This window comes from Tenrec ecaudatus, chromosome 11 (assembly GCF_050624435.1).
Source record: "Tenrec ecaudatus isolate mTenEca1 chromosome 11, mTenEca1.hap1, whole genome shotgun sequence".
Classification (NCBI taxonomy): Eukaryota; Metazoa; Chordata; class Mammalia; order Afrosoricida; family Tenrecidae; genus Tenrec; species Tenrec ecaudatus.
The window spans coordinates 112470962-112615140 of NC_134540.1; the positions used below are offsets into that span (position 1 = coordinate 112470962).

Below are 144179 nucleotides of genomic sequence, written 5' to 3' on the forward strand. Positions count from 1 at the left end.
ATTTGATATGACTTCCAAGTAATTAATGGTTCATCATTTTCTTGGATTCATCCACTAACCTTGAGCATGAGACCTCTTTCCTTAAGCAGTTTTTAAGTACTTTTATGTCTGTAGGGTCTCTATTGGATTCTTTACTTTCCTACTAACACAAACGGATTAAAATCAAATTCTTATTTCTCTGACGATTCGGAAACAGCGTTTTAGGAGTATCCGAGAGATGGCTTCTAGGTTTGGTGGGTAATAAGAGGAAGCGAAGTGTTCGGTACATATTTAACCCGTCCTCAAGGCTTCTAGGAATGTCACCCTATTTTCTTGACATGTTCTGTGATTGCGTTCTCACCTACAACTGTGTGAAACCGGTCCCCAAGGGAAAGCCACCAGGAAGACGATTTTTCTTTTTGGCTCCTCTTTTTGTTTGACAGGCTGACAACCTACACAGCTCCTTCACTTCCCTCGCTTTGCCAGCTCCTCTCGCTTCCGGAAACCCGCACTCTCGCGAGACTCCGGGGGCCACTCGACGACGCAGCGCGCCTGCGCGGCAATTTCGCGCCTGCGCGGTCGCGCGTGCCAGCGCGGGTGCGTCCCAGCTGCTCCACCTCCCCGAGGCCAGTGCGCAGTCCTCGCGGCTGCTCGGCTCCAGGGACGACAGGAAGTGAATCGGCCCTGCGGCGGCCGCAGCAGCTGGAGCAGACGCCGAGGACGCTGGCGTTGAGACCACGGAAGTGGCGGAGCGGCCCGAAAACCGACAGGACGTGCCCATTCGGACGTTGGGTTCTGAGCTAGGCAGGATGGATCTGCACCAGCCTGGCTCTGGCCGCTACCTGGTGGTGAGTTACCTGCCTCTTGCACAGCCTCGGCCCACACGGCCCCTCTCCCCAGGTGATTCTTGAAGGTGTGGGGCGCGCTGGCCGATTCCTAAGTGCCTTTTGTGGGGAGCTGTTGCCTCTCGCTTCTTTCTTTCCTGGCTGCCTGCGGGTTCAGAGACCCTGCTCTCCTTCCCAGTCTCCTACCACCCTTCTCGGAGACAATTTTTATTTCTCGCCCCCTTGGTCATTTCCTTACTTCCTGACTCCCAGTCAGTTCTAGTTCATTTCCTACTGGAAATGGTGACGAGTTCACTTACCTGCTGGTCAGGTTACCGCTGCCACGAATGCAGTTGGAGGAAGGTGTGAATAGATTGGGAATAAGGTGGGTTACGAATTGTGGAACTTTAGGAAATAGTTTCAGTGCTGATCTTGTTCTCTGGTTAACCTTGTCATTTTGTCCTTTTCTATTATGTTAGTTTCAAAAGTGGCTCATTCTTTTTTTCCAGCCCTGTATATGGTTTGGCGGGAGGGGTAACAGGAAGTTTTTAATGATTACAAAAAAAAAATTAAGTATTGTATTAGAATGATTTTTCATGGAATAGTGTTTTCTACTTTAGCAGTGCGTCATAGAAATCTAAGTATGTTGACACCAGTGAAGAGTGACTTTCTTTGTATTTTCAGTGCCATTTAAAAAATAGATTTAAAGATATCTATTGTTGAGTTCTCTCGAGTATATCCCAATTCAGTGACCCTGTGGGACAGTAAAACTGCCACGTAGAGTTACCAAGGCTGTAATTTTGGGGGGAGCAGAAAGCCTCCCTTTCCTCTCATAGTGTCAACCTCCAACTTTTGTTAGTAGCCAAACACTTCACCACTACCACCAGAGCTCCTGGATGTCTTTCGAAGAGTACTGTTTTTGTAAAGACTATTTTAAAATCGATCTAACAACAAATTACCATTTGATTGTAGCTAGATAACATGCTGTTCTTTACACTTTCCGATGATCACTTAATTAAACCATTTTACTGAGGGAAAGGAGAAAGACATCAATTTGTAGTGTCAATGGTGCAATTTTATATACTATCCATACAGTTTTATAAATGCTGATAAGGTAGTTTTACATTGTACAGGGGTACAGATAAAAGCTGGAAACACAGGGAATCCAGGACAGATAAACCCCTCAGGACCAATAATGAGTGTAGTGATGATACCAGGAGGGTAAAGGGAAGGTGGGATGAGAAAGGGGCTACCGATCACAATGATCTACATATAACCCCCTCCCCCGGGGATGGACAACAGAGAAATGGGTGAAGGGAGACATCTCTCAGTATAAGACATGAGAAAATAACAATAATTTATAAATTATCAAGAGTTCATGAGGGTGGGAAGGTGGGGGAGGGAGGAAAAAATGAGCTGATACCAAGGGCTCAAGTAGAAAGTGTTTTGAAAATGATGATGGCAACATAATGTACAAATGTGCTTGACACAATGGATGGATGTATATAGGGATTGTGATAAGAGCTGTATGAGCCCCCAATAAAATGATTTAATTAAAAAAGAACAGTTGCAGATTTCACTTTTCAAACCTTTTTTACTCATATTGTCAACTAAGATTTTTATTAATTTGTACATTTTGACAATATGAAGACTCCTCAAAGATGAGATCTCATCTATATATTTACTTTGTCTAATATGAAATTTGAGGATGCTTAAATTTTTATCTTTTACATTCTATAGAGCTTCTAAAAACTCAGAAGCTGAATTCTTGAAAATTTATCAGTGTTTAAAAAATATTGTTAGCAGTGTAGAGAAGATAATTTTCAAGTTGTCTATGTGTACCAATTTTTTTGTGGTTTTAGTTTTTTTTAAGGGTTATTTTTTTTGTACATGTTAGCTAAAAACAAAAAGCAAAAGTTACCTTTGAAGTAATATTAGTAGGGGAATTTTCTGATTTCTTTCTTGGTCCTATTTCTTTCTCGGTCCTATTTCTTTCTCTTAATGTTATTAACCTAAATCCAAATGCATTGCTGTTTGAGTCAATGTTGGCTTATAGCAAGCAAGGACTGTCATTGAAGAATCTTGTTGGGAAACTTTACTCCACCAACCTTAGAACCCTGATCTTGTCCCTTTTGATTTTTTCTTTTGTGTTTCCCCAAACTCAACATTCAAAAGGATCATAATTTGAGGTGCTTGGAGATGACAGCACTGCCATTTTGATGTGGTGTAAAGTGAAGCATACAGAATTCTTCAGGAAAGAGAGATGGAGGCACCGCCTTCAGAAACCGAGACCTAGATGGAAAATAGGTTGAGAAATAATGGTTTCACCTTTTAATATTTTAAATGTTTATGATTTTTGTAGGAATACTTTTGATCCACCTTCTTACAAGTAACTATTGAAAGCATTTTGAAGTGATGTAATTTTTTTGGTTGGTTTCTCTACAATCTCTTTTGAAATACACGATGCACAGTATCATACCTTGATGCCCATCTTTTCAAACTGGAGATGCATGAGAGCATTTTTTTTCAGAGCAGAAGGAAGAACCACTCCTGTAAAGATACATTAGGTAGCTAAGACATTAGTTTACTTGTAATACGAAGTGTTTGGGAATCTTGGTACAATTTTAATTTGGATTTTAATTCATGTTACTTTATAATTACTTTATAATTTGGCCAGTGTAATTTTGGATTTGTTGAGAAGGACCTGCTGTACTTGGTATATCTAGGTCTGTGCAAGAGGAGTAGATAAATTAAGGTTTCCAGTAGACTGCAGGTGTAACTCAGTGCACTTCTAGCTAATGTTATTAATTTTATTTTTCAATACTATTTTATATATGTTTGGTAGCAATATATGCAGCTAACCATACATTTATTTATAATTTCTGCATCAACAGTTTGATGACATGGCCTACATACTACATAATGTTAACATTTTTCCCCCAAATATTTTTATTGGGAGGTAATGTAGATATCATATCATTCCATAGTTGTCACATCAAGCTGTATTATACAATTGCTACCATAATCAGTTTGAAAATATTATCTTTTTAAGCCCTTCCCCCACTGTATCCCCCCAGAGATCCTTATTGTACTTGCTCATTCTATGGCTTCATCAGTCATGGGTTTCATATACAGAAAAGCAGGAAAACATGTAACAAAAACTCAGAAGGGCTGTCCCCAACGACCAAATACGTTAGAGCTAAATCCCAATATGAAGAGGAAAAAACCCCAAAATACATAAAATGTTGAAAGCCATATTAGACCAATGAATATGGGAGGGATAAACTGACAAGATTTAAACTATTTCAAGTCATGCTTATCATTTTAATCTTCTTTAGTCATCTCTTTAATGGACTCTATTTTGTAACCTGTTTACTTCTATGTCTCCCTTATGGAGAGAGGGAAATCACTGGAGCTTTGTTCCCTGTGTAGACCTCACAATGTATCTTGGGCTCCCACTGTCATACATAGCCTTTTGCAAATCAGAATCTCAAAATTTGGACTTCGGTACTATTTCCTCCTTCAGCTTCGGGTTAAATGATTTGCAGTCCTTTGGTCACTGATGTTGGCGTGCTTCTTCCATGTGGATTTAGCTGACATCTCACTTAGATGGCTGTTTGTAGGAAACAAGCCTGTAAGATGGCAGAAGCTATTTTATCTGATAGCCAGGCACCATCTGATATCTTTACTACACTTGGCTGTAACATCCATATCTTCTGTGTTTCCTTCCTGAGGGCGAATATCAAGCAGGGCCATGATGTAAAAATAATTGTTCTTAAATTGGAGCTAGGATTCAGTGTGAGCCCAAAACCCATTCCCGGATTAATGTCTTTTTTTTTTTTTAATCTGCTTTTGGCTCCCTTTAGGGAACTACTTGTTAATTTATGGTAGAGAGTCTTATTGATTATTTCCCTGGAGCATAAAAGACTTCATTAATGTTGTCATTGATTAGTCCCTGGTAATAATTTTTAAAACACAGTCAAAAGAGCGATATTGGACCAAAGTAGGCTAACTACATATTGAAATATCTGAATTATTCATATTGTGCAGAGTAAATTCTTACGTGGCTGGACACCGTTTACACAAGAGGAATTGGTTGTCAGGGAAAATTTACAGCAATATTCACTGAGAATGTCAATCACAGGTTTTCCCAAATAATATATATCTTATTACAGCATATGGGCATTTATACAGCATGTCCATGACTGTCCACCTACTTGTGATTGTTTAAATGGAAGGTTTTGGCAACCCTGTGTTGAATGTGTCTGTCAGTGCTGTTTTTCACACAGCAGGTACTCACTCTGTGTTTCTGTCATATTTTTAGTAATGTGCAGGGTTGTTTTTTTCAAACTTTCATAGTGCTTGCACACTCATTAGATGGAGGAACCTTGCTGGTGCTGTCATATAAGCATTGGACCTTCTAACTGTAAAGTTGGTGGTTCAAATCCACCAGCTGTTCTTTAGCAGAAAGATGAACCTATCTGCTTCCAGAGATTCACAGCCTCTGAAATTCTCTATAGGGTCACTTAATAGACGATAGTATAATGTATGCACTGGGAAACCAAAATTTTTGTAAATGAATTCTCTTTACTGTGATGGTATAGATCTGAATCTGTGACTTCTGAGGTATGCTTGTATTTAAGTAGACCAGTCTGCAGATGTGCTTTATATTGATAAATATAATTGTTTTGTGGCGTCTTTTAGCATCTCTTTTGGAAAACATTGGAGTGATTAACTGGAACGGTAAAGAACTTTGGTCATTGACTGTTAAGGAATGAATAAGAGGAGATAAGCAAGTATACAGAAAGGTAAAATAATATTTGGAGTTAATTTGTTATTTTCTTAAGGAGTTAAAATTGGAACTTCTTACCTAAGGAAGCTAGGATGCACAGAGCGAGGAGAATGGCATAACTGTCATTAACCAGTGCACAGCTTCATCCGGAAAGTGTTTTTTGTAGGCTCTTTTTCCCTATCATCATTCATAAGGGCTGAAATTTAAAGTCGGGACTAGCAGTACCGAGTTACAAAATGAAGCTGCTTCTTATTCCAGAAAAGGTTAGGTATGATGTGTTCTTTTGTTGTGCTGTTTGGCAGGAAGTGAGCAATGTTGCCAAACAGTGAAGTAGCTGCACTTGGGTTGCAGCTGAGAGGCCTCGTTCTAATTTTGATGTTCTTTGTTCAAGGATACTGACATTAAGCTGACTACAAAAGCTTAAGACATATAAATTAAATTGACAGTGTGGATTATACCAAGACTTTCTGAAACTGCCTCCCAGAATGCAGAGATGTATCCATGGAAGATTTACAGTTATAATTGTGTCTAAGAGCCCTGGTTACGTCTGTGTTTTCAGTTTGTTGAGATTTTGGCACAGCACCCTGAAGCTGCAGTGTCTTTTTATCCCTAAACCAAATTCATTGCTGTTGAATTGATTCCACCTTATAGTGACTATAGGATAGACTTTAACGTCTTCGTAAAAAAGATTTATAGTTTTAAGGCTTTAAATCTTTACAGAAGCAGATTGCCACATCTTTCTCCCTCAGAGCAGCTCATGGATTTGAACTTCTGACTCTTTGGCTAGTGACTTGGTATTTCAACCACTGGACCACTTCTTATTTCTTCTTACTAGTGCTTGCTTTATGAAGATTATTCTGAAAAGTAACTTAAGACATAGAACAAAGATGGTACGTGGTGAGTAAGGGCCTATACAATTTGAAGTATATGTATTTGTTTTTTGCTGGTATTCTTCTTGTTTTATGTAGACGAAAATGTCTTTGTCTATGCTAAGAACTCTGAAAAGTCTAAAATTGGATTTTATTCAATTTATAAGTTAAAATATAGTCTGATCCTGTTTTCATGGGTCTTCCAGCAGATGGGAGACTTAGGTCTCAAGCCAGATAAGTGACATTATTATGGTATAGATAAGATAATTTTCTCTGTAAATGTGTTTCACGGGGTGATGGGTCTGTGGACACATTGTGACAGCTGAGTATCTCAAGCCAATGTCCAGCACTATTTTTGAAGTCGTAGACAACATACATGCTAGTTCATCTCTTCTTGGTAGGGCGGGCGGTAATATGTAATCACCTTGATCATCTTTGTTGCTGGTGTGACTTAGTCCTCAGTATCAGGATATAGATAAGCTCTACAGGCTGAAACAGTCAGCACAAGTATGGACTCATGGCAGACTGCCTTGTTCAACCATTCTGAATGAGATTTGGATGAGATTTGTAAAGTGATTTTTTAAGTGTACTTTTTTCCTTTTATTTTGCATTTTATTATTTTATTATAATCTTCCACCTTGAGTTCCTCACTGCTTATGGCCATGTTTTATTGGCTTACCTTGATTGTTTTCATCTTCACTTGCTTCCTTTGAACTCATCAATATGCGATTTACATTCTCACCACACCTGCACACATCATCAAGATTACTCATCTGATAGGTGTTTCTGCCCTTACCTTGCTTGGTTTCATTATTATATTGCATTTTGAACTTTGTCCTTCTATTCCTTGTACCAAGATGCATTTTGATTTTTAAAATTAATTTTTATTATATTTTATTAATAAAACTATGAAATATATTTAAAAATGGAAAGGACCGAGCAGTTAGTACCCCTTTGTACCATATAAAAATTGTCTGTAGTTAGTTGTTAGCAATTTATGATACTTGCTTTTTGTATACTCATCTTTGATACATTTAAAGTAAATTGTATGTCCCTGCATTCTTCAGTGTTTAATATTTGCTTATAGTTGTTTTTCTTTGAGAGAAAATTGACATTGTGACATAAACATATTTTATGTATTACTGTTGGATGAGTTTTGACAAAGGTATACACCTGTGTAACCCAAACGACTTTGAAGTTGTAGAATAGGAACTGGCAAACTTAAAGTTTTTAAAACTAAAAGTTGGGATGTAATTTTGTGAACTCTTTTTATACTTATTTCTTATTCCTTAAATGTAAGGAGTAAGTTTTATTAGAACAGTCATATGTTATTGATAGTTTGCTGCTGGCTTGTTTTTGTACTAGAGCAGAATCCAGCATTTAGAGCAGAGCCCACAGAGCGTGAAATATTTACTATTCTGCCATTTACAGAAGCATATGTCTGTTTGGTCTTTGGTGTAGCACACTACCATCACCTCTTGACCCTTCCCAGTCAGTCTCTGGGAAAGGCACCCAATGTGACCATTGTTATATATAAAAAAATTTTTTTTTAAACTACTGGTGAACTTTGTACAAAATTTCCTGGGTTTGGAATTACACTGCATATGGTCTTTAAGCGCCTTTCACTCACATGACATTTTTTGAGATTAACCCATTTTACTGTCAGTAGTTACTTTCTTATTGCATAATACTAGTCTTTTGTATGAATGTATTCTGTTGATGGGTATTTGGTTGTTATAGCATCTTGGCTTTTACAGTGAAGTTGTTATAATTATTCTTTGGGGATATATATGTTTCATGTCTTGATTAGAATTTCTGAGTCATTGGGTGTGTTTAGTTTGATAAGAAATGGCTAGACTATTTTCCAGAGTGGCTGTACCACTTTGTACTTCCACAACAATGTATGAAAATTTTAGTTGCTCCCATTCTTTGCCAAAGTGTTGGTGGTGGTGTCAGTCTTTTAACTTTCAGCTATTCTAGTGAATTTATTTTTTGATGTTGAAAATTAATTATTTAACATACAAGGTTCTTGAATAGCCCTTTCCATAACCATACAGTGTCATATCTTAGCATTCTGTCCTCTTTTATGATGTAGCTTCTGTGGTGCAGAAGGACCAACTAACTAAAATCTTAAACCATAATGCGTTCTCTGTAGTTCTCTGTTTGTATGCTTACGTCTCTGAAATTCAGTACCATACCCATTTAATTTATCTTGTAAAGTCCTGTTTTTATATGTGAAAGCTCTTTCTAATGAAGAGGAACGTTTTTATGTCTTATCATCTGCTTTGAGGCAGAAAGTTGAGGCTCAGAGTATTGGAGACCTTGCTGTTATCTTATATCCCTTGTAGACTATGCTTTTTCACAAATGTGCTTAAAAGATTTGCAAGTTTCTGACTTTTAATTTTGTCTTCAAAATAAGTTTAAAACTTTAAAGGAAACTTACAACTCTAAACTTTTTAGGCAACTCACAGTAAAACATTTTATACAAACAAAATTTTGACAGCTTGGAGACTAGTGTTGTCAATTTGCATTTAAAAAATAATTTTACCGGGGGCTCGTACAACTCTTAATCGCAATCCATAAATCCATCCATTGTGTCAAGTTCATTTGTACATGTGTTGCCATCATCATTCTCAAAACATTTCCTTTCTACTTGAACCCTTGGTATCAGCTCATTTTTTTCCCCTCTTTCCCTATTCTCCCCTCTCCCATGAACTCTTGATAATTTATAAATTACTATTATTTTGTCATATCTTATACCATCCAACGTCTCCTTTCACCCACTTCTCTGCTGTCCATCTCCCAGGGAGGAGGTTATATCTAGATCCTTATAATCTGTACCCCCTTTCTCCCTCAACTTCCCTACACCCTCCCAGTATTGCTACTCTCACCACTGGTCCTGAGGGGTTCATCTGTCCTGGATTCCCTGTGTTTCCAGTTCCTATCTATAACCAGTGTACATCCTTCGGTCCAGCCAGATTTGTAAGGTAGAATTGGGATCATGATAGTGATCTAGAGGAAAATTGTATGTTTCATCATTGCTACACTGCGCCCTGACTGGTTCGTCTTCTCCCCACACCCCTTCTGCAAGGGGATGTCCGATTTCCAACACAAGAGGGATAAAATGACATCACAGGGTCCACAGATAGATGTAATAACCCTGAATATCAATGGATTGTACTCAGACCTTAAGAGACAGAGACTAACAGACTGGCATGGAAACACAACCGCTGGATCTGCTGCCTACAGGAGGCACACCTCAACATTACAGACAAAAATAGGCTGAGAATCAAAGGCTGGAGAAAAACATACCAAGCAAACAGCAATTCATAAAAAGCAGAAGTTCCAATCCTCATCTTGGATAAAATTGACCACAAAGGACCATAAAAAGAGATAAGAATGGGCTTTATATAATGCTCACGGGAACATTACCTAAAGAACCACTAAACAGTCTAAACATTTACTCTCCTAACAAGCGTCCAGCGGAATATGTCAAGCAAACACTCCAAAGGATGAAAAAAGAAATCACAGCCTCAACAATTGTAGTGGGTGACCTCAACACACTGCTCTCTCAGAAAGATAGATCTCTTGGAAAGAAACTCAGCAAGAGGCCAAAGATCTAAACACTACAATTAGACAATTCGACCTGATAGATATCTACAAAGCTCTCCACCCAAATACAAAACAATTTTCATTCCTTTCAATTTGCGTTTCCAGGGTAATTTGCCCGAAAGTTTGGTACAGGGTGTGGATTGTGTGTAGCTGTGATGTTGAGAGCTATGTCATTGGTGCTTCAAAGAACAACAGGGTCACCCCCAGTGAACAGGTTTCAGCAGTGCTTCCAGACTAAAAACTGAACTTTGAGGAAGGAATTAATTAGCCACTGAAAACCTTATGGATATCAGTGAAATATTGTCAAATACTGAAAGCCTCATGAATTCTTCACCTCATGAAAGGTGAAGAATATGAGGGGGTACCACCCCCAAACTGGAATTGTTTTCTCTAAAGCTAGGTATTTAAACTTTTAAACAAAACTACCATATTAAATTCAAAGTACACTCTATTACACTTAATTCATTTGTCAAATCTGTGATTCCATCTTGGAAATATTTTTCAAACTCATCTATTTCGATGGCTGACAGCACCTCCCCATGTATTTTTCTTCACCTTGTCTATGTCAAATCGTGAAAGAAGTTGCATAGAGCAAGGACAGGTGAGTAAGGTGTGTGGGGCAAGAGAGGCATGTTGTTTTTTGCCAAAAACTGGTGCACTGAGATGACTGCATGGACAGGTGGATTGTTGTAGCAAAACCAGTCTCTGTCTGCCACAAATGAGGCTTTTTTAGTCACACATTGCTACTTATTTTTTTCAGGATCTCTAAATAGAAAGGTTGATTAACAGTGTTACTTGGTAAAATAAACTCCAAATGCACTACAAGTCGATATTTTTGTCTTTTTTGCAAGTTGATCGACGTCTAGAATGAGGTTTGTCATCAGTTGACATTTCACCATTTCTGAAAAGAGAAAACTACTTGTACAGTTGAATTTTCCTATAGCACTGTCCTTATAACTTGTGTTAACCATCACAACAATTTTGGAGACATTTTGCTAGAGCAGGAAAGAATATTTCACAGCTACATGCTGTTCTCTTAAATTGGCCATCACCCCCCTCCCCCCCAAGGTTCAAGCGAAGCTGCTTTTATGAGAAAATTCACAATGACCAGAGAGAACCTTCCCAGGTGATGCCACTGGGTGCACTGATTCTGAGGTAAGCTTGATACTTACCTAGTGGGAAAAATGCATACTATGAATGCTCTGCTCCTCCTAGTGCAATTCTGTTTTTTGGGGGTACCTCTTGTATTCTCCAATCCAATTCAAATACATGGATTCTTCTTCTGGCATCTTTATTCAGTGTTTTCTTTCACGTGCATATGTACCAATGAAAAACATCATGGCATAGGTCAGATACACCTCCTTCCTCAAGGTAATTTCCTTGCTTTTCAATATCAAATACAACACATTTTTTTGCTCTCTTGACTGCTGCTACCTTGAACATTGGTTATGGATCCAAGCAAGACCAAATCCTTGACAATTTCAATCTCTTCCTTTTATCCTGATGTTACCCATTAGTCCCATTGTGAGAATATTGGTTTTCTTTACACTGAATTGTAATCCACACTTTAGACTGCAATAGTTGCTCTTCATCAGTGAGTTCTCACTTTCTGTAAGCAGGTTGTGTCATCTGCATAGCCATTTAAGTTGTTGAATTCATTGCCAGACATTTTATACTCCCTGCATTTTAATGTTGGTAGGATCTGTAGTAACTAAAACCCCAGAAACCAAATGGAATGCTCTTAAGACCATTTTAACTCATAGGGACCATATTGGACATTAGAATTGCCCTATCGGGTGACCAAGGCTATAATCTTCATGCCCATAGTGGTGAAGTGCACTGTGCATTGGGCTGCTAACCTCAAAGTCAGCTGTTCAAAACCACCAGCTGCTTTGCAGGAGGAAGAGGAGACTTCCGACTTCTCTATTGAGTCACAGTGTGCAACCCACAGGGCACTCTGCCCTGCCTTATAGGATCCCTGTGCATTGGAATCGACTCAGTGGCAGTGAGTATTTAGGAGCCCTGGTGGCAGAGTGTGTTATGCATTGGGCTGCTAACCTAAACACCAGCAGTTAGAATCTACCAGCCACTCTGGGGGAGAAAGATGAAACTTCCTGCCTCTGTAAGTCCTGAATTCCACAGGGACAGTTCTATTCTATCCTAAGGTTGCTATTCGTTGGAATAAACTTGATGCTAGTGAGGGTTTTTTGTCTTTTTAATTTTGATAGCTTTTTTTGAAATCATTTTATTGGGGACTCTTAACAGCTCTTAAAACATTCCATAATTCAGTTAGTGTCAAGCATATTTGTACATATGTTGGCATCATCATTTACAATACATTTTCTATTTGAGTCCTTGGTATAAGCTCTTCTTTTTTCCCTTCCCTCCCTCCCCCACCCTTGTGTATCCTTGATCAATTACATATTGTTATTTCTTATCTTACACTGCCTATTTTCTCCCTTCACCCAATTGATAACTCTTTTAGCCATTTCTCTTTGCATTTAAAATTTTTTTTTACTGATTGCTCTAAACAGTGAAAGAAATGCACAATGTCACAATACCAAAAATACTTGGTCCATGTTCAACTATTTGAAGAGGTAGCAGATGATCAAGAAGCAAAGAAGTATGAAAGAAGTCTTAGCTGCACTGAAACACCAAGTAAAACCAAGGCTCTAGTAATTGACAGAATATCAATCAAAATGTTGCAACAAACTGCAAACCTGGAAGTATTTGCTAGTTTTGCCAACAAATCTGGAAGTTAGCTACCTGACAGCTGACTGAAAGAGAGCCATATTTGTGTTATTTCTAAAGAAAGGTGACAGCAAAGATATGGAAATTATTGAACAGGATCATAATATGATGGAAGTAAAATTTTGCTGAAAATAATTTGAAAACAGTTATAGCAGTACCTCAACAGGGAACTGCCAGAAATTCAAGCAGAGTTCAGAAAAGAATGTGAAACAAGGGATATCATTGCTGATGGTGAGGTTAATTTGATCGACTGCAGAGAAAACCAGAAAGTTTACTTGTGTTTTGTTGACTGTGCAAAGGCATTTGTGTAGATCATAACAAACTATAGACAATACACTTAATTGTGCCCTTAAGCACAATTAGAATAAGAAACTCTTTTAAAGGAATCAAAAGGATTCTGTATGGCTTAAAACGAAGAAATATATATCAAGGCTGTATCTTTTCACAGAAGAACATGGCATCTGGATTAGAGGAAGGCTCTTTACCAGCCTTTGGTATTCAGATGATACAACTTTGCTTGCTGAAATCAAAGACTTGAAGCACCTGCTGATGAAAATCAAAGACTACACTCCTCACTGTGGATTGTAACTCAGTGTAAAGTAAACTTAAATCCTCCTAGTTGGAATGATATCCAACATGGTGAAGAAAAGATTAAAGTTGTCAATGGTTTCATTGTACACGAATCCACAATCAGTGCTCCTGCACGCAGCAGTCTAGAAGTCAGATGACACTGGGCAGATCTGCTGCACAATACCTCTTTAAAGTGTTGACGAGCAAGGGTGGTGTCACTTGAAAGACCAAGGTGTGCCTGACCCCCAGTAACTCATCCTATTTTTAATTGCTTTATACTTCGAAAGATGGACAATACATAAGAAAACCTGGAGAATAATTGATACATTTTAAGTCTGGTAGTGGTGAATAATATTGACGCGTCTAAAATAGTTTACCTTTTCTTGGAAAATTGGAGTCACTGATAATTTGGGTGATAGAAGAAATATGTTAATCTACAAGTTAGCAGTTTAATCTCACCAAGTTGCACCACAGAAGAGAGATCTGGAGAACTCTAAGAAGCAGGCACCCCTTATGCGTCCTTGGCGAGACAAGGCTCATGATTCAGTCTCGGCCTGTACAGGTTTTTTTCAGGTTGGAGCTTCAGTTCAACTATTGACCAAGTTAGGAACACAGAGCAGACACTTTTTGAGCTTTGCTGTTGGAGTAGTGGGAAGTTCGAGCTTGGAGGTGTTTGACAACTGCGGTATCCCTGCATTACAAGGTAGCCCCTACGCCTATGGGCGATGCTCTTACTTTGGAGGGAGTTCTTTCTATGCCAATGGACAGACTATGTGGAATTGTCTCCATTTTAAGCTCAAAACCAAACTCATTGCCATCCAGTTGGTTCCAATTCAAGGCCATCCTAGGTCCTGTTTCAAAGGTTGAAACAGGATTGCTAGATAATCAACTGTAAGAGTACAAGTTGATGTTCCAAAAATGTCCATTTCAGCTAAGCATGCTGTGTAACTAGACCCACCTAGAAGATATCCTTCCTCCACAGATAGCCAGGATTGCACAGCACAGCCAGAGACATTGTGAAGGCTTCATGCTCCCACCCCCCACCCCCTACCTGGGTTTCAGGAGTTTTGGACATGTAGTAGAATAATGTAGGTCGATGGCTTCACTAGGTCTCCAGTCTGTAGCTACTCTGCCCAGCTGAACCCCAGTATAAAGAGTCTCAGAATGACTCTTCTGGAAACTCTATTATCCAGCTCCATAACTCACTAGAAGGAGAACTGCTGGTCTGTAACCCGCTGAATCTAATAAAATATTGTTTCTTAGATTGGCTGCAGGTCAGTTTTTTGTTCTCTTGGCACCTATATAAAGAATCTCTCTCTTCCTCTTGAGATTGAGTAGACCACACATCATTTAAATTCTGCCTGGGCTAAAATTTGTCTTTTGTAACTGCTGATTCTTAGTCCCAGTTCTGCCATCTGGTCCTAAGTAGAGCCAGGATATGGCGTTAGATGAAATATATCCACCTTTCAGATATTTTTTGAAGTATGCCTTTTTCTTAAAAGCAAAAATTCCACAGTTCTCTTAAGCCCCACCGTATGCCCAATCTAAACCAAACAACAGCTCAACACAATAACCATTCTGGTGACTAAGCTACAAGCTCTGGTGCTGGGCACTGATTGCTGAAAAATGTGTTAAAGCACATTGTTACTTTCAGAAAACAACCAGTGAAATATTTGGTTCCTCAAAACCAAAGCTTCCAGTTATTATATCATCATCTTAAGATGAAACAAAGGCCTATAGGAGACACGTCGATTCGAGTGAAACAGAGTAGTTTATATACAAGAAGGCTAGGCTTCTAGCTTGTTTTATTATTAGATTCAACTTTGTCCTTTGACTCATAGCAACTGTATTGCACCCAAGAACAGAAGGTCCCTCTGTCCTGTGCCATCCTCACAATTGTTACTTTGTTGAACTCATTGTTCCAGCCTCTGTGTCCATCCATCTTGTTGAAGGTCTTTCTTTCATTTCCCCTTGAATTTACCTAGAATGATCTTCTGTTCAGGAATTAGTCTATTTTAAGCAAGTGAGATGTCTCACCATCCTTGCCTCCAAGAACATTCTGACCATACTTCTTCCAAGACAGATTGCTTGGTTCTTTTTGCAGTTTGTAGTGTTGGGTCATTTACCTGTTGGAGGACATTAGAAAGAGCCTGCCTGCCCTAGAGCCTGGCTGCCCCTATCTGACCAAGGCAGATAGTTCCAAAGGGCCACAGATCCATGAGGCATATGCCCCAGCACCAAACAAACCAATTGAAAGCATCACCCTACCTTGGAATTTTTATGGATGGAGGTTTCTACCCACTCCCTTTATTGCTTTACCCTCCTCCCCTTCAGACCAGCTTAAAACTCACTCTCTACCACAGATAAGAGCGACTTCTTGGGTCCCCCAAATAGGGCCTGTGGAGTTTGCCCCAGTTAAGGGTGTCCATCTCTCCCTCTCCCTTACCCTTCTTTCCTCCCCCTCCAGCAGAGTCAGGGAATCCCTCCCTGGAAGCGGAGAATAAACTTCCCCCTTTCTTTCTCTGGCCTGGCCTCGGTTTGTCTATGCAGAGGACTTAATACACAATACTTTCAATATTCTTCCCAGCACCATAATTCAAATGTATTGATTCTTTTTTGTTCTTCCTTATTCAGTGTCCCAACTTTAACATGCATATGAGGTGATTGAAAATACCCTCGGTTGAGTCAGATACACCTTAGTTCTGAAAGTAACACCCTTTGCAGCATTTTAAATAGGTCTTGTGCAGATTTATTTACCCAGTGCAGTGTTTTAATTTCTTGACTGCTGCTTCCATGAGTCTTGATTGTTGAGCCAAGCAAGATGAAATCCTTCACAACTTCACTCTTTTTACTTTTTTCCCCTTTTAACTTGTATTTTCATTTATTTGTTTTTGTTGTTATTTTTCATCCTGGTAACTGCCACATGTTTTACATCTCACTGCTTCCCATCCTTCCATGCTTTTTATTTAAGTTTTTAAAAAATCATTTTATTGGGGCTAATACAACTCTTATCACAATCCATACATACATCATTTGAGTAAAGCACTCTTATACATTGGTTGCCCTCATCATTCTCAAAATTCGCCTTCCGCTTGGGTTCCTGGAATCAGCTCATTTTCCTTTTTCCCCTTCTCCCTCCATGTCCCCCCTCCCTCATGATTCCTTATTAATTTACAAATTATTATTTTATCTTTACTTAAAAAATCGTTTTATTGGGGGCTCATACAAATCATAATCCATGCATAATATATCCATTATGTAAATTTTATATTTGTTGCCATCATCATTCTCAAAACATTTTCTTACTACTTGAGTCCTTGGTATCAGCTCCTTGTTTTTTCCCCTCCCTCCCTTCTCCCCCCTCCCTCATGAACCCTTGATAATTTATAAATTATTATTTTGTCATTTCTTACACTGTCCAACGTCTCCCTTCACCCACTTTTTTTGTCCATCCCTCAGGGAGGGGTTATATGTAGGTCCTTGTAATCGATTCTCCCTTTATGCCCCACCTTCCCACCACTCTTCCGGTATCGCTACTCTCACCACTGGTCTTAAAGTGTTCATCTGTCCTGGATTCCTTGTCACTGAAGACAAAATGAGTGCATAAGCAAATGTAATGAAGAAAGCTGATGGTGCCCAGCTATCAAAAGATATAGCATCTGGGGTCTTAAAGGCTTGAAGGTAAACAAGCAGCCATCTAGCTCAGAAACAGCAAATACCACATGGAAGCACACCAGCCTGTGTGATCACGAGGTGTTGAAGGGATCAGGTATCAGGCATCATCAGAACAAAAAATTATATCATTGTGAATGAGGGACAGTGCAGAGTTTGAACCTAAAGCCTTTCTGTAGACAACTGGACATCCCCTTACAGAAGGGTCACGGGGAGGAGACATGAGTCAGGTTGCATTGTAGCAACGATGAAACATACAACATTCATCTAGTTCTTAAATGTCCTCCCCACCCACTGTCATGATCCCAATTCTACCTTTCTGTTTTTACTTTTTATCATGTTATCTATTTGCCTGATTTTGAGGATTTTTTTAATGCTGCAACCCTTCATCATCATTAGCAAGTGCATCAAGTCGTCCTCACTTTGAGTAAACAAAGTCTTGTCATCTGCATATCATGCAGGTGATTAGTAAGCCTTCATCCAAACCTGATGCCCCCTTTTAAAAAAAATAATTTATTTTATTTTATTGGGAGCTCTTGCAGCTCTTATCACAATCCATCCATACATATATCCATTGTGTCAAACACATCTGTACATCTGTTGTCATCTTTTTCAAAACATTGTCTTTCTACTTGCGTCTCTGGCATTAGCTTTGTATGGCTGGATCAATACCAGGCCAGCCTCTAGCAGCAAGTGACCTTGAATCTCCCACACTTGTGGAGCTGACCAGAGCTAGCTGAAACAACTAGCAGCGAGTGACCTTGAATCTCCCACACACACCTGCGGAGCTGACCAGAGCTGGCTAATGGCCCGCTTTGTTCTTGGCCCGTGGCCCTGCACCCAGCATGAATACACCTGGAACCAGGAAGACACCTTACATTTCAGAAACCTGGACATACGTGTATCTCCCAATCCCTGACAACTTTACCTTATATGGACTCAAGGCAGCTCAGTAACGTGTTCCCCGGCTGTATAAACACCACTCCTGTAGTCTGGAGTGCGACTCCCTCGGCCCAGACATTGTGGACCGTGGGGCTTCGCCCACGCTGGGTTTTTATCCCAATAAAGCCTGCTTGCTCATATTCGACTGATTTAGTCTCTGGCGCCTCTCGACTACCTTACAAGCTTCTTATTTCCCCCCCTTCCATACCTACCCTTCCTCCCCCATGTCCCCTTGATAATTTATTCTTTTTTTCATGTCTTCTTCATAGTTTATAATAGTCTCTGATTATACCTTTCCTGATTTTAAGCCATTCAGTGTTTCATTGTTCTATTCTCACAATTACCTTTTGATCCATGTACAGGTTCTGTATGAGCACAATTAAATGTTCTGGAATTTTCATTCTTTTAAAGGCTAGAAATAGTTCATTTTGATCCACAAAGTCGAATGCCTTTGTAGTCAACAAAGTACAAGTAAGCAGCCTTCTGGTTTTCTCTGCTTTCAGGCCAGGTCCATGTGATGTCAGCATTAATGTCCGTTAATCCATGTCTTCTGTATGCCACGTATTCATGAGGTTATCAGTACCTGACAGTGATTCGATGCTTTCCATAAGGTTTCACTTGCCAGTTCTTCGGAAGTGGACAGCCTGTTCTTCCTTCATAGTTTCTCAGTTGGGAAGCTCTGGTGAACATGTTTTTGTTTTGGTGACCCTGCTGGTGTTTGAAATATTAGTGCCATAGTTTCCAGGATCACATAAGCCACTCCAGTATGTAAAACTTAGGAGCCAATGAAGCACTTGGAAGTGTTTTGTTCTCTTGTACATAAAGTAGTGGTGAGTTGGAAATGACTCAGTGACACCTAATAACTCAGAAACAACACCTTCTGATACTGGCTGAACCTCTGGAAGATCCCTGTCAATGTATCGCTACAACTGCTGTTGGATGATCTTCAACAAAATTTTACTTGCATGTGATGCTAATAATACTGTTCTATAATTTAAGCATTCTGTTGGGTTACCTTTCTTTGAAATAGGTACAAATAAGGATCTCTTCCAATCAGTTGGCCAAGTAGCTGTCTTCCAAATTTAATGGCCTAGGCAAGTGAGTGTTTCCAGTGCTTCACCAGCTTGTTGGAACAGTTCAGTCTGTGTCCATCAATCTCTGGACCCTTGTTTTTGGCTAAAATACTTTCTGTGCAGTTTGGACTCCTTCCTCTAGTAACACTGGTTCTTGCTTGTGTCTTACCTCTTGAATTGGCTGATAGTCCACTAGTTCTTATTAGTACAGTTATTCTGTGTATTCTTTCCATCTTCGTTTGATGTTTCCTTCATTTTTAGTTGCTGAGCTTCTCTGTCTCTTCCTACATATTTAGTTAAATTGATTTCTGTGTTTCCCATCTGATATTTGCAATGAAGTTGTCATTGGCTGTGCAGAATTCCTTCATGTGGTCTCCAGCTTAGTTTCTTTCATCAAGTTTCCTAACTTTCTTCGTTCTTTGTTTCGAACATTTGCATACAATTGAGAACAGTTATCGGTGCATCTTGATTGCATGTTTGATCAATTTCAGACGGAAGCTGTTAGTAACATTCTTGTTTGTACAGCACTAGCTTTAGTGGTTTAAATTTATGATTCATCCATAAATTTGAATAATAGTTGTCTTCATTGGATTTCCTTGTATGGGGATACATATTATCCTATCACAGACGGTATTTTACTTCAAGATGTGTCATAAAATATCCCTTTTGTCTAGGAATCCTATATCATTCTCAGCATTGTAAACCATATTACCGCCTGATTCAAGATGGCCAATACAGCCCATTTCAGCTCATATCATTTTTGATAGCTTTAATTTTTACTAGTTTCACACTTTGTACATTCCAAATTCCAATGTTTAATGCATATTTGCTTATATTTCTTCCCAGTTTAGTTGTAGCCCATCAGCAATGAATGTCCCAAACGCTTTACGTCATCTGTGTTATATTTGACTCTACCTTGAGAAGCAGCTCTTCCTTTATCATAATGGAGTGCTTCCTGACCTATGAAGCTCATCTTTTTGCATTGTATCTTACAATGCCTGACAGTGTCTCCTAGCTTGAGGTAATATAATGCATATAGTGTTTTGTTGTTGTTGTTGGTCAGGAAAACAGGCAGTCTTCATCTAGATAAAGATAGTTTCAGAGAATTTTAATGCAGCTTTCAATTTTCCCTAACTCATAGCTCTGTGTGCATGCAACTCTTTATTCAATTAAAGGCATATTTTAGTCTTTGTATGCTATATATTGTCAATATTTTTTTCAAGAAGCGGTTGATAGAAACTGCTGGAATGATAACTTTTGAGGTGACACATGACTAGACACAGATCTCAGTTTGTTACTGTTTATGTAGCTCTGCCTATAACCCCTCTTCTTTCTTCTAAGGTTAAGAATGTAAAAGAGAACCAGTGGACAGAATAATCGAAGGTAGTTTTGTTCATCTTTTAAAGGGCATTTGTACCTTGTTCTTGACTAAAATGTCATTTGCCTAAAAAAATTTTAAACCTAGGTTAAAAAATGTATAATAATTATTTATGTAGTAAATAATCATCAGAATTACATTAAGGTTTTCCTCTTTGTTCTTTTAGCTTCACAATGAAGAGGATACTTCAGAACCATCTGCTATAGAGCAGCCATCAACTTCGAACACAACACCACCCATTGGACAGATTGCTCCTTCAACACCTGTGATTGATTCTGACTCTTCTCCTCCACCTTACAGTAGTATTACTGTGGAAGTACCTACAACTTCAGGTATTTTTGTTTTAATTTTAAGCAAGTAGCCATATTTCTAAGGATTAAGTTTTTAACCATTATTACCATGTATAAATATCACATCTTTTAGTGCCCTCCTTTAGTTTTATGATTTAAAAATTTCCCAAGGTTAGTTAATAAAATATTTGTTTCATATATCACTTGCCTCATTTTTAAAAATTTAATTTAAAAGTAGAGCTGTTTAAACTTTTTTTTTTGGTTTATTAAAACTTCTTAAAGACAAAATACCATATAACTACTTTTGGAAGATAGATACATGTATACACAAACATGAACACATAGTGTGTACCTACTTATATATGTGATATTTATTAATTATATTACGGCATGCATATATACTTATATAGCCATAAAATAAGGTGATATTGACAGCATAAGTGAGAATGTGGTGACTATAGTTTGGTAATTAAATGTTGGTGGAGTCGAAGGGTGAACATTACATTATCCCATATATATGTTAATAAACTTTGGACATACCCTAGTTGCTACTGTTCCTCTTAATCTTTTAGCCTATCTTAATGAACTACCTTCATCTTACATGAATATTAACTGAATAGTTGTATAGTATTTCAAATATGATTTTTTTCACTCATTCTTGTTTATTTAAATCTTACAATAACAATTTTATCAAGAGTGTGTAAGCATCTGTGATCAGAGGGATCTGACAGTTCAGTGAGTAGAAGATGAAAATTGTTCTTGAGGCCAAATATAATATTTCAAGCTCGAGAAAGGCTCTTATCTTCCCTATGATGAGGGCTATTCACCTTTCCAGAGGCTCAGCCCAAACACATCTTCCTGAGCTCACAGGGTCCAGGAGCAGAGAAAGTTTGCTTTGGTTTTGTTTCTGTCCATTCAAAATTCTGAAGTCTGCCAGCTTCTCAAGTTGTATTTCCCCTGGGACTGATGCAAGAGTCAAGGACAAAGACAGGTTTGAAGAGCGCTGTTGGGGGTCAAGGTGGGTGCGTAACAGGAACACATTTTTTATCCTCTTTTTGGAAAAGACACTTGCCTGCCTCACAGTTTCAGATCATCTTGTTTTGTTACCCCTCAATGTCTTGTAAGAAAACTCTTCACGGGACTGAAACTTATTTCCTTTTTTAATTTGCCTTTTAACCATCATCTTACATGACATTCAAGAAGCCCCAAACCAAATAAACCAAAGAGGTGCCGCAGCCATTCCCTCTCAGGGAAACCTATTGGGTTTCGAAGTAGAACTGTGTTCGTAGAGTCCTGAGTAGTGTGATCTTTTGGAAGCAAATCCCCAGAAATTTCCTCGTATGCTCCCCTGTGGGGGTTCAAACTGTCAAACTTCTGGTTAGTGGCCAAGCACATTAACTTCCAGGGACTCCCGAAGAAGGCCCCCGTTAGCTTTATTTAGAGCACTTGGCTGCAACCAGACAGTTAACTTTATGACCCAGTAGCTTCCAACTCAACATTTAGAACTCTTACTTAGCTGCGCACTCTCGGAAGCAATTTATGTCATAGGTCTGAGTTATAGGTCACAAAACAAAGTAAGATGCTCACTGTAACATCAGAGCCCTGGTGGTCGTTACTATTATTTACCCCATTGCCTTTCCATCCTCATGAGATAGCTTGAGTGTATTTGGCCACAGTTCTGATAACAGTGTAAAATCCTATCAAGTTTGCCAAGTTTCCTTAAAATGAGATGAATACATGCAACTATGGATACTTTCTTTAGATATTTCATATATTCATTATATAATAAAATTATTCATAGTGGTATAAAATTTATTTTTAAATTAGTTACTGAGACTAGTTTTAACATTAAAAACCTTTCAAGGAGTATTTTATCTTCCTATTTCTTATTCTATAATTAATGATGTTTACTGCTCAAAATTCATGCCAATTTTTTTGGTTACTATTGTTTTCTTGCCCAGATTTCATCTAGACCATGTGGAATATATAAAAAGATCTACCATTTCTTTCACTAAATTAGTTTCCCCTTTTTTCATGACCTTTAAAAATAGGTATTGCTTGAAAGTCATACTCCCATTTTTTTCACTCATCAAGTGATACTTTATTTGTATACGTTTATTTGAACATTATGATTGATTGGAGAGAGTAGAACTGTCCCTGAAGGTTTCTGAGACTGTAGTTCTTTATGGAAGTAGGAAATCATCTTTCTTTCATGGAGTGGTTGGTGGTTTTGAACTGCTGACCTTGTGGTTAACAGCGTAGTACCTTCGATATTATTTGTTATTTTCTGTTCTTTGAATTGGGGTGTCATTGTAATCATTTTGATTTGCATCTCTCGGATGGCTACTGATTTTTTTGTGAATATTTTTTCATGTGCTTGTTAGCTATTTGGAAGTAATTTTTAGTGAACTATTTGTTTATGCCTTTTGTCCATTTATTAATTGGATTTTTTTAGATATGTAGATATAGCTTTTAGAGACTAGTCCTTTGCCCAGTGTGTCATTGCTAACGATTTTTCTTTCAGTTTGTGGGCTCTGTTTTTATTCATCTGATGAAGTCTTTTGATGCCTTGTCTACTTTTAGTAGTTCGCAGTCATTTATTTTGTGTTCTGTATGTGATAGTGCCAACATATGGGTGGTGATTAATCAGGTTGAAGTTTGATTGGAGGGCAGAAATAAATGGCTCTGCAAGACCTGCCCTATCTTTCTTGCTTCCTGGTGCTCCCACCAGTGTGCTGCTGCTTTAGCTAGTGTTCTCTACCTTAACTTGGGTGCTACACTACCTGTGGGCCAAGCCACCCCCTGAATCCTGCTACTGGAGCTTACAGGCTCCTTTGAGATCTACTTTGCCATGCTGCTAGTGTGTGCTTCACTTGAGCTTGAGACTGGCGGATCCTGTTGCCGTGCTTGAATTCCAGATCCCATCAGTGCCTGCCGCACTAAGTTCCTTAGCTACTGACTATTGCTGACCTACCCTGCTCTCTGCTGCTGTAGGCAGACTCTGCCTGCCTTGCCCGAGGGAAGACTCTTGTCTGCGTCTTTGACCTTTGGACCCAACAGCCCACTTGAATTGAAGGACTTCCAGTATATTAACTTTTGAACGAAAGTGAGTTGAACTGAGCCCTCAGTGTGGACTAATTAGCTGTTATATTCATTCTCACTGGGTACACACACACACACACACACACACACACACACACACACACCATATATACTCGTGTATAAGTCGAGTTTTTCAGCACATTTTTTGGCTTAAACATGAGTCAGTGGTACCCCAGCGAGGTGTAACATCTCGCTTTGATTGCCGTTCCTCCACTGTTCATTCAAAGCCCCGCTGACACTGCAGGGATTTGAATGTTTGTTTACTCACATCTAACCAATCAGAGCCGTCCTATGACGTGGGCAGCTCCAATTCGCAGAAGCACCCATAGTGATTCACTTACTCTGGCAGCTGAACTGGTAAGGATGTGTCTGTGGCCGCGCTCCATCTCTCCCCTTTGGTCTCTGTGTTAATTCACATCCTGCATTTCCCACCCGAGGCTTATACTCGAGTCAATCAGTTTTTCTGGTTTCCCAGGTAATAATTAGGCACCTCGGGTTATACTCGGGTCACCTAATATTCGAGTATATACGGTATATATAATTTATATATAAAATCATAAATGTACTGATTTTGTTTCTCTAGAGAACCCTGCCTAACACATTATATTTGATAGTATGTTTTTGGCCTGCAACAGAGCCTTTATGTTTGTCCTATTTTTTCATCAATGATTTTTAAAAACAAGTGATTTAAATGTACTAAAATTGTACAGTCAGTACCACAATCAATTTTAAAACACTTTCTTTATTAAATCTCCTTACCCACCCACACCTTCCCTTGTCATAACCCTAAGGAACCATTCATCTAGTTACTGTTTCTTTAGATTTAGGCATTGCGGTGTTTATATAAATAAAATCACACAAAAGCACCAAAAATAACAAAATAAAGCACAAAATTCGTGATGCAAGAGAAAGTATAAGAAATAGAAATTAGAACAAACTTAAAAATGGGTCAAAAGGGAAAACAAATGATAATATGTTAAATCTACAGTAATCCACTTTCTAGTGTACTCTATCTGAGGGCAAGACTACTCGCATCCCTGGACAGTAAGCTGAAGGAGTTCAGTGGCAGCTTAATCCAAGTGGGGACTCTGGAAATGCACTTTGGGCATTCCCTTTATCCATAGTCTTCTGCCAACCGGTGTTCAGAATTATTTAAGTTTGAATACCATTCCTTTCTCTGATCTTGGAGTTTATTATTTGCATTCCTGTATCACATAGACTAGTGTGTTTTTTCCATGTGGACTTACCTAACACTTTAAATAGACAAGCTTTTAAATTGGGGCTTTTATGTAATTCTAGCCCCAATCTAAGAATAATTAGTTCTTCTGAAATGGCCCTGCTTGCTGTCCATATTGAAGAAGTACACCAGCCTGAGTGATCCAAGGATAATAAATAATATAATACAGATGTAAAGCAGGGAATGGTATCTGCATAAATTGTGAACACCTGGTTTGCAGAAGGCCACGGAGGACACTGGAAGGGTAGAATCCATTTGTGGGCTGTGGGCTCTACACATGGATTAAGCCTCCCATGAACCCCTCAGATCATAGTTGAGGGATGTGAATAGACCTGTTATCAGACAGACCACATTGTAGAGTCAATTGTGGCAGATTTAGTTAGGTCAAAATAGAATACCATATCATTTGATTTCCCATTGACCATCTTAAAAATGTTTCCATTAAAAAGAAAGTGAAGGAAATATGCATGCATTAAGCTCCTCGTGAAGCCCCTCTGACTATGGTCGGGGCACATGAATAGCCTGTTGCCACACAGAAGGCATTGAAAGGTGGGTTGTTGCAGATATAGTTAGGTTAAAATTTCTCACCTGATTATTTGATGATCCATTAAATTTTTTTCTAGCTCTTAGTATTTTCTGGTTTTAATCTTTTTATCTGTTTTACTTTGTTATTGTTAATAAAAATATGTTTTCTGTATTTGAAATCCAGAATAGGTAAATCTGTAGAGATAGTAACCGGATTAAGGGTTCCTTGAGAGTATGGCAGCAGAGTTAAGGGGAAATGGATGTCTTTGTTCCTCTTGAGGTCAATATATTGAGCGGGGCTACACTGTAAGAGCTCATTTTTCTTAGAAGAGGGCTTACACTTAAGTGTGAGCTCAAAATCCATTCATATATTTAAAGTTTTTATACACATACCTGGTCTACTTTAGAGGCAGCATTACCAACTTGGTGAGAAATAATTTAACCCCATGAGACATTTGTGAATTCTAATAATAGTATAATTAATCTAGCCAGTGGTATAGAATTTAAAATACTATCGAGAAAAGGAAAATATACATATATAGGAATGCTTTTTAGTCTAAAATACATGGGATATTAATAAACTCATACAGATTATAAATTCACTATGTCAGCAGGGCTCCTAAGGCACTATGTAGGTGTAGAAAAATAGCAAAAGAAAAGTAGTAAAAGGGGGACTCTTAACATATAGCACTTACACTTAAGTAAAGACCAACTAGGTTTGCTTAGGAAAGTTGCTGAACTGACAATTGAATCCAGAAAATAAAAGGAGAAATAAATTTATTAGGTTTAATTTTCTAAACCTAGAAAATAGAAAGTATGGTTTTTCTTTGTTACATGAAACTAGGGGCAAGTGGGATACTGAAAAATTAGGAAAAAAATTACACTTTTTAAAATGTTGAAACATAATGCTTATTCTAAAAAAAGTACACTTTAAATGCTACCAGTTTGGAGTCATATACCCCCATCTCCCCTGAAGTCTTTGCTGCTGAAGATAAGGATTGCAGCCTTTAGTATGGCTTACATCTCAATATCAAGAAGACTAAAATCCTCACAATTACATCAATAAGTATCATGAGAAATGGAAAAAAGATGGAAGTTGTCAAGGATTTTTTATCTTGCTTGGATTCACAATCAGTGTTCATGGAAGCATTGCATTGAGTAAATCTACAGAAGACCTCCCACCCCCCCCTCCACCCCCCCTCCCCACCGCGGGACATGGAAGAGCCAGAAGACCTCTTGAGTGTTGAAATGGACTAGGTTACCTTGAAGACTACGGTGTGCCTGGTGCAAGCTATGGTATTTTCAGTGGTCTCATATGCATGTGAGAGTTGGACATTGCATAGGAAGGACTGAAGAAGAACTGTTTGAACTGTGTGCAGTTGAACAATGTTGGAAGTACCAAGGGCCACAAGAACAAACAAATCTGTCTCTGAAGAAGTATGGCCAGAGTGCTCAGAGGGGCAAGGGTGGTGAGATTTCTTTCTTGTGTGCTTTGGACTTGTTGGAAGGAGAAACTAGTCCCTGGAAAAGGACTTACTGCTTGGTAAAGTAGAGGGACAGTGAGAAAGAGAAAGACCCTCTATAGATGGATTGAAATAGTGGCTGGGACAATGGGCTCATGCATAGGAACAAATGGGAAGATGGTACAGGACCAAGCACTGATTCATTCTGTGTGCATGGGGTTGCTAAGGGTTGGTGCCAACACATTGGCACCTAATTCAACATACCACTTATACCTGATTCTACTATTTAATAATTAATTGTGTTTTTGGGGCAGTCACTTAACTTTTCTTTAAAAAATTAAAAGAAAATTGTGAATCAGGTTGTGGTTTACACTTCACATCATCAGTTTTGTACTCAGCATTTTAAAGTACTTATCAACACCCCCCCCCTTCCCCCACCAATAGTTTACATTACTCCTCCTCCTTCACTTTTCTCTCTTGTGGATTATTGTTGTCCCCTTAAGTAAATTCTCATATATTCCAGCTTTTCTGGAGCCATTTGGACTAGGTGCACCCCTGAAACAATTGCCCTGAGATAGTCTAAAACATAACTAAAGATATCCCCTGAAGTCATTTAAAATTTTTTATTAAAGGTTTTTACTGGGGACTCTTATATCTCTTATCACAATTCATATATTCATCCATTGTGTCAAGCACATTTACACATATACTGCCTTCAAATTTTCAAAGCATTATCTTCCCACTTAAGCCCCTGATATCAGCCCTCCATTTCTTCCACCTCCCTCCCCCTTTCCCACCCGCCCTCCCTCACAAACCCTTGATAAGTTATAGATTATTATTATTTTCATATCTTACATCATCCTCCGTCGTCCTTCACCCACTTTTCCATTGTTTGTCCCCCTGGGAGGGGTTCTAGTTTGATCCTTGTGATCAATTCCTCCCCTCCCACCTCTTCCCTCCCCTCCCCCCATACCATCCCCCTCCCTTAATCCTCCTGGTATCTCTTGTTGGCTCCGAGGGGTTTATCTTTCCTGGATTCCCTGTGTTGTGGGCTCTTATCTGTAGCAGTGTGCATGTTCTGGACTAATCCGATTTGTAGGGCAGAATTGAGGTCATGATAGTGGGGGGCAGGAAGCAAAGAACTAGAGGAAAGTTGTGTTTCACCAGTGCTGTACTGAACCCTGGCTGGTTCATCTCTTCCCTGTGACCTTTCTGAGAGTGGATGTCCAAATTGTCTAACAGGTGGGCGTTGGTTCTCCACTCCATGCCCCCCCCCCCCTGCATTCACCTTGGGTTTTTTTTTTTTGTTCTGGGTCTTAGATGCCTGATACCTGATCCCATGTACAACTCATGATCATACCGGCTGGTGCGCTTCTTCCATGTGGGCTTTGTTGCTTCTGAGCTAGATGGCTGCTTGTTTTTCTTCAAGCCTCTAGGATCCCAGATGCTATATCTTTTGATAGCTAGGCACCAGTAGCATTCTTCACCACATTTGCTTGATCGTGTTGGGAAGGTGAGCATCACAGAATGCCACATTGTTCAAAGTGTTCTTGTATCAAGGGAATGTTTGAGTTGAGGGCTAATGTCCTTCTGTAATCTTAATAATTAACATATAGATATGAGTACATAGTTCTATTCCCCTCTCATTATATGTGTATTTACATATGTATATACATGTATTTAGACCTCTATAAATGTCCTTTGCCTCCTAGTTCTTTCCTCCATTTCCTTTTACTTTCCTCTTGTCCCACCATCATGTTTGGCCTTCATTCGGGGGTTTAATAATTCCTCACTGCTGCAGTGCCCTTGATTAAGCCCCACTGGGCATCCTATGCTCTTCTTTTCATTGATTTTAGTTCACTTGTTGTACCTTTGTTCCTGGGTTGGTTTCCCCTCCGCCCCTTCTTTTCTCTCACCTTCCTGTGTCCCATAGTCCCCTGGAACCATTGGTCCCATTCTATTCATCTCTGAATTATTTCTCCCGCCTAGCTTATCTAGATAACATGCAGATACATTAATAAGTGCAAAAACCAGGCAAAGCCAAATAAAACAGCAAAGGAAGTCAAAACCAACAAAACACTAACAACAACCAAAGAAAACAAAACAAAGAAAACAACAACAAAAAGCCACTGACAAAAATGGAAAAGCCTATGAATAGTTCAAGGTCTGTTTGTTGGCTTTTATGAGTGTTTTCCAGTCCAGTCTGGTGGGGTGCCACACTCTGCATCCAAAGTCTATTTTTGGTATTTTTGGGGATTTCATCACTTCGTTCCCTTTGCTGCTCTGTTGCCTGCCCTTAGTGTTTCGCCCCAGCATGATGGGGTCAGATTGTGCACTATTCCTGCACTGTGTCTCCAGTGTCGTCCCCTGCCGTGCTATGGTTTAGTGAGGGACATCATGTCTTGTGGTGGGCCTGGCCCTATTGTCCTCTCTGTGTGTTGTCTGCTCTTAGCAAGAATATTGTCCTCAGGGCTTGGTATGCCAGGATGTCTTCTCCTCGCTCTCCATCCCTTTTCGTTTCTTCCATATGCTCTAATCTGATGCGCCCCTCTCCCAAGCTGTAATCCAGTGCTGTCTCTGAAGTGCATTCTTCTGAGAGGGGCGTGGGCATGTACACATAGTTAAGATTGGGGCTGGCCCCGCAGACCTCTATTGGTTCCCTGGTACATGCTGGTATCCACGTCTTGGCGCGTGAGGGTGAAGCCTGGTCTCCCTTTTCCTGTGAAGATATAAACAATACCCTCCTCTTGGGTGGGTTAATGTCCTGACCTCCCCCACCCCCATGTCTTTTTTTTTTCTTTCCTTTTCCCTCTGATTTAGTGGCTGCCGTATGTATCTTGCCCTTGATTGTTTGGCCTCTGTCGTAGTTACTGGACCTCACCCCAGGATGTATGGATATAGTAGCTTTTTCCCAAGAATCCATTTATTTTAGCTTACCTCAGCGGACTCATGTATTTGTCCTTTTGTGCTTGGCTTACGTCACTTAGCATGATTTCCTCCAGTTCTTCCCATATAGCCATGTGCTTCATGCGTTCATCGCTGCTATTTAGGGATGCGCCATTGTATGTATGTACCACAGTTTTTTATTCATTTGTCTATTGTAGGAAATGTGCGTTGTTTCCAACTCCTTGCAACTGTGAATTGTGCCTTGATGAACATTGGAGCACAGATGTCTGGCCATGGTTTGTGTCTTGCCTCTTCTGAGTGTATGCCTGCTAGAGGGATCGCTGGATTTTGTGGTAGCTCAATCTCCACCTGTTTTAGATATCTCCAAATCTATTTCCATAATGGCTGTATGTACCTCCACATCCAACAACAGTGGACAAGAGTTCCTATCTCTCCCAAACCCCTCCAACACTTGTTGATTTCTGATTTTTTGAATTGGGCCTTCGTTGAGGGTGTTAGGTGGTATCTCATTGTTGTTTTGATTTGCATTTCTCTTTTGGCTAATGATCGGGAACATTTTCTCGTATGTTTATTGGTCATTTGGATTTCTGCCCCTCTGAAACTTCTGTTCAGGTCTTTTGCTCACCTCAGTGGGCAGTTAGCTTTTTTCTTATTGTAAGCTCGTAAAGTATTGTACATTTTAGCAATAAGACCTTTGTCTGATGTGTCATTGCTAAAGATGTTTTCCCAGTCTGTGGGCTCTCTTCGTATTCTCTTGGTGAATTCTTTGGATGTACACAGATGATTTATCTTCAGTATATCCCACTTGTCAATTTGTGACTCCTCTGTATTTGTATCCTTCCCTATTTCTGATATCTTATGTATTCCTTGTGCCAAGGTTCTCAGGTTCGTCCCAATTCCCTCATTGATGGCCCTATTAGCTTGGACTTTTACCTTAAGGTCTGTGATCCACCTTAAGTTTATTCTTGTGTGTGGAGTGAGGTAAGGGTCTCGCTTTATTTTTCTGCAGGTAATACCATTTTTTCTAGCATCACTTATTGAAGAGGGCATCCACTTCCCATTTGATATTTTTTCGGCCTTTATCAAAGATTAGCTGTCTCTATGCTGATGTTTTTATTTCTGGGTTTTCAGCTCTTTTCCATTGGTCTGAATATCTGTCCTTATACCAGTACCACACTGTTTTGACTACTGTGACTGTATAATATGTGCTGAAGTCAGGTAAAGCAAGCCCCACCCACTATGTCCTTCTTCTTGACGAGTTTTTGCTAATTCGGGGCTTCTCTCTCCATATGAATTGGGTTATCTATCAGTTTTCCCATTTCTTTGAAGTAAGATGAGGGTAATTGAATCAGGATTGCATTAAACTTACATAGTCCCTTGGGCAGAACTGTCATCATTACCATATTGAATCTAGGAGCATGGGATATTCTTCCATTTGTTGAGGTCACTCATGGTTTCTTGTAATAGTGTTCTGTAGTTTTCGTCGTACAAATATTTCATTGTTTTAGTCAGGTATATCCCTAGATATTTCAATTTGTGCTTGGCTATTGTAAAAGGTACTACCTTTTAAATTGCCTCTTTTGTGATCTCGTCTCATGTGTATAGCAGTTAAATAGATTTCTGATTGTTCATCTTGTATTCTGCCACTGCCATATTGCTCTATTGCTTCCAACACTCCACTTGTGGAGTTTTGGGGTTTTTCGATGTATAAAATAATATCGTCAGTGATAAACAAGCGGCCACCTAGCTGAGAAACATGAAAGCCCACATGGAAGAAGCACACCAGCCTGTCTGACTATGAGGTGTAGAAGGGACCATTATCAGACATCAAAGAGCTAAAAATCATATCAGTGGGTGCCCACCTCCCTGATACGATCAATGAAGACAAACGTGTGCATAAGCAAATGTGAAGAAAGCTTATGGTTCCCGGTTATTAAAAGATATAGCGTCTGGGGTTTTGGAGGTTCGAAGATAAACAAGTGGCCATCTAGTTCAGAAGCAACAAAGCCCACATGGAAGAAACACACCAGCCGTGTGACCACGAGCTATTGAAGGGACCAGGTATCAAGCATCAAGGAACAAAAAATCATATCATTGTAAATGGGGTGAGTGCAGAGTGGAGACTCAAGGCCCATCGGCAGCCAACCAGACACCACCTAACTGAAGGGTTGTGGGGAGGAGATGAGCCAGTCAGGGTGCAGGGTAGCAATGATGAAACTTTGCTCTAGTTCTTATATACTTCTCTCCCTGCGCTGCCCCCCGCCCACTGTCATGATCCCAATTCTACCTTACAAATCCAGCTAGACCAGAGGATGTACACTGGTACAGATAACAACTGGAAACACAGAGAATCCAAGACAGATGACTCCTCCAGGACCAGTGATGAGAGTTGTGATGCCTGGAGGGTTGGAGGGAATGTAGGATAGAAAAGGGGGACTGATTACAAGAATCTACGTATAACCTCCTCCTTGGGGGATGGACAGCAGAGAAGAGGGCTGGGAGACAAAATGATAGTGAGGGGGGAGTGGCAGGCCTGGTGGGGAACGATCAAGGGTAAGGTTGCGTAGAGAAGAGGTATAGCTGTAGCCCAGGTGGGGACGGAACATGGTAGTGGGGCAGGAGGTAAGTCAAGGGAGATGGAGAAAGGAGCTGGGAGTCAAGGGGCATTTATGGAGGTCTAGACAAAGACATGTACATGGAAATATATATATGAGGATGGGGAAATAGATCTATGTGTCTATATTTATAGGTTTAGTATTAAGGTGGCGGAAAGGCCTTGGGCTCCTCTACTCAAGCACCCCCTCAATGCATGAATACTTTCTTTTATTAAATTTGCACTCTATGATGCTCACTCTCCCGACACAACTGCTGAAGACAAAGCGGGTGAACAAGTAAATGTGGTGAAGAAAGCTGATGGTGCCTGGCTATCAAAAGAGATAGTGACTAGGGTCTTAAAGGCTTGAAGATAAACAAGTGGCCATCTAGCTCAGAAGCAACAAAGCCCACATGGAAGAACACACCAAACTGTGTGATCGCGTGGTCCCAAAGGGATCAGTTATCAGGCATCAAAGAACAAAAAATCATATAATTGGCTGCACACCTCCATGATACGATTGCCAAAGACGAATGGGTGCATAAGCAAATGTGGTGAAGAAAGCTGATGGTGCCCGGCTATCGAAAGAGATAGCGCCTGGGGTCTTAACGGCTTGAAGGTGAACAAGCGGCCATCTAGCTCAGAAACAATAAAGCCCACATGGAAGAAGCACACCAGCCGGTGCGATCACGAGGTGCCAAAGTGACCAGGTATAAGGCATCATGCAAAAAAAAAAAAATGTGTGTGTGTGTATGCACACACACACACACCATAGTGAATGAAGGGGAAATGCAGAGTGGAGACCCGAGGCCCAAGTGTCGACCACTGGAGATCCCTTCACAGAGGGGTTTAGGAGAGGAAACAGGTCAGTCAGGGTGCGATGTAGTACCGATGAAGAACACAGCTTTCCCCCAGATCCTGGATGTTTCCTCCCCCCAACTACCATGATCCGAATTCTACCTTGCAGGACTGGATAGGGCAGAGATTGTACACTGGTACATATGGGGGCTGGAGGCACAGGGAATCCAGGGTGGGCGATACCTTCAGGACCAGGGGTGTGAGGGGCGAGGCTGGGAGAGTGGAGGGTGAGTGGGTTAGATAGGGGGAACTGATTAAAAGGATCCACATGTGACCTCCTCCCTGGGAGATGGATGGCAGAGAAGGGGGGGAAGGGAGACTCCGGATGGGGCAAGATATGACAAAACAACAATCTGTGGATTATCAAGGGCTCATGAGGGATGGGGGAGCAGGGAGGGAGGGGAAAAAAAAGAGGACCTGATGCAGAGGGCTTAAGTGGAGAACAAATGCTTTGAGAGTGATTAGGGCAAAGAATGATGTATGTATATGTGTGGATTGTGATAAGAGTTGTATGAGCCCCTAATGTAAAAAAAAAAAAAAGGGCTGGGAGAGACATCGGACAGTGTAACATGACAAAATAATAATTTATGAATTATGAAGAGTTCATGAGGTAGGGGGGAGTGGGTAGGGAGGGGGAAACGAGCAGCTGATATTCAGGGCTCAAGTGGAAGGCAAATGTTTTGAGAATGATGATGACAACAAATGTTCATATGCCCTTGACACAATGGATGGATGTATGGATAGTGATAAGAATTGTACAAGCCCCCCAATAAAATGATTAAAAACCAACAACAAACAAAAACTAAAACAACAGCAACAAAAATATCATCGGTGAGTAATAATAGTTTTGCCTCTTTACCCAGCTGAATACTTTTGATGTCCTTTCTTTGTATTATGTTGTTATCTAGGATCTTCAGTATGATGTTAAATAGGAGTGGGGACAAGGAGTAGCCTTGTCTAACACTCTTTTCCAATGGAATTGTTTTTGTCTTTTCTCCATTGATTACCACGTTGGCTGTTAGTTTTTCGTATATAGCTTGTATCATATTGAGGAATTTTCCTTTCGTTCCTATCTTCTGGAATGTCTTAAACAGATTGGGTGTTAGATGTTCTAGAATGCTTTTTCCGATTCTATCGATAGTATCATGTGGTTCTTAGAATTTTTCATGTCAATCATACATACTGATGGTCTTTTGTTTGTTGAATCATCCCTGCTTCCTTGATTTGTATCCCACTTTGTCATGGTGAATTGTTGTTTTTTTTTTATACACACTGTTGTATTCTATTGGCCAGGATTTTGTTAAGGATTTTTGCATCGATGTTCATTAGGGATATTGGTCTGTAGTTCTTAGTTTTTGTGGGATTCTTGCCCGCTTTAGGTTTCACATTTATACTAGCTTCACATACGTAGAGTTTGGGAGTTTTCTGTCTTTTTCTATGTCATGGAAGAGTTTGTGTAGGATTGGTGTTAGTTCTTCCTTGAATGCTTGGTAGAATTCTCCTGTGAAGCCATTTGGCCCCAGGGGATTTTTTGGTTGGTTATCTCTTGGTCTGTATTTTTCAGAGAGTGATGTATTAAAGTCACCTATTATAAATGTTGAGCCTGTGGTTTCTTTTTTCATCTTTTGGAGTGTTTGCTTTACAAGTTTCACAGGTCTTGTTGATTATGCTCACTGGTTCTTGGTCTACTGTTCCCTTGAGCATTTTATAGTGCCCCTCCTTGTCTCTTGTTATGGCTTGTATCTTGAGTTCAATTTCGTCAGAGATTAAGATTGTTAGGTCTGCTTTTTTTTGCATTGCCATTTTTTGGGTATATTTTTTTCCAGCAATTAATTCTCAACCTGTTTCGTCTGCAAGCTTGAGATGTGTCTCCTGTAGGCAGCAGATGGATGGGTTATGTTTTCTAATGAAATCTCTTAGCCTCTGCCTTTTAATGCCCGATTTCATCCCATTGATATTCAGTGTTACCCATCGATGGACTCTGTGATGTCATCTTTCACTTTTTGTGTTGGGTGTTTTCCTAACTATCTTCTTAGTTTGTGTTGTGTGTGTGGTTCATTCTTGCCTTCTTTCCACTATTGAGCTAATGCTATCTTGGGGGCTGTTTTCTCTTTGTTGCTTTCTGGGTGGAGTTCTATGTGACGGTTTCTTACTTGCGCTCTGTGAGTGTTGATCTTCTGCCCATACTGGATCGGCTATGGGTTGGGTTTATTTTTATGTATTCTTTGAAGTTTTCCTTGTCTGGGAAGACTCTTACTTCTCCATCTATTTTAATAGATAATTTGGCTGGATGTAATATTCTTGGGTTTGAGCTGTTTTCCTTCATTTTTGGGAACATATTACTCTACTCCTTCCTCTTCTTCATTGTGTGTGCTGTAGGTCTGAACACATTCTTCCTTGGGTATTTCCCTGAAGTCATTTTCACACCAAACAGGTTAGCTTAACTAATGAAAAAAAAAAATCTACATTAAACTTGCTCTTTTAAGGATCACCTAGTGGGTAGGATCAAAGTGACAACAATAACTTGAAAAGTTAATTTGGAACTTAGATAAAATCTTAAGGTGTTTGAGTATATGTTAATGGAAAAGTAGGTTGAGATGGTATCAGAGCTTCATTTAATCAGTGTTACAGAGTTGTGCATGTAAAAGTGGTTTGATTAGTATATGTTTTACTGTGTATATTCAAAACAAGAAAATAAAATAAGAAATGCCTGGGGCTAGTTTAATAGGCATATAAAGCCCTTGTTTGTGTCATGTGAGGAAAAAATACCATAGGATTTAAGTAAGATTATAAGGATATATAAGGGTTAGAAGGGTACAGGAGGTAGGATTATAAACTACATATAACAGGAATGGAGCCCTGGTGGCACTGCCAACTGCAAGGTCTATGGTTCAAACCCACCAATTGCTCCACAGGACAAACATGATACTACTTGTTCCTGTAAAGAGTTGAAGTATTCGAAACAATATATAATAAGGTTGCTATGAGTCAGAATTGACTCAGTAGTATTTATTGTTTTGAGTTTAAACTTTATAACATATAGGATTACAATAAAAACAGTCTTTTATAAATTAATAGCTTACTATACTATGTAGCAATAATGTCAACTCTTGTAAATGCTTATCTTTTTCCTTTTTTCAGATTCAGAAGTTTATAATGAATTTTATCCTGTGCCACCTCCCTACAGTGTTGCTACCTCTCTACCTACATATGATGAAGCTGAGAAGGCTAAAGCTGATGCCATGGCAGCTGCAGCAGCAGAAACACCTCAAAGAGTAAGAAAATTTAGCTGTTTTTGATCATATTTTTTATCAATATGTGCAACATTCAGCATTGAGATACTAACCACAAGAGATCATCAGTTCAGTCACCAGCTTTTCCATAAGAGAAAAATGAAGTTGTCTGTTCCCATAAAGATTTATAGTGTCAGACACCCTATATATGAGGGGATATCTCCCCCACTCCCCAAATTGGAATAGACTGGGCAGAGCAGAGCTTTGGTAGTACCCAATTTTTCCTAGTAGTGAAGCTTTAAGCAACTTGCTCTGAGTTAGTGCACCCAGTGTGGTTGCCAGGGAAGGTTCTCTGTGATCACAGTGAGTGTTTTTGTAAAAGCAGTTTTGCTATACTTAAAACTCATTTTTTGTAATGGCCAATTTAAGAGAACAGCATGCAGCTATGAGATTTTGTTTCCTGCTTAGGAAAAATGTCAAAGAGAAACTGTTGTGATGTTGAACACAGCTTACAAGGACAGTGCTTTTAGGGTTAAAAAAAAAATCAAGTGTAAATGAGTGGTTTTTTCGTTTCAAGAAAGGTGAAATGTTGAACCTTGTTCTTGGGATCCATCAACTTCCCGAAGGGACAAAAATGTCAACTTGTAGTGCATTTGCAGTTTGTTCCACAGGTCAGACTGTTTGTTAATCAAGCTCTCTATCTAGAGGTTCTGAAAAGATTGCATAACCGTGTGGGACAAAAGAGGCTTGATTTGTGGCAGGTGGTGACTGGTTTTGCCCCACCAACAATGCACTTCTTCACGCAGCCATCTCAGTGCTCCAGTCTTTGGCAAAAACCAGCCCCACACACTTTACTCACTGACCTGACTCTGTTTGACTTCTTTTTGTTTCCAAGTGAATAGGGACATGAAAGAACAGGGATTTGAGGATGTAGAAGAGATGAGAAAAACGAGGGAGGTACCATCAGCCATCCAAACAGATGAATTTGCAAAATGTTTCTTAAGAATGGAATTGCAGATTTGACAAGTGTATTAAGTGTAATAGAGAATACTTTGAAGGTGATAAAAGTTGCTTTGTAAAAACATTTAAATGCATAGCTTTGAAAAAAAACCTTTTTTGGGGGGGTACCTCATATATATAAGGGTAGCTATGAGTTGGAATAGACTTGACAGCATTGGGTTACATGTAATAAAATAAACAGTCTGTTTATTTAAAAGTATATATGTGGCTCTAGATTAGTTTGAATACATTCCATTTTGTTCAAAGCAGCTTTCTCTTAGGTAAGCTTCCCCTCTCAAATTCTTTGACTTCCTTTTTAGTGATCTTTCTTGCAGTCTATCGCAGCTTTGGTTATCCTAGACTTATCATTACCACTTTCTAAATCTTGATTTCAAGGATTTCACTTTGACCCTCTTTGTTAGTAAGGTTTACGACAGAAATAAATCTAGAGACACTTGTGTGCAAGAGAGAGCTTTATATCAATGAGTAATTGAATATTAAGAAAACATCATAGGCCGTTCTGATAATAGCCCATATGTCCGATACCAGTCTATAAATTCCTCTTCAGACTCATGCAGCACATGCAATGATGCTGAATGCAGAAAGATCACAGGCCAGTGGGTGGAAAGGCCAGTGGTAGTGGAAGCATCTCAGTGATGGCTTGGAGTTCCACATGACTCCTCCAGCTCCTGGGCTCTCGCTCCATCAGCTTAGCTCCATGTGGCTTGTCAACAGGAATATCTTGCAGGGAGAGTGTGTGTATTTGGACTCTAGTCATCTATTTAATTCTGTTACACCTCCAAATGAGGTCATCAGGCTGTGACCTGATTGACAGGCTAGATTCCACCCCTTCCCATGTTGACAGGAGATTATGTAACTGCCACACCATCCCACCCCCTATCCTTCTAACTCACTGACAAGTTAGCCGACCTCAATAGTTTTTCTTCAAATGGACCTAATACCCATTGATTGCTCACTGTTCATGTTTTCATTTCCCTCTGTATATAGTTTAGATGTTATTGTTTACCACAATAAATACTGATCCCTTTTTTTAATTCAGGTTTCATAAAGTAGCATAAGCAATTCAGTGACTCACTGGATGAACTCAAGGTAGATCAGGAACTACAGAGCAGGAAAGTATTGCTAAGTTGGGAAGACTTCAAATAATTTTTGTCAATTATTATTTAGCATACCCTACTCTGGAATGTTTGAATGATGGTTAAAGATTGTACTTGCCACTTTCTTTTTAAAAAAAGAATCAGTAATGAACATGTATGTTAATTTCATTTTGCTGAAAGGAGTGATGGTGCTACTAACTAAAGGACTTCCCAGTGTCACATGGACTCTGAGTCAAAACTGACTTGATGGAGACCTGCCGACAGCATCTCGCTTGTGGGGGGTCAACGAGATACTGGTGTGTGGTTTTATAGTCAGGTAAAAGGGTGAAATTATTTATATTTATATTATTTATATTTATATGTCAGGGTGGCAATAAGCAGGTTGCTAAAAATCTGTCTGCCTCAGATTTTTAGAAATGCTGTTGCTGCACCCTAGATTTATCCCATGTTATTCATGAAAATGACACAAAACTTTGCATTTCACACAGAGCCAGGAGGAAGATGTATTTCTATGCATTACATATACTCTTGCCATTCTTTGATCTGAGACCAGTGACTAGATAAATTATCTGGTAACTGAGTTTTTCCTGAGTGATTTTCTTCCATCACTACAACTCCTTTCATTCCTGCTTCCTTCTCTCCCCTGACCCCAAACATACACACACACACACACACACACACACACACACACACACATACACACACATACACACACACACCAGTGTCAAAACTTTAAATATTAAATAGCTTTGGACACAATTTTGCCATTAGAGAAAGACAGTAAACCTCAAATTTACTTTTTAATATCTTTGTGATCTTGGGGAAAGTCTCTATTTAATAAGTGGCATAACGTTGAAGGGACATCAATAAGTTTATAGAAAATATAATTAAAAGATTAAGAAAAATTCCCGCAGACTCTTTTGAAACTTCCTCATACAGCATGTCAATAGAATTTTTGATGTTAGGGTGCGAGCGGTGTGAAGTGGGGAGTCTATGAAGTGTGAATCAACTCTAGGTTGTTTAGTACGTCTATGGTTGTATGTGCTGTGTATACTTGAATACATTGAAGGTTAACAATTCTTTCTTCCAGGTGTGTCTAAGAGATTTTGGAAATGGTAAAAGATATTTAAAGGATGTATGTTGTGGGTCTTGTATCGTCTACTGCCTAGTTTTCATATGTAGGGCAGAACTCTAAAGAAAATGTAGTGGATATTAGATCTTGCTTTTGTGGTTCAGTGGTAGAATTCTCCCCGTCCATGTAGGAAACCTGGGTTTGTGATGGACCTTATGTGCAACTGACAATTTTTAGTGGAGCTTCCAAACTAAGATGGACGAGGAAAAGTGATCTGATGATCTGCTTCTGAAAAATCCGCCACCCACCCCCCGCCTAAGCATCACAGTAGTCCAAGGCGCAATCAGTCATGGCTTGCTGCAGACGAGGCATCGGTTTGTTCTGTTGTGCCTGTGCAGTGAAAGCTAACAACATGTATGGTTTGAGTAGCGCATCAAGGTAGCTTTATTCAATTTGGATAAAAACCTGACGTGCTACCATTTTATCCCTTCCCTACCTAGTACTTCTTATAGGAAAGTGCTTTCTTTCTATTATGTGTTTCTATATGTAGGTTTGCCAAGAGGCTATAGAATGATTAAATAGATATATAGAAACAAATGACTCATTTTTAATATTTGTGTGAAAAAGTATTTGAATTCAGTGACTTTATAAAACTTGGAATATGTCTGGTTAGAACAAGGCCAATTAGGGTCCTCTTTATAACCATATCATTTGTTTCTCAGTTAACTCACCATAGATTATTTTAGTAACTTGCTTTTAACCATAATAAATAGTACTTGATAAATTTTGAGCAACTTCATATTTCTAGTACTTGTATTTATATTTCTAGCACCTAGAAATAATTGTGATATATTTTTTTGTATTTAATAAATGATAATAAGTAGGGTTGTTTTTTTCTCTGTAGCACAGGAAATTAAGAGAAGATATAGTTTCTTTATTATAGCCCATCCATCCATCCATTGTGTCAAGCGCATTTATACATATGTTGCTATCATTAATTTTCAACACATTTTCTTTCTACCTGAGTCCTTGGTATCAGCTTACCCCCCATCCCTCCATAATGAACCCTTGATAATTTATAAATTAATTTTTTTTTCATGTCTTTCACTGACCGCTGTCTCCCTTCACCTACTTTTCTGTTGTTCTCCCCCCGGGAGGAGGTTTTATGTTGCTCATTGTGATTGTTTCCCCCTTTCTTCCCGCATCGTCCCCCTACCCTCCTGGTATCACTACTCTCATTATTGGTCCCGAGGGGTTTATCTGTTCTGGATTCCCTGCGTTGCCAGCTCTTATCTGTACCAGTGTACATGCTCTGGTCTAGCTAGATTTGTAAGGTAGAATTGGGGTCATCATAGTGGTGGGGGCAAGCATTAAAGAACTAGAGGGAAGTTGTATGTTACAACAGTGCTATACTGCATCCTGACTGGCTCATTTCTTCCTTGAGGTCCTTCTGTAAGGTGATGTCCAATTGTCTACAGATGGGCTGTGGGTCTCCATTCCGCCCTCCCCTCATTCACATCAATATGATTTTTGGTTCTGGGTATTTGATGCCTTATACCTATCCCATCAACACCAAATTGAATAAAGCTACCTTGATGCTCTACTCAGATCATACATGTTGTTAGCTTTCACTGCACAGGCACAACAGAACAAACTGATGCCTCGTCTGCAGCAAGCCATGACTGATTGCGCCTTAGACTACTGTGATCCTTAGGCAGGGGGGTTGGCGGATTTTTCAGAAGCAGACTGGTGTGCTTCTTTCATGTAGACTTAGTTGCTTCTCAGCTAGATGACCGCTTGTTTACCTTCAAACCTTTAAGACCCTATATGCTATATATTTTTTATAGCCAGGCACCATCAGCTTTCTTTACCACATTTGCTTATGCACCCGTTTTATCTTCAGTGATCGTGTCAGGGAAAATGAGTATCCCAGAATGCCAGGTTATTAGAACAAAGTGTTATTGCATTGAGGGAGGACTTGAGTACAGGCCCAATGTCCATCTGTACCTTAATATTTAACATATGTACATAGATCTATTTCCCTACTCTTATATATAAATATGTTTACATATGTACATATCTGTATTTAGACCTCTATAAATGTCCTTTACCTCTTAGTCCTTTCTTCTATTTCCTTTTCTTTCCTCTTTTCCCATTGTCATGTTCGACCTTCCTTTGGCTTTCAATAATTTCTCTTGGCTACATTGCACTTGATTAAGCCCCACCAGGCATCCTATGCCCTCCTTGCCATTGATTTTAAATCACTTGTTGTTTCCTTGTCCCTTGGTTTGTTGACATCCTCTTTTATTTTTACCATCTCCCTCTCTCCCATGTGCCTCCCAGAACCGTTGGTCCTGTTGTTTTCTCCTCCAGATTGTTTATCCTGCCTATCTTATCTAGATAGACCTATAAAAAACATAATAAGCACAAAACAAAACAAAGCAGAACAAAACAACAACAAAACGAACAACAAAAAAGAAAATCCTATAAATAGTTCCAGGTCTGTTGCCCTTAGTGTTTTCTGGTAGAGTCTGATGGGGTACCGTGTCCTGGCCCCAAAGTCTTATTTTGGGAATTCCTCTGGGACTTTATTGCGTTGCTCCCCTTGCTGCTCTGTTGAAGACCCTTAGTGTTTCACCCCTAACACTGTGATAGGGTCAGATCGGGCACAATTCCTGCACTGTTTCCTGTGGTTGTTCCTTGTAGAGCTATGGGTCCGTGAGGGACATCTTGTTTCATGGTGGGGAGCACTATATGGTCCTCTCTGTACATTGGCTGCTCTGAGCAGAAATGATCATCCTTGGGGCTTAGTGGGCCAGGATGTGTTCCACTCTCTCTCTCCTTCCCTCTTAGTTTACTGATCAGATGTGTTTGATCAGATTTGCCCCTCTCAGTGCTGTCCTCTGGAGTGCATTCTTCTGGGCGTGGGGGTGGGGATGTCCACGTAGTTGGGATTGGGGCCAGCCTTGCTGCTTCATGACAGTATGTTGCATACATGTCTTGGCACACTGAGTTGAAGTCTGATCTTTCTACCCTTCTCCTGTGGAGATATAAACTATACCCTCCCCTTGGGCGGGTTAGTGCCTAGTTATCCTGCTACCCATGTTTGTTTGTATTTCTTTCTTTCTTTTCTCTGCCTTTTTGATTGGCTCCCATGTGAGTCTGCTCCTGCCATCACTAACTTTAGTGTTTTATATGAAAAAGTATTATTTTAATAATTGAGTGAATTTTCTCTGTAGCAAATGTTTTCTTTACATCTTTGTGCATATATCTTTTTAAAAATCATGTTCTTTGATAAAATCTATGAACCGAATTTTTAAAGGAATATGATATAGGGATAGGGGAGGTGGGGGGTAAGGAAGTGGTGTTAACAAACCCAGGGGCAAGGGAATAACAAGGGATCCAAATTAGTGGTGAGGTGGGAGTGGCAGGCCTGGTAGGGAATGATCAAGGGTAAGGTAACGTAAAGAAGAGGCATAGCTGTAACCCAGGTGGGGACGGAGCATGATAGTGAGGCAGGAGGAAAGTCAAGGGAGATGGAGGAAAGAGCTAAGAGGCAAAGAGCATTTATGGAGGTCTAGACAAAGACATGTACATGCAAATATGTATATGAGGATGGGGAAATAGATCTAAGTCCCTATATTTATAGGTTGAGTATTAAAGTGACAGAACGACCATGGGCTTCTACTCAAGCACTCCCTCAATGCATGAATACTTCCTTCTATTAAATTGGCATTCTGTGATGCTCACCTTCCTGACACAACTGCTGAAGCCAAAGTGAGTTAACAAGCAAATGTGGTGAAGAAAGCTTATGGTGCCCGGCTATCAAAAGAGATAGCGTCTGGGGTCTTAAAAGGCTTGAAGATAAACAAGCGGCCATCTAGCTCAGAAGCAACAACGCCCACATGGAAGAAACACACCAGCCTGTGTGATCACGTGGTTCTGAAGGGATCAGTTATCAGGCATCAAAGAACAAAAAATCATATCATTGGCTGCACACCTCCATGATATGATCGCTGAGAACAAATGGGTGCATAAGCAAATGTGGCAAAGAAAGCTGATGGTGCCCGGCTATCAAAAGAGATAGTGTCTGGGTTCTTAAAGGCTTGAAGTTGAGCAAGTGGCCATCTAGCTCAGAAGCAACAAAGCCCACATGGAAGAAGCACACCAGCCTGTGCGATCACGAGGTGTCGTCGAAGGGATCAGGTATAAGGTATCATCAGGAAAAAAAATCTTACCATAGTGAATGAAGGGGGAAGTGCAGAGTGGAGACCCAAGGCCCATTTGTTGGCCACTGGAGATCCCCTCACAGAGGGGTTTAGGGGAGGAGATGAGTCAGTCAGGGTGCGATGGAGCACCGATGAAGAATACAGCTTTCCTCCAGTTCCTAAAATGCTTCCTCTCCCCCCAGCTACCATGATCCGAATTCTACCTTGCAAGTCTGGATAGAGCAGAAGATGTACACTGGTGCAGATAGGAGCTGGAGGCACAGGGCATCCAGGGCGGATGATACCTTCAGGACCAGGGGTGTGAGGGGCGATACTGGGAGGGTAGAGGGTGAGTGGGTTAGAAAGAGGGAACCGATTACAAGGATCTACATGTGACCTCCTCCCTGAGGGACGGACAACAGAAAAGGGGGTGAAGGGAGACGCCGGACAGGGTAAGATAAGACAAAATAATAATTTATAAATTATCAAGGGCTCATGAGGGAGGGTAGTGCACGGAGGGAGGGGAAAAAAGAGGACTTGATGCAAAGGGCTTAAGTAGAGAGCAAATGCTTTGAAAATGATGAGGGCAAAGAATGTACAGATGTGCTTTATACGATTGATGTATGTATGGATTGTGATAAGAGTTGTATGAGTTCCTAATAAAATGTTTAAAAAAATCATCTTCTTTGATAAAATCTATGAACTGAATTTTTAAAGGAATATAATATAGCTATATTTTGCCATCATATTGACAGCCTATTTGTTTTGCTCATAGTGCATTTTAATGTTTATTTCTTGAACTAATTTCAAATTCTATTCATTTTTGTTACTGTATATTTAATTTTTGGCAGTTATTAAGTTTGCCATGTTTAAGTTTGCCTGGGCTACAGGGTTGCAAAACTTAAGGAATTCTAGCATGCAAATAAATGACCAAATAGCTTCAAAAATCTTTCTTTAAGGAAACTTGACACTCTTAGTGAAGCTACCACGATTGTGTGGAAAGAAAATTAGTGTCCTAGATTCAGTCCTTACCATCACTCGATTAGCTGTGCCAGTTTGAGCAGCGCTCTAAGCTCCTTTGAACCTCTGCCGGCACCACCTCAACATGGAAGCTCAATGAGACAACGTCTGTGTTACAGAGAAATACTATATATGGAAATCAGCTCATGTCCTTCACCTACACAGGGCTAGTGACACTCAGCATTTCCCTATGTTTGGTTAGCTATTTGGATGTTATCTTTAATGAGCTATCTGTTCATGCCCTTTGCCCATTTAAAAATGGGTTATTTATCTTTTTATTATTGAAAGTACTGCAGATTTTGCAAACACCATTTGTTGAAGAGATTACCTCTCATTTGATGTTTTGTTTGTAGAAGAGTAAGTGTTTTAGGTGGATGAATTTTATGTCTGGGATTTTTAATCAGTTCCATTGGTCTATGTGTCTATCATTGTTTCAGAACAAAACTTTTTAAACAACTGCTGTGGTATTGAGGGTTGGAAGTGAGAGGCTTTTTAATTTGTACTTTTTTGTTTTTTCATATTTAAATATTATTTTAGAATATACCGTTTTTTATTCCTCTGCCAGTTGGTGAACATTTGGAACATTTAAAGCATTTTATCATTTCAGTAACGATGATGTGAACGTCTTGGTATAGGCCTACATTTTCATTTCCTTTGGGGAAATACCTCATTTTGGCGTAGGTGGATGTTTAAAATGTTCAGAAATTGCCAATATTATTTCTAAATTAGTTTTACCACTTTGTAGTCCCTAAAACATTTGTGTATGAAAGTTTCATTTGTTCTATATCCTTGACAATGTTTGGGATGGCCAACCTTCTTAATTTTTAAGGTTCTAACAGGTAGAGACTAATAAATAATATATTATAGTTTTTATTTGCATTTTTCTAATAATGATGTTGAGCATATATTTGTATGCTCTTTTGCTGTTTTATATCTTTTAAAAAATAATTTTATCGGGAGCTCTTTCAGCTCTTATCACAATCCATATATACATGCATTCTGTTGAGGATATTTGTACATATGTTGCCATCATCATTTTCCAAACATTTTCTTTCTACTTGAGCCCTTGGTATCAGCTCTACTTTTTGCTCCTCTTTTTACCGTCCTTCCCCCACCCTCCCGCCCTCATGACTCCTTGATAAATTATAAATTATTATTTTCCTATCTTACACCATCTGTTGTCTCCCATTACCCACATTTTTGTTTGTGCCAGGTGGGGGTGGGGCTATTAAATATCAATCATTGTGATTGGGCCCCCCTTTCTCCTGCCTCCTTCCCCCTACACTCATGGTATTGCTACTCCCATTATTTGCTCCTGAGGGGTTTCTATGTTCTGGATTCCAGGTGTTGAGCGCCCCTATCTGTACCAGTGTACATGCTCCAGTATAGCCAGGTTTATTAGGTAGATCTGGGGTCATGATAATGAGGGGGCGTGACAGGGAGAGAAGCAAGCATTAAAGAACTAAAGGAGCGTTGTGTGTTTTGTCAGTGCTATACTGCACCGTGGCTGTTATCCCTTCCTTGTAACCCTTCTGTGAGGGGATGTCCAATTTGTTAGGTAAACTGAGGCATGAAACGAGAAGAGACGGACCATACTTGCCGAGGACTGATTTAAAAAGCAGGCTTTATGGGGACAAGCAGACGGGTTCAACAGCCCACAGTAAAGTGAAGCTGTGGAAGCCGCCACAGGGGAGCGCTTGAGGGTTTTTTTTTTTATTATCCACCCCCACCCCCACCCCCACCCCCGAAGCTTCTGGAGAGTTAACGTAGGTGCGGTTTTGCTCAGTGTGGCTTAAGTTACTGTTTGCTCTTTGTACAAGGTCAGCCTGTTCTGGTTCTAGGAACAATGATATGGGCAGTTTGTGCTTTCAGAGGGTACAGTTGTTCGCAGAACTAGCCCGTTTCTGGGAAACTCAGTCTGGGGGAAGAGTGTCCATGTTTTTACCAGACACAATTGTCTACAGATGGGCTGTGGGTCTCCACGCCGAACCCCTTTATTTGCATGGATGGGACTGTTTGTTTTGAGTCTTCTGATGCTTGATACCTGATCCTATGGACACATCATGATCATACAGGCTGGTGTGTTTCTTCCATGTGGGTTTTGTTGTTTCCCTGCTAGATGGCCGCTTGTTTAACTTCAAGCCTTTAAGACCCCAGATGCTTTAGAAGATATTCTAATGGCCAGGTACCATCAGCTTTCTTCATTTCACATTTGCTTATGCACCCACTTGGACTTCACCGATTCTGTTGGGAAGGTGAGCGCCACAGGATGCCAGGTTTTAAAACAATGTCCTGGCATTGAGGGAGGGTTTGAGTAGAGGCCCAATGTCCATCTGCTACCTTGATATTAAAATATAAATATATGTACATTTACCTATAACGCTATTGTTATATATTAATATAAACATGCCTATGTTTAAACCTCTATAAATGTCATGCCTCCTAGTTCTTTTCTCCATTTACTTTCCTCCTGTCCCACTATCATGTTTGACCTTCATTTGTCTTTCAGTGATTCCTCTCAGCTACATTGCACTTAACCCCACCCCACCCCACCCCAGGCATTCTATACCCTCCTTCCCATCTATTTTAGATCACGTGCTGGTCTCTTCTCTCCACTGTCCCCAGGAACCATCAGTCCTGTTGTTTTCTCCTTGGGATTGTTTATCTTGCCTATCTTATGTAGACAGGCATGAAAAAAAGGAAGAAGAAAGAAAAAAAAGGTAGAGGGGGGTGGTGGAGTATAAGTAGTACCAGGTTTGTATGTTGAGTCTTATGTATGTGTTCCGATCAAGTCTGATGAGGTGCCAAGCCCAGCCCTGAGTCTGAAGTCTTATTTTCAGGATTCCTTGGGACTTTGTTGCTTTGTTCCCTGTGCTGCTCTGTTGTATTCCTTTTGTGTTTCGCCCTGGTGTGGAGGGCATCAGACTGGGCACAATTTGTACTTCTTCTTAAGAAGGTCTTTCCTTATTCTGAGTTTCTTTCTCTCCATATAAAGTTAGTGATTCATTTTTCCATGAAAAAAAAAATGAAATTGAAAGCTGGCTTGGAATGATGTTGTATTTATAGATTGCTTTGAATAATACTGACATTTTCGCGATGGTAATTCTTCCTCTCCATGAGTACGGAGTGGTCTCCATTTATGTGTGTAAATGTCTTTTCTTATAGTAGAGTTCTGTAGAAAACGTGTACATTTTATTTTTGATAAATATTGCCAACCTACCAACTCTACAAGCACCAGTGCACAATCCCACATTGATATAGGAAAGATGTTTCTTATTTTAGCAGTTTCATTTGTTCAGCATCCACATACCCTACAATGCAATGGTTCAGTCAAATCAAGAAGAGTTGTACAATCAGCACTAGAAAGTTGCTGTTTCTTCATTTCACACTACTACATTAGTGTCAAAAAGGTAATTCTTGCATCCTTATGCATAATTCTATTGTTCACTAATGGTTTTTGATTATATTCCTTCGAATTTACTTTTTCAAAGGTTCATGAAAAATAGTACTTGCTAATGTTTATTTAATATTTAATTTTTAAGATGTACTCAATATATCATTGTAAAATGATAATATTTAAATAATCTCTGCTAATACATTTTACAGATTCCAGAAGAAGAGTGTCAACCAAGAGATGATTTCAGTGAAGCAGACCAACTTAGAGTGGGTAATGATGGCATTTTTATGCTGGCGTTTTTCAGTAAGTAACTTTTCATTTTCTCAATTTTTAAATACCTCGCAAGTATTGCCTGTTTATGTGTTTTAAAGCAATATAATGAAGAAACGCAAATAGTCTTAGTTTGTCTGCCTTGATTTTATATGTAAATTACTCCTGATATTGGACTAATAGATATAAGTATATATTAGGCAGAGTTCTCTAGAGAAGAAATACCAGGGCACTTATGATTGTATATTTTAGTGGATAAGTATATATAGTGAAAAAGGATTATAACAGCAAATGAATCCACTCAGCAGTACGGAGAGCTCAGTCTGACGCACTTTCATAAGTCTTTCCTATTCAAGCAGTGAGGTCCAAGGTCCAAGGAAGCAGACAGTAGGAAGATGAGTATGGAGAAGTGTCGGGGAGGCCAATAGAGCAGTGTGGCCTAGCAAGTCACAGTGGAGCCTCATACCAGTGCAAGGTGGCTGGCTGGAGGTGCAGCGAATGGAGGCATGACAAGATAGTGGAGTCGGCCTGCAGGCAGCAGACACGGCAAGCTGTAGTGTGGAACAACTCGGCCCAGCAGTTAGTTCAGTCCAAGGTTGGCTCAGCAAGGTGACTTAGAATGCTTCACAGACTACAAGTAGCACAGCACATGTGAAGAGGCAGGGCAAGTGGATTAAGCAGCATACTCGTCCAGCCGATAGGGAGGGAGGGAGGAAGGGAGATAGAGACAGTCATACAGATAGGTAGACACCTCTAGAGGGCCATATATTATAGGTGCAACTTAAAGGAATGTCACCAGGCTGCAACCTGACAAATAGGCTACCTCCATACAGGTGCCAGGTTGGCACAAAAAATCCAACTATCACAAAGTATGATCATATGTAGAAAAAAACTTCAGAGGCAATTAAACACTCATTGGATACATATATTTCAATCATTTTAAGAGTGTAATGGGGTCCAAGTTTGATTTCCTCTGACTTCACAAGGAGGATATATAATCAAACTCAACATCAGCGTAAAATTGCTTCCTGTGAGAGAGGTCAGATATGCTTCCACCCTCTAATCTTTTTACCAGTTCTGATACCTCTCATCCTTTCCAAGCCCTTTTCTGCTGCGTTGTATAATCCATCACAATGGGCAAGAGAACTCTAAGACAATACTCATAATTATGGGGTTTATTAGGGAAGCTAATAGGTTACAATTTGAGATCAGGAATGCTTAGCATACACTTCTTTCAGTCAGGAGGGCTTCTGCTCAGGCTTGCCTCTCTTTGTTCCTTGGTGCCTCAGCCATACGGCATCTTGGCCTCTTCCCCACTCATACAAGGGCTACAAAGCTGCTTGAGGCAAGTATCCAGAGGGTGTGTCACTCATTACCTTAATGCTCAGTTTTACTGGCTTTCTGGGCTGGGAAGCCGACTGCTGTTTCTCGCTCTGCTGCTCCCGCTTCTCTGCTGTCCTCCTACTGCTCCTCTGGTGCCCCAGCTGTTTCCTGCCTAAAGGATGTTCAGTGTGCAGGGATACCTGGAGCCAAAGGATGTGTTCCACTCTTGGCTCTTCTTGATGCTAATGAGATTCCTCTTCCCACCTCATCCCATTCATTCTTCTGAGATGGGACTAATTTTGTACTCAGATGAATTGCAAAATCAACCAATCCTAACATTTGAATTTCAAGTTTTTATAATCACAATTATCCTTGTTCATAACCACCCATGACTGAGTCATATTACTATCAGTATTACCCCCTAACTTCTCTTGCCCAGATCCTGCTGGCAAATCTAGTCATTTGGTGGACTTTATCAAGACTTTGGCTAGAAGAGCTGCATCAGGCAAATCACCGCACTGCACTCATTATGTTAGATGTTGACAATCTAAAGTCTACACAGACTATTATTTTATATAGGAAATACTGTAATAGTGACAGTGCTATTGGAGCATATAAAAGGAATGTCCTTAAGCCAGAAAAAGCCTCGGAAAGGAATATTGTAGGCAATTAGAACAATACAACCGTAGAGACACAAAGGTTTGAAAGTATAAGTATTAACTGGGGGCAAATGGTGAGTTCTTGGTCAAGCTCAGTAATATTTTTGAGCATATTGAAAAATTTTAATTTATAAAGTTAAAAAAAACCTTCCTGAGGGAAACTGAGTTATAGTCTTCATTGCTTTAATTCCTAAGACAGGTATCAGTACATAGTAAATTTATTAAATGATATTGAGATACTCATAAATTATTCAAATTGCTAAAATTAGCAATGTAAACCTAATTTAATTCTCTAGAATACACACATAATACATTTATATACAGAGAAGCAGAAAATATTGAAATACTTTTAAAATTTTAATTTTTAGATATGCTTGGTACCATGAATAAAACAATTCTTTAGGTACAATTCAATATTGTTTCATATTATTAGTCTGTCAGTTGTAGTTCAACTGATAGCCCATGATTAATATTTAACAAGCTTCCTATACATTTCGTTTACAAAATACTTGTTTTCCTAATATTTCAAACAAACGTTATTAAAATGTGTTTGTGGTTTGATGCCATTGAGTTGGTTTTGACCCTTAGCAAGCCTGTGCACGACAGAACAAAACATTGCCTGGTCGGTGCCGTCCTCACAAATGTTCTCACACGTGAGTTTATTGTTGCAGGCACTTAGCCAATCTATCTACTTGAGGTTAGGAGCATTATGAGAATTTTAACCTTTGGTGGTTTTTTTTTCCTGATAGTTCTTAAACTAGCTTTTGAGTGAGTTGGTAAATGTAGATTTATTTGTAATTACTACCATCTAGTGGTTGTTTTACAAATTGCAACTTGTTTTGCTTTCCATCTTACAGTAGCTGTTGTGCTTAACAGGTTTAGAAATACAATTTCTTGATTGTAGTTTATAGCTTAAATATTCAGTGTCATGTACATTATTCAAATAAATTACAACAACTATCACTAAGATGGTTTCCATTAAAACCCTTTATTTAACTCTTGCTTTTCTCTGTTCAACTTTTTCATTTCAGTCTCTTACAACACATAACCCTAAAAGAAGTTTGCACTTAAATGTGGTATTTTTTAAAATCAGAAAGTGTAAACAAGAATATCTAGGTGTTCCCTAATCAAATTTCACTCCTTACTGAAAAATGCCTGGTCATGTCTAATTTGCATGTCTGATTTAATTTCTAAAAAATGAGTAGAAGTCGTTTATTTGTGAATTACAGTCGTTAAAAATCAAACTAAAACATGACAAATTGATAATCTGTGAAAGTAACCCTGAGCTCTAGTACTTTAAAGGTGTATTGAATTCCATTTAGAAAACGTTTTCTCCAAAGTATAGCCTTTTGTGGCACTTGGCAGCATGCTATGTTAACTAGTGACTTGTATTATTCCCATAGTTGGCTGGCCCAGCCTAACACACATACTGAAGGCAGGGATCCTTGATTTTAATCAGCAAGTGCTTCAAGTCCTCCTTGCTTTCAGCAAGCAAGGTTGTGTCATCTGCATATGAAAGGTTGTTAATAAGCCTTCCTCCAATGCTGATGCCCTATTCTTTTTCATATAATCCATTTCTCCGATGATTTTCTCAGCATACAGATTGAACAAGTACGGTGAGAGGATACAACTCCTAGGCACAATTCTCCTGTGTTAAACCATGCACTATTCCCTTGTTCTATTTACACAGCTGCCTTTTGATCTATGTACAAGTCTCACATGAGCACAGTGAAGTGTTCAGAATTCCCATTCTTCTCAAGGTTACTCTAAGTTTGTTATGATCCACACAGTTGGATCCTTGGCATAGTTAATAAAACCCAAGTAAACCTATTTGTGGTATTCTCTGCTTTCAGCCAAGATCCATCTAATATCAGCATTAATACACCTTGTTTCTTGACCTCTTCTGAATTTGTCTGTGACCTCTGGCAGTTTCTTGTCAATGTGCTGTTGCAATGTTGGATGATCTTCAGCAAAATTGTACTTGCATGTGATATCAATGGTATTGTTCGAGAATTTGAGCACATTGTTGGGTCCTCTTTCTTTGGAATGGGTAGAGGTAAGGTTCTTTCTGTCAAATCGACAAAGGAGCTGTCTTCCAAACTTCCTGGCATAGGCGAGTGTGCTACTAGTGCTTCATCAAATGACCGAGGTGATTCGATGGGTAGTTCATTAATTTCAGAAACCACTGGTTTGTGTTTTCAAAGCATCTTGAACTTCTTCTTTCGCCACCGTTGGTTCTTACGCATATGCTACCTCCTGAAATGGTGTAATGTCAGTTCTTTTTGGTAGAGTGACTCTGTGTATTCTTTCTGCATTCTTTTGATGATGCTTCCTGCATCCTTCAGTATTTTGCTCACAGAATCTTTCAATATTTGAACTAGAGGTTTTAATTTTTTCTTGGGTTCTTTTAAGTTGAGATAACGCTGAGCATGTATTTCCCTTTTGGTTTTCAAACTCTAGATCTTTGCACATTTCATAATATTTGCCTTTATATTCTTGAGCTGCCCTCTGCCCTCTGAAATTTTCTATTCAGTTCTTTGACTTCATCATTTTTCCATTTGCTTTAGCTAGTCTATAATTAAGGACAAGTTTCTGAGTCTCTTCTGACATCCACTTGATGTTTTCTTTTTCTTTTTATGACTTTTGGCTTTCTTCATTGGTAGAGTCTTCAATTTATTATTCACTAGTTTTTGTAGTTGGTGTTTAAATTTGAATACTAGTTGTATTGACTGAATTTCCTCGAAGGCACTAGATATAATCTTATTACAGCAAAGTACACATCAAGTTGATTAACAGTGTCGTTTTTGCAGTGAATGCTAAATCGTTCTTTTGATTGTGTTATTCCAAGTATAGTAGATCATATTATATTCTGATAAAAATGGGCTATACCGGTCCATTTCAAGTCACTAATACCTAGGATATTGATCTTTATGTGTTCCATTGATTTTTGATCACGTACAATTTACCTGAATTTATACTTCACACATCCAAGTTCCAAGCATTAGCATATTTTTGCAGCTGTTTATCCTTATGCTGAGTCATGCCTCACCAGCAAATGGAAACCTTGAAGGAACCACTTCCACGGGCTTTACCTGACGTGGGTCCCACTCAAAGTAATCAGTCACGTTTTGAACACCCTTCAATCAGAGGGACCCATTGTCTGACAGTATCTCCAGCAGTATTCTGCTCCATACATTCGGCCTTCAGTATCTGACAGTGCTTCGAAGCTGTGCATGAGGTTTTCAGTTGCTCTTTCTGAAGTGGGGAAACCGAGTCCTTCATTCCTGTTCTTTGTCTGGTAGCCCCACTGAAGCGTGTTCAGTTTAGGTGACCCTGCTGGCATTTGAAATACCAGTGCTATAGCTTCTAACATTACAGCAGTACACTGACAGAGTGTGGCAAAATATCCCTGGAATACCAGGGGTATGAATTAACCATGGGGGTTATGAAGAATTAGGTGAACTCGTGTCATGGGAAATTAGCATAGGGGAATTAGAATTTCATCTCTGCAGACCCAACAGTCAGAGAGACATAATGTGCCTGTCTGTTAGATCCCACCCAGAAGAGAGTAATTGAAAAGAAATCCCATTCCTTGCTTTGATACACTGAGTCAGAGAATATAGCTTGGGCAGGTAAGCAGACAGTGTCTTGGAGATCACTTTCCTCCTTTGTGTTGCTGTATTGATCACTGGCTAAATTCCCTGAAAACACAATAGTTGACCTTAAAACCACGATCTTGACACGGACAGTATTTTCTTTGTTTCCTGTCATTGAACCCTGATCAATATAGGCTCATGCGGCCTCCCTCTAGTCTTTAGGGTCTACAACAAGTGTGTGGGCATTGCTGTTCAGCCAAAGGTGCAGATAAAAATAACTGTATCTCTGCAGCAGTCAGCCTTTGTGCACGGTACAAATGAGAAAACAGTTCAATGGAGTGGAATACACCCAGATATGGATACAGAGGAGGGGGAAAATCTTTAGATCTTCCTATAAGGGAGTTTAGGGAGAAATGATTTTCAGCAGCTTCAAATGAATGAAGTAAAGTTTTCGAGAGAAATAAAAAAAAAAGAAAATGCAGAAAAGCACTATAAAATCAATCTGACAAAATAAAAACTAGGAGTAATTCAACAACTCTAAATAGAAATTCAAAAGGCAAACATTAAGCTTTTAGAACTAGATAACAAAACAGAATAAGAACAAAACAAAAATTGACAAAAGGGAAACATCAATCAGTGATGTACAAAACAAATCTCTTGAGACCAAAATACAAGAAGATCAAACTGTAAAAAAGACCAAAAATGCTGAAAATAACTTAAGAATTCTATGGACACTATCAAAAGGAAAAAATTACATTTGATAAACATCCCAGAAAGAAAAAATAGAGAAAAAATGGGAGGAAATGATATCAGAGCTTAAATTGTGAACACCTGGTTTTCAGATGGTTCTAGATGACAGTGGAAACCCCAAGTCCATTTGCAGGGTCCCCCCATGTCAAGCTCAGGTGATTCCTTTGACCGTGGTTGAGGGACGTGAATAGCCTTACTGTCAGACAGAGGTCATTGTAAAGTTGATTGTGGCCAATGTAATTAGGTAGAAATGTAATAGCTTATCATTTGATTTCATCTTTGATTGATTTTGAAGTTGTTTCACATTTTAATGTTTTCTCTTGAAGTTTGCCATGCTTTGTCCAGTCATTGATGTTGGTTTTTGTTTGTGTTTTGTATGGTTTTTCGTATGTGAAATCCAGGGTAAGTATTCTACAGAGACAGTAACTAAGTTAACGATTATTTAGGAGCATGACAGGGGTAAATGAAGAGCCAACAACAATGAGTATAAGAAGAAAATGTTCTGAAATTGACTGTGATGCAACTCTTCTTAATACGATTGAAACGTTAAATTTTATCCTATGTCAAGAATATGCCAGTAGAAGTATTTTAAAAAGACAAGCTCTCACATAAAATTAAAAAAAAAACCTATATCCGGCAAAATTATGTCTCAAATATGTGAGATAAGTAAAGTTATTTGCAGACAAGGGGAATCTAAAGGAATTTATAAAGACAAGTCAAATCTTAGAAAAAATAAAAACTAAAGGGACTTATTGCGCAGAGCGTCAACAACCACAGATGGCAACCTAAAATCTTCATTTAAGATATTGAGAAACATCCTACTTAAATAATACACAAATTGGAACAACAGCATATGAATCCAAATAAGGAACCACAGATAATATACTTTAATGATGACAACAATAAAAATAGAAGAGAGTAGATAAACTGTTGAATGGACAAGATAGTCACTCACAAAAGACATCAAACTGTCTTAAAATTTGGAAGCAAACAATAATAAGCAAACAAACCTCAAAAATGTTGCAACATCTGCAAAAGAAAAGGAAGTAACAAAATTCTCTTAAGTAGTTAGATAAAAACAAAGCAAAGAAAAAAATTGACAAGTGAATCCAGGAACAAAAATCAACACCATTGTAAAAATCTTAACAATGACAGCAATAAAATCATACTTGTAGTTACCAACATTGAATGTGAATGGATTACATTCACCAGAAAGGGACAGACTAGCAGAATGGATAAGAAAATACAAGCTATTGATAAGCTGCTTAGAAGTAACACACCTTGGTTATAAAGACAACAGACTCAAATTCACAGGATGGGAAAAAATATATCGAGCTAGTGATAGAAGAAAACAGGATGTACAGTATTAATTTCTGAAAAATAGGTATCAAATAAAAAACCATTGTGGTAGTTACATAGTCTGGTGTCAGTTTGGGACTTGAGAGGATTACAAGTGAAGTAATAGAGGCTGACCTGTCGATCAAGATTGAGGCCTCTGTAGGCATGGCCTTCCGAGAATTCTGGGAATCCGGTTTTCTTTCTTGGAGGTGGGAGACACTACTTTCTCTTTGCTCATTCCCTGGGAGACACTGCAGCTGACAAGACACATGGAACTAGCTAGTGCCCTGAGCTGCAGCAGCCATGTGGACCTACCCTGATGCCACCAGACCTCTGAAGCCGGAGAAGCTGCTGAGAGACCCCTGCCAGCGCTGAGGTGCTTACAACGCCACTGGATCCAAAGACTTTCTACCCACTGCTTGTGATCATTCTGCATTCGGCATCATTGCATGTGTTTGTGAGTCTGAAGAGGACTTTATAGATTGGTTTTTGACATAGGGGCTAATATTGGACTTACGGGCTTGGACTAGACTGGGTTGGGATGCTTTCTTAATGTAAAATTACCCTTTGTCTAAAATTCTCTCACACACATGAGTTTCTGTGGATTTTTTTCTCTAGTCTAGTAGGACTATCAAAGCCATCATGAGAGACAAAGAATGCTATCATATACTGATGCGAGCCACATCTCAAAGTATAATATTGGCCAATATTGCTTACAAATACAGATTCTAAAGTTTTCAACAAATTGTAAGTCCACAGAATTCCACAAAATATTTTTAAACACTGCATCATAATTACTGAAAATTCATGCCAAGTATGCAGTGATTTCACACTTATATTATCCAACTTCTCTCATTACTTGCTCAGCATACAGACTGAATAAGTGTGGTGAAAGGATACAACCCCAAGGCACACCTTCCATGGTTTTAAACCATACAATATTCCCTGTTCTGTTTTATGAAGAATACTGCATAACTACTGGAAGAAGCTTATTAACAACTTGTGATACAGATGACAGGAGGGATTGAAGCAGTTACAGACGAAGAAAAAATTTTGCAGCTTTGAGTGTGGATTACAGCTCATTGTAAAGAAAACCCAAAATTCTCACAACTGGATCAGTAGCTAACCGCATGATTTGAATTATGGTCCTGAAGAAGAAAAGTCAAAGTATTATGCCCAAAGAACAACTAAATCTGCCTTAGAATAAGTACAGACAATGTTCCTTAGAGCCAGGGATGGCGTGACTATTGGCTATATTATCAGGAGAGAGAAAGCCTCTAGAGAAGGATATCATGCTTTGTAAAGTGTAGTGGGAGCAAGAAAGAGAAAGGCACTTGACAATGGCTCTAACAGTGGGCTTAAGTACAGGGACAGTTGTGAAGATGGTGCACGACCAGGTGGTAGTCCATTCTTTTGGACATAGGGCTGCTGTGCGTTGAAACCAACTTGATGACACCTAACAACAACAACATGCAAGGGTGGTTGTGTGTTAGAAAATCATCCAATATAATCTACCATGTAAACAAAACATGATAACCACAGGCTTATACCAATCGGTGCAAAAAATGCATTGAATATATAATTAAACATTCATTGTTGGTAAAAATAGTTAATAAAATAGAAAGGACATTCTTTAACATGGTAAAGGCCTTATGTACAAAATCAATGGGTTGAATCTCCCTAATATAGACAAACTGAGAACATTCTCTTTCTGAACAGGAACCAGACGGGATTGTCCTTTATCACCACTCTTAAATTTAATACAGACCTGGTAGTAGTTGCCATAGCTATATGCATTGATAAAAATATTAAAGCTATCCACATTGGCAAAGAAAAACAAAGCTCTTTATTTACAAAGGACATAATTCTATATACAGAAAACCCTAAAGACTTAAATTACTGAAAATTTGACAACCTAGGAGGCTGTAAGATCAGCATACAAGATTCAGTTGGATTCTTGTGTATTACAGAAGAGGACAATGAAAAGAACAATGTAATTTACCAGCCAAAAGATAAAATATGTTGGGTTAGTCTAGAAAAGGCAGTTTGAGGCAGAAAGCTGAATGATGCTGTAAAGTGCTTATAGTCTTTTTTTTCTCTCCTATTTAAAAAATTCCCTAATGAATGAAAAGAGGTATTTCAGGGGCCAGAGATGGGATATTATTGTATGATAAGCCATGTATAATTTTATCCTTTCTATATTAAGAAGTGTTGGATGGGACATTTAAAGATGGCTGACTACATTTGTTTGCCCTCGCGACAATAATTTTGTCTTAATTAAACAGTAAATTGGACTCTCCCCTAGAGGTGTTTGTTTAATAATTTTGTAATATTAAGGTCTTACTGATGTTCTGTTGATTCAAACCTTTACCATTAAAATATTAAGCAGGACAGATTAAATTGTAGTATAAGTACCTTGGAGGAGAAAGTTGACTAAACATAGAGAGAATTTGACTGTATATGTTGCATTCATTTTCATCTCCCTGCTTGTTAATATTTGATAAAGATTTTAATTTATGAAAATCTCTAAAGTAGAAGCTAAGTTTCTCTTGGAGAAATAGCAATATTTTAGGATAAGTAATCATAAAATGGTACCAAAGCATAACCACACAAAATACTCTATTAGAAAACATTAAACTATCAGTGGAAAAAAAACAAGGGCAAGTCTTCAAGGTGGCATAAACAAAGGTTAATGCTGCTTGGGGGCACTTCTTTTTAGAGCATTTGTTGAGTGTATAAATAATTGACTTGCTTGTGTTATTATATGAATGGTGACTTTACTGAACATCTGTACAATTCAATTTTAGCTCTGGGTTTTTTTCAGTTGATCTTTGTGAAGGTTTTATCTGTATGGTGGGTTTTTGACTTGTTTTAACCTTGTTAGAATTTTGTTTTGTTCTGTTTCTCCTTCACTCTACATTTAACATAAAAATTTAAAAGAAAAAGAGGTGTATATCAATGCTGAGTAGGTTGGTTTTTGTTTTGGCATCTTTTGGTCAAGTATCCCAATCCTGAGATTTTGAGGAACATATGAATCATGAATGTGGAGGATCTCTTCAATCCCCCCCCCCCAATAGATTTACCTCCCAAAGCTATATATTTAATTTTTTTTTTCTTTTACAAAACAACCTTATCACCTTCAAGGTACTCCCCAGTATACTTAATACATTTGTCAAATCTGTGGTTCTCTTCTTGGAAACATTTTTCAAACTCATCTGTTTGGATGGCTGATAGCACCATCCTCACTTTTTTCTTCACCTCTTCTAAGTATCTAATCACTATCCTTTCATGTCCCTCTTCATTCTCTGAAACAAAAAGAAGTCACATAGAATAAAGTGAATGGAATAAGAGGCATGCTGTTTTTAGACAAAAACTGGCTGTGGCAGTTACATAATCTCCTGTCAACTTGAATGAAGGGGTGGAGTCTAGCCTCCAGGGAGAAAGAGAAAGGGGCCAGCCTCCGAGAACCATTTGTTTATCTCGGTTGCCTTCCAACCAAGCTGCGACCTGATTGACTGGCTAAACTCCACCCACATGTTCCTATGAGATCCATGTTGGCACAAAAAAAACCTATCACACTCAGGAATAAATCTAACCAAAGAAACAAAAGATTTAGACAAAGAAAACTCAAACAGTTCTATAAGAAACCAAAAGACACTTCATAAATGGGAGAATGTCCCCTACTTGTGGTTACCTATTGCCATCAGTCAATTCTGACTTATAACAACCGTATATAAAACAGTAAACCTGCCTCTCGGCTTTTGAAACTAAGTCTTTACAGGAATGGAAAGCCCTGCATTTTTCTAGAAGAGCAACTGCTGTTAACAGGCCAACATATAACCCACTATGCCACCAGGGCTCCTTATGCATAAGAAGACTTTAATATAGTGAAAATGTGAATATTATCTAAAGCACTCTAAGTCCAATGCAGATCTGATGCAGTACCCTGCACAAGTTCATTAAAAAAATGGAAAAATTAATCCCCAACTTCAGATGGAAGAGATAGGAAAGAAATTTAGGATATCCAAAATACAAGTCTCATTCCTAAACCCCAACAACTACAACTAAATTAAGCAGAAATGATTTAGTTCAAAAGGATGCAGAAGATAATAGAAACTAAAACAAATTAAAAATTGGGTCAAAAAGGAAAACAAATGATAATATGTTAAATTTTAATCTATATCTTCTGTAATTCACTTTCTAGTAAAATCTGTCTAAATGCAAAACTATTTACATCCCAGGTTAATGACCCAAGGTGTTTCAGTAGAGCCTTAATTTCCATGGGGACTTGGCAAATAGATTTTGGGCTTAACTGTTCATCCACAGCCTTCTACAAACTGGGAGTTTAGGATTTAAGCTCTAATGTAATTCCTTCCTCTGATCTTGGGTTTCATACTTACCCTTCTTGGATCATATGCTCTTTCCTTGTGGATTTAACTGACATTTAGATGGCTCCTGTTTTAGGACAAACTTTTAAGCTTCCAGATTCTATTCTTTCTAATAGCTGTGCACCAACTGATCTTTATCATAGTTTGTTACAGCACTGAAAACTAAATGTTCTTACATCATTGCGTGTGCTTAAGTGTGAGCTCAAAATCCATTTGTATATCTAAAGTTTATATATCCCTGGTCCACTTTAAAAGCAGAATTGTTAGCCTGTTGAGAAATAATTCAAGTAACCTCTATGAAGCATTTGTTGATACTAATACGAGTGTCATTAGCCAATGGTATAGAATTGAACAATAATGAGAAAAGGCAGATATGCATATATTGGAAAGTTTTCAGACTTTAGTACACGAGAAGTTCATGTATACAGATTAAAAACTGAAGTAACTGAAAACTTTTAAAAAGCAATGAGAGTTAGACACAAGGCAAAATTTCTACACTGCTTGTTCAGTAAGGCAAATCTAGGTCTGCAGGACAAGACACCACAAAAATTACAGGCAGTATGAAAATGCCATATATATGGTTATCTTAGGTTGCCAGTTATTGGACAACCTCAAAAGCAAGTGACTTAAACCCAGGTTCAAGGTGTTGGGATAGCAGTGCTCTTCTCACCCTAGGAAATTTCAGCTTTTAAGTCCAAAGGACTATAGTTCAATATCTCTGATCTTGCAGTAGGTGTTTTTAAGGAAAAGTCTGGTTCCCTTAGTTGGGTTTCCAATTCACATCATTCTGATATGGTCTATGAAAGATGTTGTTCACCTCCACAAGAAAAAATCTAAAATCCAGGGAGCATATATGATGCAGCCAGGGTCACTGAAGGCTAAAATGAAACTTGGTAACAAATGAATAATTAGCAAGATAATACTGGGATAAGATGGGAGACCCCCTTTGGGAGTATATATAAACATAAGTAATGTTAAGCATTTTCCCCAGGGGTAGGCTGAACTGAAATCACCTCAGAGGTATCAGACTTTGATCATGAATTCTTGTTGAAATTCACTGATCACCATTATAGGAGTGTCATTAATTTGGAGTTACTATATGGCAGGAACTCTGTGGTCCTGCCCTTTTGCTACTAAATAGAAAATTGACTCCAGCTGAGGTGAAGCCTCCTTTGAAGAAGTCATTTTTAAGATGTACAAACAAGGGAATGACAAATGGATCAGAAGCATAAGACAAGCATCAGCCACGTTAAGAGACGGGATTAAATAATTGCATTGTAATGTTTTCATAATCTGTCAGTTTGAGCGAAGGGATGGAGTCTAACCTGTCACTCAGGCCATGTGTCTCTGTGGGCATGGCCTTCTCCTGAGGGTTCTGAGAACTCCTGTCTTCATCCCTGGAGGTGGGACATATACACTCTGTGTTGTCTTCCTGCTGATTAGACACATGGAGCCATACTGATGCCAGCCAGAGACCTGGAACTGGAGGAGCCACCTGGAGACCCACGCCAGTGTTGAGATACTTTCACTGCCACAGGATCCACAAGACTTTCTACCCATAAGCCTGTGATCTTCCTGATTACGTGTTGCATGAGTTGAAGAATTTATAGACTAGTATTGGATATATGGGCTAATATCAGACCTAAGAACCTGATCTGGACTGGGCTGAGATGTTTTCTTAATATTCAGTTACTCCTTGATATAAAGCTCTCCCGTACACCCCTATACTGTCTCTGGATTTGCTTTTCTTGTCAGACCGAGAACAACACATGCATGATCTGTGAACAGAGGCTTGTCTTTGTCTTGGATGCTATCCTTATAATGTCTCACACAATAACTGTCCTTTGGTGTTTGACTAACTCCACTCAGCATAATGTTCTCTAGGTCCATCGTAATTTCATCAATATTTTTCAGTGTCTCATAGTATTCCACTGTGTGTATACCATGGGAGTGCAGATGTCTGTTATGCCTTTTCTTCAGGATATATACACAGAAAATGTATTCCTTGATCCTATGGGATTCCCATTCCCATTTGTTTAGGTGGTGCCACGTTGCTTTCCTCAACAATAGTATATGTTATGACAGTGTATGGTGTATGAGTTCCAATGTCTCTGCACCTTCTCTAGCATTGTTATGTTTTGCTTTTTTAAATTGGGCTTCATTATTGATATAAAGTGATATGTCATTATTTTGACTTGCATCTCTTGGATGGCTAGTGTTTATGAATGGTTTTTCATGTGTTCTAACCACTGGGATGTCATTTTTGGTGAACTTATATGTCTTTTGTCCACTTTTAGTTGACTTAATTGTCTTTGCCTATAGAGGGCTGGCAGTATTCTAAAGATTGTAGAGAATGAGTCCCTTTTCATTGTGTCATTGCTGAAGATTTTTTCCCAGACTGTGGACCCTCTTTACTCTTCTGATGTACGTAAGTCTTATTTTTAGTAGATGCCTGTCTTCTATTTTGTCATGGGCAAAGTTCAGAAGTTTGAAACCACCAGCTTCTTTGCTGGTGAAAGATGGGGCTTTCTAGTACTGTAAACAGTTACAGTCTTAGAAACTCACAGGCGTTGTTCTGACCTGTCCCTCAGGGTTGCTTTGTGTCAGCATTGATTCAGTGCAGTGAGTTTGGAGTTTAGTGTGGGTGTGTGTTGCACTTTGTTACATTCGATGTAGACCTTGCAGTGAAACCCTAGGTCTGTTAAGCTTGTCTCTACTTTCCCATTGATGATCTTTAGAGCTCTCAGATTTGTTGAGGTCCTTATTATACATAGGGTGGGTGAGGTATGGGTTCTATTTTATTCTTTTGTAGATGGAGATCTGATTCTGACAGCACCATTTGCTGAGGATTCTCTTTCCCACTTCATGTTTTATGGCTCGGTGTTGAAGATCAGTTGTCTGTAGGTAATTGTAATGCTCTCCTTGTAAATCTACATGATATTTACCTCAGTGTAAGAATTTAGTTTTTAACCTGACCTGACCCCACCACACCGAGGCAAAGCACTGGGGGAGTGCAGCAGAACAGCAAGGGAATGGAGCGGCAAGGTCCCCAGGGAATGCTGAAAGTGGACTTTGGGGCCAGGGCGTGGTGCCCCAACAGACTGGAATGGAAAACGCTCCTAAGGGCCAGCAAACGATCCTTGAACTAAAAAGAAAAAAATAATTTAGTTTTTAAATGATAACTTTCAATTTCCTTTATTCATTCTGTATTTGTTAATTTGATTTCTTCTGAGTATAAAATTGGTTGTTCCCACATGCATTCATTCACTCACAGTTTTACACTCATCTGGAGTTGTAGATGTTTATTTTCTTTGAATATAATCCATTTATATCACTATTTGATTTATTGGTAGTGTTGTTCTAACTTTTTCCTATAGAGAGCTTTTCCAATTTGATACCGATAGAGTTTTGACATGCCCCCTCTTTTCCTTATTTTCTGTCATAATAAGATGCTCAAAGCTCACGTTTCCTTTTCTCACTCATGGAATCAACCAGTTCTCTGAGAGCCTAGATTCCCATTACTGGAGAAGGGAATGTAGAAGTGAAAATCTGGCCTATAGGGTGTGCTCATTGCTATTGGAATGTTAGTGGTCTATCCCACCTCCGTGGAAGAGCTAGGACATGGTGTGTATGTGTGGACAAAATTAGGCAAACATAACATTTCTGTATGTCTGTATATATTTACATATACACACAGGTCTTTTATGTTTATAAACATTTATTGTAAATGTACATTTATACATTTACACAAAGGTCTTTGTGGACGTGGAGAAGTGTGATGGGAGCTGCACAAAGCATTCTTTATCAGCTTTTCTGATTTGCTCTGACTGTCATTTTTCCACCCCCAAATCTTGCTTTTCTCAAGGAATGTGGACCATATAGCTTCTGGTTTCCTTTGGCCCCATCCTGGGTTCTTCGGTATCAAGACTAGCTGTTCCAGCAGTTATTTTGCCCTAGAGGAAGCTAGGTGGCCCAAGTGGTTTGCAGCCAGCTGCTAACTTACAAGCCTGGCTGTCTGCTTCCAGAGCGATAACCCTTCCGGAGCCATTTTGCTCTGTATCATGTGAAGCTGCTGTAAGTTGGAGACTGACTCAGCAACAGTTTTGCTCTAGGTTTCCCAGGGAGCATAACACGAATTAAGTGAAGTGGAAGAGGGTGTTCTCTTTTCCAAGCATGCCTCTACTGCACGTTGTATCTTTTATGGAACTTTACACTTTTAAGGCTCGGTGTTGTATTAAATTCTCCCCACATGGCAACTCTGACGTGTCATAGAGGACCCAGAAGTGAATGCTTTTCTGTGCCTTAAAAGTTGATCAAGCTTTACATTCTCTCTTTTTGCCCAAAGTCTTAGAAGGAGAATCTGCCTGCAGTCAAGTAGTCATCACCTCATTTTCCTAGGGCTTAAAGCAATGGAAGGTGGTTCCCTTAGATCACAGTGAGCATAGCTTAGAAGAATGCATATGCCATTTTTGTTCTTTGGATTTAGTTCCTTTTGGGGCTTCAGTGTTCTTTATAATAGATGTTAGTGAGTCTGTTAAAGAAAATGAGTAATGTTGCATTAATTTTCCCCAATGCCAAACATACTTATTCTCTAAGAAAAAAAATATGCTTTGAAGTATTTTGCTGCATTGGATTCCTGCCATCAGTGCTTCCTAATATTTTAACAACTTGACATGCTTAGGAAATGATACATTTGCGGTAAAGGAAAGAAGGTATTCAGGGATGGAGGTATCTGCACCCTGTCTACACCCAACGACCTCTTCTCTGGCTGAGGAGAGAAATAGCTCAACAGAGAGCTGACACGGGTGTTGCATCTGTTGTGAGTCTCTGCCCTGTTTGTTGATGTAAATTCTTTAGATAGGTGTAAGCTTATTTGGGATTGTGCAAATGTATGTTTGCCCCGAGATAAGATAGATCGGCCTATCAAATGTAGAGCAGAAATTAGGGTAAGAGATGGCTTCAAACTGAATAAAATAGAACGTTAGAGGCTTTTAGCATTATGATGAAATTTGGGATGGTGGATATAGAGCACTCATAATTTAAGGGCTTCTTCAATGCTGTCAGCCACATGAAATGAATTTCTACTCAGATGTTTTCGACATTTAGAATGTTACCTCATAAAATATGCAGTTCACGGAAGATAACGCTTCCGGTAGAGAGCCCCTCAGTGTTTGTCTTCACTCACCCTTAGGTGGAGTACCCGTTGGGTGCTCAGCCTGAGAGCCAGGGTGTCTTTGTACTACACTGTACGACTGACCTAAGGATGGATGGCCTAACCTCAAACAGCAGCGATATGAAAGGAAGACCTAGCAATCTACTTCCATGGAAACTACACCCAGGAAAACCTACATAGAGCAGTTCTATTTGGTTATATGTGGGATCACTATGAGGCAGAATCGACTCTCGTAGTGGTTTCCCCCCGATACTTTCCTGCCTGCAGAGTTCCAGGGTTACATTTGAATATGGTGACACGAAGCAAAAACTGGAGGGCATTTCTTCTTTTTATCTTAAAAGCAAACAAACATAGATATTTTAAGACATACCTAAGTAGATACTCGTATAGTGGACTTCCATCACTCATCTTCAACAGTGCTTATATCTCTCTGTAATTCTACATTTCTTTCTTCCTGTGTTAAGATCCAGGGAAATCCTCTAATGGAGAAAAAAATTACTGAAATGGAGTGTAGCTTCTCTAAACTCTGTGCCTGTGATAATCTCATCAATACCTTTCTTGGGCAAAGTATGGGCTCAACTTCTGAAATAAAAGGAGGCTGGATCTTAGTGGAGGGGAAACATTTTTGTAAGGTGAGAGGAAGAAGTAATGAAGAGAGGTACCCGTAGCCTTTTAAAATATTTTATTTTACCTGAGGCTCTCTAATACTGCTTTTTAACAAAAGTGAATTTACTTAGGCTTTTTTTTTATTGGGTTCAGGTGCTGTCTACATTGTGGTGTGGGTTTGGCTAGATTAAAAGTAAAATTTCACCCATTGGTGATGGATAAGCTTTAAGAACTGTATTTGTTAAAAATAACAAAACAGAAAGAAATGTATTCGTGTTGACCCAGTTGACAAGAAACTAAGTTACCCATTTATTGATTTATAGCAAATGAATAATACATTTTCAAAAAGTAAGCTATGCCTACAAAAAGGCTTAATTGATTATAGTGGTCTAAGAAAGAAAACTAGTTCCCATTTAGCAGTGAACTATTGCTAATATTATGTCTATGTTAATTTGTTTACAAAATATGGTCTGTAAAGGACTGTTTGTTTTTCTTGTAGTGGCATTTATTTTCAACTGGCTTGGGTTTTGTTTGTCCTTCTGCATAACCAATACCATAGCTGGAAGGTACGGTGCCATCTGTGGATTTGGTCTTTCATTGATCAAATGGATCCTTATTGTCAGGGTAAGTGCCACTGTACCCTTTATTGCTTTGTTAGCTCTGCAGTGTTAATTATCGGCATATAAATTCACTTATTCAGATCTTATTCTTCGGTGCTTATTTATCTTAGCGATCTCCATGTTGTGGACTTTTTTTTGTACGAGAGGTGGTGTAGTAGATCAGAAAGAGCTTTGCCAACAGAAGAACTTGAATTTAAATCTTATGTTTTTTATATTTGTGTTCTACCTCTAGGTTAATTGTGCTGAGCATCAGTTTCGTCATAAAATAATTTGCTGATGATAGTAACTAGCTTTTAGGAGTTTTTTAGTGTGTGAAAATAATGTAATTAAACTACTATGTCCACTTGGATAAATATGGGTGCTCAATTAATCATGGAATGTGAGATCGTTCTGGCACGCATAACCTCAATTAAAACAGAGATTTCTATTGTTTTGTAAAATGATTTACTTAAAAAACAAAACTCCTTATTCTTAAAGAAAATTAGCACTGAATATTCAAAAACATGGGTAGATTTGAATTTCTACATCCTGACTTTGTCTTTTATAACAAAGCTCTAGGCAGTAAATTCTTCCTAGAATATATGGCTAAAGAGAAATGTTTCTCTGAAAAGCATAGTGCTTCCTTTCATGAAATAATAAGTAATGTATAAACCATACTGCTGCTATTTTCTTTAGCCAAGGATTCTGAAATTATATCTAAATTTTGATATTTTATTAAATACATATGTTTTATTTAAAACATTCTTTTCTAAAGTAGGCATGATGTAAACAGAATCATGTAAGTTCAGCTAAAATTAGTGAATCTAATATCTGTAGTTTTACTTCTGCCACATGTCATTGATTTAACTGGCCTACTTTCAACAGCAAACAAAATAAAAGCCAATTTTACTCAGACCTTTGATTTTTTAAAAATATCTTAAAATATTTTGATAATCCATTAATGATTCCAAGAGCTATTAATCTATTGTTTTTGAGTTTTTAATCTTTGATGTCAAGTTGAAGGTAATTGGGAGTAAGTGAAGCATAGTCCCATGGTAAACATTTCTGTTGAATGACTCTGTTCCTGATCTTTATGACAGACTTCTACTGACTGACTTGCACAGAAACTTTGAAAATGTTTTACCGTTTCTTTCTTTTTGCTCTTATACCCTTTGACATTTCTGAATTGATTTGCTGCTTGATTAGAAAGTACTTCAGTCTTACTTTATGAAGTATTGTTTTAAAAAAAATAATTTTTAAGTTCTGTTGGTTTACACATTTTAAAGGCACAGCACATGGGATTATACATTGTTAGTAGTACTTTGAATTTTTTTTTACTACTTTGTAATTTATAAACCTAAACTGAAGATTATAGATCATGAATCATTTCTTAATTTAAAATATGTATTGGAAAGATGTGTAAAAGCTGCATAACATTTAGTAGGAATCTGTCTGAAATAGTAATGTTTCTTACAATCTATAAGCATATTTTATTATTTCCAGTGCTATAGGGTTGTTCAGACTTTATGGAAATTAGCATAATGGGAAATAAACATTGGAATAAAGAAAGTTGAACACCAGTTTTGAGATCAAAGCTTAATTCTACAATTAAATCAATTTTAGTTAATTGATTTCATGATTGATAAACTTTTTGAATAGTTTTGGAGTAGTTTGTATTAAATCCTTTTAAAAACAATATAACCATTATTTGAAGGCCATACTAAGTGAATAAAGAGTGTTAGGAATTATCTGAAGAAAATTAGATTGACGTATTTAGATTTTTAAGTCAATGAACCATGATACACATGGAGTCTAGTCAAGGAAAAGGTACTGGTGCTTACTAGCCTCAGACCCTGGTTTTCAGCCTCCTGTCCATAGTCCCGTATCACAGAGGATATGCAACTCTCTATCACTGCCTTTAACATAAACTCTGGAAATGCCTCTTCAGAGGTCATTTAATTCTCAGCTCATGTTGAGAACTGAATGCTGGAACATCTAACTTGAAAATAAGATTAATGAATTGGGAGTCGATGGACCTCGGTAATAACAGTAGAGCATGAACAGAAGATTCAAAGCTTTTCTTTTTAGAGGTTAGCGGAACATACCTATCTGGTAAGGTTCGACTAATGTGACTTTTGGTGTTAAATCTAAAGCAGCAGGTTGCTGTACTGTGTTGGGATAGTAGTTATAGTTTTGAGAAATTATTTTTAAAAAGACTCATGTGAACTCTTAAATGGAAGGATTTTTGATTCAGATATTTACCATCCTTTCTCTGAGCAAGGAATTGCTTACAGTTTAGAAATATACTTTGTTTTTAAAATATTTTGTCTAATGTAATATTTTTTCTCAAATAGCTTTATGAAAATGGTTAATGTATATGTTTTTTCCCCTTTGAACACAAAAGTATTTTGAAGTGTTAAAGATTATTTTCATGGAACCCTGGTGGTGTAGTGGTTATGAGTTGGCCTGAGATCTGCATGGTTGGCAGTTTGAAACCACCAGCATCTCCCTGGAAGAGAGACTAGGCGTTCTACTCCTGTAAACAGTGAGAGTCTTGGAAACCCACAGGGGGTCAGATTGACTTAATGGCAGTGAGTTAAACATTATGTGGGTTAAGTAATTCTCAAACCAAGACTAATCTGTGATTTTCAAACTAATAACACAAATAACAAAAATATTTATGTTCATTCCACAGTTTTCTGATTATTTTACTGGATATTTCAATGGGCAGTATTGGCTTTGGTGGATATTTCTTGTACTGGGTAAGTTTATTCTTAATGAATTTGGGTTTCTTTAGCTCCATTTAATTTGTTGGAACTTGATATTTACTAAAATTGCAAGACATCAATAAATTTCAACTTTTATAGGATTTTTTTCTTTTAAAATTCCTGTATCCAAACATTTAAACTAATTCTTTGAACTTTTAAACTAATTTTAGTTAGAACTCCCAAGTTCTTAGATATAAAATCTAAATGGTAGTTGAATGAAAATTGAATATTATAAGATTTTAAAGCTCTAATATGATTAAAAAATAATTGTATTCAACATTTATCTTAAATCTATTACACATTTTCTTTGAATTAGACAATTTTGAAAGGATAGTTTGAGTGTTTTCTCCATTTTATCTTGGGGTTATGGAAACATTTATTCCTGTGAAATGTACCTTGCATTAATCAGGAATCAGAAGTGACTTCATGGTAAATGATCTCAGTGTAATTGTTGAATTGTCTTCTTAAAAGCTGTGTCTTTTTATTCATATTGATGAATTTTAGAGATTTCTAATTTTAGTCCCTTGTGTGTCTACTTCAGGTACTTGGTAATTACTTTAATTTTAAAATAAAATTATACTTTTAACCTAACATTTCACATATATGTCTACACGAAAAAGACAGGTGATTTCCACTTAGGCTTTACCGCTGTCTTTCCTCATGAAATAATTGCACCAGAACACGGAGGCATCTCAGCTGGCGGCATCTTCTTTGAAGTCCTTATTTCGTCATGCTACTGAAGCTTTAAGATCTTGGGGAAACAATTTTTGGGGGGGGCCAATTAAAGTCCTTGCAGGTTCTAGATTCTCTCTTTGATTGTTTGGTGATATTGTCATAGTGAAACAATCTTACTGAAGAGTTAAAGGGGTGTAGTCAGTTTTATATTGTTAATTGTTTTCTCACTGCTTGTGTTTCCTCCCTAAAAGTTTTATTGGCACATAATTTACATATCACACAATTCAATAGCTCAGTCGTTCAATCATACCAAGAATAGTATAGATTTTACCACGTCCGTTTGAGAGCATTCCACCCACCTAGGGACATGGTTGAACGTCCTTTCAAACGAGTTGTGCAATCATCATTCATCCTCGTGCTCCTGCTCCTCCCAGCTTCATTATTTACTCCCCAAGACCCCTTGGCTTCCCTATGACCCACCAGACCTAAGAGCTAAAAAAATTCAGTGTGAAGGCTATGTGTTTATATGAGGATTTTATTATGACTAAGTTTTCACATGTTATGTCCCCTGAATAAATGCTACGATTATGGATGGCTGTGAGATGAATTTGGCAATTTTTCTATTTAAAGAAATCATTAATGCATTTTCTTTTTTGCTAATTCTGAATTTTTAAAGATGATTTGATTTATCTTAATTTAGGTTTATTTAGATATAACAAATTGAAATATTTTGGGGGTGGTACCTAGGTAAACTATATTAGATTATTATGTGTTACCTAATGATGGAATATCTATATGTCATAGTATAAAATATACTTTGAAGTGAAGAAAACTGATATAATTTTAAAGCCAAGAAATCTTTAATAATTGTCTCATTTTAAAATTATCATTTCCCTTTTCCATACAAGAACATAATATATCTGTATTACTTCAATCTTCTCAGGGCTCCTCCTTTTCTTCAGAGGATTTGTTAATTATCTAAAAGTGAGAAATATGTCTGAGAGCATGGCAGCTGCTCACAGAACAAGATACTTCTTCTTATTGTAAAGGTAAGAGTACATTATATATTGACTATTCTCTTGTAGTATTCAAATTTACCAGATACATATTAAATACTCTCTGTTCATAATGTTTATTCAAGTTTAATATTATTATATATGTTTGTTTGACAGCATATTTAAATTTATAAAGTTGTAGTTCCATGTAAATACTTTTTAGGTTTTTAAAAAGTTGAACTTCATATTCTTATTTTTTCTTGTCAATAAGCTAAAGTGCTTATCTAAGATAAGTTTCTAGGTTAAAAACTTCAATAACATTATAAACCATATTTTTAAAATTTGCTTTCAAAGATTGCCCACAGATTATGAAAGAGATAAGTTCCACAACAAAATATAAAGACTGGAAAAAAAGTATGAGGAATGGGCATTTCGTATCAAACAATGTGATATACAGATGTACATCTGGTGGAAAATCTCCCAAATCTGATCAAAGGCATTCATTTTTTAATAATGGGAATCCAAGAATAAAAATTGCGTGAAGAAAATGGGAATTCTAAAAAAAATAAATAAAAGAAATAAACATGCTAAAAAAATGGGAATTCTGTTGTTAAATTCTTAACATGTGTCAGTTTGTATGAACAGTGAAGGTCACAGCTTGGGAGAAGGGGACTAGGAAGCAATGAGCAGAGATTAACTAGTTACCCAGTGAGTTTCTGCAGGCTACATGTATAAGAATAGTATTGAAAGTGCAACCAGGTATATCTTCACAAGAACAGAGCGCAGATTTTACTGCCTCATATTTATTACAGCAAATACCATGTGCTTAATGTTTACCAATGCTTTAAACTTTTTTTTTTTACATCATTTTATTGGGGGCTCGTACAGTTCTTATCACGATCCATACATACATCCATTGTGTCAAGCACATATGTACATTTGTTGCCATCATCATTCTCAAAACATTTGTCTTCTACTTGAGCCCTTAATATTGGCTGCTCATTTTTCCCTCTCCTCATCATTCCCCCCCACCTCATTAACCCTTCATCATTCATAAATTATTATTTTGTCACATGTTACACTGTGTGACATCTCCCCTCTCCCCCCCCCCTCTTCTCTGCTGTTCATCCCCCAGGCAGGAGGCTGTATGTAGATTCTTGTAGTAGGTTTCCCCTTTCTACCCCAAGTTCCTTCCACCCTCCAGGCATCGCCACCCTCAACACTGGTCCTGAAGGAGTCATCTGCCCTGGATTCCCTGTGTTTCCAGTTGCTATCTGTACCAATGTACATCCTCTGGTCTAGCCAGATTTGGAACGTAGAATTGGGATCATAATAGTGGGAGGGAGGAAGCATTTAAGAACTAGAGGAAAGTTATAGGTTTCATCATTGCTACCCTGCACCTTGACTGGCTCATCTCCTCCCCACAACCCTTCATTAAGCGGGGTGTCTGGCTGGCTACCGATGGGCTTGGTGGGGGTCCCCACTCTACACTCCCCTCATTCACAATGATAGGCTTTTTTTGTTCTTTGATGCTTGATACGGACCCCTTCGACAGCTCGTGGTCACATAGACTGGTGTGCTTATTCCATGTGGGCCCTGTTGCTTCTGAGCTAGATGGCCTCTTGTTTATCTTCAAGTCTTTAAGACCCCAGCCGCTACATCTTTTGATAGCCGGGCACCATCAGCTTTCTTCACCACATTTGCTTATGCACACATTTGTATTCAGTGATCATATCAGGAAGGTGGGCACCCACTGATAGGATTTTTAGTTTTTGATGTCTGGTTCCTTCTACACCTCGTGGTCAGACAGACTGGTGGGCTTTGATGCTTCTCAGCTAGATGGCCGGTTTATTTTCAAACCTTTAAGGCCACAGACAGTTTATCTTTTGATAGCCGGGCACCGTCAGCTTTCTTCACCACATTTGCTTATGCACACATTTTTGTAAGCAATTGTGTCGGGAAGGTGTGCATCCTGAAATGCCAATTTAATAGAACAATGTGTTCTTGCATTGAGTAAGTGCTTGAGTGGAGACCCAATGTCCATCTGCTGCCTTAATACTAAACCTAGAAATATATGCGCATAGATCTATTTCCCCACACTCTTACAAAAATATATTTACATATGTACATTCCAGTCTTTGGACCTCTATAAATACCCTTTGTCACCTAGTTCTTTCCTCTATTTCCTTTTACTTTCCTCTTGTCCCACTATCATGCTCAGCCTTTGTTTGGGTTTCAGTAATTTCTCTTGGTTACTTTGCCCTTGCTGAATCCCTACCAGGCCTCTCAAAGATCAAGCCATAGCAAGATAGGCGATGAGTGAGAACACAGCGATGACAACAGAAAAGGAAACCAATTACCCATAGAAGAATAAATTAATTAAAAGAAAACAATTTTAAAAAGAAAGAAAAACTTGTAAATAGATCAAGGTCTGTTTTTTGATCTCTAGGCATGTCTTTCAGTCAGGTATGATGGGGTACCAAGCTCTGGCCCCAGAGTCTGTGCTTTGTATTCCTTCAGGGACTCTCTACTCTGTTCCCACTGTTGCTCTGACTGGCCCAGATCAACCCTGTGACTCCGAGGCAAACCACTAAAAGTGTGTGGTTTTAAACTTTAATTTTTGTATAAACAGAATTTCTGTTAACACTTCAATTTTCAGAATTTTAGGAACAAGTGTTTTAAGGTTACTATAATTACATTTACTTTTTATAAATAAGTTGTATGGTTTGTGATTTGGTTGCTCATATTTTATCTATGACATGAATTACACAAAAGTTTACATAATTCATGTATATCTTCTTAAGAATACAGTGGATATGATTGTCAGGATCATATGAAAATAGCTTTTAAAATGTTCATTTGGGCCCCAAGTTTCTGTATGTAGTCAATGTATACTTAATGTTATATTTCCAAAAGATGGAATTTAAAAACTATTGTCAGTGATTCCTAAGTGCCAGGGTGGTGGAAACGGTTTGCATGCCACTCTTCACCTCAGAGGCAGCCCTGGTGGCATAGTGTTTATGTGTGCGGCTGCAAGGCCGACAGTTTGAAACCATCAGTTGTTCTGAGGGAGCAAGAATTACAGCTTCAGAAACCCACAGGCTGTTCTACCCTATGAGTTGCTATGAGTCGGAATTGACTCAGTGGCAATGGATTTTGGTTTTATTAGCATCTAGGTTGCTATTTGAATTCATTCAGTGAGGCTGTCCTTATTAAGAAGGTTTCGTGATCCACTTCTGTAAAGATGACAGCAAGAAAACCCTCCGGAGTAGTTCTGTGTAACACGTGGGGTCACCATGAGTCTGAATTAATTTGATGATAATGTTTCTATTTTTTGCATTAATAGTATATTTTAAGACACATTCTTTCTTTGTCTAGACTGCATTGACCAGACATTCCTTTCCTATACCAATGTGAAATATCCAGATGATTTATAAGCCAACAACTTTAATAGAAGACTACTAAGAACAGAAGAAAAATTAGTGAAGATAAGGATACAGCTTCAAAATTGAATGGCAGGATGATTTATGCTTAAAAGTAAATTTTTTTCATTATCTTAAATGTTTATATTTCATTTGTTTTGCGCATTGGTATATGTGCTTACTTAAAAGATCTACATATGCTTGAAATAACCATAAAGTTAATAGTCTAATACAGTTAATTTGGTTAATCAGTGTTCAGTATCATTGAAAATTTAAGTGATAAACAGTCTTCCAGCATGTAAATGCCACTGACTTCTGACCTGACATTTATTATAATAAATATTATTAGTCATATCAATTGATCTACTTTCTGGCTCTTAGATTTATCTAGTAACTTTCCACAGAAAACATCTTTTGTTTTATATACATAGTTTCTTGAAATTTGAAGTGTTGTTATGAAGATTTTTGACCATTATATTTACATTATTCAGTAAAATTTGTTCTGTAAATAACCATGAGTAAATTACTGTCTCCGTTGCTTTCTTAGAAATTGTATCTAGATATATTTTCATTAATTGTAAATTAAGTGAACTTAATAAATGTCTGTATATAAATTAGGTGTTAAAGATATAGATTGTTTTAGGACAGAATTTATGAAAATATGGGTGTACCAAATGACCTTTACCAGAAGAACACTTTGTTTGTAAGGATTGTTGGGATTCTCAAATGAGGACCTTAGCGCTCATAGCATTGTCCATCTCCGAGATTCCTGCAGGACGCAATTGTATTAGATATTATATTAATTTCATTTGAGATGCCTTTGAAAAAAATTTGTCATCAAGTTATTTTCCATTTGCAATTGAAACCAATAAAAACATCCTTTGATGTCATTGTAAATTTTTTTTATTTAGATGTTTATGTTTAGCAAATAAAAACTCATGCTATTAATAACTTCTTGCTTTATTATAATAGGATTAGCCTGTAAAACTCGTATCCTAAATAAGATAGTGAACTATGCTTTCAAGTTATGAAAATGTGTTCATTTGTGGAGTTTAGGGTAAGGTGTGTATGTAATGTGTATGCTTATTGAGAATGAGTGTATGTAGGGGTGTAGGTTGGGGCGGGAAATTAAAAATAGACTATCATAACCTTATAACTGGAATCTACATTCATCGACTATTGTGTTTTGCTTCTTGCAAATCGTTTTATATCTCATTTGCTTATTTTCAGTTATATCTTTACTGTTGAGTGCCAGCATTAACAATTTTGAGAGTTCTATCATCTTTTAAACTTAAAAATCATTTAATTCAGCCATATAAAACATACTAAAATTGGTTGCTCCTTTATTGTTAGTGACTACTACAAGAAGATTTATCTAAATGTTCAGGGACATTTTTCCAATTCTTAAAAATCAATTTACCATGCTTTATAACCTCTTTTGTATTTCTGTACTATCTGATTTATTTTCATTGTCTTTGATAAATAAAAACAGCTTTTTTTGTTTTGCTACTTGAGCCTCCTATTTTTTCTTTCCCTTCGTTCAGTTTGCTTCCTGTATGGAGGTTTATTGTATATTCAAATGCTTGTAATAGACTCTGGAAATAAACAAGTCATGTGGGGTAAAGAAAGCAAAGTAAATCATTTAGTTACCTAACTTAAAAGTTAATAAAATGAAAATGTACTTACATGTAAACTCATGGTGCATTTCTTTATTACCTAATTAATTTCCATAAACCTATATTTCATTCTTTCAATACATTTAAAATTAAACTTTTATGATTCATATAACTTTAAATTAGAAAGATGCTCAGCTATCAAACTTTAATTTTGTTTGGTTAAGTTGTGTATTATGTACACTTGGTTTTATATATGGCTGTGTCACTATTGATCCAGCATTAGAAACATTTTTCTAAAGCTATAAGTTACGTGTTTCTAAATCTTCTGTAACTGGTACAGTCTAATAGTAGCCTTAAATCTCATAATCTGTAAAAGGGAACCAAAATATTTTTTCAAATGTGACATTCCCTTTTAGAGATATCAAATCCTCCAGACTTATTTTCCTGTGGGGTTGACTAGATCAGCTGCTACTGTGGTTGGGTGACACTTGACCACCTTTGCACTCTGCTTTGAAAACTGAAAATCAAAACCCCTTTTAGGATGACTGGGTAATTTTTAAAAATCAGGATGTGTGTGTGTCAGGGTTATATCCTCTCAACTTAACGTATTCAATCTGTATGCTGAGTAAATCAGAGAAGCTGGATGCTATGATAATGTGGCATCCGATTGGAGGAAGATTTAGTAACAATCTGAGATATGCACATGACACAACTTTGCCTGCTGATGATGGAATGAAGACTTGAAGCACCTGCTCATGAAGATCAAGGTTTGTAGCCCATATGGATTACAACTCAAAGTAGACCAAAGCCCTCACAACTGCCAATGGGTAACATAAATGGAGAAGAGTGTGAAATGTCGACGACTTTGCCATTCTTGGATCCGCAATCAGTGCTCATGGAAGCAGCTGTCAAATCAAAAAGACTTAGTGCATTAGCCAACTGTGCTGCGCAAGGCCTCTGCAGCATGCTGAAAAGACTTAGTGCATTAGCCAACTGTGCTGCGCAAGGCCTCTGCAGCATGCTGAAAAGCAAGGATGGTACGTCAAGGACGAGCATGCACCAGACCCGAGCCATGGTGTTTTCAACCGCCTCATGGATATGAATGAGGGACATTGAAAAGGGAAGATTGAGGAAGAATCCATTTGTTTAGATTGTGGTGCTGGAGAAAACTAACATGAACTGCTCCAAGGACAAGTTTTTGTTTTGAAAGAGGTACGGTACGCCTGAGCGCTCCTTGGAGGCAAGTATAGCAAAACTTATTCTCACACTTTGAGGAGAAGCCAGTCCTTCGAGAAAGGCATCATGCTTGGTAAAGTGGAGGGGCAGCAAAGAGCAAGGTCCTCAAGGAGCTGATTGACATAGTGGTTGCAACAGTTGGCTCAGGCATAGGAATAATTGTGAGGATGGTGGTGGACTGGGCAGTGTTTACTTCTGTTGTGCATAAGTTCACTGTGGGGCAGAACTGACTGCATGGCATCTAGCAATGTCTTCTTTTTTCAATCATTTATTTTATTGGAAAGATACTATTTTCCAAAGTGTTCCTACAGTGAATGATAATATTTATAATGTATACTTTCTCAGCTACACATTGTCTAGTAAAATTCACAGACATAAATTAACAACAATGTAAAACAGAAAAACTTCAATTTAAAAGAAAGCAGGAAATGATTCTTATCCATTTGGACGGCACCTTTGATGAGCTACTTGTGTATATTCTTAGCCCACATTTTAGCTTTTTTTCTTGATGAGTTACTGCAGTGTTCTGTGTATTTTATAGATTCGTTTCATGTCTTCTGTGATGTTGCCAAATTTTTCCCACCCCCTGGGTTCTCTTACTCTCCATGACGTCTTTTGTTGCACCTAAGTGTCTCATTTGTAGTTGATCTAGTCATCTGTTTTAACTTATACTGTGTGGGCATTTAAAAAAAAATCATTCTATTGGGGGCTCGAACTACACTTCTCACAATCCATGCATCTTATCTATTGTGTCAAGCATGTTTGTACATTTGCTGCCCTCATCATTCTCAAAACATATGCTTTCTACTTGAGCCCTTGGTATCAGCTCCTCATTTTCCCCTCCCCACCCCGCCCTCCATCAAGAACCCTTGATAAATTTATAAATTATTATTTTGTCATTTTTTACACGATCCAATGTCTACCTTCATCCACTTTTCTGTTGTCTGTCCCCCAGGGAGGAGGGTATATGTAATCGGTTCCCCCTTTCTACACCATATTCCCTTCACCCTCCCAGTATCGCTACTCTCACCACTGGTCCTGAAGAGATCATTTATCCTGGATTTTCTGTGTTTCCAGTTCCTATCTGTGCCAGTGTACCATCCTCTGGTCTAGCTGGATTTGTATGGTAGAATTGGGATCATGATAGTAGGGTGTAGGGGGAGGGAGCATTTAAGAAGTAGAGGAAAGTTGTATGTTTCATCATTGCTACACTGCACCCTGACTGGCTTGTCTCCTCTCCACGACCCTTCTGGAAGGGGATGTCCAGTTGCTTATAGATGGGCTTTGGGTCCTGAATCTGCACTCCCCTTCATTCACAATGATAAGATCTTTTGTTCTTTGAGCCTGATACCTGATCCCTTCGACATCTCGTGATCACACTGGCTGGTGTGCTTTTTCATGTGGGTTTCTTGTTTCTGATCTAGAGGGCCGCTTGTTTACCTTCAAGCCTTTAAGACCCCAGATACTCTATCTTTTGATATCTGGGCACCATCAGCTTTCTTCACATTTGCTTATGCACTCATTTGCTTGTTGGGAAAGTGAGCATCATGGAATGCCAATTTAATAGAACAAAGTGTGCTTGCATTGAGGGAGTACTTGAGTGGATGCCCAATGTCCATCTGCTACCTTAATACTAAACCTATAAATATATGCACATAGATCTATTTTCCCATCATCGTATATAAATATATTTACATATGTACATGCCTGTGTTTAGACCTCTGTAAATACCCTTTGCATCCTCGTTCTTCCTCTATTTCCTTTTACTTTCCTCTTCTCACTCTATCATGCTCAGCCTTCATTTGGGTTTCAGTAATTTTGCTCAGATACATTGTCCTTGATCAATCCCTACCAGGCTTCTCACACCTCCTTTCCACTGATTTTGGATCACTTGTTCCCTTGTCCTTGGTTGGTTAACACCACTTCCTTTCCCCCACCTCCTCATGTCCCCCGCTGAACCATCGGTCCTGTTGTTTTCTTCAGATTGTTTATCCAGCCTATGTTCTGTAGATAGACCTGCAGAGATAATAATATGCACAACAAAACAATGACGACAAAAAAATGATCAAAAAAGAAAAGCCTGTAAATAGTTCAAGGTCTGTTTGTTGACCTGTAGGAGTGTTTTCCAGTCGAGTCTGATGGGCTGCCAACTCCTGGCCTCTGTCTATTTTTGGTATACCCTGGGGACTTCCTTGTTCCTCTCCCCTTGCTTTTCTGTTGCACACCCTTGGTGTTTTGCCTCAGTGCGGTGGGGTCCGATTGGGTGCAATTCCCACAGTGTGGTTTCCAGTGTTCCCTGTAGGGTTCTGGGTTAGTGAGGGATGTTGTGTTTCATAGTGGAGCCGTCTATATGGTCGTCTCTGTGCATTGGCTGCTCTGAGCAGGGTTATCCATCCTCAAGGCTTGGTGGGCCAGGATGTGCTCTACTCTCTCTTCCTCCTCCTTCATTTGCTCCCGTGTGCTCTGATCAGACATGTCCATCTCCCTGAGCTGTAGCTTCAATGCTGTCCTCTGAAGTAAATTCTTTTGAGGGGAGGGGTGGCTGTCCATGTAGTTGGGATTGGGGCTGGCCCCTCAGACCTCTTTACTGGTTCCCTGCTTCTTGCTGGTATGTTGTATTCACATCTTGGGCACCAGGTTTATATCATATAAACAATACTCTCCCTTTGGTTGGGTTTGTGCCCTGTTCCCCCGCTAGCCATTTCTATTTCCCCCATCCCCTTTTTAGTTGGCTACCATATGTACTCCTGGATTTGGTCTAGCCCCTGCCATAGTACCTTGACTCATTGTACTTGTCCTTTTGTGCTTGGCTTACGTCACTTAGCATGATTTTCTCCAGTTCTTCCCATGCGGCAATGTGCTTCATACATTCATCACTGCTTTTCAGTGATGTGTAGTACTCCACTGTACCACAGTTTTTTAATCCATTCGTCTGTTGGTGGAAATTTGGGTTGTTTCCAGCTCCTTGCAATTTTGAGCTCTGCCGCAATGAACATTGGAGCACAGATGTCTGGCTGTGGCTTGTTTCTTGTCTCTTCTGGGTAGATGCCCAGTAGGGGGATTGCTGGTATGGTAGCTCAATTTCCATCTGTTTTAGATACCACAAATTGATTTCCATTGTGGCTGTACATACCTGTAGGTCCACCAGCAGTGGAATAGAGATCCTTATCTCACCACAGCCCCTCCAATAATTGCTTTCTGATTTTTTTTTTAATTGGGCTATCTTTGAGGGTGTTAGGTACCTTAGAGAGACTGTCATTTTATATTAGAAAAAAAATATTAATCATCCCCCTGGAAAATAAGGTAATTCTATTAGTATCATTTCATTTAGCCCGTGGTATAGAATTTAAAACAGTGTTGAGAAGTAAATACACAACTATAGGCCAGCTTCACAATGCAATACATAAAGTGTTCACTAGTACACATTAGACCCTTTAGTAACTGGATACTATTTACACAAACAATGAGAATTGGTATTAGGGGAAAATTTCATAACATTCACTAAGGCAGAACCATGCCAACCAGACTCATACATGCCATAAGAAAGCAAGGGGGGAATTAAAATAGTAAATACATGGTAGTCATGGGCCACCATTCATTGGGCACTATCAAAGCAAGAGATCCTAACGAAACAAATTCCAATGACTACAAATTTCATAACCTTGGAATAGCAGTTTGCTGCATCTCACACTAGGGCATTTCATCCTTAAGTCCAAGGAAGTATGTCTGTTCCATAAATCTGCTATAGATTTAGTTTGACACAAAGCCAGTTCATTTAGTGGGGTTTCCACATCAAATTCTTTTGGTGTAGCCTTTGAAGGATGTTCACCTCAAAAGAACAGTCCTAAAATCGCAATTGTCTGTAGCACACAGCCTGGATTACCCGCTAGGTAAAAATTCGATCAAAGATGTACAGTTAGGAACATAATACCAGGTGGATTCTCCCTTTGGGTTCTGTGTAAGCATTTGTTTCCCAAAAAGTTGCTCCTCCTGGTTTTCTCGCTAACAATACATGTAATCACCTTTCCTGAGACATCTTTACCCCTGTCTTGACTTGAATTTCCAGTAAGGTTTGCTTATCACTTGCAGGAATGCCTGCTGATTTGGGGTCACTTTAACACAATGTTATATAGCAGCATCTGAATGGTTGTTGCTACTCACTCTGGAAAAAGTGATCTCTGTGATCTTCTGTGTAAATGTGATTTTCAAGTCATACATAATGGTTAATGAACACTAAGAAGTTTTTATCTTGTCCCTTGGGAGACCTGATTAGACATTTATACAACCTGAGAGCAGAAGGCAGCCTTATTCTTGAGTAAAGTAGTGGACCGATAAAATATTTGTCCTCTAGTGACCGACTAATTTCACTCAGCATAACAGTTTCCAGGTTTATCCATGTCGTGCGGGGTTTCATTGGATGCATAGTATTCAATTGTGTGTATTTACGAGCATTTCCTTATCCATTTTTCCACTGATGTGCATGTTCTTGCTATTGTAAACTGCTGCAACAAACATGGGGCAGCGTACGTCTATTTGTGTTCTCTATTGTTTCTTTCAGGTATTTGCCCAGAAATGTATTGCTACGTTGTATGGGATATCTCTTCCTAATTGCTTTGGTAGCACCGTGGTACTTTGTACAATGGTTGTTCATATTTACTAGCCTACCAGCAATGTTTAAGAGTTCCAATCTCTCTGCACTTTCTCCAGCATTTGTTGTTCTCTGTTTTATGTTTATTAGACTAGGACTATCAAGGTTATATCACATCATTGTTTTATTTTGCATCTCCTGGATGGCTAGTGATCCTAAGGATTTCCTCAGGTGTTTGATATCCATTCGAGTGTTTTCTATTTTTGTGAATTCTATATTCATGCCTGTTGCCCACTGTTTAATTGCATTATTTTTTCCTACCTGGTTGTTGCAAAATTCTTTAGGTGTTACTAATTAGTCCCTTGTCCACTGTGTCATTGATAAAGATTTTTCCCCCAGTTGGTGGGCTTTTGTTTTACTCTTTTGATGTCCATAAGTTTTTTTATATTTTAATATTTGCCAGACATCTGTTTTGACTTATGAAGTCCATATTTCTTTTATTATATTTGGTAGTCTGTGTATGCCCTGCAATAGGGCACTGAAGTTTGTCTTAATTTTCCCATTTCTGATCCTTATGTCTGGGAATTACATTTACGTCTCTTGAGTTTTTTCTTGGAACAATGTATGTGTCCTGTTTCATTCTTCTACAAAGGAATAACCATTTTTCCCCCAGTACCATTTGTTGAAGAGCACTCTTTCCTATTGAATGTTTTTTGGTCCTTTGTTAAAATTAGTTGCCTGTAAACAAACAAACTCACTGCCATAGAGTTCATGCTGACTCATAGTAACCATATAGGACAGGGTAGACTGTTCGTGTGCGTTTCTCAGACTAATTTTTAAAAAACATTTTATTAGGGACTCATACAACTCTTATCACAATCCATACATATACATACATCAATTGTATAAAGCACATCCATACATTCCCTGCTCCAATCATTCTCAAAGCATTTGCTCTCCACTTAAGCCCTTTGCATCAGGTCCTCCTTTTTTTTTTTTCCCTCCCTCTCCGCTCCCCCCTCCCTCATGTGCCCTTGGTAATTTATACATCGTTATTTTGTCATATCTTGCCCTTTCCGGAATCTCCCTTCCCCACCTTCCTTGCCGTCCCTCTCTCAGGAAGGAGGGCACATGTGGGTCCTTGTAATCAGTTCCCCCTTTCCAACCCACTCGCCTTCCACTCTCCCAGCATCGCCCCTCACACCCTTGGTCCTGAAGGTATCATCTACCCTAGATTCCCTGTGCCTCCAGCTCCCACATGCACCAGTGTACAACCTCTGCCCTATCCAGTCCTGCAAGGTAGAATTCGGATGATGGTAGTTGGGGGGAGGAAGCATCGAGGATCTGGGGGAAAGCTGTGTTCTTCATCGGTACTACCTCGCACCCTAATTGACCCATCTCTCCTGAACCCCTCTGTGAGGGGATCTCCATTGGCCGACACTTGGGCCTTGGGTCTCCACTCTGCACTTCCCCCTTCATTCAATATGGTATATATATATATATATAGATAGATAGATAGATAGATAGATAGATAGATATATACACATATATACATATACACATATGTCTTTTTTTTTTTGCATGATGCCTTATACCTGGTTCCTTTGGCACCTCGTGATCGCACTGGCCGGTGTGCTTCTTCCATGTGGGCTTTTTTGCTTCTGAGCTAGATGGCCGCTTGTTCACCTTCAAGCCTTTAAGACCCCAGACACTATCTCTTTTGATAGCCAGGCACCATCAGCTTTCTTCACCACATTTGCTTATGCACCCATTTGTCTTCAGCGATCCTATCATGGAGGTGTGCAGTCAATGATATGATTTTTTTTTTTCTTTGATGCCTGATAACTGATCCCTTCGGGACCACTCGATCACACAGGCTGGTGTGTTCGTCCATGTAGACTTTGTTGCTTCTGAGCTAGATGGCCGCTTGTTTATCTTCAAGCCTTTAAGACCTCAGTCACTATCTCTTTTGATAGCCGGGCACCATCAGCTTTCTTCACCACATTTACTTGTTCACCCACTTTGGCTCCAGCCGTTTTGCTGAGACTAATTTTTAATGGTACTTGAAAGCCTCATCTTTCACCCATGGAGCAGTTGGTGGTTTTGAACTGCTGACCTGGCAGTTGGCATACCAAAGTGCAACCACTGTGCCACAAGAGTACCCTTTTTACATTCCTGTTTTCAGGGAAAATGTTTTTTCTCATTGAGTTGAGATGTTGGCCGTGGGGCATTAATATATGACCTTTATTGTGTCTATGAATTTCCCTTGCACGCTTTATTTTGAGTGTTTTTATTAGAAATGGGTGTTGGATATCATTAAATGCTTTTCTTTCACCTATTGATAAGATCAAATGGTACTTAATCTTTGTCTGGTTAATGTGGTGGATTGCATTGATTGTTTTTTGAATGTTGAACCATTCTTGAATCCCTAGTATGGATCGCACTTGGTCATGATGAATTTTCTTTCTTTTTTTTGGTGATATATCTTGTTTTATTTTACCTGCCAGAATTTTGTTGAGAATTTTTGCCCATATGTTCATGAGGGATGGTATGTAATTTTCTATCTTTCTGGGATCTTTACCTGGTTTTGGTTATTTTTATTATTGTTACTAATGGTATTACTATAACTGTTACTAATTAGTCCTTTGTCCATTGTCCATGGTGGCTTCATAGAATGAGTTTGGGAGTTTACTGTCCCTTTCAATGTTCTGAAATAATCTTTGTAGAATTAGTGCCAGCCTTTTCCTAAATACTTTGGTAGAGTTCCCAGGTGATGCTATCTGATCCTGGGTTCTTGGTTAGGCGTTTCTTGATGACCTTTTCTATTTCTTCTTTTATTATGGGTCTGTTCAAGTTTTCTACATCCATCTGTGATAATTTGGATAGCAGATGTATTTCTTCTAAGTTATCCAAGTACATTCTTTCAGAGTATTGTGTTATTATAGTTTTAATTTCATTTGGCTCTGTTGTGATGCTGGCACTCTTTTCTTTTCTTTGCTTTTTAAAAACATTTTATTAGGGGCTCATACAACTCTTATCACAATCCATACATATACATACATCAATTGTATAAAGCACAACTGCACATTCCCTGCCCCAATCATTCTCAAAGCATTTGCTCTCCACTTAAGCCCTTTGCTTCAGGTCCTCTTTTTTTTTTTCCCTCCCTCCCCGCTCCTCCCTCCTTCATGTGCCCTTGGTAATTTATACGTTGTTATTTTGTCATATCTTGCCCTATCCGGAGTCTCCCTTCCCCCCCTTCTCTGCCGTCCCTCTCCCAGGGAGGAGGTCACATGTGGATCCTTGTAATCAGTTCCCCATTTCCAACCCACTCACCCTCCATTCTCCCAGCATCGCCCCTCACACCCTTGTTCCTAAGGTATCATCCACCCTGGATTCCCTGTGCCTCCAGCCCCCATATGTACCAGTGTACAGCCTCTGCCCTATCCAGTCCTGCAAGGTAGAATTTGGATCATGGTAGTTGGGGGGAGGAAGCATCCAGGATCTGGGGAAAAGCTGTGTTCTTCATCGGTACTGCCTCACACTCTGACTGACCCATCTCCTCTCGTAAACCCCTCTATGAGGGGATCTGATATGGTGTATATATATATATACACACACACGCACATACACACATATATACATACATATATATATATATATTTTTTGCATGATGCCTTATACCTGGTCCCTTTGGCACCTTGTGATCGCACTGGCCGGTGTGCTTCTTCCATGTGGGCTTTTTTGCTTCTGAGCTAGATGGCCGCTTGTTCACCTTCAAGCCTTTAAGACCCCAGACACTATGTCTTTTGATAGCCGGGCACCATCAGCTTTCTTCACATTTGCTTAGGCACCCATTTGTCTTCAGCGATCCTATCATGGAGGTGTGCAGCCAATGATATGATTTGTTTGTTCTTTGATGATGGCACTCTTTTCATCTCTAATTGTAATTACTTGCATCTTCTCTTTCTTTGTTTAATTTAGCAGAAATTTGTCTATTTTGTTAATCTTTTCAAAAAACCAACTTCTTGTTGATTCTATTGATGTTGTATTTTCCAATTTGTTTATTTCAATTCTAATAGTTATGATTTATTTTCTTTTTTAATTTTTTTTATTTTAACAGTTTATTGGGGCTGATACAATTCTTTTCACAGTTCATACATATACATACATCAATTGTATAAAGCACATCTGTACAGTCTTTGCCCTAATCATTTTTTCTCTTTTCTTCTTTTACATTTTATTAGGGACTCAAACAACTCTTACCACAATCCATACATATACATACATCAATTGTATAAAGCACATCCATACATTCCCTGCCCCAATCATTCTCAAGGCATTTGCTCTCCACTTAAGCCCCTTGCATCAGGTCCTCTTTTTTTTTTCCCCCCCTCCCTCATATGCCCTTGGTAATTTATACCTCGTTATTTTGTCATATCTTGCCCTATCCGGGGTCTCCCTTCCCCCCTTCTCTGCTGTCCCTCTCCCAGGGAAGAGGTCACATGTGGATCCTTGTAATCAGTTCCCCCTTTCCAACCCACTCACCCTCCACTCTCCCAGCATCGTCCCTCACACCCTTGGTCCTGAAGGTATCATCCACCCTGGATTCCCTGTACCTCCAACCCTCATATGCACCAGTGTACAGCCTCTGTCCTATCCAGCCCTGCAAGGTAGAATTCGGATCATGGTAGTTGGGGGGAGGAAGCATCCAGGATCCGGGGGAAAGCTGTGTTCTTCATCGATACTACTTCACACCCTAATTAACCCATCTCCTCTCCTAAACCCCTCTATGAGGGGATCTCCATTGGTCGACACTTGGGCCTTGGGTCTCCACTCTGCACTTCCCCCTTCATTTAATATGATATATATATACATATATACACATACATATATACATATACACATATATACACATACATACACACACTTATCTTTTTTTTTTTGCATGATGCCTTATATCTGGTCCCTTGGGCACCTCGTGATCGCACTGGCCGGTGTGCTTCTTCCATGTGGGCTTATTTGCTTCTGAGCTAGATGGCCGCTTGTTCACCTTCAAGCCTTTAAGACCCCAGACACTATCTCTTTTGATAGCCGGGTACCATCAGCTTTCTTCACCACATTTGCTTATGCACCCATTTGTCTTCAGCGATCCTATCATGGAGGTGTGCAGTCAATTATATGATTTTTTGTTCTTTGATGCCTGGTAACTGATCCCTTTGGGACCACTCGATCACACAGGCTGGTGTGTTCTTCCATGTGGACTTTGTTGCTTCTGAGCTAGATGGCCGCTTGTTTATCTTCAAGCCTTTAAGACCCCAGTCACTATCTCTTTTGATAGCCGGGCACCATCAGCTTTCTTCACCACATTTACTTGTTCACACACTTTGGCTCCAGCCGTTGTGTCGGGAGAGTGAGCATCATAGAGTTCCAACTTAATAAAAGAAGGTATTCATGCATTGAGGGAGTGTTTGAGTAGAGGCCCAAGGTCCTTCCGCCACCTTAATACTTGACCTATAAATATAGACACATAGATCTATTTCCCCATCCTCCTATATATATTTGCATGTACATGTCTTTGTCTAGACCTCCATGAATGCCCTTTGACTCCTAGCTCTTTCCTCCATCTCCCTTCACCTTCCTCCTGCCCTACTACCATGCTTCATCGCCACCTGGGCTAGAGTATACCTCTTCTCTAAGCAACCTTACCCTTGATCATTTCCCACCATGCCTGCCACTCCCCCTTCTCTACCATTTGGGGTCCCATGTTTTTCCCTTGTCCCTGGGTTTGTTAACACCACTTCCTTACCCCCCCTACCCCCCCACCCCAAGTCCCCCCGGAACTGTCGGTCCCGTTGTTTTTCATCCAGATAGTTCATCCAGCCTGTCCTATTCAGACAGACCTGTGGAGTCACTAACATGCACGAAAACTAGACAGAGGAACACAAAGCAACAGTATACAACCAGACAACAAAACAACCAAAACAAACCACTGAAAAAGAACAGAACAAAACAGTTCACAAGAGAAAAGCTTGTAGTTAGTTCAGGGATCGTTTGCTGGCCCTTAGGAGCGTTTTCCAGTCCAGTCTGTTGGGGCACCACGCCCTGGCCACAAAGTCCACTTTCAGCATTCCCTGGGGACCTTGCCACTCCATTCCCTTGCTGTTCCGCTGCACTCCCCCAGTGATTTGCCTCGGTGTGATGGGATCAGGTCAGGTGCAATTCCCACACTGTGTCTCCGGTGCTGTCCCCTGTATCGCCCTTAGTCACTGAGGGGCATCATGTCTCATAGTAGGGCCAGCCATGTTGTTCTCTCTGTGGACTGGCTGCTCTACTCAGTAACATCATCATCACGGCCTGGTGGGCCAGGCTGTGCTCCACTCTCTCCTCCTGCCCCTTCATCTGCTCCCGTGTGCTCTGATCAAATATGTCCATCTCCCATAGCTGCAGAGTCAATGTCGTCCTTTGGAACAAATTCTTTTCGGGGGAGGGGCAGGAATCCACTTAATTTATGGTGCTGGGACCAGCCTCCCAGACCTCTCCACCGGTTCCATCCTCCACGCCGGGATATTGCATTCACACCTTGCGACACTGGGTTGAAGTCTGGACCCACTTTCCCTGTGGAGATATAAACCATACCCTCTCCTTGGGTGGATTAATGCCCCATTTCTGTCATGCTGATTGTACTTACCTCAGGGGACTCATGTTGTACCTGTCCCTTTGGGTCTGGCTTACCTCGCTTAACATAATTCCTTCCAGCTCTTCCCATGAAATAACGTGTTTCATGTGCTCATCGGTGCTTTTCAGTGCTGCATAATACTCCATTGTGTGTATGTGCCAAAGTTTGCTAATCCACTCGTCTATCGATGGAAACTTAGGCTGTTTCCAAGTCTTTGCTGTTGTGAATTGTGCCGCAATAAACATTGGAGCGCATATGACTGGTCGTTTTTTATTTGCTGCTTCAACCGGGTATATGCCCAGTAGTGGGATGGCTGGGTCGTAAGGTAGATCAATTTCCATTTTCTTTAGGTATCGCCAGATTGCTTTCCACAGTGTCTGTACAAATCTGCACGACCACCAGCAGTGGAGGAGGGTTCCTACTTCACCAGAGCCCTTCCAACACTTGTTGCTCTCTGATTTACTGATCTGGGCTAGCCTCAGGGGTGTTAGGTGGTATCTCATGGTTGTTTTGATTTGCATTTCTCTTATGGCAAGGGACTTCGAGCACTTTCTCATATATTTATTGGCCATATTGATCTCCTCTCTAGTGAAAGTTCTTCTCATTTCTTTTGCCCACTTCCTTAGGGGGTTAACTGTTTTCCTCTTTTTGCAGGTCATGATGGTGTTGTAGATTTTAGTAATGAGCCCTTTGTCTGACGTGTCATTACTAAAAATCTTCTCCCAGTCTGTGGGTTGCCTTGTCACCCTCTTGGCAAAGTCTTTCGAGGTGCACAGGTATTTTATTCTTATTAGATCCCATTTGTCGATTTCCAGATCACCTGTGTGTGTCCCCTTCCCTGTTGCAGTGAGCCTATGTGCTCCCTGGGCCAGTGCTCTGAGATTAGTCCCGATTCCCTCCTTAATGGTCCTGATGGTTTGGGGTTTGACTTCTGGATCTGTGATCCACCTTGAGTGTATTCTTGTGCATGGGGTGAGGTAGAAGTCTTGTTTCAACTTTCTACATGTGGATATCCATTGTTTCCAGCACCACTTATTAAAGAGGGCATCTGCTTCCCACTTGACGTTTTTGGGACCCTTGTCGAAGATCAGTTGTCTATATGCTGATGATTTTACTCCTGGGCTTTCTATTCTTTTCCACTGGTCTGAGTGTCTATCATTGTGCCAGTACCATGCTGTTTTGACCACTGTAGCTGTGTAGTAGGCATTAAAATCAGGTAGGGCGAGTCCTCCAATTGTGTCCTTCTTCTTGAGGAGTTCTCTGCTAATTCTGGGTTCCTTCTCTCTCCATATGAAGTTGGTGGTCAGTTTTTCCAATTCTTTGAAGAAGGTTGATGGTAATTGGATTGGTATAGCATTGAACTTGTAGAGTGCTTTAGGAAGAACTGTCATCTTTACTATGTTCAGCCTACCTAACCATGAGCAGGGGAGCTTCATCCATTTGTGAAGGTCACTTTTGGTTTCCTGTAATAGGGTATAATAATTATGCTTATAAAGGTCTTTAGTATTTTTTTTAAGTATGTTCCTAGGTATTTCAGTTTGTTCTTGGCTACTGTGAAGGGTACTTCCCTCTTAATCGCCTCTTCCATGGCCCTGTCCGATGTGTATAGAAACCCTACCGACTTCTGTTTATTGATCTTGTATCCTGCTACTCTTCTGTATTCCTCTATTGCTGTAAGTATTCCAACTGTGGAGTTTTGGGGGTCTTCAATGTATAGGATCATGTCATCTGCAAATAACGATAGTTTCACCTCCTCCTCTCCCAACTGGATCCCTTTGATATCCTTCCGCTGTCTTATGTTGTTAGCCAGAACCTCCAAAACGATATTGAATAGAAGAGGGGACAGGGGGCATCCTTGTCTTGTACCCTTTTTCAGTGGTATTGTTCTTGTCTTTTCTCCATTGACTATGATGTTGGCTGTTGGTCTTTCATAGATGGCTTGTATGAGCTTGAGGAACTTACCTTCCAATCCTATCTTCATGAGTGTTTTGATTAGGAATGGATGCTGGATGTTGTCAAATGCTTTTTCTGCATCTATGGATATTATCATATGGTTTTTATCCTTTTTCTTCTCGATGTGTATGATATTGATGGATTTTCGGATGTTAAACCATCCCTGCATCGCTGGGATGAATCCTACTTGGTCGTGGTGAATGATATGTTTGATGTTCCTTTGTATTCTATTGGCCAATATTTTGTTAAGGATTTTTGCATCTATGTTCATTAGAGATATTGGTCTATAATTCTCTACACCTGTGGGGTCTTTTCCCTGTTTGGGTTTCAAAGTAATGCTGGCTTCGTAAAATGAGTTTGGGAGCTTGCCGTTCTTTTCTATGTTATGGAATACTTTGTGGAGGATCGGTGTCAGCTCTTCCCTGAATGTTTGGTAAAATTCTGCTGTGTAGCCATCTGGCCCTGGGGCCTTTTTCCTTGGTAGGTTTTTGATGACACTCTCTATTTCTTCCTTCGCTATGGGTTTGTTGAGGTTCTTGATCTCTGTCTCAGATAATCTAGGGATAGATTGTTTTTCTAAGTATTTATCCATGTCTTCCAGGTTTTTGAATTCATTAGAATACAAACCTTCATAGTACTTTGTGATTATCCTTTTTATCTCATTGGGGTCTGTTGTTATTGCCCCCGATTCATCCCTCATCCTGGCTATTGATGATTGTTCCTTTCTATCTTTGGTAAGCTTTGCCAGGGGAGTGTCAATTTTATTAATTCGTTCATAAAACCAGCTTCTAGTTGCGTTAATCCTTTGCATTGTTCTTTTGTCTTCCCACTGGTTTAACTCCGCCCTGATTTTTATTATTTCTTTTCTCTTGCTATTGGAGGGGTAGTTCTGTTGACTCTGTTCTAGTTGTTGGAGGTTTTGTGTTAACATATCTGTCATACGCCTTTCTTCTTTTTTCATGTATGCATTCAGTGATATCAAGCTACCTCTGATAACTGCCTTTGCAGTGTCCCATAAGTTTTGATATGTTGTATGCTCGTTCTCATTAGTTTCTAGAAATTTCCTGATATCCTCTCTGATCTGGACCTTAACCCATTCATGTCGCAGGAGATCGTTGTTTATTCTCCAATTGGTGGCCCTTGCTTTTCTGGGTGCCCTCCTATTAATCTCCAGCTTTATGGCATGGTGGTCTGAGAAAGACGTCTGGATAATATCTATGTGTTTGAATTTACTCAGGGTGGCCTTGTGCCCCAGAATGTGATCTATTCTTGAGAAAGATCCGTGTGGATTGGAGAAGAATGTGAAACCTTTTGCTTTTGGATGAAAGGCTCTATAGATGTCTATCAGGCCCTGTTGCCTAATTACATTGTTTAGCTCTCTGGCCTCTTTGCTGAGCTTCTTTCCCTGTGACCTGTCTTTCTCTGATAGTGGAGTGTTGAAGTCCCCCACTATTATTGTTGTTTCCGTGATTTCTTCTGTCATTTTTTTAATAGTTTGTTTGACGAAATTTGCCGCACCATTATTAGGTGCGTAAATATTCAGTATGCTTAGTGCTTCCTGGTTTACTGAGCCTTTGAGCATTATGTAATGTCCCTCTTTGTCTCTTTTTATGTTTTGGATCTTGAGATCCATTTTGTCGGAGATTAAGATAGCCACTCCTGCCTTCTTGGAGTTACCATTTGCTTGGTAAACTTTCTGCCAGCCCTTTATTCTCAGCATATGCTTGTCTGCTTGCTTAAGGTGTGTCTCTTGCAGGCAGCAGATTGATGGGTTATGTTTTCTAATCCAATCCTCCAGCCTCTTTCTTTTAACATATGAATTGAGCCCATTTGTATTCAGAGTGATTATTACAATCTCTGGCTTCATGGTTGCCATATTCTGTTTTGTGTTTTGGGTCTTTGCCTATCTTCCTTCATCAGTGTACTGCATTTGAGTGGAGGGTTTCTATCCTGTCCTCTTTTCCATCTGAGACCGTGTTGTCCTGGTACGTGTTGCTGGCATGTTGGCTTCTAGATGGAGATGGTCTATATGGTGGTCTCCTGGTGGTTCTAGTTGGAGCTTGATCTTCTGGCCATAGTGAGTCAGCCAGTATGTTCTGCAGGGTCGGGTGACTTGCAGTATATTTTTTGAGTTCTTCCTTGTCCTGGAAGACCCTTATCTTACCCTCTATCTTAATGGATAACTTGGCAGGGTATAGGATTCTGGGGGAGGCATTTTTATCTTTCAGTTTTTGGAAGATGTTGCTCCATTCTCTCCTCCTCTTCATGGTTTCTGCTGATAAGTCTGAGCATATTCTTACCTGCGCTCCTTTGTATGTGACTGTCTTCCTTTCTCTTGATGCTCGTAGAATTTTCTCTTTTTCCTCTAAGTTGGATAATTTTACAATTATATGTCTTGGCGTGTTCTTCTTGGTGTTTAGCTTAGCCGGCGTCCTCTCTGCTTCCTGTATGAGAGTCGGATTCTCCTTTGTTAGGTTGGGGAAATTTTCTTCCAGGAATTCCTTTGCTATCTTGGCGGTCGATTTGTGTGTTATGTTGTGTTCCGGTAGACCGATTATTCGAATATTATTCCTCTTCATAGCATCTGTCATTGATCTCAGGCTGTCTTGTTTCTTTAATTTTCCTATCTGATTGTTTTTCTCGCTTGCTTCGTTTGGTTTGAGCGTCCTCGAGTTCACTGATACGGTTCTCAGCCTCCTCAAGCCTAGATATAGCTTCTGTGACCTTTTGTGTGGCCTCTGCTACCTCCTCTGTTAGTTTCTGCAGTTCCTTTTGGTGGATAGTATTCATCCCCTCTATTGTGGACTTCATCCCCTCTATTGTGCATTTCATCCCTTCTATCGTTGCATCCTTATTTTGGTTTGCTTCTCTTAGCTCATGTATTACTGCAAGCAGAGTTCTGAAGATTTCCTTTTGTTGCTGATCTATATCTGTTTCTTCTATGAGTGACGATAGGTCTGTTAAAGTGCCTCGTTTCTCTGATTTTTTTGTTGGGAGTGATGTGGTCTGTTGATTTTTCCTTGATCCTTTCATAGGCCCCATGCTTCTGGGAGACAGGAGTAACCTTATTGTGTGGAGGCTCAGGCCACTGTGCCGTCTCCTGGGGTGGCTGGGGCGGGCTGCGGCAGGCTTAGGGCTGGCACTGAGGACCCAGCAGGGCCCCAGGTGGTGAGAGCTGGCTGGAGCTCACTGACGGCTCCTCAGGGACTGCAAAGCCGAGACCCAGGCTCCACTGCAGGTGAAATGTTTGATCTGCCTGGGCTGTGAGCGGGTGCAGGGAGGCCCCTCGGACCTTGTTTAGGAGTTTATGTTGTTATAGTTGTTGGAGATGTGTTAAGGTGTTGATTTTGGATTTCACCTCTTTTTTTCATGTGTATGTTAATTGCTATAAATTTCTCTCTTATAACTGCTTTTGCCATGTCCCAAATGTTTTGGTTTTATGTTATCATTCACATTTCTTTTAAGGAGTTTCTTAATTTCATCCATTATTTTATATGTTACCTAGTCATTTTTAAGTAATATGTTTAGTGTCTTTCTGTTTTTCTTTATGGTCCTGTTCTATTGTTGATTTCCAATATTATAACTGTGATCTAAGAAAATGAATTTTGGATTTTCAATGTTTTTTAATTTGTTGAGATTAGCTTTGTGGCCTAACATGTGATCTATACAAGAGTGTGTACCATGTGTACTGAAGAAGAATATATACTGTGTAGTTGGTCAGTGGATTGTTAGGAGGTTATGTTAATTGTTTAGAACTCCTGTTTCTTAATTGAGTTTCTTTCCTGATGATATGTCTTTCCCTGAGAATGGTGTCCTGAAGTCTCTTACTATAATTGTCAAGCCATTTATTGTTTTCAACTCTGTGACAATTTGATTAATGTAATTTGAAAGTCTTTCATGGGGTGTGTATATGAGGGGCTACCAAAAAACCTGGAATTTTTTTCAATGCTATGAATTTAATTTTTTAATAAAACAACCTTATATCCTTCAAAGGACTCTCTATTACACTTAATATATTTGTCAAATCTGTGATTCCATTCTTAAAAACATATTTCATACCTTTTTGGATGGCTGATAGCTCCTCACATGGTTTTTTTTCTTCACCTCATCTACATCGTCAAATCACTGTTCTTTAATGCCCCTCTTCACATATGGAAACAAAAAGAAGTCACATGGAACAAGGTCAGGTGAGTAAGGTGTGTGGGACAAGGAGGTGCATTGTCGTGGTAGCAAACCAGATGCCTATCTTCCCCGTTACGCAATCTTTTCAGAGCCTCTAAATAGAAAGCTTGAGTAACAATCTGACCTGGTGGAATGAACTCCAAATGCATGATGAGTCAACATTTTAATCCGTTCAGGAAGTTGATAGACATCCAGAACAAGGCTTGTCATCAATCAACATTTCACCTTTTTTGAAAGGAGAAAGCCACCCAAACATTTGAGTTGCTCCCCTAGTACTGTCCTTGTAAGCTGTGTCTAGCATCACAGCAGTTTCTGCACTACTTTCCTGAGCAGGAAACCAAATTTCACAGCCTCACGCTGTTCTCTTAAATCAGTCATCACAAAAAATGAGGTGTGAGCAAAACTGATTTTATGAGAAAATTTACTGTGACAAGATAACCTTCCCTGGCGATGGTGCTCTAACTCAAAGCGGGTTGCTTAATGCTTGCCTACTGGGAAAAATGCATACTCTGAACACTCTACCCAGCAGATGCTTTTTTCTATTTTTTGGAGTACCCCTTATATGTTTATTAAGATTTTATATTCCCTGTGTATTGTTTACATAGTTATGTAGTGTCCATTGTTGGCTAATATGTTATTCCTCTTGAGGTCTTTTATCATAGATTAATATTGTTACTCCTTCCTTTTTTATGATTAAAGTGGCTTTGAACATTTTTTGCTATCCTTTGATTTTTACTCTATATTTTATCTTTGAGTTTTAGGTGTATCCCTTGTTGGACAACCTATTGTTTTCTAATCCAATATCCTACACTCTGTCTGATTGGTGCATATATTCATTGACATTTAGGGTCATTATTTATATGTCCTTGTCATTTAGTTGTGTTTGTGTTTTATTTCTGTTACTTTTTATTTTATTATTATTATTTTTAATCATTTTATTAGGGGCTCATACAACTCTTTTCACAATCTGTAGATATATCATTTATGTCCAGCACCTTTGTACATATGTTGCCATCATTCTCAAAACACCTGCTTTCTACTTGAGCCCTTGGTATCCACTCCTCATTTTTCCCCTCCCTCCCCCTGAACCCTTAACCCTTGATAATTTATAAATATTATTTTATCTGTTACTTTTTATTGGGTTTATTGTGTGTTTGTTCCTGCTTTTTAAAAAATGTTGAGTTCTGCTTTCATTATATTGAGATGCTTTGCTGTTGCTATTGATTTTCTGTCCGTAACCATCTGGTTATTATTTTTTTCAGTGCTGATCTTGTTTTTATTAATTCCTAGAAATATATTTATTTCTCCCTCGTATTTGAGAGATACTTTTACTGGATATAGAATTCTTAATTGGCATTTTTTTCCTTTCAGAATTTAATGTCACTCCATTCTTCTTGCCTACATAATTTCTGCTGAAAGGCCTGAAATTATCCTTATCAGTTTTCTTTTGTAGGTGAACGTTCTTTTTTCTCTAGCTGCCCTCAGGATTCTCTCCTTTTCATTGAAATTAGAGTTTGATTATAATATGCTGTGATTTTCTTTTGGGTTTTATCATATTTGGGATACATTTAACTTCTTTAATAGTTATTTTCTCCTCTTTTGCGATGTTGGGGAAATTTTTCTTGCATGATTTCTTGTACTATTTTCTCCATAGTTTTTTGTTTGGTTGTTGCTTCTTGTCCTAGTTTCCTAATGAGACCTAGGTTGTTGCTCTTGATAGTGCCCCCCTTATCATTTTCACGTTCTCCTCATATTCCTTTGATTTTATTCTTGATTATTTATCTTGTTGATCGTAGGCAGAGTGATCCTCTTCAAGCACATCGATTTAGTTTCCTCATCCACTTATTGTATTCCTCGGGTCTTTCACTATGTTGCCTAATTCTTTGATCTATTTATCTTCTGGGATTTCTTTTGGGCTAAAGATTTTAGATAATCAATTTCTTTCATTGTTCTCATATGTGTCCCCCACATCTCTTGAGAGTCTCCAAACAACATTCTTCTGAATTCGGTTTCTGGTAGTTCCAAAGCCTTTTCTTCAGAGTGAGTACTCCATTGGTTTCAGGTGATTTCTGGTTGCTTGTGTTTTTTTGTTTGTTTGTTTACTCCCTAATTTCTGTTTCTTCATCATGGTGGTACAGCAGTTAGTGATTTGTTAGCTACCAAGTCATGTAGAGGTAGTTGGCTCTGTCTAGTGACATGAAAGAAGTCTTAACTGTAAATGTAGAAAAGGGAAGAGGTAAATGGGGAAAGTGGGGAGGTGGGAGAGAGAGAGAATAAAATAAAAATAATGATTGTAATAAGTGGCTTTTGGGGTAGGCCATCAGATTTATAAAAACTGTAGGGCTAAATATTTTAAATGGGGTAATAAATATAAAAATAAGTTTTGTGGAAGTATATTTCACGAGGAAAAGAGCAGAAAGAGATAATGGGTTAATGTTTAGGGAACATGAGGCACAGAAGAGACAAAAAAGACAAAAGACTACTGTACAGGGAGGAGTTTGGGTGTGGCTTGAATATGTGTGGTGAAGTTCTATACCAATGTGAATGTGATTGCACCTGTATACTGGGGGAGGGGTGTGGTGGGGTAGGGGGGCATGCATATTCTCAATAGTGTGGGGTCCAATAGAAGACATCAGAAGAGGAAGTAGGAGAGAACTAAAAAAAGTTCATAAATGTATTATTATAGAACAAAAGCACAAAAAAAAAAACCCAAAATAGGACTGCATTGTGTGTGAGTATTTCTGCTTCTTTGTGTTATTGGATGGAGCACACAGGGGAGGAAGGACACTGGAGAAGAAAGCAGGAAAGAAGTAGGAAGGGGGAAAATGGAGAATAATAAGGTTTGGATACTGATTTTATTTACATTAAGCTGTTCACGTGACCCACTATCCACCAAGGCCCTTAAAGGGCAGTGAGGTAAGATGTTTTGCTAGCTGAGTTGCCTCCAGGGCTGGGAAATATCAACCTTACGGGGGGAGGAGCAGAGATCAGAGAAGTAGCTGATGGTAGTATTAAAGGAGAGAGTGTTAGCATCCATTGCTGCTCTCCCACTTTAAGAAACTTGGATTTACTTAGCTTTTAAGTTCTATTCTTTGATGCCTAAGAAGTGCAAGACATCCCTCATAGTAGAACCTCTCCAGTAGTTGCTGAAGACATCTCAGTCTTATTATTAATTTATCTCTATATTTTTCAGTTGATTACAAATTTACAGTAGAATTATTCCAAGAGATTTGTCAGATATGATTATATAGGAATAATCCTGAAACTCTACTGCCTAATTTCTTTTGTTGATAAAAGAAATAAAATTGATTTTTGTGTGTTGACTTTTTATCCAGAGACTAGGTTGAATTCACTTAGTTTTATTTTGTTTTTGCCATTTTAAGTGCAGAATTTATTTAAAAATTTTTCTTTATTTTTTGATGCAAATATGCTTATCAGTCCAACAATTTTTATATCTACAATTCAGTGATGTTGATAATTTTCTTCAAGTTATGGAACCATTCCTTTTAATTTATTTTTATTTTTCAAAACCATTTATTGTGAGTTAATACAAATATCATAATCATTCTATAGTTCAATCACATCAAGTAGTATTGTACAATTGCTACCACATGAGTTTCAAAACATTTTCTTTCTTGAACTCCTTGACATCAGTTCCCTTTTACCACCTCCAACCGCCACTGTACCCTACAGTAAACTTTATTTTACGTATGCAACCATTCTTACATGCCTTTTCCAAATTGTGTCTCTCCAATTACTATAAACTTTCACCTATCCTTACTATCTATTTTTCAAGTTTCAGTTTTGAAGACCCTTTATAGATAATGCTTTAAATGTACGCAAATCTTAAGATTGACTTTACTTGTTAAGCTAAATTATTTTGTGGGTTAAAGACCACTTCAGGTGATATTTTTGTTTTATGGTTTAAGATGTTAAGATTAATTCAGAGCAACTGTCTTGAGGGTTTAAGCAGCCTCAGTGATCCCAGAAAGTGTCACGTCCATGAGAACTTAAAATTCTGTTCTGTGTTTTTCTCCATTTTGTCAGGATTCTTCTATACGATTGTTGATCAAAGTGTTCAGTAATGGTAGCCAGGCATCATTCAGTTTTTCTGGTCCGATGGCAAAAGACACAGTTGTTCATGGAAGCAACTGATCATATATTCCATTTCCTCCTCCTATCCCTGACTCTCTTTTACTATTGCTTCAGGAAAATAGAGATATGTTTTGGATTGTTTGTACCCTGCAAACTTTTCAGATCTCAGAACTAAGCAACAAACTGGAAGATATAGCAGAAGTTAAGTGCACAATTCAGTGACACTAATCATGATGTGGGGTAAATGGTGAACATCTTACCAAAGGTTGCTGGTTCTAACCCACGAGTTGCTCTGAGGGAGAATGTTGAAGGTATCTGCTCCCAGACTTATTGCCCTGGAATTGACTGGATGGCAGTGAGATTTGGTAGGCTATCATGTATAACTTCTAATAGTGTATTGTTCAAATCATTTTAGAGCCTCTTGATCTTGGATTTTTGTATATATATATTCCCTCCTGTACCACTGTCTGTTTCTTCTTTATTTTTCCTTCTGGATTTTCCTTTCTTATAAACAAAGCAGAAAAGAATAGAGTAAAACAAAATCAGTTGCCAATGAGTTATTTTTTATTTATTATGTCCCCATGTGCAGTAGAACTGGCCTGCAGAGTTTTTAGTAGAAAATTGTCAGGCCTTTCTTTTCTATGTAGATTTGAACCTCCACTCTCTCAGTTGGTCATTAGGAATTAACCATCCGCTGCATTCAGGAATTCTCTTCTCCATTAGACTTTAGAATGTCCTTCTCTTGGGCTTCATTCTCAGCTTCCTGGCCTTCATTTAGACTCTTTTCGTAGGGTGTCTTTTTTAGAAATGTTGTCTAGGTAACCAGTATTACACCTATGGCAAGGATGTCTGGTGGTGTAGTGGATTAAGAGTTGGACGGCAAATTTACTTGAAGGCGTAAGTGATTATGCTTTTGAACCCAAAGTTTAAATAACTATACTATTTTACTTGCAATTAAGATTAAATAATGATCTTCAAAGAAGGAAGATTCAGACCTATAGTTCTTAGCCATTTGCCTTTAAACTGTTATAATAATTTTTGAAGTAAATAATATGTGCTGCATGTTATATTAAAGCATATATTGATAAAAAGCAGGGGGAAGACTACAAAATGTTATTTCAAATAATGTAAGTACCTGGGTCATAGTGAGGCTTCTTCTATCAAACTAGAGATTAGACTGTTTCTCAAAAGTTGAACTTTAGAACATCGGCCAAAAAAACAGTCCCTAAGCCCAGTTATCTATTTGATCTCCCTGGATGTCTTATTAGTGTCTCTTTTATTACATGTTCAAAACAAAATTCTTGATTTCCACCCTCCGAAACATTGTTTCCCCATTCTTCCTTATCTGGGGAAATACTATTAAACTCCCTCAGTTGCTCATGCCCAAACTTGAGAATCATTTTTGTTTGATTCTTAATTTTCAGTAACCCACATCCCTTTCTCATCTACTTTTTAGAAAATTATTTCAGTTATTTTAAGTTTACCTCCAAATATCTGTCTGCTTTCCCCCATCTCCTTGGCTACGGCCATGACCCAACTTCATCTCTTGCCTAGAGTATTACAGTACCCTCCTATTGATAATACATATTTATTTATTGACTAAAATAACTATGTATATATCAGAGTTCATTAAAAATTAAAACATATATACACAGCACTTCAGTTGGCATTGCTCTTTGATTTATAGTCACTCAATTGTTTCCTGATGTTGAATAATACCCAAGGGTTGCCCATGGCTCAGGCTCACAGCCCAGCATGATCTAGGCCTGCCTCACCTCAGTATCTCATCTCCCCATTCATCACCTTATTCTGATCTCCAGCCACCATGGCCTTCTGTTTTTTTAGTGTATGGCAAGCTTGTCCATGTTTGAACTTTATATATTCTAACTCCCATGTAAAAGTCTGGTGCAGAGATAAGAGAAGGAGATTAAATCCATACAGCTTTAATATCTTCAACACAAACACAGATGGCAAGTGGTGATGCTAATTTTGAAATCCAGGTCTACCTAATAATAGTTAAAATCAAGTGCTTTGGAATCAGATAGACATGGAATTTAATTCCAGCATCATCACTTAATGGGCGTGCTCATGTTTAAAATATTTAAGTTTTATGGGTGTCAGTTTACTTTTCTGTAGACTGGTTGCAAGATTATCAAGATTAAATGCTAGAATATATGTAAACATCTGTCTCCGTGCATAGCACATATTACAGTCAAAATAATGACAGCTATTCTACAACATAACCACAGTTGTTACCACATATTTAAATATGGTCAGTGAACACAAGTTGTCGTTACCTGTATTGAGAGATGATCTTTCAGATATGCAGAAATACTTTAATGAAAAGCTACTGGCCAAGGTCTTGACTTGTTTACCTACATGAATGTGTTTTGAACCATGAATCACTGACCCTTTTCTGAATGATAGTGGATCTTTCGATATGGTATATTTTGTGCCTTTGAGTCCTTCTTTTGGCTTAATATGACTTTTTTTGCCATTGCTCTAAAGTTCAACTTTTGGAAAAGAGTCTAATATCTAGTTTTAGAAGAAACCTCACTATGACTCATGTACTTACTTTATTTGCAAAAACATTTTGTAGTTTTCCTCCTGCTTTTTATCACTATATGCTTTTAATATAACATGCAACACATTTTATTTACTTGGAAAATTATTATATTGGTTTAAAGACAAATTGCTAAAAACTATAGGTCTGAATCTTCTTTGCAGATCATTATTTAATCTTAATTGTAAGTAAACTAGTATATCAAAGTTTAAAATTCCACACATTTCCGGCATTTATTTTATAGAAATATTCAACATTTGCAGAGTGCCACAACTTGAGTTTTCCTTCACAGTCACAGGGCAGTAGCTTTCGTCGGTGGGTGTATGCATTCGTGGAATTCTTTGCTTCAAGAGATTGCAAACATCTTCCTAAACCTCTAAAACAGTGTAAAGTGAAATTTCCTTCAGAAGGTTAAAGCTCACAGTGGATCATGCTGTTGGAGGCAAAGATTATGATGTATTGTTTTGCTATGAGAAAGAATGGAAGGACCACCTAGTCACGTGTGCTGTCCTTGAGAGTTACTATAGGTCAAAGTGTCAGAGTGTTCTTGCTTCAGATGTTCTTTTGTGAATTGCATATGGTTTTTGTATTAAGGCATATGGATAAGAGAAAAATCTCAGGGACAAATGCATGTAAACTATTTTATAAATATGTTTAAATATTGTATTATTATTGTTTAGTTTGTTACCCTCTAAGTCCTAGAGAAGACATTTTAGAATATAATGACTGAACTTGAAGGAGCAGCATCGTGATGCCCAGTGAAGGACATGGTAAGCAGAACACAAGGGAAGTTGTGAGCTCCATGTGGTAAACAGAAAGCTGAAGGGGCACTCCATTCATCCAAGCCCATCAGGCTGACTCTGAGACCCAAAGAACCTACTCAGACTTGTTTCTTTCAGAAATCTAGGGGTGGAGAGGAGAGTCCTGTGGGTCTAGAACTGAGAAAATTATCAGGGCAAAGTACTCAAGATTTGCAGAGACTATTGGCTACAAGAAACCCAAAACTAGGTGTCACCAGGCCTGCCCCCAAACCACCCAGCAGGAGGTGGCAACTGGCTTCATTCACAAGTGGTTTCAGTAAGTACTTACTGTTCTCTTTAAAATAGCTGACTATGGTAGTGTTAATAAAAGGGCTAAACAAAGGAAGGAATCCCAAGGGAAAAAAATTTAGAGACATCTCTTCCTTTGCTTGTTAAGCTCCTGTCTTTATTGTAGCAACATCTTTTATCGGAGGATAGCTTGGAATCTTCTGGGAGGACTCATCCCTACTGACCTCTTCAGTAATTACTACACTCAGCTGCAAGCCAATGGCTGGAGGTTCAAGTCCATGCAACCTTCAAAGGAAGGTGTGGTAGTTACACAATTTCTTGTCAACTTGATAAATAAGAATGAGGGGTTGCAGTCTAGTCTGTCAATCAGATCACAGCCTGGTGATCCCTCCTTGTGGGCGTGGCCTGCTCATGAAGATATGAAGATTCTGGGAACGTCTTGTCTCTTGATTCTTCCATTAGAAAAGGCAGGTCTCTCTCTCTTGCTCTTTGCTATACCTTCTTGTTGATGAGCCATGAGTAGCCACACTCAGAGAGCTGGAGGAGCAACATGCCAGTGCAGAGATCCTTCCACTGCCATTGGATCCACAAGACTTTCCACCCACCAGGCTGTGATCTTCCTGCATTGGGGTCATTGTGCTGCATGAGTCTAAAGAGGAATTTATGGACTGGTATTTGACATACAGAATAATATCGTACTTATGGACTTGATCTGGACTGGGCTGGGATGTTTTCTTAATATAAAATTACTCTGATATCAAGCTCTTTCCTATACATATATGAGTGTCTCTGGATTTGTTTCTCTAGACAACCTGGGCTAACACAGAAGGATTTGTGTGTTAGGCTGTGTTCTTTTTTTTTTTTTTAACATTTTATTAGGGGCTCATACAACTCTTAGCACAATCCATACATATACATACATCAATTGTATAAAGCACATCTGTACATTCCTTGCCCTAATCATTTTCTTTTTTTTTCTCTCCTCTTTTTTTACATTTTATTACGGGCTCAATAAAATGTAAAAAGTAGGCTGTGTTCTATAGAAGAACTAAACTAATGAGTATATATACATATGTAGATACAGATATGCATATAGATACTAGATTTAAATTTATATCAGGAAAGTGGCTCAGAAAGTTGTAGGCATGGATAAATCCCGTTCATTTCAAGTCTGTGCGTCACATGTTAAGCTGGAGGCTTTTCCTCCTGCACATAGCTGCTGGGCTGATAAACAAGGAAGCGGGGAAACAAATCAGCAAAATCATGGGTGGTAGGTGAAGAGGCATATGAATTCAAGGTCAGTGGGGTCAGATGGCAGGCTTTGATGGCTTCCAGAGTCAGCAGGCAATATGGCAGGCCATTTACTCAAGTTCAAAGAACCAGAAGTTGGACAAGATTCAGCCCAGCAAGAAGAAAAAAAATCTCTTCACGGCATTTACTTATATATGAAGTAGGTCACACATCTGAGGAAATAGCCTCAGGACTGTCTCCTCAGTAAAACATTGCTCTCCATCTCAATCTTCCCACAATTGGCTCAGTTCATAGCAGAGCCCATAATGGAAACGATTGCATGTCACTAGATCGCATCACAAGGGAGGCTTCAACTGCCTAACTGCTGAGAATCCTGGCTCAGCCAACTGAAAGAAAACTATTATAGTCCCCCATTGTCAATTTAGCACCTGCACATATCTCCATCAGTCATACATGATCTTCATACACAGACTAAATCATAGTTATGCCTAACATGACACAACTAACATGTACAACCAATGATACACTATCCCCTATTTCCATCTTACACAATTTTAAGTGAACAAAACAAAAAAATATTCAATACATACATACAAAGAGGAAACATAATAATTACAGTCCTCATTTCTGACACTCACCACCCAGCCATAGATGGGATTTAGAACTACCTTCATCTTCACTAGGCCCAGTTCATCAATTTGATGATCCAGTGTGACATTTTGTGGAAGGGAATTGTGACCAGGGTCCGTGTAGATTACATTATTACATGGTGCTTGAGATTTGATATAACTGTCAGGGAGGAGAGTGGAAGTTGCCCTTCCTAGCGGAAAGAAAACTGCTTCTCGTGGAATTTAGAAAAAGGCATTGGATAGATCAATAGCTTCATACGAGGTACCAGGAAGTGCATTAATTTCCTCAAGGAATAAAGCCACATCTGTCAAAGGAGTTGCAATTTCATTTATCACCTGGTTCAGGTAACAATAATCCACGGTCATCCTGCAAGAGCCATCTGTTTTTTGCTTAAGTCAAATAGGTAAGCTAAGTGGGCATGTGGTGGGAATCACCACCCCTGCCTCCTTCGTGTCCTTGATAGCAGCAGTGATTTCTGCAATCCCTCCAGGAGTACAGTATTACTCTGGGTTTATAGTCTTCCCAGGCTGAAACATTCATTATGGCTTTCACTTTGTTTTTCCTACCATGATGCCCCCTAGTCTACATGTCAGAGACCTAATGTGGAGGCTCTGCCAGCTGCTAACTGTTTATTCCAGTTATGTATTCTAAAACGGGAAAATTATTACAGGATGCCTTCGGGAACCCATTTGGCCCACTGAGATGAAACCGAGCTACGACTCCCTTAATAATATGTCCTCCATCTGCCCCTACTCTGACTAGGGTGCCTTCAAAATGTTCTGGGTTTCCTGAGACTAGTTTCAACTCAGAGACAATGCCCAGTAATTCTCCCCAAAGTTGGCTTATTTCTTTTCCCCTGCTGAACAGGTATTCTTGTAAAAGGCTTCAGATCCGTTTCCAGAAAGCTGAGAGAAAGACTAATGGTGTATCTCTTTCATGGTGTAGCGGGATGCTTGTTCCAAGAAGCCGGGCTTCCCCTTCATTCAAGGGGTTATGCCTATGTAAATTGGTTCAATTATGGGAATTGATTGAGGAGTCATGAGTTTTACACTGATCACTCAAGTTAGATTGTCATTCAGCTTAGAATTCTTTCACTTCATATACCAAGTAAATATTTAGTAGGTTTATCATCTGTTTCACTCCTAGGGATGCCTTGGCTAAGGCATTAATGTGATAAGCCCATACAAGTCAGACTATTATGATTATCACTGTAATTGTCCATTGTGGTAACCACGCCAACCTCGTCTCTGTCAGTTAAGTGCTGGTGCTTGGCCCCTACCCCCATGGTAGTTAGGGACCTTAATTCAATTAGGGCAGTTCCCACTGTCAACCCTGACTTACATAAAATAGTAATCACAGAAATCTTCAGAGATTTCGGGGTTTCCTTCACAAATTTGTTCCTCACTGTTGTGGTAAAATGTTTGTCAGTGGGACACTCCATGTGCCTGACAAATCCACATGTCAATTTAACTAAGCTCTTGGATATCTTCTACAGTACACCGTGGTAGATCTGGTGCTTCAACTTAGTACATCTTGCAATCTGTGCTTCAGCAAACCAATCAAATAAGCCATCAGATCCTCTCCCAGCCTCTCAAGCTGAAACACCGAATGAAGAATCTATGCTTAGGGGGCCCATATCAACAAACTCAGACTGAACCAACCTTGTATTCCTTGCATTATTGTCCCACAACCTTAATAAACATTCCCACACATATTTTCCAAGCTTCTGTGTATACATTTTAAGAAATCCTAGCAGTTCTGTAGGAGAATACTCTGCCTCTTTCTGGATCACCATTTGTGCATTACTTTTTAGCCCTTATTGGGACTTAAGTGTAGTTTTAGGTCTAGAAGCAATAATGAGGGGTGGATGCTTTCCCTTGAAACTCTCATCAGGATCTTGTAAGTCATCTGCTTCAGGGAATGCTCAGTTACAGGATCAGGTGCCATATTATTATGCACAGCTGTGCCAATCTCAGGTGAGGATGGGTGGAGGGATAGTGGTTTTACTGATAATGGATTAGCAGGCAAAAGTGGAGTAATATCTTTAGGAGGGAGGCATGGTGTTGTTCACTGTAGCGACTCAATAGAATTTAGGGGCGCAGTGTCCCCATCTTTATTATCTTCCTATGTGTCTTCATTTTAAGTTTCAGGATTCTGTTTATCAGAACCTAGAGTGCTAGCCTGGGAATTCGGGTGGTGTTGTAATTCAACTACCCTTATGACAAGACTCTGGGTTTGGTTTTTGGCAATATTAACTCTGTTGCAGCAAGAAGTAAATCTATTTCATTGACACAAGCGGACACCTTGAGATATTTCATTCAGCTTTTGAGCTGATCCTACAAAGCCCGAAGCTCATCAGTTTCCCCTTACCAGTTTGACCAGATGCAGACAAGTCGTTCCAGCCAACCAGCTTCCCTGTATTTTGTATCCTCATGAAATTGTTGAAAATATCAAACTCATGATCACGCAGAGCCTCACTTCTCATCAATACTTCATGTACTGGTGCGGTATTTTGGGTATTAACCATACCACTTAATGCCATGAATTTTAAGCACTCTCTTTATTAGTAATGGCAGACTTACCCATACTAATAGAGGCAATGTTTATCAAATTTCAGAACTAATTTAGAGAGCCGATGTTTATGACTTTATTAGGCTAGGGACTCTAAAGAAGGGAAACGTGTGTGTGTGTGTGTGTGTAAAGAAATAAACATATAAATAAAGTAGTTAACATAGTTGCATAAATGTGTAAGTCCATTCCCTTTGAAGTCTATAGGTCAGATGTTAAGCTGGAGACTTTCATGTACCTGCCTGGGCTGGTGAACCAGGACATAGAAAGACCAGGAGGGGCAGATGCAGAAGCAGATGAATTCACGATCTTCTGGTCAGTTGTCAGACTCTGATGGCTCCCAGAATAGGCAGGCAATAAGGCAGGCCATTGGCTCAAGTCTAAGGAATCAGAGGTTGATGAGTCAGATGCAGGACCCAGACCAGAGAGAAGCAAAAAAGCTCTCCAATAGTGTCTATTTCCATATGAATTAGGCCACGTCCCTGAGGAACCATCATCAGGCTGTCACCTATTTGAGGTTGACCTCTAATCTTCTCTCACAACTTCTTTCCTGCTCACAGCAGAGCCCGTTATGCACTTATGGCACTGTGGTAGTTACGTTATCTGGTGTCAGTTTGGGACTTGAGAGGATTAAGGGGAAGGGGTGGAGTCTAGTCTGTCAATTGGGTTATAGCCAATGAGGCCCCTGTGTGGGCATGGCCTTCTGAGAATTCTGGGACTTTCTGGTATTTCCTCCTTGGAGGTGGGAGACACTCTCTGCTGACTCCTTTGGAGACTGTACTGACAAGACCCATTCCCTTGGAGACTCTGTACTGACAAGACACATGGCACTATGCTCTTTAACCCCACACCCTGGACCTGGAGAAACCAGGTGGAGACCCTGCCAGTGCTGAGATGCTCACAATGCCACTGGAGCTACAAGACTTCCCACCCACTGGCCTGTGATATTCCTTCATTCAGCAGCATTGTGTGTGTTTGGTGAGTCTGAAGAGGACTTTATAGATTGGAATTGGACATATGGGCTAATATCGGACTTAAGGACTTGGTCTGGATTGAGCTGGGATGTTTTCCTAATGTACAGTTGCTCTTGTATGTAAAGCTCTTTCCTATACATATGAGAGTGTCCATGAATTTGTTTCTCTAGTCTACCTGGACTAACAGTCACATCATGGGAGAGGTCTCAATTGATTAAACAAGCAAGTTGACACAAAACCTATCACAATTGGTGAACTACTTCCATAAATTCAGCCATTGAAACTCTTGGAGCATAGTTCTACCATGGCACACATAGAGTTGCCACGGGTTGTGATCAACTCAATGATGACTATTTATCATTTTATAATTATTACTGATCCCACCTCCCCAGTCTTTCACCTCTCTGATCTTTCTTTGTGTCTTTCTCCCTTATCACTTTCTCTCTTATCACTCATGACTACCTCTGATTCCCCGAGCACCTCACATACTTCTATTACATTGACTGTACATACCAATGTGACCACATTTACCAAAATGTTGGTATAGTAGAATGACATAGTCGCTTAAAAATACATGTTGTAAATTCTAACCTTTAGCCTGTGGTTATAATCCTAGTTGTGAATGGGTTGCCTTTGTTATGTTAACAAGTCCAGATTAGTGTATGGTGTCTCTTGATTCTTTTTTTTTTTTTTTTTTTTTTAGGTATAGAAAAGATTAAAGAAGCTAGCTAAGAAGTAGAGTTGGTGGGTCAGAGATAACAGGCCACATGAAGATTGCTCACAAGCAGAATTTCAAGAATACAAGAGTGCCCTTCCATTGCTGAGAGACAAAGCTTACTTCTAGAGTGGCAGTCTGAATTTGCACTTCTAAGTCCTTAAACTGTGAGAACGTAAACTTGTTTGCTTTTTAAAAAAATAACACTAGTTAAGTAAGACAACTGGCATCTCTCCATCCCTGAGCGTCCCCTGGAAGATCTCAGTCTGATTCAAAGCCTCCTGTCATCACTGATGACAGTGTTTTCAGATCTATTCTGATCCCACACTGCTTTGACCTCCTGTTCCTGGCTCACTTTGTGTCTCTAATATTACCCTTGTTTGCCAATGGTTATTCTGACACCTCAGGCCACCAGGCTCTCTTAGGAACTTTGCCTTTGCCACCAGACCCTTCAAGGAGCTGCGCCTGTGCTAAACATCTTCGAGGATATTTCAGGAACTTAATTCTACTTTCAAACTCCTATAACAAGCAGCTCAGAATCAGGCTTAGGAGAGGCAACAGGTTCAAAATGAGGGATCATCTATCAGTCAGTCTGGGTACGATGTAGCACCGATGAAGAATACAGCTTTCCTCCAGTTCCTAAATGCTTCCTCCCCCCCAATTATCATGATCCGAATTCTACCTTGCAAGTCTGGATAGAGCAGAGGATGTACACTGATGCAGATAGGAGCTGGAGGCACAGGGAATCCAGGGCGGATGATACCTTTAGGACCAGGGGTGTGAGGGGCGATACTGGGAGGGTAGAGGGTGAGTGGGTTGGAAAGGGGGAACCGATTACAAGGATCTACATGTGACCTCCTCCCTGGGGGACGGACAACAGAAAAGGGGGTGAAGGGAGACGCAGATAGGGAAAGATATGACAAAATAATAATTTATAAATTATCAAGGACTCATGAGGGAGGGGGAGCCGGGAGGGAGGGGGAAAAAAAGAGGACCTGATGCCAAGGGCTTAAGTGGAGAGCAAATGCTTTGAAAATGATGAGGGCAAAGAATGTACAGATGTGCTTTACACAATTGATATATGTATGGATTGTGATAAGAGTTGTATGAGCCCCTAATAAAATGTATTTTTTAAAAAAGAATTGTATAAGCCCCCATTAAAATGATTTGTTAAAAAAGGGGGGATCATGTACCTTAATGAAAGTATGTCAGTGTCACTTTGTATGATGAACATGTGGGGTTGCCACTGTACCTTCTTGTCATGGACCATCCATTTAATGTGGCCACAGTGCCTCTTACATGCCAGGCACCATGAGATTAAAGAAGCAAGCTAAGAAGCAGAAATGTGGGAAGAAAGATGCCATGTCACACGGGCATTTATTTCCTATACTATTTATTTAATTTGGGAGGAGGAAGATCACAGAGGCACAGTGCCATCCTCACCACATCATTTCAAAAGTGCATACTATCAACATGACTATCACAGTTGATGTGGACTTTAGTCGCTGACTTGATGCTGTGCTTATTTGCTGTTGGATGCCTGATTTTACTAACCAGCTCTGTCACTTGCTGGCAGTGTGAACCTGGGCAAATTGCTGTGTCTCGATCAGCTGTGCCCTTATCTTTGAAATCTGCCCACTTCACATTCCGTTTTTTGAGTCATGGTAGGTCAGCATGCTTTGTGCTCCATAAACTGTAATCAGAGAGGTTTAGTCATTGCTCCTCTTAGCTCAGGTTTCTCATTCCCGGAGCCAAGCTCACAAGAGGCGTTTCTTCTGCCAGAGTGTTCTCTGGTGGTGGAGGAACTGTGGTCTCTGCTGATAGTTGCTGCCTTGGGGACAGGATCTTAGACCCAGTGAGGGAATTCTGCATTGCTAAAATTCCTTAACTTCCTGCCAGGCAAGCTCCTAATCAGAGGTGATTGCCGGGGCTAGGATTACCCAGTAGAGAGCAGTTTTAAGACTGTTAACCAGGTCAGAGCTAGGAGGAAAACATTGTTGTTCCTTTGTTTCATAACTAGGTAATGTGAAGAGAGTCTGAGCTTAGAAGCTTTTTAGTCCAAGGAGTTCAGCTGCAACATCCTTCTCTGTCCTTCTGGGTTTCCTGTCTTCCCACCTCAAACTCGGAAGAAAATTTTTGGTTTCAGTTCTGTGAAAGTTCATAACACAGTCGCAGGTTGTGGTTAGCATGCTTGTCTTTACATGAAAGACACTTGAAAGTCAGGTTCCAACAAGGCACACACACTTTCTTTGAAGAGGGTGGTAAGCGTGTTGTTTGGAAGTTTGCCTGTCAGAACAAGCTCCCCTGCCCTTACCAGGAACAATCTGCTATTGTCTCTGGGGATGGACGGTGCCAACAAAAAAAATAAAACATGGAGAGCCGACAGGAGGGATTCCCCCGTAACTGCTTCACCTCTAAAGGTAATTGTGGGGAAGAATTGAGAGGGAGAAAATTCTTCCCTTTGTTTTTAACCTGCAAATACATACACAGCCCAACCAAGTCCACCAATGCACAGCCTTTCATCTGCCCCGTAGTGTGTCCATTTCAGAGTGAGTTTTTGCTTTTTCCTTGTGGGTGCCGAATGCTGCTAGTGGTGGAAATTTGGTTCCACCTTGAATTCCTTCCTACTCTCCTTGGCCCCAGAAATTGTTATTTTAGGGGCAGTCCTATGCCCGGATGCCAGGGAAGATGGGGCAATAGGCATAGTGTGCATAATTTTGAGGATACCTTGAGGGAAAGAAATGCAGTGTTCATAAGAAAGGAGAAGCCAGAGAGAAAATGCCAAAGAAAGAAAGCAATTAGAAAATGGGAAGTATGTCTTAACCTTGATTAATTCTTTAGTTTGAGGGCAGATACAGAAAAACATAGGAATGGGAATTGAAGTTATGAAAAAGCTTCTTCCCATGTTTTTCCCCAACCTGTGAAGAGTGAAAAAGAAACATGTTAAATAAGATCTATGTGGGAACTCCGTTTGCTATGCTCTTACCACCCTCTCTGTCTCTGTCTGGCCCACTTCAGCTCTGGGGAAATGCTGGTGGTAGTCTAAGCCGCCTGTTCTTTTTTTCTCCAACAGTTTTGTTGGCACATTATTTACATATCATACAGTTGAATAGTTCAATCGTTATTATCAAGGGGGAATTGTACAATCACCACCACATCCATCATGGAGTATTCCTTCCCCCCCATGGTCGAATTGCTCCCAAAATGAGCTGTACAATCACGATCACCTCTAATGATCCTTCCTCCCAGCCTTGTCCCCCCACCTTCATTATTTATTCCTAAACTCCCTTTCCCCTCTTATCACCCATACCCCTACCCTACATTCCCTAGATCAACTTATATCAGTTATTATCATTACTCATCCACTCCTCCTGTACTCCACAGCTGGAAAAACCCGCAGAAAACAATGAAAAGCAAATTGCACTAAGGTGGTATGAATAAGATCATATTAGTATAAGGAAAAACATATAAATAATGTGTCAGTGGAAGAAGGCCCCCATCAACATTCAAAAATCCAGGGATGAAATTTCTGTCACTGAACAACTCAGAGATGCTTGCTCCCAGTATAGGTCATGTCTATATATTCCTAACTCTACCATTTAAGCCATTCCACCTCACATTTCCTGGTTTTCCAAGCAATTAAACTTTTCAAATTAAAAATTCAAGTATTATGCAGCAATTCAAAATCCAGGAGTTTTGATGTGCGTAATCACTAAGGGGTAAAGAACTAGTTCTTCGAGACAAGGGTCTACATTTTTCCCGTCTTTAACAGGAGGCCTTCCCAGGAGAACAACAGATTGCAAAAGAAAAGTGTACTTGAAACTTACCAAGATTCTTAGGCAAGTCCCATTCAAGTCTCATGTGTTACATGTGTGAAATTTCATGGACTTTTTGTAGGCAAGGGGGGAACTCTTGCCTTTACTTTAAAATTGTGTCTAACAATTTCAATATCTGAATCATAACAGGAGTTCCTAGGTGGTGCAAAAGGTTAGTGGTTCAGCCACTAACTGAAAGGTTGGAGGTTCAAGTCCACCCAGAGGTGCCTCAGAAGGAAGATCGGATAGCCCTTCTGGAAAATTCTGTGAAGCACAGTTCCTTATGACATATGTGGGGTCTCCATGAGTTGGAATAGATGGGCAAATTCTAACTAGAATTATGATTGGACCTGTTTCTGTTGCCTGATTTTATCTTAGTCCTCTCTGAAAATGTCTTCTAATCTTCACAGAAGTATTTGAACATGAAACATTGTAGAAGGTCTTCATAGTATCATCTCTCTTCAGAAAGAAATTTATTTAGATTCTGGAAGGCGTTTAGTAATTCCCAGTCAAGAATCAAGCCAACTTGAGGCTTTGTGGCAGTCTTTCAGGCCTCTCATATTTGGGTTTCCCTGACGTCCAGAATGCAGGAAATCCCAAAGTAAATCCTGGGATGTTTACCTGGACTTCTCTACTTTGAGAGCTCCTGGATTCCAATTTTAATCTTTCCAGGGAGATTGGCATTATTTGTGATTAGCCATAAAGGTTTGTACTATTGTAAGAATAACATTGAGTTGATTCAGACTCCCCATAGTGTTTTCTTTGTTGGAATTTTTATGAATTGTGGTAGTTAGATAATCTGGTGCCAATTTGAGACTATTAGGAGTGAAGGGGTGGGGTTTAGCCTGTCAATTAGGTCACAGCTTGATGTCCTCATTTGGAGGTACTATGGAGATAAATAACTCACTGGAGGCCAGACCCAGACTCTCTGCTTCATCTCCCTGCTGAGGAACCACATGGAGCTATGCTGATGGAACCAGAGCCCTGGAGCTGGAGGAGCCACATGGAGACTCCTGTCAGCCCTGAGATGCTTCCACCGCCACTCGATGTCTTTCCACCCACTGGCCTGTGATCTTTCTGCATTTGGTGTCATTGCATGTGTTGCATGAGTCTAAAGAAGAATTTATGGACCAGTATTGGACATATGAGCTAATATCAGACTTTTGGATTTGATCTGAACTGAGCTAGGATGCTTTCTCAATATACAATTACTCTTTGATGTCAAGCTCTCTCTTACATATATCTACATGTCTCTGGATTTGTTTTACTACTCTACCCAGACTAACACATGAATGCAGATGAACTTTACAATCCTTTGGTTGGCAGTTGAGCACTTAATCATTGGGCCCTCGTTCTTGGCCTTTGTGTCTGTGTCATTTGATGGATGTATGGCTCAAGTAAAAGGAACAATTGGGGTTATTTTCCTATATTTCTCTTCTCTTCCTGACCTGGTCCTCTCACAGTTTAAGCCTCTTAACTCTAAGTTGTGCTGCTCCAGTTTAATGAGATTGCTGAAAGCTTTGCTAAGTTGCTAAAAGTTTTACTACGTTTTCGGCACTAGTTGCTTTCTATCCAGTTTCTCTCTTTGCCTTGACTTTATTATTTTCCCTTCTTTCAAAGATCTTGACCCCATTAAATGTGTCGTTACTTTCAATGCCTTCAAAGCGGTGGTTTTTTTTTTAAATTTATGTTTGTCTTGACTTTCTAAGTAGGGAAATAACTGTTACCAGCAAGAAAGCAGTACCGAATTCTTGTTTGAAATGGCACAGGTGGAAATATTCTAGAGTTTCCTTTCTCTTTATTTCAAGACACTAGTTTTAACCTAAGGATATCTCAGGTTGTTAATAAGCCTTCCTCCAATCCTGGTGTCATATTCTTCTTCAGAGGCATAGAGGCTAGAATTTACAATACATCACGAAAGGGATTATGGGTAGAAGGACCATATTAAGACCTTCTTACTTGGCATTGATGGGGAAGTGCTTCCAGCATGGCATCAGGTTTTTGAAACATATCAATTGATATTCTGCCATTCTCTGGAGTCTTGGTTTGCACTAATGTCTTTAGTACTGTTTGACCTTCCTTCAATACAATTGGTTCTTGATCATATGCTATCACTTGAATTCTTTCTGGTAAAATGTTTCTGTGTATTCCGTTCCATCTTCTTTTAATGGTCTGGGATGTTTTCTCAATATACAATTTGCTTTATTTAACATATTGCACACAGCATCCTTCACTATTGAATTAGTTTATTCAGCTTAAATAATGTTGAGCCTGCTCTTCCTTTTTGGGCTTTCTAACTCTACGTTTTAGTACATTTCATTATACTTTACTTTGTTTCCTCAAGCTGCCCTTTGAAATTTTTTGTCCAGTTCTTTTGCTTCATTTTATTCACTTCAGCTACTCTAAGAGCAAGTTTCAGAGTCCTGTATGATATCTCTTTTTTTCACTCTTTCCTGTCTTTTTAAATGGCCTTTTACCCTTTTTTCTGTATGATTTCTTTTTTTCCCAAACCATTTTACTAGGAGCTAATCCAGACATCATATTATTCTATAGAGCAATCCCATCAAGCAGTAGAGTACAATTGCTACCACAACCAGTTTCAAATCATTTTCTTCCTTCTTGAACTCCTTGGTATCAGCTCCCCTTACTTGCCCCCTCCTTCCCCCACCATCCACCCCAGGAACCCTTATTCTGGTTATTTTCTCATTCCTGGGTTTCATATACCAAACCAAACAAACAGACAAACACATAACAAAGATTCAAGAATGCTACCCACAATGACAAAATACATCAGCAATGAACCCCAATATGAAAAAATACCCAGAAAATATTGAAAACAGGCTCTAGCCCAAAGTGAATCAGAGGGTAGAACAAGTGACAGGATTTTAACTGTTCAAGGCAGACTTATTATTTTGATCTAATATACTATTTCTCCAATACTTTGTTTGGTAAGCAGTTTATTTCCATTCCTCCTTTTTGGATAGAGGAAAATAAGCAGAGGCTTATTTCCTGTGTAGATCTCACAAAAGTATTTTGAGTTTCTACTCTTCTCCATAGCCTTCTGCAAACCAGAACCTCATAATGTAAGCTCTCATACTATTCCCTCCTTCAGTTTTGGATTATATAATGGACAATCCTTGGATCATGGATGTTGATGTTTTTCTTTCATGTGGACTTAGTTGACATCTCACTTAGATGGGTCCTTGTTTGGAAATAAGCCTTTAAGAACCCAGATATTACTCTATCTGATAGCTGGGCACCATCTAATTTCTTCACACTTTAATAAAGCACCCATACCTTCTGTGCTTCTTTCATGAGAGTTTGTATTGGGCAGGGCCATGAAGTAAGAACTAATTGTCCTTAGATTGGAGCTGAGATTAAGTGCAAGCCCCAAGTACATTCCTGTATCTATGATTTTTATCTGCCTCAGGCTCCCTTTAGAGACCTCTTTGTTAATTTATAATAGGGAATCTTATCATTCATCTCCCTTGTGAATAAGTATCTTCTGTTAATAGTACCATACATTAGCATCTGGTACTAATTTTTAAGACACTGTTGAGAGAAGGAGATTGAACAAATATAGGATAACTATATAGCAGAATAACTGAATTAGTCATTTGTACAGAATAAATCCTTATGTGGCTGGATGCTATTTACACAAACAATTGGGGTTGGTTGTTAGGCATAATTTATAATAATATTCACCGACAACATCAATCACACATCTTCCAGAATAATACATATTTTAATACAGTAAGTAGCACATTGATGTACTGAGTTATTGTTGGTCCAGTTAGCAACATTTCAATACTCTTGGATTACCTGTCTTCTGCTTCTTCATACAATTTCAGTCTTAAACTCTCAAGTTATAGATGTGGTTGAGGTACAGTCTAGTTCACCTCATGTGAACTAGATAGATCTCTCTGGTATGACCTTTGGAGCATGTTGTGCACCTTGAAAATCCAGGATTCAATACCCCAGTGCTCTATGGCACTTGGCCTGGGCCCCAAGGGAGTGTACAGAAACTCAGGCCAATATGACTTATTAGGTTCATATTACCAGGCATACTTTCTCCTTAGGGTCCTTACATGTGTGATTTTTTTTAACATAAAGGATTAACAAATAAAAAGTAGAGGTAAGGTAAAAGTACTTACAGGGCCTCGTTTGAAAATAAAATCCCTATCTTCATTTAGTTTGCTGAATCTGTCCTCCGAGAGTGGACTGTGCTCAAAATAATCGTCAGCATCAGGGCTCTTACAACCATTAAGGCCTTTCTTTCTTAAAATCTGAAATTGGAAAATTCACACACAAATAATACTAACTTGACATGAACTTTTTTTATGTCAAAAGTTTAAGAGAGCACAGACTAAATGAGTTATACAAGAGCCTCTGAAATGGTTTAAAGTGATCACAAATGCATTCTAATTTTGGAAATAAGGTAAGTTTTACATAAAATAAAAATAAATGAATGCAGAAAAGGAATACTTACTTGTTTGGGCTCATGTAGGATTTCTTGATGTCACCCACAATTTATCAGGTCAACACATTTCTTCTCGAGATGTTCTCTAAATCCCGGTGGAATATACACAGGGTTAGATTTTGGTTCTTGTAGACTCTAATTTTCTTCATCTTCAGATGAGCTTGCATATGAGCAATTGATGGTCTGTTCCATATTCTGTACCTGGCTTTGCTCTGGCTGCTGACATTGAATGTATCTGTTGTCTTTTTCCACAAATACAGTCAATTTGATTCCTGTGCCTTCCATCTGTGAAGGCCCACATGTATAGTTACTGTTTACGTTGTTGAAAAAGGTATTGTTAATGAAGAAGTCATTGTTCTTGCAAACTTTTATCATGTGATATCCAATTTCATTTCTATCACTAAGGCCATCAAACCATTGTTCTTTCCTCTGTTTCTAACATTTTCATATCAATTGCAAGTTATTATCAGTGCATAGTGATTACAAGTTTGATCAAGTTCAGACTGAAGAAGTTGGTAGAAAACTTCATTTTCTCCATCATTAACTTTAGTGACTGGTAAATTTGAATAATATTTGTATATTACGTGGGCATTTTGTAGGCTTAACAGACAGATTGTACTTCAAGCTAGCTCTTGAAATATTCTGATACTGAATGCAACACCATTCCTCTTAAGTGTGCCACTTCTGGCAGAGCAAACCATGTGATTCTGGCAGAGCAAACCATGTGATTATGTAAGTTCAATTGTCCCAAACCAGTCCACTGCAGCTCATTGGTGCCTAGGATAATAATCTCTATGCATTATTTTTCATTTTAGATGACTTCTGATTTTCCTAGATTGATATTTTGTATATTCTATGTGGTCCCAGGTCACTCCAGATATGGCTTGTGTCTCTTCAGCTGTAGCACAACAGCTTTTACTCTCCTTTCAGCTATTAATAAAAATTAAGACCTCATTCATGGATTAATTTTCTAGAGTGCTTGCTCTTTATAATTTTTCAGCATATATAGTTACAAAAATGGAATACCATTTTGTAAACAAAACAAACCCTGTAAATGTTTTTATATGTAAAAATGACATGTATATTTTTACACAAAATGTATTGCATTCAAACAAAAGGAGAAGAGTCTTGAATTTGTATTACCATAGGGATTGAGAAATTGAAGACTAGAAATTGAATCTTTTACTTCATTGTATATAGCTTTTCAATAAGTGAGTTAAAGTTTTTAACCCCTAAGGGTTTTTGTGGGGAGAGTGGATGATGTGGTTGGCTCTCATGGGGCAGCTATTCATATGGGTTCCTTCTATTTGACTTCATAAACTGAGCTCATGAGCGCATCCTTAAAGCTTTTGCTAAAGGATGTTCAGCTCTTCCGAATGGGACTTAATAGCAGTATTTGAATAAAAAGATCCCATTAGGTGGATGAGAGAAATTTGGACTCTTGATTGTTTAATAAACTGGAAAGTGGTGGCTTGGAAACCCAGCCTAGAATCTAACCATTGTGCTATCATCAGGCTTGCTTGTTAAACACAGACCTAGGCCTAGTCTGTCAATAGAACAAATTCTTACTGTTTAATTTCTAAAAAAGAAAAAGAAAGGGATGACCTGGCACACAAACACACACATGTATGTGTATATGTCAGTATGTGTTAAACCAAAGACGTCCAAACATTTACACTTCAACCTGAAAATACAGATGCACTTGAAGAATTTATAGTGTTTTCCTGAAAAAAGGACAAGAAATTTATTTTGTATTTTAAATTGATCATAAAGGGGATAGAACTCTTTTTTTATGACACATAGTATTTAAATGTATTACATCTTCTGTATTTTTTCTAACTATTAAACCAGGACATAATGAATGAGGCAACATCATACATAATAAACTGGTAGCCATTTGGTTAAGAAATCCTTTCTCATGCTATTTCCTGCAGAGCATGATTGTATGGATACCTAAAAATATCTAAGTTCAGTGCATTGTTTGAATATCCCGGTCACCGTTTAGGTTTTTCCCCCCAACAGGTCTCTATGAGTTAGAACTGACTTGATGGCAATGGGTGGGTATTATTGTTTGATTTGCTCTCTTGAGCTTCGTAAAGTTTCTTATGGAGGATATTTGAGAAATCTGATGAATATGCTCATTATTTAATACAAAGTAACAGAAAACACTCTTGTTGTGAACTCTGCCATATAGCCATCCCCTGTTGAACTCTTGTGAGTCATGTGCTACTAGATGAATAGCCTTTATGTTATTCATATATCTTAGTTGATGATGATCTGCTAGAAATGCCTTCCTTTTTTTCTGTTCCATATTGTAGAGATTTTTGTCCCACATATAACAATGGTTCTTTTATACATCTTGTATTAATTTTCCCTGCATGCATAAGATGTAATTATTTTCTGTTCACTGTTTGTTACTTTTTAGGCTATGTTTAATTGGTTGATAATAGAACTTTCTTTTTATTTTTTAAAAGTAAAGTTTGTAAAAATTAACTTTTCATTATCTAACTGAAAAAAATACTACAGTTTTGTGAATGAAGGCTATTAACAGAAATTATTTTCCCCCTCAATTAAAATTTAGAATATACTCATTATAAACTTACTCACGCATCTATTCTTCACCCCATTTTTCTAGTGTCCATACCTTCTGTGTTCCTTCCCTGAGGACTATTATCAAGTGTAGGAACTAATTGTTCTTAAGTTAGAGGTAGGATTTAGTCTGATTCTAAAACCCATTCCTGAATGTATGCTTTTATGTTTTTTATTTTTTTTGAATTTATCTGCTTTGGGCTCCCTTTGAAAATCTTCTTGTTAATTTATGGTAAAGATTCATCAATCATCCCCCAGGGGCATAATGATCTGTTAGTATTGTCTTTGATCAGTCCAATTACTATATTTTAAAGGCCTGTTGAGAAAGAGATATTGGGCTGATGTAGTCTAACTCCATGTCACAGTATCTGAAATATTCACTTATATAGAATAAATTTTTTGTGGCTGTACACTGTACACAAACAATGGGAATTGACTGTCAGGGTAATATTTCAATAATATTCAGTGAGAATGTCAGTCAGTTTGCCGGAATAATTATATAATCTTAATACAGGACATTGATGCAGAGTAATGTATAATCTTAATACAGGCCATTGATCTAGCAAGACCCTGTTTGTCCATCTACCAACAGTTCAACAATCTGGGCGCGGCTATCTACCACTTCTTCAGACACCATGCATCTTCATTCTCAAACCCACAGAATATAAGTGTGTCTAAAGTTGAGTCCAGTCCACGCAGTGGATTTTCCGAATCAGATCTCACTGATGGGGCTTCTAGAGCAAGTTGTGTGCCTTGATGATCTTAGATGCAATGCCCAGTGTTCCAGAGCACCCAGCCTGGGTCCCCAGGATGTTGGCTTTTATACTGTGTCTTCTAACCACTGAGTTGGTAGGAACTGGAACATCCCAGTAATCGCGTATCTGCCTTTAGCCTTAGTTCTGCCAACAGTTTTAGGAGTGAAAGTTGTTAGATGCTGTCAGACTGGCTGTCTACTCACAGTGACTCGGAATAATGGGGTCGGATCGTGGTGATCCATAGGCTTTACATTCAATGGGTTTTTTTTGGGTAGTAGCTCACCATGCCTATATTCTAGCTGTCTTATTTTGGAAGTTGCACGGAAATATGCTCAGCATCAGAGCAACACGCACGCTTCCATTGACAGATGAGCGGTGGCTGCACTGGAGGTACCCCATGCAACCCATTGCCGTTGAATTGATTTCGATTCACAGCTTCTGTACTGAGGGTTTCTGAGGCTGCAGACCTTACAGGAGCCGACAGCCTCATCTTTCTCCCTCAGAGCCACTGCTGGGGTTGAACCACTGATTCCTCTGCCCCCCAACAGTTTTATTATCATATAATTCACATATAATCCAATGCAATAGTTCAACCATATCAAGAAGAGTTGTACAATCATCACCACAATTAGTTTTAGAACATTTTTTTTCATTCTTATACTCATCATTCTTAGCTTCCCATTTCTCCCAACCTCCCCTGCCATACCCCCAAGGAGCCATTAACCCACTTGTCGCTATAGCTTTAGCTACTATGGATTTCATACACAGAAAAATATTTTTAAAAAACAAAAATAAATATATAAACAAAACTAACAACAGTAACAAAGTAAAGCATAAAAACTAACACCTCTCGTGGCTATCAGACCATGCTTCACATGACTCCTTAGGTACATTCTCTGGGAAATCAAAGCTAGGCCTCCTACATGACAGGTGATAATCCTAACACTACAACTACCTCTGGGATAAAGTAACCATGTTAAAATGTGGACGGGTACGTAGAATCTGATAGATCAGGACTAAAAACTGTTTAAAGGAAATAATTTCTGTTATAAATGAACAACTATAAGTCATAGTTTTATAAAATCAATTTAATTAACTTCAAGGTTAGCAGTTTGAAATCACCAGCCCCTCAGAGGTAGAAAGATGAGGCTTTCTACTCATAAAAAATTACAGTCTCGGCGTGTTAGGCTGGGTTGACCAGAGAATTAAATCTAGTGACACTCATATATGTTTAAGAAAGAGCTTTATATCAGGAAGTAAATATATATATCTCAGCCTAGTACAATTCGAGTCCATAGTCTGATACTAGTCTACAAGTCCCTCTTCGTACTCACACAGCCACTTGCAATGATGCCGAAATGCAGAAAGATCACTGGCCAGTGGGTGTGAAGTCCTGTGGATCCAATGGTGGAGGCTTTGGCTGCAATCAGGCTCTGTTAGTAAGAAGGTGAAGACTGAGAGAGTGGAGGAGGTTCCCAAAGCACTCCTTATGAGAAGCCCACACCCACAAGGAGGTACCAGTGACAGGCTAGACTCTACTCCTAATTTTTTATATATCTTTAAGTTGACACGACACTTGGAAACCCATAAAAGTAGTTCTATCCTGTCCTATTGGGTTACTGAGAGTAGGAATGGATTCCATGCCAGTGTTTTTTGTTGTTTTTCTTTGCGTTGGGAAGAGTAGAGTAGTGTGATAGACTTGCCACACCTGGTAGTTACTTTCATTTTGGAGACTTACAACCTGTGGAGAAGACCCTTATAAGACAGATGCCCACCTGCTTTGGGGTTTTGTAATTGAAATACCTGGCCAATCAACCTGCCTAGATTTTAACCTGCCTTGGGGAGATGACAGGGAAGATAGAAGGCAGACTAAAACATGACAATAATTTGGCCTTAATGAAATTAAGGATGAATATTCTAAATATTTACCCTACAATTTAACTGAGAGAAGACACTTTAATAAATTCTATACTAGTGATGAGTAAGCTCTGGTGGTGCAGTGGTTAACTTGGTTGGCGGCTAACCAAAAGGATGATGGTTCAAACCCACTAGTTACTCTATGAGAGAATATTTAATTAATATGCCTCAAGGTCACCACTTGTCTGTCGGTTCTCAACTAATCAGCCACAGCCCCCCAAATTACTGAAACTATTTATTTCTTCCTTTAAGCCTGTTTTCAGATGTTAGTGACTAATACATTTTCTGTTTCCAGTTGATGAATCTGCAACAGATAAAGCTGTTTATCATAGAACCTGTGCGTGTAAAGGTTATCAGTGGACAGTGTCAAATCCAAGTTCCCAGTTTTCATTTGTTATTACACTCATATGATATGACAATGTGTTTATATAAGATTTTAAGATTGTAGGGTAAAAAACTTGGATATTTCCAGGCTGACTTCAAAGACATTATAAATAAGGGCAATAAATTGCCCACTGAGTCGAAAACTGTGAAACCCACAGTCAATAGTTCATCTGCCTGAGGAGACAGAAACTCAGAGTAGGCCAGCTCGATGCTAGAAACAGCTTGAATATATTGTCAACTCTTTAATTTCAGGCAGTGGATAACCAACTTGAGAATGCGTAAGCAGTGAATAATTTACTTGACTACATCAGAAATTTCAAGAAATAATCTTTCTTTATGCCTTCAAGTTAATATTATCAGAAAGATTTTATTAAATTCATTATTACTTTAAAAATAATATGGAAAATAATAAATAAGGTAATCAGGAACAACAATTATATGTAGTATACTAGGAAATTGTAATACTGAAGAATAACTTGAAACCAAAGAATAATTTTTTAAAAAATTATAAATCAATCATTTTATTGGGGGGGGGTCTTATAACAGCACATCAATTGTATCAAGCATATTTGTACATATTTTTCCTTCATCGTTTTCAGAATATTTTCTTTTGTTTTAGCCCTTGGTATTAGCTCTTCTTTTTTCCCTCCCTTCCCCACCGCCCCATCCTCATGGACCCCTGATTAATTATAAGTTATATTATTTTCATTTCTTATTCGTACACCATCTGCTGTGTCTCTTCATCCACATGATTGCTATTCATTGCTCTGTTGGGGGGAGGGTTGTGAATCATGTAGTTGATTCCCTGTTTCTCCTCCCCCGCCCCTCCCATCATTACTCCCTTTACTCTTCTGAGGGGTTTATCTGTCCTGGATTCCATGTGTTGAGAGCTCTTTTCTGTACCAGTGTGCATGCTCCGGCCTAGTAGGATTTGTAAGGTAGAACTGGGAGTATGATAGTGGGAAGGAGGAAGCATTAAAGAACTAGAGGAATATGTGTCCCGTTGGTGCTGTGCTGCACCCTGGCTGTTTCGTTCTTCCCTTGTGAGGGAATGTCCAATTATCTACAAATAGGGTTTGGGTCTCCACTCCAATCTCATCATTTGCATCAATGTATTTGTTTGTTTTGGATCTTCTGATGCCTAATACCTTATACCACAAACACCTTGTGATCACACAGGCTGATGTACTTCTTCCATGTGGGCTTTATTGCTTCCCTGCTAGATGGCTGCTTGTTTAGCTTCAAGCCTTTAAAACCCTAGATGCTATATCTTTTAAAACCTGGCAACCACTAGCTTTCTTCACCATATTTGCTTATGCACCCACTTTGACCTCAGCAATTGTATAGGGAAGGTGAGCATCACAGAATGCCAGGTTATTAGAACAAAGTGTTATTGTGTTGAGGGAGGACTTGAGTGGAGACCCAATACCCATCTGCTACCTAAATGCTTTTTAACTTTTAAATATATGTACATAAACCTATATCCCTATCATTATATATTAATGTATTTACATATGTGCATGCCTAAATTTATGCTCTATAAATGTATTTTGCATCCAAGTGCTTTCCTCTATTTCCTCTTACTTTCCTGCTGTCCCACTCTCATGTTCAAACTTCCTTCAACTCTCGGGATTTTCTACTTGATCCCACCTCAGCAGGCAAAAAGAATACATTTTAAACCAAAAAAGAATAATTGGGAACCTAAGAAACTGGATGAAAATATAAAAATCTCTACTATCATAAACACTGGGTTCGGAAGGCCAGCCTTGGTGGGGGAAGGCTTTCACATTTCTGAGGCAGAGAAAATTAATGCTTAATCTGCATTCTCCAGGCAGAAAGTGTTCTTCCCACAGCTGTCTCCCTGGCCCCCAAGATGCTAATATGCAGCTCTTTCCTTATGGGCGCCTGGCTTTTCGCTACCAACTGAGTGTGTGTGTGTGTGTGTGTGTGTGTGTGTGTGTACCTATCTCTAAAGCAGACAAGGCTAAATTTATTTTTATAATACTAGGAGTCAGTCTTTTCTTTTTTATCTTAGCTCCCCAGTAGATTGGAAGTAACCATCACTTTCCTGTAGGTTAACAGGAAGACAGATACATAATTCTCCAGGAAAAAAACTCTTCATCTCTAGCTGCTATATATTTTTAAGTTACTCCTTACTTGCTTCCTGGTGCTCCCACCAGTGTGCTGCTGCTTTAGCTAGTGTTCTCTGCTTCAACTTGGGTGCTACACTACCTGTGGGCCAAGCCACCCCCTGAATCCTGCTACTAGAGCTTACAGGCTCCTTTGAGATCTACTTGCCATGCTGCTAGTGTGTGCATCACTGGAGCTTGAGACTGGCGGATCCTGTTGCCGTGCTTGAATTCCAGATCCCATCAGTGCCTGCCGCACTAAGTTCCTGAGCTACTGACTATTGCTCACCTACCCTGCTCTCTGCTGCTGTAGGCAGACTCTGCCGGTCTTGCCTGAGGGAAGACTCTGCTGTCTGCCTCCTTGACCTTGGACCTGGCAGCCCATGTGAATTGAAGGACTTCCAGTATATTAGCTGCTTCATGAAAGTGAGTCAAATGGAGCCCTCTGTACTGCTGTGTGGACTTATTAGCTGTTAAATTCCTTCTCTCTGTATAAACCTATCCTCATATGTACATAATCATAAGTGTCCTGGTTTTCTTTCTCTAGAGAACCCTGCCTAACACACTCAAGTTCTTAAATTCTATTGAGAATATGCTTATCTCGATAGCATCCTTGGTCTGCTCTTCATTATCTTTAATAGCAATCGTCATCATTTATTCATTGCCTACTGGACACTTCCTTTGAGAGGTTCTCCCCAAAGAAGTCAGGATAGCTCAGATTCACCTTTTGTCCAGTCTATTGTGCATGTGCCTGACGGAGGTTGGCATACCTTGCAATGATATATACTGTTAATAGCCTTGCCCCCTCTCTCGATTTCAACATTGGGATGAAGAACCCCTGTCTGTCCCGATTTCTCAGTCTGTCTTATGTTCTACAATTGCTCATGCCGCTCTTCAAGTTGTGGGACTAAGTTTCCACCACGTACGTGTACTTATATTTCTAGTTCAGCTTTCTAGTCTTTATACTTTACACTCAGTAAGCGACTTTCTCCTTCCAACAATCCTCTGCATTCTCTTGAGTTGTATAATTTTCATAAAAGCGCCTGGCATTCAAAGACCTCACACTTGAAGAAGGGGCTGTTCAATCGTTTGAACCCTCTTTTTATTCTTTTCCCCTGTTTATTGTGAGAGAAGTATGGTGTTGAAATAAAAATTTGTGTGTGTGTGTTATTATTGTTTGAAGTGAACTTGTCACAAGACTCAAAGTCCATTTCAGTTTCACTTTCCTCCTTTTTTTCTTTAAGCCACTCAGACCACTGTTTAGGTTTGATGAAATACAATTTCTTTTTTTTAAATCTTTTTATTTGGGGCTCATAAGGCTCTTATCACAGTCTGTACATACATCAATTGAGCAAAGCACCCTTATACATTCGTTGCACTCGTCATTCGAAATACAATTTCTTAATATGGCTCTGCTATCCATGTTTCTGTAATGCCCACCAAATGATTGGGTGGTACTATGCAAATAGGATATGTAAAACACTAATTGAGGGAAGTGTTCCATCTTGCCATTACCCTAGCTATAAGAATGGGGCACCCCCAAAACCAGAAGAGAGAATTTCTGGGACCATCGAGGAAGGAAAGCTATTAATGGAGCACATTTGGAATCCTTGATTGAACTGGAAGGGGCAGTAGAGACCATGCCAAACAGACCAGAGCCTGAGACCAAAAGACCAGGGGGCAGAGTAGAGGAGCTACACTGAGAGCATGAATCAGTGAAGCAGAGCAGTGAGCGTGTTTCCTGACCCACAGAGGCCAAGGGACCACATGGTGGAGGCTGAGGATCAGAGAAAGAGACTTGGCTGCTGGCTTTTGAGAGGTTTTGCTGTGGACCAATGTCTGCATACTGTTCACTGATTCTGGTTCCTAATTTAACTTCTATAATAAAGCCCCATAATTATGAGTATTGCCTGGGAGTTCTATATCACCATTGCAATGGTGTATCAAACTCAGCAGTAGTAAAGGAGGAACAATTGGTGTCAGAATTGGGTAAAAGAAGGATGGAGGGTAGAGACATGTCTAACCTCTGCCTTATGGACATTGGCTTTGGGCAAACATGGAGATGGTTACTCCTTATTCCTACTGAAGCTGGAGGAGATCAGATGTGGCTTCTGTGACATTTTTCAAGTTTAAAAAAAGAAAGATTTAATAATATATGATAAAGCTTTGAACTTATGCACAGTGTAGAAAAATGTTTTTTAAAATTTAGAATATAATATTGAGATACCTTACTTTTCAAGGCCTTCATTTTTCTTGTTGTAGGAACAGGGTTGGAAATTGAGGAAGAGAGAGTGGAGCACATTCTGGCCCACCAAGCCTTGAGGAAGATATTCCCGCTCAGAGCAGCCAATCCACAGAGAAGACCATATGGCCGGCCCCACTATAGGACACCACATCCCTCACTGATCCATAGCCCTCCAGGGGACAATACTGGAGACACAGTGTGGGAACTACGCCGGATCTGATTCCACCACACCAAGGCAAAACACTAATGGTGTGCAAAGGGGAACAGAGCAATGAAGTCCCCAGGGAATACCAAAAATAGACTTTGGGTCCAGGGCTTGGCACCCCATCAAACTTGACCGTAAAATACTCCTAAAGGCCAGCAAACAGTCCTTGAACTAACTACAGGATTTTCTTTTTTCTTGTTGTTGGTTTGGGGTATTTTGGTCATTGGCTTTTTGTTGTTGTTGTTGTTGTTTTTTGCTCTGTCTTGTTTTTGTGCATGTTATTATCTCCACAGGTCTGTCTGAATAAGATAGGCTGGATGAACAATCTGGAAGAGAAAACAATGGGAGACCGACAGACAGTTCTGGGGGAACATGGGAGAAGAGGAGGTAGGGGGAAAGGAAGTGGTGTTAAACCCAGGGACAAGGGAACAACAAGTGATGAGGGTGTAGGAGGCCTGGTAGGATGTGATAAAGGGTAAATATAACCGAGAGGAATTACTGAAAGCCAAATGAAGGCTAAGCATGATATGGGACAAGAGGAAAGTAAAAGGAAATCAAGGAAAGAGCTAAGAGGAAAAGGGCACTAATAGAAGTCTAAATAAAGGCATGCACATATGTAAATATATTTATATATGAGGATGGGGAAATAGATCTATGTGCATATATTTATAGGCTTAGTATTAGGTAGCAGATGGACATTGAGTTTCCACTCAAGTACTCCCTCAATGCAAGAATATTTTGTTCTGTTAAACTGGCATTCCATGATGCTCACATTCCTGTCACGATTGCTGAAGACAAAGTGGATGCATAAGCAAATGTGAAGAAAGCTGATGGAGCCCTGCTATCAAAAGATACAGCATCTAGGGTTTTAAAGGATTGAAGGTAAACAAGTGGTCATTTAAGTCAGAAGCAACAAAGCCCACATGGAAGAAGTACACCAGCCTGCATGACCATGAGGTGTCAATGGGACAAGGTATCAGGCATCAAATAACAAAAAAATCAAATCATTGTGAATGAAGGAGAGTGCAGATTTGGGACCCAAAACCCATCTGTAGGCAACTGGACATCCTCTTATGGAAGGGTCCAGGGTAGGAGATGAGCCAGTCAGGATGCAGTGTAGCAACGATGAAACATACAACTTTCTAAATGCTTCTCTTCCCGCTGCTTCCCCACCACCCCCTGCACCCACGCACTATCATGATCCCAATTCTACCTTACAAATCCGCTTAGACCAGAGGATGTACACTGGTACAGATAGGAACTGGAAACACAGGGAATCCAGGACAGATGATCCCTTCAGGACCAGTGGTGTGAGTGGCGATACTGGGAGGGTGTAGGGAGGGTGGGGTGTAAAGGGGGAACTGATTACAAGGATCTACATATAACCTCCTCCCTGGGGGACGGATAACAGAAAAACGGGTGAAGAGAGATGACGGACAGTGTAAGATATGACAAAATAATAATAATAATTCATAAATTATCAAGGATTCATGAGGGAGGGATGAGCGGGGAGTGAGGGGGGTGGAAATGAGGAGTCAAGGGCTCTAAGTGGAGAGCAAATGTTTTCAGAATGACAAGGGCAACGAATGTGCAAATGTGCTTTACACAATTGATATGGATTGTGGTAAGAGTTGTATGAGCCCCCAGCAAAATGATTTTTCAAATTTAGAATATAATATTGAGATACCTGACTTTTCAAGCCCTTCAATTTTCTTGTTGTAGGGACAGGGTGGGAAACTGAAGGGACCTCAATACAAGACATTTTAATAATGAGATTAAGAAATCCAATTATGGAATTTTAACCAAGATTAAAGAGAAAAAAGTATGATAATAATTATATAAACGTAACAGAAAGTACAATGTTTCTGTAATCTTCCTGAAAACAGCAACAAATAAATCCCAATCCACTGTCATGGAAGCTATTCTAACTCATAGTGACTCTGTAGAACAAAGTAGAACTGATCTGAGGATTTCCAAGACTTTAAATCTTTAAGGAAGGAGTCAATCTCATCTTTCTTCCATAGATTGGCTTGTGGCTTCAGATTACTGACAACATTTATTATCTCTGTTTCTGTGGATACAGAATACAGCTTCCCTGTAGTTTGGTCATTTGCTTGACTGTCTCTCCCAAATTATATCCAAGGCTTTGGTCATCTCGATGCTCAACTGAGCATATGCGTTACTGATCAGAGACTTTCTTCAATTATATACCACATGATTTCCCACGCAGGCAGCTCAAAATATAGGAGCTGGAGGCACAGGGAATCCAGGTTGGATGATACCATCAGGACCAGGGTTGTGAGGGGTAATACTGGGAGGGTAGAGGGTGAGTGGGTTGGAAAGGGGGAACCGATTACAAGGATCTACATGTGACCTCCTCCCTGGGGGACAGACAACAGAAAAGGGGGTGAAAGGAGATGCCCGATAGGGAAAGATATGACAAAATAATAATTTATAAATTATCAAGGGCTCATGAGGGAGAGGGAAGTGGGGAGGGAGGAGAAAAAAGAGGACTTGATGCAAAGGGCTTAAGTGGAGAACAAATGCTTTGAAAATGATTAGGGCAAAGAATGTACAGATGTGCTTTACACAATTGATGTATGTATATGTATGGATTGTGATAAGAGTTGTATGAGTCCCTAATAAAATGTCAAAAAATATATATAGCAGTTTACGTCCTTAGGGTGAGTGAGCTGACACGAGTGTCAGAGAGCCAGCAAGAGAGAAGTGACAGAGAAAGAAAGAAGTTGTAGTTTTTTACAACCTAATCTCAGATGCTCTGGTGATGCTAACCACAAAGCTCTGGACTTGTAATCACAAAGTTAGTGGTTCAAACCTACCAGCTGGTTTAAGGGAAAGCTATGAGACGATCTGCTCGTGTAAAGACGTATAGGACTATTACGATTGGGATTGACTCCAGGGCATTGGGGTTGGAGTTGAATCTCAGAAGTGTTATTGTATCACTTTGCCATATTCTACTTATCAGAAATCTGTCACTAAGTTTAGGCCACCCCTCCCCACACACACATATACACAAACAAGGGAAATAAATTACACTAAGTTATGAATACTAGAAAGTGGAATCACCAGAAAACACTTCAGAAGATTCCCACCATATCCAGAAGATGGGACCTCATCTCTACTCTGACCTCAGTTCTCCACACTCCTGGCATGTTGTCCTTTGCCTGCCATTTGAACATAGTGAACTTGTTTTCAGTGCAGGGCTTTACCTTCCTTGTTGTTTGCATGTAAGGCATTCCCCCTCAGATATTCACATAGCTGAGTTCCTGTCATGAGTCTACATCTCTGCCCTGAACACACTAGAAAAATCATTTTTGCTCCAAGTGTTATATTTTATTTTGGACTAAGGACAAAGTTACCCAAACCAATCACACTTCCTCTCTGGTTCTCCCTGAAGAGTCAAAAGAAAAAGAAAAACAAATAAAAGGAATCAAACAAACCAAATAAACAGCTAAAGAACAAAGGAACTAACCAAATTAATGGATAGGATAAAATGTGTTTCCTAATATTGCAAAATATTAAATAAATTAAGAGCCATAAACACTCCTCTTTGTGTTAGGCTGAGTTTTCCAGAGAAACAAAGCCAGGACACTCGTTTATATACAAGAAATAACTTTATATCAAGAAAAAATTTCCTATCTGAAAGCAAGCCAGTCTAGTTCAATTGAAGTTCCTGGGTAGGAGACTAGCTGACAGCCCTCAGACTCACAGAGCTGCTGGTGGATGAAGCAAGAAGGTGAAGTGGGACTCTGGGAGATTCCAAGCTTGTGGGGCCAGAGTCATGTGGATCCAAGTTTTGTAAGCCACATGGGCTCGCCCCGGAGCCAGATGCGGAATACAAGCAAACAGGAAAGTGAAGATGGGCAAAAAGTGGACTATTCACCTCAATCTAGCTCTCATAAAAAGGCCACGCTCCCAAGCAAGTATCACCACTGATCTGATTGTGATCTTGCTAAATAGGCTGGACTGGACCCATGTCTTCTTATAGGTGCCAGGCACAAAAACCTAATCATTACACTTTTCTGGGTAGTCATGAAAATCATGTTGACTTTTGAAGGTCCTATGGCCCTTATTGCCCTTATACATCTCTATAGGAAGGAATAAGACTGCAGTTACTGCATTTCAGTTTACTTTTTCCAAAGTAAAAATGTACAAATGAAAAAAAAAGTTTAATTTTCACCAAATTTCCATTCTGCATTTATCCCCAAAGTGCAATAAATTGAACATATAGGAAAAAGGGGTGGTGATTGAAGAATGATTGTTCATTGCTATTTCTTAAAGTCGAGATTTTGACATGTGTGCTACGGATAAGAATAATTTTATTTAAAAGAAAAACATATTTGAGAAGCAGGCATCCTAAACTGATGCCTAGAGCAGTGAGAAATCAAGACTCTTTGGTTAGTTACGAGAAGTTCTTTATTTGCTAGCAAGTTAGAACATGCAGAGAAGTGAGAACTCTTTGATAAGTTTTGCCCCAGTGGCTCCTTCCAAGCTGAAAGGAACGTTTGCCCAGAATTCTTGCACTGTTCAAAACAATGGTCCTGTGACTGCACCATACGCCCAACCTTGGTAAGGATGGTTTTGTTACCTAGGTAGCTTACTTCCAACAGTGTTAGGTTTCACTTGAAGAATGTCAGATTTAAACAAACAAGTATGCATTTGTTTTGGTTACTTGAAGTGTTGGCATCTGAGAGTGAGGCTGATTGGAAATGTTAATATGCTGCTCGATCTCAGTAATAGTTGTAGTGCATGGCCTTGCCATTGCTACTCAATGTGTAAGGCTATGAAGTGACAAACCCACTGCCGTTCAGTGGATTTCAACTCACAGTGACCCTTGAGAGGGTTTCTGAGACTTCAAATCTTTAGGGGAGGAGGGAGCCTCATCTTCCAGTGAATCTGTTGATAGGTTTGAACCACCGACCTTTCTTTAAGATAGCATCCCGACAAGGGTTGGGATAGCACCCACATAGCACTATCAGGGCTCCTTGACATAGTAATCCTTGGCCAATATACACACAGCCATAGTCTATACCTGTAGGACTATATACAGCAAAAACACAGCTGAGAAACGTCAAGGACTATTTTAATTAGTATCTACAGATTTTATTATCCCAAGGGACTTGGGATGAAAAGCAGACTTGGAATTGCTGTGATTAATCTATCTGCCAGAACTTTCAGGAAATATTATGGAACAAATGTATTTCCTTTTATGCATTATAATTGTAATCACCAAATCAGTGGGTGAGCTTGGCAGCCTCAGTGGTGTAGCATAATGGACTACTATGGACTACTAATCACAAGGTCAAACTCACCAGTTATTCAGTTAAAGAAAAATGAGGCTGTCTGCGAGTGTAAAGATTTACAGTCTCAGGGATCCATAGGACCAATTCCACTCTGTCCTATAGGATTACTATGATTCATAATCAAATATCAAGACCAAAACACAAAAGAGGGGGAAAAAAAAACAAATTACATTTACTCCATTTCCTAAAGACAAATTTCGCCAGAGAAAGAAAGTATCCTTTAATTCAAATACAAAAACTGGGAAAAATAGGAAAAAATATACAATGTCCTTTGACAGATGAAATTATTAGAATTTTCTAAGTTATTTTATAAATTTAACTTATAATAACATGATATTTTAAAAAATAGGTAAACTGAGTAGCCCTGTATGGGGTAAGAGGGAAAAACAGGGTGCTTTGCTTTATAATGTACACTAAAGGAAGTTTTATATGGATCAACTATTTAAAAATGAAAATAAAAAATTAGCATCAGAGGAAGACTGTTAAAAAAATAAACAATCTTGAACAGAAAAATTCTTTCTAGAATTGATTTAAAAAATCCAGAATTATTAAAGGCTTAACTTTGATGACATAACAAGATAGTTATATATGACAAAAATACCATGAATAAAGCTAAGATTACAAAAACCAAACTGAAATAATATTTGTAATGCATATCAAAAAATAGTTTATTTCCTCTAATATAAAACATTTCTAGAAATAATAACACCACTACCCCCAAATTAAGCAAAGAATAGAAGCAGACACATCACAGAAGAGTAAAGGAAAGTGAATTTATTAAAAAAATCAATATTAAAATTCATTCCACAATCAAATAATTTTATTTCAATAATCACTCACTGTGCATCTACTAAGTGTGAATTATGCCAAGTACTATAAATATAATGATAAATACAAAAATTCATGTCTAACTGATGCCAACTATCTTCCTCCTTTGCATCAACATACATGACAGTAGATACTTAATTGGGGCATATTTTATGCCATGTACAGTAAATACTTTTATCTCCTTTTAATGACAAAGAAACAAAATTATAGACCAGTTAATTACCAAAAGTCATGTAGCTAGTAAGATGTCCAAATTTTAGGCATTATAACACCAGAGTTCATTCTCTTATCAGGGGGTGGCTATTATTTTCTGTAAAGGAGCTGATAAATGAATATTTCAGGCTTTGTGGATCACATATGATTTTTAAATTAATACATATATCACATCATTCCATAGTTAGATCACTTCAAGCAGAATTGTACAATTGCTACCACAATCAGTTTCCAAACATTCTTTTTTCTACATGGACCCCTTGACTTTGACGCCCCTTCACTATCTCTCCACAATGGAAGCCCCTCCACCCATAACCCTTGTTCTACTTGCTAACTCTATAGGTTCATTAATCCTGGGTTTCATATATCATAAATAGAAAGAAACATTAAAAAAACTTCAACAGGGTGACTTCCAATGACATGACACCTCTGAGATACTTTAATATGGTCAAGCAAAAACCAAACAGAACAATAGAAACCAAAGATACAAACAATTTTGGAAATCAGATCAGGTGGAGCACCCATTGTAGGAGGTATCTACTGACAAAGTTTTAACTGCTCAAGTTAGATTTATGCCTTTGATCTTCTATACTCATCTCTCCTAAGCTCTCTGTTTAGTAACCGCTTTTCTCCCATTCCTCAAATGTAGATATAGGGTGTTCTCTGAAGACTCATAGCCTGTGTAGTTCCACAAATGAATCTCGGGCTCCCACTGTCAGCCGTGGACTTCTGTACATTGGGTTCTCCCAATTTAGGCTCTGATACTAGTCCCTCCTTCGACTGTGAATTTATACATGGTTTACCATCCTTGGTGACTGATGATGGTATGTTTCTTCTATGTGCAAGGCAGCTCACCAACAGTCAGCCAGATGACAGGGTCCGACAGTCCCCAGCTCAAGAGATGTAAATTCCAATGGTGTGGTGAAGTAGGTCTTGAAGGCACCTCAAATTACAGCAACACAACTCACGGGTTAGGTGTTCCACAGGTAGTGTAGCTTGCAAATTGAGGCAAAGAACTAGCAAGGCAGCCTCACACTGGTCCGATGATCAAAGAGCAAGAAACAAGAGAGGCAAGGCTCGCTGAGCTATTTATCTCTCTGTCCTTAAATTAATCCCACATGTGTTCATTGGCCATGTTGGCACAATAAACTTTATTTTCTTCCTGAGGCTGAGTATTGAGCAGGGTCATGATGTAAGAACTATTGTTCTTAAGTTGGAGTGCAAGCCCCAAACCCATTTCTGGAGCTATGTGTCTCTCCCCACTCTTTCAATTTGTTATTACTTGGAGGTAATACATCTGTTTTATTTTTATATAATTCCATAGTTCAATCTCATCAAACTGAATTGTATGATTTCCAACCATACTTTTCCTTCCTGGTCACCTTGATATCATCTCCCTTTATCTCCCAACTCCTACCCCCACCCCTCAGCCCCTCACATACTCCTCTTTCCCAATACCCTTATTCTATTTGCTTTCCTTAAAGACTCATGAATCCTGGGGTTCATTTGCTGAAACACAGAAAAGCAATACAGCTTCTATAGGGTGACCTTCAGTGTCATAGCACATCTGAGATACACCTTAATATGAACTGGCAGGAATAAAATGAAACAGAGTGTCCGTCACCCATTTGCTGGAATGATTAATATTTTATTATGGAAGATAGGGTGTCGATGAAGCAGAATCTTCATTGTCTGCTTACCAACAGTTCACCACTTTTGGTATAGCTATTGTCTGCTTCCTCATACACCACATATTTTCTTACTTAAGTCCTTAGGTTACAAGTGGTCTGAGGTAGCGTCCAGTTCATCCAATGGAGTTTCTGCTTGGGATCTCACTGGTGTAGACTCTGGCGCAGGCTGTGTGCCCTGAAGATCCAGGATTCAGTGACCCATTGTTCCGTGGAACCCAGGCAGGTTCCCTGAGATTCCCCTAGACTCCTGAGATCAATATGGCCCATTCGTTGCATGTCACCATAGTCACTGCCCCCCTAGCATCCCCAAAAGCATTTTCAGTCATTCTGCCCCCAAATGAGGATCGGTCTTCCCACTTTTCCTACCAACAGACAAGCCTTTATGTTCTCCCAGACGGGTTTGCTCCCTTTCCTCTCTGCTGTGTTTCTTTCCCATTTATCTTCCTTATCCCTCTGATAGGGCTTTCCACATGCCCAGAGGGCCTCATCATAGATTTACATGACAGCCACTCAGTGGACAACATCTGCCCACTCCCCTCTTCTTTGGCCATCTGTTCCCAGATGACATGAGGCACCCTCCGGTCAATTGACCTATAAAATACTTATCTAGACCAGCTAGTGTGTGGTTCATTGGTACCAGTCAGGCTCTCAACCAGGCTGTCTGGACCCCCAGCCAGAAAACTGGATGCCCTGCTAGCCTGAGCTTGTTCGCTTTCTGTTGCTTGTTCCTACAGCAGTGGGTTCATACAGTAGTGGTCCTTTCGTATTTGACTAACTTCACTCAGCATAATGTCTTCCAGATCCCTCCAGGTATTTCATGGCTTCAAGGCATGCATAGTATTCCATTGTGTGTGTATACTAGAGACTTTTTTGTCCAGTCTTCTACTGATGGGAATTTAGGCTGTTTCCACCATTTTGCTTTTATGAACTGTGCTGCGATGAACATGGGGGTGCAAATGACTGTTCGTGATCTGTTTCTTATTTGGGTGTATGCCCAATAATGGTATTAGTGGATCATATAGTATTTCAATTGCTGTCTGTTTTAAGTATTGCCACATCACCTTCCAGAGTAGCTTTACAAGCCCACCAGCAGTGAATGAGTTCCAATCTCATCACATCCTCTCCAACATTTGTTGCTCTCAGTTTTTTTGAATTAGGATGCAGTTATGGGTGTTAAATGGTATCTCATGGTTGTTTTGACTTTTATTTCCCATATGGTTAGTGACTGCGAGCATTTTTCATGTGCCGTTCAATGGTCATCCTTTGTGAATCATCTGTTCTGGTCCTTTGCCCGCCTTCTCAGAAGGTTATTGATGTTTTCCTTTTTGTAGTTTGTAAAATATTGTAGATGTTAGTACCTACTCCTTTGTCTGTTATGTGGTTACTAGATATCTTCTCCAAGTCCGTGGGCTCTGTTTGCTTTTTTACTTCAATGTACATGAGTGTTTTATTTATTTATTTATGGGTGTTTTATTTTTAATAGGTCCAGTCCAACTCATCTATTTTTTTCTTCCTTTGGTATTCCTGAAAGCCTGTGTATTCCTTGCACTAGGTATCCTAAATTTGTCCTAATTTTCTCATTGATGACCTGATTGCTTTGGGTTTTACATCTAGGTCTTCGATCCACCTTGAGTTTGTTTTGGTGCATGGAGTGAGCTATGGCTCTTGTTTAATTTTCTTCAGGTAGATATCCAATTTTTCCAGCACCATTTATTGAAGAGGGCATCTGCTTCCTATTTAACGTTTTTTGGGCCTTTATCGAAGATCAGCTGTTAGTATGCACATGTTTTTATTTCTGGGTTTTCTGTCCTGATCCATTGGTCTGATACATTATATCAGTGTAAGGCTATCCTGATAACTGTGCTGTATAGTAGGGTTTGAGGTCAAGATCACCTACTTTGTTCTTCCTTTTGAGGAGTTCTTTGCCTATCCTGGCTTCTTCTGTATACAGATGAAGCTGGTATCCAGTTTTTCCACTTCTTTGAAGAATCATGGTGGGCTTTGGATCAGGATTGCATTATATTTGTACATTGATTTAGGTAATATTGCCATTTTCACAATATTGAGTCTTCTGATCCACAAGCATGGAATATTCTTTCATTTGTTCAGATCCCTTTGTTCTCTTGTAGTAATATTCTGTCGTTTTCTTCGTATGTGCGCTTTGTGTGTGTGTGTGTGGGGGGGGTGTTGGTTAGGTTTATTCCTAGGAACTTCAGCTTTTGTGTAGCTATTGTAAATGGTATTGTTTCCTTGATATCTTTTTCAGCTTCCTATCCCTGGTATATTGGAATCCAATTGATTTCTGCTTGGTAATCTTGCATCCTGCTACTCTGTTAAACTCCTCTATTGTTTCCAGCAATCCTCTTGTGGATACTTTAGGGTTCTCCATGTATAAAATTGTATCATCTGTAAATAACAAAAGTGTCACTTCTTCGCCCATTTGTACTCCCTTGATTTCTTGCCATTGTCTTATGGTACTGGCAAGGTCTTCCAACACAATGTAAAATAAGTATGAGGATACAGGACATCCATGTTGGGGTCCTTTGTTTTCAGCTCTACTCCATTGAGTGTGATATTGCTATTCTTTTTTCATATATGACCTTTATCATATTCAGGATTTTCCCTTCTAGTCCAATCTTCTTGAAAGCTTTTTTTTTAGGAATGGGTGTGTGATATTATCAAATGCTTTTTTCCATATCAATTGTTATGATCATATGGTTTGTGTCCCTTTACTTGTTGAAGTGGTGGATTACATTGTTTTGAACCATGCCTTGTATGAATACCATTTGTTCATGATGTATTTTGATGTTGTTGAATTCCATTTGCTAATATTTTGTTGAGGATTTTTGTATCTGCATTCATGAGAGATATTGGTCTGTAATTCTCCATCCTTGTTGGGTCGTTACCTGGTTTTGTTATCAGAGTTATTCTGGGTCCATATAATGAGTTTTTGCTGTCCCTTTCTATGTTCTGAAAGAATGTGTAGGATTGGTGTCAGCTCTTCTCTGAATGCTTGGTAGAATTCTCCTGTGAAGCCATCTAGATTGGGGCTGTTTTGGGTTGGGAGTTTCTTGATGACCTTATCTAGTTCTTCTTTGGACATAGGTCTGTTCAAGTTCTTAATGTTCATATGCATCAATTTGGGGAGAGAGTGACTTCCCAGGTATTTGTCTATGTCCTCCAAATTACTGAATTTGTTGGAACGCCATCTTTTGTAGTACTTTGTAATTAAACTTTTTATTTCATTAGGGTCTGTTGTGACTTCCACTATTTCATCCCTAATTCTATGTATTGAAGTCTGCTCTTTCTTTTCCTTTTTAAAGTTTGCTACTGATTTGTTGATCCTTTTAAAGAACCAACTTTTTGCTTTGTTGATTTATTCCATGGTCCTATTTTCCAGTTTATTTATTTCCACTGTAATTTTTATTATTTCTTTTCTTTTGGAAGGATTATGCTGTTGATTTTGTTCTAATTGTCAGAGGTGCCATGTTAAGATGCTGACCATAATTCTCTCCTCTTTTTTTATTTGTGCACTTATTGTACTAAAAGTGACATCTAATAACTACCTTTGGAGTATCCCAAAGGTTTTGGAATGTTGTGTTGTCTTCTCATTGGTTTCAAGGAACTTCCTGATTTCTTCTCTAATTTGGGCAATTACCCAGTCATTTTTAAGAAGTGTGCTGTTGAGTCATCAAGTGTTTGTTATTGCCTTTTTGTTCTTTCTATTGTTGATTTCAGCTTTAAAACAATGTGGTCAGAAAGGATGGCTTGAATGATCTTTATGTCTTTGAATTTTCTCAAACTTGCTTTATGGCCCAGCATGTAGTCTATTTTTTAGTATGAGCTATTTGCATTGGAGAAGAATACGTATTTTTTTTTGCTGTTGGTTGGAGAGTTCTATAAATACCTAAGAATTCTAGTTTTGATTGTGCTGTTCAGAGCTTCCATTTCTTTCTCGAATTTCTCACCTATTCATATCGCTTTCTTTGATAGTGGTTTGTTGAAATCCCCACTATCATTGTTTACCTGGTGATTTCACTTTTCATCAGATTAGGGATTTGGCTGATGGATTTTGAGGGTCTTTCCTTGGGTGCATATATGTTTATTATGTTTATGGGTTCTTGGTCTATCAATCCCTTGAACATTATGTAATGTCCATTCTTATCTCTCATTATAGCCTGTACCTTGAGGTCTATTCAATCAGACATTAATATTGCCACTTCTGATTTTTTAAATTGCCATTAGCTTGGTAAACTTTTCACCAACTTTTGCCTCTGAGGCTGTTTTTGTCTGTGTATTTTAGACATGTCTTTTGAAGGAAGCAGATTGATGGATTATGTTTTCTTATCAGTCTGCTATTCTTTGTTTTATAATTGGGGCATTTAGGCCATTGTCATTCAGTGTAATTAAATCTATAGGTAGGTTAGTCACTGTCATCTCATACTATTTTTGTTTGATATTTTCCTTTATACTCCTTTTGTACAGTGATGCGTGTGTGTGCATGTGTGCGTCTCTCTGTGTGTGTAATTTATTCTTGTCTTCGTATTTCCATTGGATCTGTAATGTTTTGGGTACTGTTTTCAGTGTGTTGGCTCCTGTGTGGCATTACACCTTGTAGTGGTCTCTTGTTTGTGTGCTGCATTGTTGGTTTTCTGCCCATAAAGAGCTGTAAAGTGCTTTTTGTAATGCTGGCTTTGTTTTTACTAATTCTCTGAATGTTTGCTTATTTAAGACAACATTTGTTTCTCCTTCAAATTTGATAGAAAACTTTGCTGGATAAAGGGTTTGTGGATTGCAGTTGTCTTTCAACGTTCAAAACACGTTGCTCTAATTTCTTCTTTTCTGCATGGTCTCTGTGGAGAGGGCTGAACTTATTCTTATTTGTTTTCCTTTACATGTGACTGCTTTTTTCTCTCTTGTTCTCATGATTTTCTCCTTTTTCTTGAAATTTGAATACTAGATATCTTATTCTTTTGGAGGAAGGTGGTGGTTAATTGAATTGCTGTTCTCTCTGCTTTCTGAATAGTTATTATCTCCTTTTATGATATTGGTGACATTTTCTTCTGAGCCTTCCCTTATTATTTTTACTGTTTGCTTATTAGTTTTTTCCTCTTCTGGCACCCCAATAATTCAAATATTTTTTCTCTTCATGGAATTCTACATTGTCCCCAGGCTTTCTTCAGATTCTTAAATTTAAAAAAATTAATTAATACATATATAAAATAATTCCATATTTCAATCACATCCATTAGAATTGTATATTTGCTACCATAATCTTGTTTCCAAACATTCTTTTCTATACAGACACCTTGACAGCACCACCCCTTCACCTTGCCACCCTTCTGTGTCCTCCCCACCCCCAAAACCCTTATTCCGTCTGCCGGCCCCATAGGTTCATCAGTCCTGGTTTTCATACGCTGAAAGATGAAGAAACATATACTGCAACTTCAAGAGCATGACTTAACACTCCAGAGATAATCCCTATTATGTACAATAGAAAACCAGATAAAAGAATACAACTCCCAAATACATAAGATTTTGGAAACCAGATCAGGTCTAACATGCATCCTAGGGGACTCTGCTGACAAGTTTGAACTGTTCAAGTCAGGCTTCTCTCTTTGACCTTCTATCCTCAACTCACTAATGCACTCCATTTAGTGACCACTCTTCTCCTATCCTTCAGTTCACCAGAGGTTTATTTCCCATGGAGTTCCACCAATGAATCTTCAGCTCCCATTGTTATCCATCGCTTCTGGCAAACCTTTCTGTTTCGGGTTGTGATCCTTCTCGCCAACGTTGGATTATATACTTCACAATCTTTTGGTGACTGATGATGTTGTACTTCTTGCACGTGAACTTAGTTGACATCTCACTTAGATGATTGCTGGTTTGGGGACATGTCTTTAAGATTTCAGATGCTATTTTATCTGATAGCCAGGCACCATCTAAATTCTTCTCTAGCCAAATTTTGTTATAGCACCTGTCTCCTTAGTATTCCCTTCTTGCTGGAGTTGAGTATTGAGCAGGGATATGATTTAAGGACTAATTCTTCTTAAGTTCAACCTATGATTTAGTGTGAGCCCCCAAACTATTCCTGGATCTTTTGTTTGTTTGATTTTTCAATTTATTCTTATTTTGGAATTAATTGAAATGTCATATCATTGCATTGTTCAATCTTGTCAAGCAGAATTGTACCATTGCTTCCATAACCAGTTTCCAAATATCTTATTTCTTTCTGGGAACTGTGACATCACCCCCCATAATGTCCCCTCTTCCCTATATCCCCTCTCCAACCCCCTTGTTCTACTTGCTGTCCCTATAGGTTCATCCTGGGTTTACTGAAAAACAGGAAACTTTTTTCACAACCTCAAGAGATAATCCCCTGCTCCATATAGCCTGAGATATATCCTGATATGAGCAAATGAAAACCAAATACATCAGAATGACCATCACAGGTTTGCCAGAATAATACTTATCTTAATACAACATATAGGGCAATATTGTAGCAAGACCTTATGTGTCTGTCTACCATCAGCTTTCCAAAATTCGTACAGCTGTCCTGTATTCCTCAGACACCTTGTATTTTCTAGCATAAGTCCTCAATTCACCCAGTGGAGTTCCCTGTGGGATCTCATTTGTACAACTGCTGGAGCATGCTGTGAGCCATGAAGATCCAGAATTCAGTGTCCCAATATACCATGGCACTCAGCCTGGGTCCCCAGATGCAATCAGAAGCCTGGGTCAATGTGGTCCATCCAGTGCATGCCCCCGAAGGCCCTCCCCACCTAGTGTCCTCCAAAGCATTTTCAGTCATTCTTCACCGGACCTGGAAGTTTGTCCCCTTTCTTTTCCTACCAATAGTTATGCCACTGTGTTCCCCAGACGTGTTTGCTCTGCCCTTTTCTGCTTTGATCTTCCTGTCCATATCCTTCCTCCCTCTGATAGGGCTGTGTACTTGTCTGGGAAGGACTCATCATATATATATATGTCAGCCTCACCTTATATACCCCAATTTCCCCTCCCTTCACCATTTGATCCCCACTGACATGAAGTGCCCACCAGCCTAGTGTTTCTAAATACTTACCCACTCAAAATGCTTACCTGGAGTGGGTGCTGTATGGTTGCTTGGCACTATCCAGGTACTCTACCAGGTTGTCAGACCCTCCAGTCAATAGCCTAGATGCCCTACAAACCTGGGCTTATGTTCATTTTACTGCTTAATTCTATAGCAGTGGATTCATAAAAATTTTGTCTTTCTGTGCTTGACTAATTTCACTCAGCATAATGACTTCCAGCTCCCTGTTTGACTGTTTCACAGGTTTGCTGAATTCTGTGTGGTTATCTTCCTGTTCATTGATTCAATTTTCCATCTCTTCCATTCTATTGGTGAGATTATTCACCTTGTTCTTTATTTCTGCTACATCATTCCTTAACTCCTGGATTTTCCTTCAGTGTGAGGATTCTAGTATCTCCATTTTTTTTCATTAGTTTTCAGGATTTCCCCCTTATTTTCTTGTAAAGTCCTAAACAGCATTTTTAAAAATATTTTCTATCTGGTAATTCAAGGACCATGTCTTCTGTGTAAACTGTTGGTTCAGGTAATCTTCAGTAATTGACTTTCTTCTCTAGATACTTTTATGGTAGCTGCTGGTGCTGGCTGTTGTTTGTGCCACATCTTAGGTGAGCTAAGGTGCTAAATTGGCTTCTGGGATGTGTAGGTGGGGAGGGGCTGCCTGTGTAGGTTAGGGAAGGATCAGCAAGGTGTGGAAAAGCTATTTAGTGTACCTGATAGGGAGTATTAGTTGGGTGAGTAGGATAAATAAGATAAAGGTGCTCAGTTGTGAGTTTTAAGGGGTGGTATTAATCAGAGGAAGCCTTCCTGTTAATATATACTAATTTTTAATGAGTTGGTGAAGAGGGAGATGAAATTTTATTTTGTAAGTTAAAGGGGAGTGTGTGTTACTAAGGTGGAGGGAACATGGTCTAGAGCCGTGGTTCTCAACCTTCCTAATGCTGTGACCCTTTAATACAGTCCCTCACGATGTAGTGACCCCCCAACCATGAAATTATTTTCATTGCTACTTCATAACTATAATTTTGCTACTGTTATGAATCAGGTGACCCCTGATTCAACCCCCAAAGGGGTTGTGACCCACAGGTTGAGAACCGCTGGTCTAGAGGTTATGGTGGTTGAGGTATGTGAGGGGTATATTACATCTACCAGAGTCATTTATAATTATATAAATTTATATTATATAAGAAGAATGCAGTCCTTTAGTTATTTGTCTTTATAACAGAAAGCCCTTTTATAGTAAATTGCTGCACAACTCAGAGCTCTGTGCTCCTTATATGTGGTTCCAGGGTGGAAATAGGCTATTGTAGTGGGTGTCCCAGGGAGGTGGGTCTTCTGATCAGAGTCCAGTCTGGCTAAGGACAGTGAGTCCCCATGCTCCCACCCA

At 39.1% G+C, this 144179-nt stretch overlaps 1 protein-coding gene across 1 annotated transcript; it reads left to right on the plus strand.

Annotated features, from left to right (window-relative positions):
• Positions 1 to 592: 592 nt before the first annotated feature.
• Positions 593 to 75937, plus strand: NDFIP2 (Nedd4 family interacting protein 2). The gene is made up of 8 exons (XM_075563508.1): positions 593 to 827; positions 20629 to 20794; positions 36579 to 36712; positions 48694 to 48787; positions 67087 to 67211; positions 69882 to 69948; positions 71573 to 71678; positions 75003 to 75937. The coding sequence occupies exons 1-7, from the start codon at positions 789 to 791 to the stop codon at positions 71674 to 71676; spliced, it is 729 nt and encodes a 242-aa protein (XP_075419623.1). The 5' UTR covers positions 593 to 788; the 3' UTR covers positions 71677 to 71678; positions 75003 to 75937.
• Positions 75938 to 144179: the final 68242 nt, after the last annotated feature.

What these genes read in the sequence shown, in the direction of transcription:
- NDFIP2 (XM_075563508.1), top strand. Translation starts at nt 789, where the DNA reads ATGGATCTGCACCAGCCTGGCTCTGGCCGCTACCTGGTG. An exon ending in GCTCTGGCCGCTACCTGGTG is followed by an intron (nt 828 to 20,628) that starts GTGAGTTACCTG and finishes TTGTTCTTTTAG; the next exon opens with CTTCACAATGAAGAGGATAC. An exon ending in GGAAGTACCTACAACTTCAG is followed by an intron (nt 20,795 to 36,578) that starts GTATTTTTGTTT and finishes TCCTTTTTTCAG; the next exon opens with ATTCAGAAGTTTATAATGAA.